Source organism: Pseudopipra pipra, chromosome 6 (assembly GCF_036250125.1).
Source record: "Pseudopipra pipra isolate bDixPip1 chromosome 6, bDixPip1.hap1, whole genome shotgun sequence".
NCBI lineage: Eukaryota > Metazoa > Chordata > Aves > Passeriformes > Pipridae > Pseudopipra > Pseudopipra pipra.
The window spans coordinates 41,601,070-41,741,299 of NC_087554.1; the positions used below are offsets into that span (position 1 = coordinate 41,601,070).

Here is a 140,230-nt window from a genome sequence, read left to right on the forward strand (position 1 = left end):
ATTGCAAGGGTCTGGCTATGGGATCAGCCTGCCTGTGGGTGCTGTGCTGACGTGAGGATGAGACAGCAGCCATTTTCCAGGCAGAGACAAGCGCACGTACACACGGGCGGCCGAGCAAGAAGCTGCATCAAATCCTTCACTAACCTGAGGCACTAAATCCATCCTGCTATTCCCCAAAGCAAGCCCTGCCTGTTTCTCTTTGGCCACCCAGGCAGTTATGGCAGCCAGGCTTTCCAGAGGATGACCAGTTTAGGAGACAGTTGTTACCAGGGTCATCAGCAAAGACCAGCAGAACACGTGCCCTGGTACCTGCAGCGTCAGATGCGAATTTCAAGCATGCCAAAACTGTTGATGACTCAGACAATGTGTGCGTGCGCCTGCAGAGCTGCAGAGGTCAGCTTTCCAGCTATTCACGTACCTGCATTTGATCACCAGCTGTTTGTTTGGGGGGTTTGTCTTCTTTTCCTAGAAGCTTGAGTTTTAAACATGCATTCCACACTCAGTTCAGCTCATTATTTTCATCCCCTTGACTTACTAAGTGATCTACTTTCTCCCCCGTAGCATGCCGAAAACACTGGTTTGGGCTCCCTCAGCCCTTCAGCACATTCACTCCTGCCTCTACATCGGTGGCTGCAAGAGCTTTGGGATTGACTTGTTTTTGTCTCAGGCATTTGAGCGTGGACTTTCCAAAGAGCAATCATGTCACACCAAAGATACCTTTGGTGCATCCTTCCTCTTAGACTGTGCTTCATGTTCCCCCCACTCCCGTGCACTGTGACATTCTTAACTCAGTCACTTGTGCTCAGCAAGTGGCTTAGGCACCTAGCAGTAATGCTGCTTCTTCCCATGTTGCCCATCCAGTCTTCACAGTCCATGCTGTGCTGACAGCCTGCACTGTTGCTCCTGCTGGGCCGTGGCTCGGCTGGCTCTCCTCTCCTGGCTCCTTCCTTTCGCCTGTGCTGAGCGTGAGCAGCTCACTTTGCTTACCCTGGTGTTGCAGACGAGTCCAATTACTAGAGTTCAGGAAACTGATTCCCCTCCCTGGCATTTCGTCCAGCCCACTTACCCGCTGAGAGTTTCTAATCCAAACAGCCTCCCAGTACATGATGTTCCAGTGCTCCCAGGCTCTACCCAGCCTCTATCCTGCCTTGTCCTCCCTCACATGAGCACTTGGGGGATGACATTCAGCCTCCAGGGATGCAGAATTCACTGGGAGGAGGAAAGCAGTGTCTCCAGTAGCCATCCCTGATGGTACAGAGCAGGATGCTGTCCTGGGTAGGCTGGCAGTTCTCCAAGGAGGTGAGACAGTTTTCAGCCCCACTGCAGGCCCATAAAACGTGCTGCCATGCTTATCCAGCCAGCTCATCCCCTACTCAGCTCTTTTGTCTCCAGCACCAGCACCATCTGCAGTTGTGTCAGCTTCCTTGCTTGCTCATGCACCAGCTGGGAAGCTGAAGCCATCGACTCTGCCCCAGAGTCCTGGGTACACCCAGGAAGGGAAGGAGGGTGTGCTGTGGAGGAGGCTGTGTCTGTAGCAGCAGAGGGGGCGTCCTGCTCTGAAACACTCAGCAGCTGTGGACCACCAGGTGAGACTCCTTCCAGCTGCCTACGGATGCACACATACACCCCCCATCTTATTGCTTCTGCCACAGTGGCAGGACAGCCTACAAGGCAGCAAGATTTTAGCAGAGTACACCAGGACACCAACATGCATCTTTCCAGCTGCCTTCTCCATTTGCCCCACAGTCCCTGCACTGCCTTTGCTGTCACTCCTCCTCCTCACTCTCATTTTCAGTCCTCCTGGGCACTCCTTGTCTAACTCACTGGGTCCTGACAGTAGCTGCTGGCTAATGACAACCAGATGACTTGTAGCCATGGTCCCCCTGAGCAGCCTGGATTTTGCCTTTCAGCTCTCCAGAGAGCCACAGGTTCTGGCTCAGCTCAGCTATGCAAGGCTAACAGCTCCTGAAATCCCCATTCGGAGGCTTTCATTCATGAAACACAAGGCAACAGACCAAGTGCAGGACTCTGCCCCTCAGGGGACACCAGACTGCCAGCTCTCTTATGCCAGCTGTGGCAGCAGTGCCCGGCAGAAAGTGCTGTAGGGAACAGGGCAAGAACAGCACAAAAAGGGGAAAAGCTCTGTAGCCTGGCAAGGCACTGGGAAGAAACTGTCTCATAATAGTTACTGAGACTGGAGCAGGGAATGTAAACAGCCCAGCACCCACAAGGAGGTCATAACCTCAGGGCCCAGTTTCCCTTCCTCTTCTCTGTCCTGCCTAATCTCCAAGAGCTGCTCTGTTTACTAGCAAGATAAGTAAACAAAGGAAAGCTCCAAAGCAATGATTTTTTTTTTTTTGCTAATTCACTGCATGTCTCAGTCCCCGGGTGCATGTGTGGGAGCTGTTTCTGCTCACCAAGGCAGCTGGCACACAGCACTGCATGGGCACAGCCAGGGGCAGCAGCAGGCAGCTGATGGGCACGGGCAGCCCTGCCCTGCCCTACCTGCAACATGGCTGTGCAGAAGGGCAAAGGGGGATGGGGTTTCCCCACACAGATGCAGAGCTGGGCAGGCCTTGCTCCAGGAAGCCTCTGATTTACATGTGATGGAAGAAAACAGACACTCATAGGAAGAAAAGGAGGAGAGAAGGCATCAGGGAAGCAGGACGTGGCCAGTCAGCACAGCAGAGCCAATAGCTGGGCAAATCCTGTCACCCTCCACTGACTCTCTCCAGGGGCAAAGGACAAGACAAGCTCTTCATGGAGGGAAACTCTGAATTCCAGTCAGGGCCATAGTCCCCTGCAAGCACATCCAGCCAAACCCAGAAGCATAGCCTTTTGCCAGGTGTTGGAGGGATGTGGCAAGCTTCCTTTTCCAGGCTGCTGGGTGCTCTGGCTTCCAGGCATACAGGGGCACTTGAGGAAGGAGGAGGAGAGAGGTCTGGAAGGACTCTCAGTCCACCTCAGGTTTTGGACGACAAATCACCTGCATTAAGTCCTGAAGAGCCAGCACACCAGCTGTTGGTATCTTGCCGGAGACCCAACAGTCGCTGGATGGCAGCTGGCGGTAGGGCGAGTCCTAAAGGAACCAGACAAGCACAAAAAAGATGTGAGGAACATCCAAGGCCCCACAGGCCTCTGCATGAAGCAACTGCTGAAAACTTCCAGCATAAGCCAGTTTGCTTTGATTTCCTAATCTAAAACAACAGGACACAGATCAGAGCCACATAGTAAAGCAGCACGGCAATGAGAATCATTCCGTGGCTCCTGCCTGTTCCTTGAACACATTGCTCCAGGAACCAGACACAAAGGAGCTACATTCCTGCCTTATCCAGGGCCGGTTCTGTCTCTGCCAGCAAGAACAATTGGACTGCCAGGAACTGCGCCTTTCCCAGCCCATTTGCTTTGGCTTTTCACCCCCAGCCCGCCGCCCGGTCCAAAGTAAACCCCTCCGGACGGGCCTGCCCGCGGCCCCGGGCCCCGCCCGTCTTCCGGGAAACGGCAGCGCCGCAGCTCATTGGCTGGCCGCCGCCGGGGGGCGGGCGTACCTCGGCAGCCCTGCCAATGGAGCGGCGGCGTGGCGGAAGCGGAAGGGTGGCCGCCATGCCGGGCGCCGCCGAGCGGGGCTCGGAGCTCTCGGAGCAGATCGAGGCCTTCGCGGCGCGGCTGCGGCGCGGTGGGGAGCGGCCGCGCTCCGAGGACACGGCGCGGCAGACGCTGTCGCTGCTGCGGAAGATCGTCGGGCACGGGCGATGGAGCCGGGCCGGTGAGAGTCGGGTGGTGGCAGGGCCCGGCGGCGGGAGAGCAGTGGCGGGGGAGCTTCTGCGAGGCCCGGCGCCCCGGTCGCGGCTGTCGGTGCGGAGGGAGCAGCGAGGCCGGGGCAGGGTCAGTGATGGAGCCCCCGGGAACTGGAGCCTCGCTGGCAGCGGCCAATGGGTTCCCAGTGCTTGTCCTGCCGCCGCGCGGCCTTTCGCAGCCCGCTGTGCTCCCGAGCAGCATTGCCTGAGGAGCTGCCTCGCTCCAGCCTGGCTTTTCCAGCGCCGTCAGTCCGAGCACGGATCTTTCCAGCAGCACGTGGTTCCCTCTTTCACTAAATGCACCGCTTATGGTCTTCCCTAAGTCCGCATTGTGTCCAAGCGATTCCCACTGCAGAACCCGCCGTGGGACGAACAGCTCTTTGAGGGGCTCCTTGCTGTTCTCGGTGCTGAGGTGCCCGTGCCGGAGCAGCCGCTGGCCCTGGGATGTTGAGGGAGCGCGCTGGTTTGATGCTCAGATGGGTTTGCTCTGGGCAGCGATAACCAGGGTCCTCCTCTCTTCTAGGGGAGCTCATGGATCTGATCCGGACAGAGGGCCAGAGGATGACGGCAGCACAGCCATCAGAGACAACTGTGGGCAACATGGTGCGACGAGTATTGAAGGTCATTCGTGAGGAGTATGGCAGGTGAAGTTTCCCTCTTGCTGCCAGTATCTCTTTAGAAGCCTAGAACAGCCCTCCCATGCAACATGTTCAGTTGCTTCTGTGAAACCCCGTTAATTTCCATCACTCCTTTCTCCCCTCTTTCTTAGAGAAGGATTTAGCAAGTTTAACATCAAAGGCAAGCCTGTTGTTTCCAGTGTGGCTGATGACATTTCCTCTATAGAAACCACTTGGTGTATGTGTTGTGGGTGCATGAGAACAGTCTGTGCCCTGACCTTGGGCTGTTCTCTCCTTCTATTCCCAGGAGGGTCCATCCTGCTGGAGCAGTAGCCTCGAGCCTGCTTCTCATCTGTGGACAGCAGTGTTTGCACATGAATTAAGGCAGCACTTCTGGCAGAGATTTGAGTGTCTCTCTGCCTAGACAGCTAGGGAAGCTTATTGGTGTGGTGTGCCTCCTCTGTGTGACTTTCCTTCCTGTCTCCTCACATCCAAGTGTGCTGTGCTGTGGGGACATTGCTCAGCCTGGCTGTGGCCCTGCGCTCTTTCCTGAGGCTGAAGAGCTGTTTCTCTCCACAGGCTTCATGGGCGCAGTGAGGAAAGTGATCAGCAAGAATCCCTGCACAAACTCCTGACTTCTGGAGGACTGAGCGAGGATTTCAGAACCCCTTATCCCTCCCTCAGAGCTAACGTTATTGAAGCTATTAATGAGATGCTGATAGAGCTAGGTACGACTGGGTCTGAACTGCTCCTGAGAGGAGCTTCTTATGGGATGGGACTGATGCTTCCCCCTTCTCTAGGTGGAAAGAAAACAGTAAGGATATGGGAGGCTTAATCTGAAGGAACTAAGGGACTGAAGCCCTGCTGCTACCAGGACTTAAACTAAGTCCTCTGCTTTACAGGGAGATGGGTGGAACATTGTGGAGGGAACAGCATGGGGGGTGTTGGCCTGTGCTCTTGGTCCTCTGGGAAGTCTTGAGTCCTCTGAAGAAGAGTCTAAAAAATATGCCAAGGTTGGACTTAACCCCTTTGCACATATAACCTGACCCTTGTCACAAAGCACCGTGATACATTTTTCTTTATCTGTGATACTTGTGACAGATCAGGGACCTGACTCGCCTTCTGAGGCCCAGGTTGCCTTGCTATTGAACTGCAAAACTGTTGAAGGGCTATGTGCATGGTGGTTATCTAGAGTAGTGCTGACACAATCCACTCCCCTCATGACAGAATTTTCAATAGAGCTATTTCTATGCGTAGCTAGGACGCATGGGGCATTCAAAGGCCAGCTTCTTGGTCCCTCTCCCCTGGCAAAAAGAATGGGAAGAAAGGCTGCTCCTGCTCTACTAGTGCTCATAGCATGGTTCAAGTGAAAAATTATCTTGTTGGAGGGCAGTCCTAGCAGCACAAGTGTTGCTTTTCCACCTACGTCTTCCTTTTGTCGCAGAGGGCACCACTGATAACATTGCGATGCAGGCGCTGGAGCACATCCACTCCAATGAGGTGATCATGACCATCGGCTACTCGCGCACTGTTGAGGCCTTCCTGAAGGAAGCTGCCCGCAAGCGGAAGTTCCAGGTCATCGTGGCAGAGTGTGCGCCATTCTGCCAGGTAAGGCCTGGGCTGGCTGTCTTCTCCAGACACCATGTTGTCCTGCGCATTCTTACTAAAAGCTTGTCCCTAGAGGCAAGTTGAACATTATGGAAGTTCCTTTGCAGTTGAGAGGCTGGAGACAGCTTGTTATCCTACCCCGGCATCCTACAGTCAGAGGGCTGTATTTGTGTTCCATTGCTTGGTATTTTTGCAGTTCAGACGAGAATTGAGTGCTGCTATCTCGACAACTGAACTGCAGGAGCTATGTCCCAGGGGACCAATTGGATTCTCCCTCTTTTTAGGGTCATGAAATGGCTGTCCGACTATCTAAAGAGAATATTGAAACTACTGTCATGAGTGATGCAGCTATTTTTGCTGTCATGTCTCGAGTCAACAAGGTAAGGAGGGCTTCATTAGAGGAGGGATTAATGGCAGGTTGAGTGCTTATGCCTCCTAAATGCAGGTCTCAGCAATGATGGATATATTTCTGAAGACTCAAAATTGTAATAGTCCCTGTTTACAGCTGGGGTGGAGATTGTCTGGAACCCTAAGTCAGTATGATGACGGAATGCATGGTGAAAGGTTTTTCCGGTGTAGTGGCTTACAGGCAGAACAGTTACAAGAGAACCTCAAAGGATTAACCTCAATTTTTAAAGAAGATGGAACAAAAAGCAGCATTTCCAAAGGGAAGAAACCCCCCTTGCCTGGAACACAAGATGGCTGGGGAAGGGAATCACCCTGGTGAAGGGTGTGTCTTTTCGAACAGACCTGTTCTGTACTTCTATAGAGATGAAGATGTGGCACCCCAAAGTAAAAAAAAAGAAAAAAAAAGTACTAGTAACATTAAAATCTAGCCACATTAATTCATTTCTATATATTTTAAGCTGCTTTACATTATTCCCATTTTACTGCAAGTCAAATTACTTGTACAAAGTTTATTTTGTAGGCTTGTAGAACAACAGGGACCACAGCCCAGTTTTGGCTTGGTGTTCCCTGCAATAGAACATACATTTGTCCTCTGAAGTTCTCTGTGCTGGCTTCGCCATGCTGGAGTCATGTTCTTGTTAGAGAGGAACATCTCAGTGCAGAGCCAGTGCCAGATGAAACAGATCAGGCATCCAGCTGCCCTATAACTTCAGCCTTTGGCTGGCTGGCTGTTCTGACACACTCCTCCTCCAGCTCATCTGTCAGGGTCTGAGCCAGGAAGTGTTCCTTCCCCAGTTTGCTGTGGAACATGCTATCTTCTAATGCTGATTTGCCCTTTTAAGGTCATCATTGGTACAAAGACAATCCTGGCCAATGGTGCCCTGATTGCTGTGAGTGGGACTCACACTCTGGCACTGGCAGCTAAACACCACTCCACTCCGCTCATCGTGTGTGCTCCCATGTTCAAGCTTTCACCGCAGGTAAGTACAGCAGCCCTTCAGGACCGTACCTACAGGGGCTTTTACTTGTGGGAGCTTAGGTTGGAGAGCGCTATCTGTCAAGGTTGATAAATGAGCCATCTCCCCCATCTGGCACTGTTCCTTCAGACAAATCTGGCACACCTCAGGATCTCCTTGAAGCTCCCTCTTCTGCCCCACGTGCAAAGCAGAGCATTGGGTATAAGGATGTAGACCACTGCCTACTAGAGACTGACATCACTGTACTTATTTTTCCTCAACCACAACAGATTTCAGTTTATACCATTAGTGTTGAAAGGCAGAGGAGGTAGAATGAGATGCTCAAAACTGTTTCTTACACTCAGTACTTTTTCCAGTATTGTCAGATGAAGTTGCAGACTGAGGAAGTCACTGTTCAGTTCCGTAGGCTTTGCAGAAGGCTCTAAAAGCTCTGAGGAAAAACCTTTCACTTTAGACATTAGAGAGGTTCTAGACATAGACACTATGTAATTACTGTAAACAGATGTAATATCACCTGGCAAGTCATCTTCCTCTCCCAGTAGTTCACTCCAGGACCTGTTTTCACTAGGATAATCAAGTAGGTTGTTTTTTTCCTAACCTTCCTGTACTCCTTCTTTAGTTCCCTAATGAAGAAGACTCATTCCACAAGTTTGTGTCACCACAGGAAGTGCTGCCATTCACAGAAGGTACTGGTTCTTCTTCATATGTCTGGTCAAGCTGCTTCAGGCTATAGTTTTTAATAACTCACATAAAAATTAAGTGTAAGACTGTCCTATAACCCAGGACAGAAAATCCTTTCCTATTGTCCTTAGCAGAGAAAAGTGCTGGGAACCATCTAATTTTGTAACTTTCTATTACAGAAAGTGCAGAAAAAGGATTTCTTTTGAACACTGTCTTTGCAGTTTTACTTCAGCTCTGAAACAGTGTTTTATTACAGGATGGTGATAATGATGCCAGGCAGGTGGCAGTTTCCTGTGGGAGAGGGTAGATGGCCAACACTGAGGGCAGCTTCCGTTCTCTCCTATAACTTGTGTTAACTTTTTGAAACCCAGTATCTCTGCAGTGAGCTTCCCACACAAGCACCATCTTTAGAAAGGCATCAGCACCCAAGCCCATTTTCAGATAGCAAAGTCTCTTCCAAAAGCCCCACTTCTATGTTACCATGACTTTTGAAATGAGGACACCAGGCTTGGCACCAGTTTTTAGTTTTGGCCTTGTGAGCATTTCTTTAAATAATAACTTCAGGGTGGCACGTGCGTAGCCAGTTTGTTTAGGGGCTCAGGAAGATGTGCAGAAGGCTAAATGTACTTCAAGTCTAATATTGCTGCTATTCACTTTACAGGGGAGATCCTGGCAAAGATCAACGTTCACTGCCCAGTTTTTGACTATGTCCCTCCAGAGCTCATTACTCTCTTCATTTCTAACATTGGGGGTAATGCACCTTCTTATATCTACCGCCTCATGAGCGAGCTCTACCATCCAGATGACTACGAACTCTAATACTGTAAAGCACCTTACTCTCCAGACTCTTCCCTTTATCTTTAGAAAGATACAACAGCTAATTCAAGTGTACATTACAAAGACAGGTTGCTGTGGGAAAGCAGTGGGGAATTTGCTCAGCAATGTCTTTCCTACCCAAAAGCAGCAGAAGGCAGAGCTTGTGTACAGATTTTGACTTCTGTGCTGTGTTAGAAACTGTGTGGAGCTGCTAAGCCACTTTGATTTTGAAGCAAGGCATATGTGTAAATCTGGGGCAGGTAAGCTGTTACTTCAAAGTACGCTGCAATAAAGGCTGTTTACAGTGATCTCACTGTTAAGCACATTTTCCATAAGCAGTTGTTTTGTTTGTTTAACTAGCAGGAGTTTTATCAGTGTAATAAGTTGCCTGCACCTATGATGCAGCAGCACGCTTTATGGTGTGCTTCCACATGCAAATGTGGTAGGAATGGGAATCCATTAGCAGTTGTCTTCAAAATGGATATTTAACTACTTAGTTACTTCTGTGGGGTTATACTGGGATTTATAAATCTCTCACTCAAGAGTGCAAACTCCAAGGAGCTGGAGAAAGCAGCTGGGTGTGTCATTCATTGCCTAGTTAAATGTTCTTTTGATTCTAAATTGGCCTATATATACTATGAAGCTGGTCGGTCCTCATTCCAACCACTGCCATGAGCCCAAAGAGTGAGTTTAGTATTAATTTTATTAAGAAATACCTCCCAATTTTCAAAGCACTTTCATTAAATACACTATTTCATAAAATACACAAATTCAGTTCCTCTCTCTATTACGCAGAATCATGCTGTGCTTGCAGGAAAAAAGTGCTTTGCTTTAGTAACTGCGAGTTTCTGCAACTCCTTGCATCCGCGAGTCAAGCACTGACATAGGGCCCAGACTTAGAGCACAATTCCTTAATGTTGAAGATGCTTCTCCAGGCTACAAGGGGTGGGCTTCTCCTGCCGTGTTCTCCTGGCTGGTCTCTGCTTCTTAGGTCAGTACCTGGAGCAGAACTTTGGTGAATGCACTGGCTCAGAACTTGGCTCCACACAGGATATTGTTTAACAACAAGGCTCATGGATCATACTAACACTTCTAGAGGTTGCAGCTTACAGTCTTCACTTTTTTTGAATAGGGTCCTTTTTTTCCAAATAGCTGCCATGCTCGCACCATCTTACGCAGTCTAGTCAAATTAGGTTTAGGCTGGAGGGAGAAAAATTAAGAAGCACTAAATCATCAGTGAGTAAATGAGCTTCAAGGTTTCTATACTCTTTGCCCTAATACTGTCATTCCAAAGTTTTTCTAATATCTAATTCAAAGTCCCCTCTGACTTTCAACAGAATCCAATTAATAACAATAAGCACAGTAATAGCAAAAGGGAGGAGTAATGATTTTGTTTTAAATTTAAATGTAACTTGATCTAGTGGAAGGCATTCCTGCCCATGGCAGGTGGGGTTGGAACTAGATGATCTTTAAAGTCTCTTCCAACCCAAACCACTCTTATGATTTTATAATAAGTGTTGCTATTCCTTTGTTTTTTCCCCATTTTATAGCATCTTAAACTTTGGGAAAGTAGGCTTTTTTTTTTTAAATTAGCATCTTTGCCACTAGTAGAATATCAGAATTCATACGCTTTCAAAGTTTTACACTTAAAAACTGCCATTACTTTAAATGTATGCTTAACCTTAAGGACACTATTCAAGTCAATGTGACCATTCCAATGATATATGGTAAAATCCTTGCTAAAGTGTTCACAGGACAGATGATTTATGTTCTAAAATGTTCTGACTGGTAACAATATGTAAAAAGTCAAGTAATATAAAGCCAGTGGAGGGGTTTTCAAACTGGCCTATTCTAGTTCTAACACACTACATGATGTGCCTCTGATAATCCAGAGTGCAGATTACCAGAGGTGAGTCCAACACAGTACCTGTTCTTCCTGCTGTAGATGGTCTATGTCTGCAAGAGGTAGCATGGAAGGTCTTCCATGTGCACACTGGAAGGGCAGCTTGCAAGATGACAAAGCTTCAATAAGCCCACAGCTCTCCTCCAAAGTCAAATGCTCATTAAACTTAATAGCTCCTGAAAAATATATACAAATTCTTGCACATGCTGCCAAAGAGAATTCCACTTCCCTCTACAACTGTGGTTTTCACTAAAACAAGGCATCTCCCAAAGATTAGCTGGTAGGCTGCAAAGGCAACCCAAAGGCTGCAGTATGGCAGACTTGGGGCTTGGGTCAATTAAACAGCCTGATGCATAAAGATCAGCTTTCCATGGCCTAAACTTTCACCTAACCCACGTTCAATGGATGGTAAAATTATTAGGTTTTGTTTTTTTCAGGTGATGTCATAGGAAGCAAGTGGGCTTTTTTTGCTTTTTTGTGTGTGTTATGGCTGAAGACCAGTTCACATATCAAAAAGTATTAAACCAAGACAGCAGCTAATATCAGTCCCACAGGCTTTATTGGTTCTGTGTGGCTGCCACCGACAGGCATCACTTCTGAGACCAAATGCTAGCCCTGCCAGTAAGTCCTTTTTCATAGGTGAGCACTTAATGGCATGCAGAGGAAATCCAAGCAGAACAGTAGGGAGTCATTTTAGAGGTGTTTGCAAATTTTAGCCTTCACAGATGCACAAGACCATCTGCAATCTGCCTTCCAGCCATGGGACTTTTTTAGATATAAAAAAAAATATGTATTGACTGCCAATTGTAGAATGCAGTGACACTTGAGAAAACAGATGCTTGCGGTTCATGTTTACGCCTACAGCACGATGTTGTTGATATTATAGCATCGGAACTGCTCCAAGAGCCTGGAGCTACTGCAGTCTACACCTTTAAGGTCTGCTCATTGCCAGGTACTGGAAAGTGACAGTCCCTGAGAACATGTAAATTTTTACTGCACTCCTTCCAAAAGTACCTGAGAGGTCATAGGCAGAGTTAAACTAGCACTTTCGATACTTAAAGGAAATAAAAAGTTTGGAAAGAGCAGCTAAGTTTTCTTTCCCACTTGCTTTCAAGCAGATTTCAGCACGTTCCCCCTTGGCACTTCATAGAGCTGTTATTTGAATGGTTCAGAGTTCACAGAGATGACTGTGTCTCAGAACTGTATTCTACCTCTGTTTCATGTGAAGGTTGGAAAGTATGTAAGGCCCATACACAAATAAATCAGAGCAGTACTGCTTGTCCCTCAGTGCTGTCCACGATAAGACTATTACCTCTTCATCCCTAAGAAATACACAGTCTGTATTCCTGCTGTATCTGCAAACACATCCTGAAAACACTGCCCCAGGGAGGATGTAGTGTAGAAACAGAAAGGTTCATAAAAAGAAAGAGAAGAATGAAAGAAAAGTACAGTTTCCCTACCATGACAGGCCTGGGAAGCTAACACCTTCAGAAACGTCAGAGGCAGTGTCCCTCGTGCTCCTCCTCCTGTGGTCTGCACTAGCTAAAAGCAGAAAGGGAACATTATCTTACTTTCCATTTAATATGAGAACAAAGAACTGTAACACAAAGGCAACTACAAATGAGGACAAGCTAGTGGATTATCTAGTCCACCTCTGTCACCTGAGGCTGAACACACTCCCTTTGGTTCATGCAGTAAGCTTTGGATTGTTACAGTCAACTTAAGAAGCAGAGAGCAACTCACCTCAATTTGTTCTTGAATAAGCTCCTGAAAAGAAAAAAAGTAGTATCAGTTGTTATTTCTCCCCTTCATTCCTCTACCCTACTTTGTCCACATCTGTGCATCATTTACTGTGTAACTGCCAGAACCAGGAAAAATTATGCTTTTGATAGTACACTGACCACAGTGTGAAAGATCCAGGTGGAAGTCCTGACCTCTCACAAGTATCCTATCGGACTTCAGACCAATCACTTGGTTTCTCTCTGCATCACTTTCCTATCTGCAGAATGGGCATAATGGAACTCATCTCTCAGAGTGCCACAAAGTGCATGTTATCTTTGAATAGCTGCCCTTTCTTCTTTGGATAATAACTAGTCCATGTGGATTTCATTTCTGATATCTAAAATGCAATGAATTCATAATTAATCTTGAATAGCTGCATAAGATCTAATTAAAAAGGACTGCAGAATAGATCTGCCAAAATGCTCATGAGATCTTGAGGCATCAGCTAAGAATGAGTGCTCGTAATGCACACATCTGATCCCCTCCTCTGCCACTTCTGATACTCTTGACTCCCAAATCATATCAGGAGAGTGCATTTTGAGTTCTTAGCGATTACAGCAAGGTTGGAAAAGAAAATTTAATCAAATTAATCAACTTCTCTGTTTCTTCTTTTCATATCAAAAGAGATGTATGGCAAGATTGGACAGATTCTCAACTCAGCCCAGTGTCTGAATGTGGTACTCCAGAAACAATTTTTAAGAAGTTTAAGAGCAGCTGTGATTGTGGAGGACGGTTTACAATGGAAACCGCAAATAATCGGTTCAGAAATTTCTCCCTCACACTGCAAAACATCTGGAACAGTGTTTTTTAGGAAGCTGCACTGCCCGTGGAGAGATTTCAAGAAAAGAAGTTTAATATTGCTGATACATAAATACCGTTTGTTAGAATTTAATAATTTTACTGTTCCTTCAAGCATTTACTGTTCATTCAGCATTCACAAGCAGTAAACTGTTGAAAGATCTGTCCTATGTATAATTTTTCTTAGCTTTTCCACTATCCAAGTCTAAAACAGTCTCCTATCATTTCAGTTATAGTTCAGTGATTTCCATTGTGGGACTACTTAGCTACTGAAAGGAATGGCACTCGCATTTGCCAAGGGACACCATCTCCCTCCTAACGGAGATACTGTAATACCCGGGGCCATTAACACAGAACAAGACCTAGTGCTGTAACTTCACCCACATCCATAGCTGACCTCCACAATACTTTTAGTAATAGGTTGTCTTTTCCGTCGCAATTCATTGGCTTCTCTTTCCATAAAACACATTGGCACTTTCCTCACAAGAATCAAGGAGCTGTTTGCCTCAGGAAACAATAATTCAAGACCCAAGTCCACCAAATTTTTGTTGCAGCATCTGAGGGAAAAAAAAAAACCAGAAATAAGACATCAATCACAGTAGCTATGTCTTCACAGCATAGGTAAATATTTCTGTACTCCACATATATTTCTTCCTGTAAGTTTCCCATCTCAAAATCCATGCATCATGAGATTCCAAGTACTTTTGCCCTTTCAGCCTACATTCAGCCATGTTTTTCCACTCCAATCAAATATGTATTTTTCATGCTCCACAAGCACAAGATCTAAGAGTTCCTGTATTATTTGGAGAGAAGCTTTATGTCTAAATTTATAAATCTACCTTTTTTGAAGATGCACAAGGTGCCTGGTTCAACACACAAACATTCCAAATATTAAAATTACACATCATTAAGACTGCTTTAACCTAAAACAACTGCGGTTTCAAATGACATGTATTAGCAAATACTTAAAATGGAAAAAATACTGTAAGAAATTTATAATGGTTTAATGAACTTTATATTCCGTAAGCAAAGAGAACACAGGGAAGAACAACCTCCAGCTAATGATGACATATGTCAACCTGTGGATGGAAAAATACACACAAATATGAGACTTCACAGTCAGATGAGAACTTATCTTCAAAATGAAAACAACTTTATTTTTTTAATTCAGGAAATATAGACTGAAAGGTGGTAAAGGTCAGTTTTAGAAAAGAGATTCTTTGAACAAAGGAAGAAGTTAATCTAAACTTACTAAAATCAGTCACGAGAATAATACAATTATTAGCCTCCATATGGAGATGGCTTGTGTAATTCTAGCCAAAAAAAGAAGAGCGCACAGAAAGACAGAGAAAGCCCATTGTAGGAAAATGACAAAATCCAAGCAGCTATTGAAGTCAGTCAGGTTTGGGTTTTTTTTTTAATTAAGGGAAAAAATAAAGAAGGAAGTTCAAGAGAGTCAACAGAACAATGCATTACTACAATGCTCAGTCAACAAACAGAACCAAAGCTGCAGGTGAACCAGAGATCCAGCTGAACTATTATATTGCAACCATAGCTGAAGAGAAAGGTCTTTTAGACATGTTAATTTATTTCATTACATCAAAATTTACCACAGAATACATTCATAGTCTGCCAGTAACAATAACAACAGACTTTAGATTTTTACATTATACTTTTAATTCATTACCTTTTAGTAATGATAGTCTCACAGAGTGATTGCAAAGGGATGAACTGCTAATACATACTAAAAAATTATAAAGTCACCCAATAAAAGTACTAGTAAGCCAGCACCAGTATAGCCCACCACTAGTAATCTTCTTGCTTATCAATTATCAATCAATTATCTTAAGCATTAACTGAAAATCACAACTGGCATCCCCTCTGCTGAATATTCAACCAGTGCCCTTAAAAGAAAAACATGCCTTTCTGATGTACTTTCTTACTGATTTTTGTAGAACATTTGTGATTTAGCTGATGAAGAAAAGTAGCTCTCAGAATTTATTAGCTCTTTCAAAACCACTTTGATGCCGCCTCTTAAAAGCAGCTAAAAAAAGGAACACAAAAAGTCGTCATGCACAGAGAAGTAACATTTGTCATGATTTAGCAACTACGGAAAGAAGGTATGCTGGCAACAGATGGTCAATGGTCAACATGAATCTTGATGTGTATCTTCATGACTTTATTAATGATATGGAAAAGGGACATGGTCAAGCAAGCAAATTTGTAGAAAACATGAAATTATTTAGGTTAACTGAGAATAGAGACAAAGTTGAACTCAATCAGAATTTAAAACAAGTAGAAAAATGATGAATGAAATCTGTAGGATGAACAAAAAAGGAATAATGAAAAATGACAGAAAAACCGCTCTTAAAGAAAAATAAATAAAAATTATCAGAATAATTTAATCTATTTCTACTTCTGGTTGGCTTCTACATAAATAGCAAAAATTAAAAAAATAACCCCCACAACTCTGTGTTTCTCTGTCATGACAATCAATAGATACACAGTTCCTGCAAGCAGCAGTAGCCAAAAAAGCAGACAAAATATCAGGTGTGGATATAATAAACAAAAAATATGGGCACAGCTAAAAAGCTATTGTATGAAGCAATGGGATACCCTCACTTGGTATATTGTCTTCAATTTTGGCCATGCATTCTCAAAAGTAGATATATCAGAATGGAAGACACTCACAGATGAGCGCAAAAATAAATCAAAGTTGAACAAAAGCCATTACAAATATTGTAATGTTAGCAAGATCATCATTAAGAGGTGGGAACGACGAAAGCATTTAAATATTACTGAACTATGAACAATGTGGAGCAAGTGTATACTTTAACAGGCAACAATCTTAATAAGGTCTGATTTAGAAGCTGTTGAATTGACTAGAGGCATCCCAAAAAAGAAAAAAAGAACAGTAATGAGGTAGTCCTGATAGAACTTCACCTGTAAACAACGAACAATGCAGTGAGAAAAACCCCCACAAGTGCATGTGGCTCGTGACAGACAGGGATCTGGGGGGAAAAAAGTTTGATTACTGTCCAATAGATCTTCAACAGCCCAACATCAAATCTGTATCTAAACTGTTGCAGTACAAAAGTTAAATATCCTAATAGTAGTGAGGCCACCATTCTGAAACATTTGGGAAACAGTGTCCATTAAGAGCTTGGCAGGCGCCTATGAATAAGGAATGTGTTTTTGAAGGATTCACAATACAAACTTTCCATACCCCATCCTTATCTTCTCAAACATTGTCTGTAAAATCAGTACCTAAGTTGACACTATGGGCACCACACTCCATTGTGCACTCCCAAGTCCTGAGCCCCAGACAGCAGGAACTGTTGGAGGCTGCTTTGGCCCACACAGGAAGGTTTATTTTCCCAGGGAAATCAGAGCACATTACAAAGGCACAGAAATGGCACACCACAGGGTTTTGACTCGAGATGTTGTAACAACGTGCCGAAGAAGCATATCTATTTTCCTCAGCACAGACAGAGCCAATTGGGCTTGGCTCAGGAAAGAATCAACAACTTCTCTCCTGAGCTTCATGGTAACCCAGCAATACACAGAGATCCTCCTGGTCAACAGAGACATCCCCAAAAATTTAGAGCTATTTGCCATTACTAACCTTAGAAATCTTCTTTGCTCTTCTGTAACTTCAATCTCCAAAGGGGGAGAGATGGAGGACGACAGTATTTTCTTCTTGCCATATGCTGAAGTTTCCTTCTCATAGGAATCTGTGAATGAAACAGTTAGAAGTATCCCCTCTTAAAGTATTTACGCAGGCATTACCCTTAATGACCCTCTGGTTTGGCTTGTAATCCCCTGCTTGGATTAAAAAGTGACCACAGAATGCCTTCTCCTGAAACTTGTGGAGGACTGGGAATGTCACAAACCAGACATCCAGTCTCTGGGGAAGGGCTGGTTAATGCCACTTTGTTTTTTCCCACCAGTTTCAAAAAAGAGTCACCCTAAATAGCAAAAAAACCCCCACTGATATATTTGGTTCAACTCGGAGCAATTTTTTCACAGAAAAGTCCAATATAAATGGAGTTAAAATACTATTCATTAAGCATTTCTCCCTTCAGTCTTTAATTTTTTCAGTACCTGACCAAAAAGAGCAGAGTTCCTGGAACACTCTTTGCAGGAACTACGCAGTATTTGTTGATGAAAGAGAAGGTCAACGATTTTAAAGTACTTGATGGATGGCTATTGTGCTTTTTAACACTGAAACCAATGGCTAATGAGCTTACACAGAAGACTATTATCCCTTTGCAAACAGTTTCAGACTGCGGAAATTTTAAGCTTTAAGCACAGTATTCAGCTAAAAAGGAACCAAATGAACTATGCTCTTTACTCTGCATACCATGTCTTATTCTTCCCAGCATAACCACATAAACTTATTGATGTTGTTCTATTTCCTCTTCATTGTTTTTCCTATCAGTCTTCCTGCTCTTTCATTATGTCAGGACTATTTTAGTTCAATAGTTTTGTGGGTAGGGAATATATCTTCTATTTTTGGAAATGCTGTAACAATTTTCAGCTGCCAATATTATGACTGCTACAGATACTGAATGTCTGCACTCTCCTAGGGATCAGGATAAAGATGGCAAATGAATATCTTATTGGTTCCATACACCCTAGACAGCTCATCTGTACTTTTCTGTGCTCTGATTATCTTTTTTTCTAAGACCACCTGAATTCTCACCTGCAATAAGCTGCTCCAAGCGGATCCGTTCATGAGCTGCATGTTGGTCCACCAAAATTAAGAGGTTTCCATCTAAAAACGTATCACAAGAGATGAGAAATAGGCAAATTTGTACCAGACAACTGCACGGATCAGGAAGAATAACCACTTCCCAGGGGCCACATTTAGAAGATAACTATCAGCCTGTTTCACAGAAACAAAATGAGGAGGAGGCTGTGTTGGCAGAACATAAAGTCACTATAGAACAGAAATTTAGTGATCCAAATTGGCGGTTAAATTAAGGTAATTAAATTGAGTCAGAAACTCTTGTCTATTGACATCTTCATCTAACTTCATAAAGAAAGCTGAGTCATCCACAAACTGTTCTGTTTAATACAGTCTTTTAAAATGTTACAAAACCTACTGATTTTGAATGCCTTTTTTGTACAGCTTCAGAGAGCTTCAACAATGAGTATGTCCAGACACTGTGAACTGAGTCTGAAAGATGTTAGCAATTTGAGTACAATCTATTTTTATAACATTAATCTGAAGGCAGTAGGAACACTCAACAACATCCAAAATAAAGATAAAGAAGATCCAAGAAATTTCAAGTGAAGCCTAACATTTTCCTCTACTCAGAATATCATCCCAAAGCAAGAAGAGATTACAAAGAGAACAGTGTTCCCTCTGCAATCTAACCACACTTGACAGTCAACATAGCTTCATGCTATCCACCACTCTTACCTGCCTTTTTATCCATTTCATTCCTAGTGTTAATTAAACAAGCGATAAATTTATTGTCCACTTGCTGAAGAACCTGTAAGATACTCATAAAAATCATTACTGAGCAGCAAAATTATTTTTAAAATGAAGGCAAACAAAAGAAACAACAATCAAAATGGATCAAGAACAACAAATACCTAGCAGGACGACTAGGGGAGTGGAAACCACATCTTTCCCAAAAGGCTTAAAGGATTTGGCCTAGCAAAACTAGACTGAGAAGGTATATAGTTATTTTTTTATAAATACATTGGGGGACTAAACATGGAAAAGGCAGAAATTATTTAAGCTAAAACATAATACCAGCAGAAGATCAAATTACCATTAAATGGTCATGAAAGTTTCATCTGGAGCTAAGAGAAAGTTTCAAAATATAAAAAAAAAATAATTCTGGATCAATTTTTTCAAAGATAGTCATAAAGGCAAGTGTGCTAATTGTTCTTGAAGGTTGTAGAAACCTCCTTGAGTTGGGAATGAAAGCTGTGCACAGTGACTCAGAGTATTTTAATTGTTGATACCACCAAAAAAGAATGAAAACAACCCTTTTTAACCTGCTGATCATCTGCAGAAGACAGGAAACGTTTTTCCTCTTCATTTTTTGATGTAGAATTTGCCTCTGTGTCTTGATTTCACCTTCCCCTCAAGCATCAGAAATCAACCAGAGCAACTGAGAAGGGGTGCACAACGCTTTCAGTATCTTATTGTTAGATTTCAAATATTCAGATGTGATGTTACAGAGGAATTTCTCCCCAGCTCATATAGACAGAGCTCACTCTAAATTCTCTGTCTCACAACATGTGCATTGTTCATCTGCTAGGTAAAAATGAATGGATGATTCTATTTCTTTGCAGGGATGCAAGACATTAATGATTTTTTGTATTCTTTTCCTGTCACATGACACAATGTTTTGTGCTTTTGGTCTCCTCTACTGATATTCTCAAAATTGCTATAGGGTACTGAAGGCAGTATTTAGATTTTTCAGAGATGAGAAGTGGTAATGGTACCTTCCATTTTCCATCTTTCCTCTCCTGTCTTTGTGAAACATGAACTGTTCGCTACAGTAACTTTATTTACTCCTGTTATTCCTGCACTCCCAACATAATTAAGGGAATCATGTGGATCCTTGTCTACCCTGGAGATCAACATTACCATGCCCCACAGTCAGAACCTGCAATCTTGAAGTCAGCAACCTGACTCCATAAGAATAATGCTAACTGGGCCTGTAAGTCTTTTGTTACTGGGATGCAAGAAAGGGAGGGAATCCACTCTGGCATTTCTACCCAGGCAAACTGTCAAAGAATGTAAGTTGAAGCCATACATTTACATTTGCTTTTAAGTTAATATTCAAAACATTTGATAAAAAAAGCACTAAGTTAAACTTGATGTTATGATGCCATTTTGCCATATTTAAAAATCACTTTTAAGGGCAGATACAAATCTTAAGGTGCAATTTCAAGTTTTTCCATTAAATCTGGAATTTGCTTTTGAAATCACTCTGCTGGGGAATTAAATTTCTAAGGTCAACAAAAATGGAAGATACAGGACAGAGATTTCAGATAAATGTGAACTAAACAAATGCCTGCAACAAATATAAAAAACTGTCCATTGCTATCATTTAGTTAGCAGTGTTTCCAAGCAGCAGTAGCAGGGCTCTCTCTTGATTCTGACTTAACCATACTAGTCAAGTAATTTTAGAGTCACTTGCAGATAGCTGATTAACCATGAAATGATACTAATATCCGGCATGACATGTGTGTCTGCTGTCATCACACAGCAACCAAGAATTCTGCTAGTGCTTGTGAAAATTAGCAATATGATCTGTTTTCCTGAATATGTCTTTCCTACCAGGTACAAACATCAGCAAATCCTATATGCTGAGTGGGAATTTGTGGGTGAAAGCTAGTAATACAATAAAACCAGTAATAAAAGAATAGATTATATTGTACCTGCATTGAATGAACCATGTCTTTGGTGAAACGATAAGGATACAAGATATTGTGAATTTTCACAGCCAGATTGTCGGCCTGACCACTGGTCACATCAACTGCAATCTGTAAAAAGAGAATTACAGATCAAACAGGCTGTAAGGGATATATCAAAAAATCCCAAACACATATTGAATATTCAAAAAAACCCAGTTTTAATAAAAACTGGAAATAACTGTATCTTGCAAACCGAGCTTTCTGCACAAGAATAACACTAGCTAAAAAACCATCCTGCAATCCCTCTGCTTCTATCCCCAAATATTTTTCCCATCTGGATATTACCTGATAACTTCAATGCATTCAGCTGATTTCAAGTACCTATAGCAAAGCTGAAGTTAAATATCAGCCTACTTGAGCTCTCAGTGGATCTCATTACAAAAGCTGTATTGCCCTGAAATGAGTCAGAGCACACGTCACCGAAAGGAGTGAACAGAACTGTTCCCTTCCAGAAACTCACCAGCAGGTGGTTTGCTGCTCCATTCCTATTGTTTGCAGGTGGAAATGGTTACATACATATGTTTATATGCACACAACATGAGGATTAAAGATAATGCTACCTCATGACAGCAAAGGAAGTTTCTCAGAAAGCTCCAACATTGTTTTTCTCTCACAGGCTGTAATCCTGCCAGGCTATAAAAACAGCTATAGTAAAATACACTTTTAAGACCCGTTGCATACCAAAGAAAGAAACCTGGGTTATTTAGCTCTGCCCACGAAGTGGACAGACACTATATCACTATTTTGCCATTCAACAGCTTTTGATTTTAAGACAACTATCTCTGTAGAGGGAAGACAGCTTATAATGTTTTGCTTTTGAAACGACATAAGGTAAAAGATTAGCCTGATACCTGCATCTCTGACTTTGAATAAATCCACAACAATGACTTGCATCTAAACAGTCTCTAAAACCACAAAACTGCCAGGTCTATGGTCTAATATATCTCTGAATAATTTATATGCAACAATTACAATAATTGCAATTTTGGTCCCAATGTCAGAAAATAACAGGTTAAAATGATTCCTAAATGATTAATTAAATAATAGGTTAAATTAATTAAATAACAGGTTAAAATGATTTTAGCATGAGATGCAAGGAAATACCTACCTCTGGGCAGGGAACAAAAACAGGATTATTCCATTCCAAAAGCAATGACTGGAGAGACTCCCCTTTAACATCTAGGAAAGAACACATAGATAATACAGGGACTATCACCATCTGTCAATAGAAGGTTTGTTGGGTACCTCTATCTCACACAAGTACTATTTAATTTTTTACTTCCATAAAAAGGGGGAGAGTGTACAAACAAATAAGGGAACGTGAGACTAGGCTTCTGTACTGTCTGCTTTACCTAGGAAAGGTACTGTGCAGCTTTCTGACTCCTAAAAATGCTGCAGCACAATTCAACAGGCCTGGAAATGGGGGGAGGGGGGGGAGGGGGGGGCAGTGTGTAGGGAAAGAAAGACCTGTTTAGCTACCCACTCCCTCTGGACAAAGTTACATACCAAAAAGATTATTTCATCCTTTCCACTGCAAAAAAAAAAAGGTGAGGATTGAAGCTATTTGTCACATTCCAAAGTTGGAATGAGTACAAAGAAGGGAGTAGGTAATTATTCTTTAAACTACTGACAGAATTCAACAAAGAACTGGGTATTTCATCCTGTAAATAAGTATCCCCTAACCTGCCTTCAACCCTAAAAGTTTTTTTTCCCAGTTCTAGATTTGAGATGACTCACACAGTCCCATTGTTAACAGACCTTGAGTAATTCTGGGTTCCTGTTGGGACATCTGGGAGAATTCTTTGATTTGTTTTCACCACAGAACACTATGTCCTGGAAAGCTGGCCCTACCTCTCAGATCCTGGCTTGCCTGAATCTTCTCATTTTGAGGTCTAGGAAGGAAGGGTAACACAATCTCACTTCTAAAAGGATGGCATCTGAACTGAAACCCTAAACACAAAATAAATTTACTGCTGCAGCATCAACAGCATGCAAAATTACTAAAAGCTATACGATTATTATATTCTTATAAAGCAGCATGTGCTTAGCCCTACACAAATTAGAACATCCCACAGGTTGTGCAATATTGACACATATGTAAAAAGCTGAGAATTATCAGACACACCTGCATCAGAAAACATATTTAGAAATATTACCATGGCTTCTGCAGGACTGTACTTAAAAATTGGCTGCTGCTTTAAACTGGTAGCAATTATTTCCAGAATTAGTGCAATCAGAAGTGTCATCCCCAAAGAAAAAGAGGAGGCATATAGTAGTCTACCAGAGATCAAAACACTGTTGAATTCCCTCTATCAAGGAGTAGCAAAACTGTCAATATATCACCATTCCTATCAGTATTTAATACAGTTATCAGGAATTTGTAAAACTGAAAACTACAAGTCAGTGAGCCCTCATGAGATATCACAATTAGCCTAACAACATGTTCCTACCACCCAGAAATGATTTAATATTACAAACCTGTATTGTTATCAAGAGTATTAAGAAAAGTGGCTCAGATTTCCAGCACAGTGGTAAACATTTCACCCTTCCTTTAGTACAATTCAGACTTCTATTCTTTGTGAAATAATAATGAATTAATAAAGTTCCTTTCTACTGAGAAATTAAGGGTGTGCATTCAGGAAAAGTGGCAGAGTGATAACGCCAAAGAAAAGCAGCTGTGTGCTGATAAGCTCAGTGTGAAAAGGCTCTATGAGATCTTAGACCAGGCCATAGACTCCTGCTGCTGGCTCCATTCCAGTGAGGATCAGTGACGGTCCTACCCTGGGGACTGAGAGTCCTTTGAGAATCCAAACCAGCAGCCCAGCACCAGAGAGTAACTCAGTATCCCATTGTCACAAAACCCAGAACAGAGGACAAGATGGCCTGACATGGTTTCTGGTAAACTGTGGCAAATTGAAGAATGCTGCCTAATTCAGACTTTGACAGAACTTTTATAGCTACTGTCATGGAAAGATATTAACTCTCAAGAATCTATCATTTATATCAACACAAGTCCAGTATTTTATACATGTAATAGACAAAGAGTCATCTCCCTGTTTCTTCTTGCAGGGAAAATCCTTGTTCAGGATATATATTGTTCATAAAGTTAGGACTGATTTTCTTGCTCAAAGGCCAGTGAGATTTCAGAGCTGGCAGAGATATAATCAATATGATTCTTCTGACAAGTAACATCAAAAAAGGTGTTGAGGATAACAACGTATCTACTTTATACAGGCAAACCCCGTACAATTACCATATTTGAGGATTCATTTTCACTTGCCTCAATTAGATCATTAGGATATACCAGTGTAACAACAGAGAATAATGTAAGTAACAAAAATTGCAAACATAGCTGGTGTAGCAACAAAGACGAAGTTGAACTGGGATGTTATCCTAGTACAAATGCATTATTCAAAAAGGCATCTGATGGTGAAATGAAGCCTGATAAAATTTCCTGTAGCAATCAGTTTAATCGGTACAAAGATGTCTGACTCTAACCTACAAAATCTAGCATCTCTGTTGAGCATGTGGCTTGTGACTGGAAAAGATGGCAGATGGCTACTGCTGTCACGGAAAAGAGGATATGCATTATTCTTACCTCCTTCTACCTCTCAGTAACTAATTTCCCTAAAATTGTATAGGAGATGCTGTTCTTAATAAATCATGGAGCTATGAAATTCTAAGTCAACACCATGGGCTTACTGACACTACTTTAAAGAGCAAACTGAAAGCATATACAGCAAGTGAAGAAATCATTCTGCTCCTGGGTCTTAACAGCAGTCCAAAACAGCGCTCAACATCAGGAGATGCAAATGTTGTGTTAAGACACAGTTATGTTTATTCCTATGGCTGAAAGGAAGGACTATCCTTTGCTTGAAAAACATGTGAAAGAACAGATCTGTTAAACTTTGAAAACCTAAGATCTATAGGGTCTAGCCACAGTTCAAATACCTTGTGAAGGTTTGGGAGGTCTGACCCTCAATCTAAGAAAAGCAAAAAAGCAGACACCTCACCAAAAAAGTGACAGGGTTAAGAAAGACTGGCACCACTGATACAACAGAGAGTAACACCAATGATGAGGCTAAAAAAGAACAATGGAGGTATCATGGGAGGTAAAAAGATACAATATACATCTTGAAAGCCTACAGACTATACATCATCTGAAAGCGTAAGGGTACGTGAGGTATTCTCTTTATAAACATGAATGCACTATCCAAACATTCTGGATAGAAGGTCAACTTCTACAACTCAGAGCTTTGGCCAGCTACTAAACACCACTGTGAGCAATAAAATTGGCAAACCACAGAAATCAAAAGTGTTAGTCAAGGAGTGTATCTTTGTGCTTGCAAGTAGCTTTACCTAATAAAAACTTGCATGAAATTTTCTTCAATGGAACACAATATATATTAAAAATTGCTGGCATCAATTATTACACTTAAAGGGAATAACTTATCAATTGCAACACTACTGCACCAGTGTTTCTGTGACTAGTGACAAAGAAGGAAGTAACAGACAAAAATGGAACAAACCAGAAGCTATGAGGATTGATTAGCCAAATATTTTACAGAACGATCTAGAAAGAAGTCTAAACTACTTTTTCAAAACAAATTATGCAGTAGAAAATAGAGTCTACATGAGGAATGGCTGCATCTTCGCTCATAAAAATTGCCTATAGACAGAACAAAGAACAACTTGAAAATACAGATATATCCCTGGAAGGGAAAATTATCAGACAGTATTCTGCTGAGCCAGATCAGAAGGATGCGGAAAGTCAAAACCCGCCACATAGATCAACGAAGATTCATGAACACCATACCCCTGGAAAACCAATACAAAGCAGTGTCCTTTTGCTAATGGAAAAGCCACCAACAATGCTGTACAACACTTGCTACAAATTGTGAAGGAACAGCCTGCCTTCCAAATTCCATGGAAAGGAAACTACACATTCACAATGAAGTTAGATTTTTGTTCATCTTTCAAGGGTTGCTTTAAATTTTATCTGCAAACTGAAAAAAGATCATTTTAATACAAGTCTCTCTGCAACAACATATTCTCAGAAACATAACTGTTTAGGACAAAACGGTAAAAACCACAGTATTTTTCTGGTACATTTACTTTTAAATATGTTTCTCACATTATATATGACAACAATTACACATAACTGTGATCACAGTGAATGTTATGATGCCCAGTGATAACTAGGCAGCTGTTTGTTAATTGATGTGATACTGACATTTTTTATCACTTATTAAAAATTATCTTTTATATCTTTAACATTAATATTTTACTGTCTCCATAGTTCCCAACACTTTCCTGTTTTCCATGCAGCTATTACATGTAAGGCAGTGCCTATTTTCAGTATAAATTCCCAGATGCTGTCAGCAAGATTATTTTACACACTTTTCCTCATCCCATTTTTACAACCACCCCTCTTACCATTCTCTGAAACAACATTCACAGCCATTGTTGTGATATCTTGAATACAGGCAGCTTGAAATCTTTCACTAGGAGGAGTGCCGTAGGTGCTCAGTCCAGTTGCTTTATTGATGTATATTGTCTTACCCGAAGAAGCATCAAAATCTTGCAGCCAGACAGAACAACACAAATCACTCCTGGAATTGCCTGTGCTTGTGTTGTCTGCAGAGAATTCCAAGTTACTTTGTAAGGTCACATGGGGAACCTCAGTATCTTTATTATCTTGTTCTGAGGATTCATCTAATGTACTTTTATCTTTACAGATCGTGCTAGTACAATCATTTTTAGCAGGCAGTGATAAAACACTGCCTGAAGAGACTGTGTACTCCCCTTCTACACTGCTGAGTGGTGACGAGCTGACAGAACTCTTCACAGACTCTGCTACCGCATCATCTGATTGCGAGCACGCAATCCCCTTAGAAACACTGTCATTATGTTCTCCCACTTTTTCCACTGAGGATTTATAAGTTTGACAAGTGTTATACAAAAAATCACTATTTGAGGATTCAAGATCAAAAGAGTGGTCATCTTTTCTATTTGAGTATGTTTGGAATTGTTCACCAAGTTGTTCTACTTCTTTGTGGTCAGTTTTCATTCTAGACAGTTTGGATGATAAAGATCCTGAAGATCTTTTACAACTTGGGTTTTTTTTACTAACCAGGGAATAATCAGACAATGTCAAAGGACTCTGACAAAGGGTTCGTTTGTCCTGCGATGTTTCTCCACTGCAAAATAAAGTCTTTTCCAAAGAACCAAAAGCTTGGCTAGTATTATTAGAATCTGTACCTTCCACAGGTGGAATTTCACAAGTGCTCAAGTTACTGCGATTGACACTGTCATTCTTTGAAAAGTCACAATTAGTTTGTGAATTAAGAACCGTGAGATCTAATTCACTTTGTTGTGACATGGGTGTTGGTAGCATAGACTTGACACTCCCATAATATCTCCTGAACTTTTCTAACGAACCCAGCTGCGTGGACATGCTCAGTTTCTTAGAGGACTGAGGCCTTGGCACAGTTATTTGCCTTCTAGTGCTTTTTATAACAATTTTCTTGTGAGGAATACCTGAGGAAGTTGGCAGTGGCAATTCTGTATCATTCGTTTCATAACCTCTTTTACTAGTGGCAGTAGGCATGGCTATTTCCCCCCTCACCTGATGAGACGAAGTTTTGTTCTTATTACCATCAGTCATGCATGCTTCTCTGGTATAAGAAGCTGTATATTCTTTATTTGTATTACTGGAAATACCCCTATCATTTAAAGACTGAATACCAACATTCAATTTGTGGCCAAAAATATCCTTGTCACTGACAGAGCCAGGCCTACACTGTGTGTTTAATGCAAGACTTGCTTCTGTTTGTTCAGAATCATGTGGGGGCTCACTTTGCATAACACATCTTATGAGGCCTGTAGAGGACAGCTTTGATGGTATTGAACTAACAGCCCCTCTTCTGGCATCATCTATCACTTCAGCTGTTTCCCTGCCTCTTCTTGCATTACAGTGTCTCATCATTGAATTTCCAGAGACAGTTTCAGGTCCCACTGCTGTTTCAATAGGGTCTTCTCTCTCAGGCAGTGACTGAATAACATTCTTATTTAAAACACAGACATTATTGCTTTTCTGTGTTACTTTGCCTTGGTGGCTGCCCACATCTTTTATGTTATTCTGAGCACAATCCTGTAGGTCACCACAATTGTCTATTTCTCTTATTTCTGATCTGGCCCCTCCACTGAAAGAGGAATGAAGACTTTCTGAAGGTTTCAGATGAGTATCAGATGCTTTTTGGGAACTGTTAGTGTATTTTGGCTCCTGTTCTGAGGTATTTGATTTAATTAAATCAGAAGCTGTGTCATCTTCATCGGGCAATGGAATCTCTGCTTTATTGTTTCTAAATGGGTTAGATAACTCAACAGTCTTCTGATTTGGGGTGATTTCATTTTCCTGTACATTTTTACTTGCCTCTGTAAGACTGGAATTTTTTTTTCGAGTAATGGCCTTTCTTTTGACATCTTTCGATTGCAAGGTACACATTTCATAGGAATCCACAATTTCATCACATGCTTTCTTGAAACTTTCTTGGATGCTCTTCTTGTCAAGGATTGAGGCCTTCAGAACTGGAGCGTTGTGCAAACAAAAGTCATTATCTTCATTAAATTCTCTGATGTCCACACTACACGGTTCGATAAATAAATGTTCTCGTTTCAAAAATATTTTCACTCCTTCCTCTACGCAAGTTAGAAGAACATCCCAGTTCTGGAACTCAATTAGAGTCTTTGCAGGTTCCAGGCACACATCGTAGTCACTGTATGCACAGGTCACATTGAGAATAAAGATCGCATACAACTCTGGCCCACAGCGATGGTGGCCAGGACTTGAACCAGCCTGTCGGCTTGCAGGGACACCTTTTGCTTTGCAAATTACACTTTCTTTTCTTAATAAAAAATCAATTAGTTTATGTATTCTTGTCTTTAAAACAAGCCTTCTATTCACATACAAGAACTGCATATTCTTATTGTAATGTCCCTCAGTACTGATAAAACCACTTATCTCAAACCCCCCAGACTTGTGATTTATTTGTCGCAACTTCTGGGATCTGCCCAGTCCATAAATTTGACAAAATCGAGAGCATACATCTCTTGTCTTAGGGAGCTGAAGCACCATAGAACAAGAAACATCGTTCCTTAAAGAAAGGGAAACAGAAGGATGCATTAGCGAAACAGCCTCTATCTTCTGTCTCACTCTTTCAAATTCCAACGCAGGATCCATACACTTTCTCCTCACCGGTAACTGATGGAACAGATTACACACAGTGACTGTAGTTCCGCCACTTGGTCTGTTCAATTCAGCTTCACATACTTCCAGTGCTTGCCCATTGTGAAATAGTTTCACAAAGGTTTTGGCTGTCCTGCTGGTCTTAGATGAAATTTCCACTACACTGGCCATGTTGGCTATACTTGCCACAGCCTCCCCTCTGAAGCCATAGAATGTCAGTTTCTCCAAGTCTCCCACTGAGCTGCACTTGCTGGTGAAGTACCTCTTTCCAATAGCCTTTAAGTCCTCTTTCCCCATCCCAGAGCCATTGTCCACCACCTGGATCTTAAAAGCTTCCAAATCCACCCTGATAGCTACACATGTTGCTTTGGCATCAATGCTATTGAGGACAAGCTCCTCAACACACTGGCCAAGGGAGCTGACGGTCACTCCAGAACGCAGCCTGGCTCGCACATCTTCCACCAAAGGTTTGATCATGTCAAAATCTGATAGATGAGAAACACAAGAAACTGTGGGGAGCTCACTGCTCCATGTTCCTTAAAAGAACACCTTGGGTGGAGAGAAAAGGGGGAAAAAATAAAATTAAAGAAATACAAATTGAAGGCCAGAAAAAACCTTTCATTTTTTTGCATTCACTCTCGTAAATACACTTTTCTTAGTTTTCCTGACATTCAGAGGCTTCCTCTGTGATTACTTTCCTGCTCAGGCTCTGTCAGTGCCCTCAGGGCAGATGGCCAGAGCCAGAATCTAAGCTCATCACTAATAACATACTTGGTTCTCAAACTTAATGTACCCAAACCAAACTCCTACCGTATGAGGAAAAACTCAAAGGACTTGCAAGCAAGAGTATTTTACTGTAATTTTCATCAGAATTATCGCATAAATATCACCAAGAACTGGGCAGAGAGCTGATTTCCTTTAGTTTTTATCTCAATGTCCCCACATAAATTCACAGTGCCTCATCCTCATCAAATAGCATCTGCTGCTACTTGTCGAGGAAAGGACTAAAGCAGGCTCGGGAACGGGTGTCAGGCAGTGAGCCAGCTGTTAATGCAAAAGGGAACCCACTATTTCCCAGTCCTTGACGCCTACTGGTTTACTAGTGGCCTTCGCCCTTTCTGGGGATCCGGTGCCGCCGCTGTGACAGGACTCCAGAGGCTCCCTGACCCCGGGGGCTGAGGAGGGCGCGCTGCCCGGGTTCGTTCGCGCCCTCCCCTCACGTCCAGAGCCCCCTCTGCTCCCGCTCCCCGGCCCGGCCCCTCAGCACCCGCCGGACCGGGGCGCTCCCGCAACCGCCGCGGCGCGAGACCAACCGTGCCGGGCCGCCGGGCCCGCGTGCAGCTCCTCCCACAGGCCGACGGCGCGTGCGCACCTGCGCGCGAACGAGGGGGAGAAGGGGGATCTAGACGGGCACGCCGGGAGTTGTAGTCCCGCCCCGGCCGGAAGCTCTGCACGGCTGTGGGAAACACACCTTCCCCCGGGCCATTCCCGCAGAGCGGCACCGGAAAGCTGCTCGGGACGACCCCGCTCTCCCACCAGGGCGAGTATCTGCAACTAGATCCCGCTCCGAGGGCTGCCATCCACTCAGCCCCCCAAGCGACACACCCATTCCACACAGGAGGTGAGCTGCAGGCAACTTTATTCTACAGAAAACGTGAACAAAGTAAGTTGTTTCTCAGGCATTTAGTGCACAGACATGATGTTTTTAGCAATTTTCTGTGTCAACGTTGATCCTGTGACTTTCTTCACGTCAGCGCCACACTCTACACATTACAGATTCCACTCACGTATGACCCCACACACTGTGCGCACTTAGAAACAGAGGCTCTGCCCCTGAACAGCCCCTTTAACAAAGACAGCACAGCTCTTCCTCTGCCCACTAGAATTCTGTGACAGGCTGAGCGTCAGACTAACAGTGCAGCAAAACAATAAATTAGAAATGTAGTAAAATAAAACTCTCTAGAGCTGAATATTGGCTGACTGAACAAGCAGGGAAGAGAGGAAATGTTCCGTGAGCGTAGCTCCCGCTCCAGATTTTGCTTCTTTCTGGACAAAGTCACTTCAAAATCTGGAAATCCTTGTGCTCTAGAGCCTCAATCTTCTTCTCATTGCTGAACTCCGCTTGGCTGATGCGGGACTGGGGACTTCCTATCTTCCTGAGCCATTCCTGCAGCTCCCGCACCCTGGCAGTTGGGCCCTGGATTTGCCCTTGCACAGTGCCACGGCTGGTATTTTGGACCCAGCCAACGAGTCCTAGTCTCTTAGCCTCCCCCTGAGAAGACAATGCAGAGCAAAATGAGGTTATCCAAACTGTAATAGAGCAACAAAACGACATTCACATATAGGAGCCAATTTTGTTGGTGACGCACAGGCCTCCAAGGAAGTTCCTGTGGGTCAGGCAGCAGGAAAGGAGCACAGGATTCGCCCAACTACTCATTATATTCTTTCACGCGAAAAACTGGGGCTGAGATGCACTCTTCAGCCATGCTTACATAACCCGGCCGGGCTGCCAGCAGCACCGCGATGCCGGCCCCGCTGCGGCAGAGGCTGGAGCCCGGCCCGGGGCCACGGCCACGACCCGCCCGCCCGCGGCTCAGCCCCTCGGAGGCACCCACAGGACGGGCTGGCAGTGGGCACGGCGCAGGCTGGCAGGCAGGGCCGACCGCCCCGCGGGCCCGCGGCACGCACCTGTGTGTACTTGCGAAAGAACACGCCCTGCACCTTGCCGAACACCTCGTAGTCCACAGACACCAATGCCTCGCCCTCCGCCATGGCGGCACGTCCTCCACCACCTCCTCCTGCCGCCGCCGCGTCCCGCTGCGCCTGCGCCGCGCCGCTGGGGGCGAGGCCTCACTGCGGCCCCTGCGGCCAATGAAGAGCGGGCTCGGGGTCGGACCGATCGCTCATTCGCCGTTTATGAATAATGCAGCGCCCCCCCCCATGAATAATGCATTTGGGGCGCCCGCAGGCACCGCCCCCTTCGCGGTGGAGCGTTCGCGCGGCGAGGGAGCGATCCTGGGTCTCGCGCCAGTCTCCAGGCAACAGCACGCCAGGCACGGCTCCGCGCCGGGCACGGCTCCATACCGGGGCCCCGGGGGCCGCGGGCAGCAGCGGCGGCGGCAGGAGGGGCCGGGGCTCTCGGGCCGACGCAGTTCGCCGAGGAGGGAGGCCGGGCGGAGCGCCGGGCGCGGCCCCGCAGGTAACCCCGCTCGCCCCTCGGCGTGTGCGCCCGGCACACCTCGGGAGATGTAGAACGAGCCATGGGAAGATTGTGCCGAGCTTGGCCGGACGCCTGCGTGTCAGACCCGTGTGGCACACAGGTGGATCACAATGCCAAAACTGAAGGGACACGTTATCCTGGGGAGTGTAACAATTCCTCTGACAGTGCGGCATATTTCTGTTGCTACCACGATAAGGCAGGGCTCAGGCAGAAAGGGAAATAAAAGTGTTTCTTATTTCTGGCTGCATGAATGATTTGGACTGGGAAAGGTGGCATGGGAGCTCCCTAGATGGAAGGAATGTAAAGACTTATAGAACACAGAAAAGTTACAAAACCTTTGCTAATACTTATTATAACCTCTCACTATAGCCTCCAGGCATAGACTATTAGGAGAAAATTTGTCCAGTTTTGGATAAGATAGTCTGTAATGGCTTTGCTTCTAACCTCAGGCTCTTTCTCAGGCACTGAATGGCTTTTTTTCCACCGGTGGCTCCTGTGGTGGCTCCTGGTTCCCAGCTAAAACACCAGAAAAACAACTTTCAGCATGAACTCATAACTGACAAAGAGGAAAGTTTGAAGGATCCCTGTGCCCAAAAGAGCCAAAGATGTTCTTATTCTATTTTAGCAGAAAACACTCAATACGGGCATGGAAGCTTCTGTTCAGCTGGACTACAGAGTAAGCACCTCACCAGCCAGGCCTGTACTCTGTCAGCTACATCAGTAGACAGACAGAAAGAAGGAGTGGACCGTGCACATCCTCTGAAACCAATTTCTCACCACAACAGTGTGAGTGTTCCAGTGGTCAACACAGCACAGCTCGGAAGTTCCCCATACATGCAGGAAACTCCAAATAGTAAATCAAGCTCAATAAGCAAAGGGAAGGCTCCAGTAGGGAGATCTGCAGCACTCTGTCCTTGGACAGTAGAGCCTGAACCATCAACCCCCCATCTATACAGGAGAGAGCTGGCCTACATCCTAAAGTTGGAGGCAGATGGAAGGAACCTAGAAGAGGCAATTCAAAAGAAAGAGGCCCTTCTCGAAGAGAAACTGAGGAGAACAAAGGAGACACTTAGGAGGATTCAAAGAGAGAAGAAGCTTATCAAGGCAGAGCAGAGAAGAGACAGTGGAGCTGAGAGGACCCATGAGCAAAAGACTGCAAGGCACCCTGAAGAGAAAACTTTCAGAGTTGCAGTGAGGCCAGGTGGTGGGGTCTTTGGTGGGGCACAGTCTGCAGAGGCCATTATCCCCAAGCCTGGCACCACTCACCACCCCCAAGAGCTGGCTGTGGGGAAACTCAGGAAGGAGCAGCTGGTGGCCAACAACAGCAAAATGCGAGACAGCATACCCGTGGAGCATTTAGCTTCTTGTTCAAAGCTGGCCCCAAAACATAGCCCTTCTCCCTCTGCCCTCTCAGACCAAGATTCTGGTGACCACTTGTCTGCAGAGATGCTGTATGTGCAGGCTGCCAGTACTGTGCAGCAGGAGGGGCTTGGACAGTGCAGCTTCTGCAATCGTAAGTTTCTCTGCTCCAGGCTTGAGAAACACATGAGTATCTGTGGCAAGAACCAAGTCTCCAAGAGGAAAGTGTTTGACTCCAGCAAGGCCAGAGCTAGGGGAACAGAACTGGAACAGTATCAGCAGTGGAAGAGCACAAGGAGTCCTCAGGTAATGTGCAGTCCATTTGCCTCCCTTAGTCCACATCTACTGCTCGCATTCAGTCCATCTCAGCTTCTAGTTCCGAGTGAGACATGAGCACCTTCACATGTACGCAGGGCTAAGGGATACAGTCCAGCTATTGCCTCTTAAAGGTTTATGACAAATGGAAAAATAGATCCATTTAAAATCTAATAGATGGAGGTGGCAGTCCTGTCTTTATAATGTGTTAAGGATGTACTCCTGGAGAAAGCTCACTCCTTGCTGTAGTTAAGATGCAGACTGGCTCTGCTGCAGTAAAGCTCTGTGACATCAGGAGCTGCAGGGAGCTGAATGAAAATCCAGGTAATAACACAGTCTCTTAAAATGAAGACAGAGGAAACATGCAGCTCTGTTCCTGCAAAGCAGCTATAGCAACCCTCTCCAGTTCCTTGGCCCCACTGCTCGTTTTTCTGGTTACTTTCAAGCTCTTTCGAAGTCCTGTTGTTTCCATCAGAATTTCCTTCACATCCTCCTTGGTGCTGGTCTTCTTGATTCCCTTTGTGGGACTCAGCTTCTCAGGGAGGGTTTTACATCAACAAGGAATGCCCAGGGACAGGTGACCTGGGTTGGGCTCTAAATGCAAGATTGAGAATGGAAGCTGATAGTGGTCCCAGTTGCTCTGACTGCCTTTCCCTTCTGCAGAGTGAGACACCACCCAGAAGGAACAACTGGAAGCAGAAGCATGAGGCTCTCATCCAGACCGTGTGCCAGGCCCGCCAGCTGCAGCAAGTCCTCACTGAGGGAGGGAAGGTGTCTGACCTGCCTCCGTTGCCTCCCGTGGAAAACCCAGACTATGTTGCCTGCACCTACTGTGGACGCCAGTTTGCTCCCCGAGCAGCTGAGAGACATATTCCCAAATGCAAAACCATAAAGAATAGGCCCCCACCCCCACCACAGAGAAGGCGCTGCTGAGGCAGTGCCCAACTGTACCTGCTGCTGTGATTCCCTGCCTCTTTTTTGCCAGGTTTCCAGCTATAGACACTTGTGCTTTCCCTAGTCTCAAGACTGGCTGCAAGCTTGTGTGTATAGTTAGTGAACAGCTCAGGATGTATAAGCAGAATACTAGAACTTGTGTACTTTGACCTGTGCCCTTAGGTTCACCCCACATGGGATGCCCCTTCCCTCAGCACAAGAAGCTTAGGATCAGACATTCAGGGGTTCAGAAAAGCTAGCAGTAGCAGGCACTTACTGTTTGAATCCATATGTCAATTCATGTGCATAGAACAACAGAGATACTCTGAACCAGCCAGGCCCTTGAGGCAACAGAACAACCATCACAATCAATAATTAGATTTAATATTAAAAAAATAGGCCAAATTTCTAGGGAACTCTAAAAACAAAGCTGGCACCCTTTCTTGAATCATCTGGTTATTTTCACCTTGGTTGCTGCAATGGTAGGGAATTATGACAAAAACATAACCTTGCTTTTGTTTTCTTCTTGAGATGTTATTTTTCTACATTCAGATTATTAAATATATTAAACTGGTTCTGTTGTGTAAATGTGGTTTTAGATGGTCACATAATGGTCTGTGTTCTCAAAGTAAGAATGACTACTTTGTATGAGAAGGTTGCAACAAGAAGCAAACAAACAAAAAAATTCCAGCAGCTCCTTTTTCAAGTCCTCCGGTAACATAGCAGCAGCTCATGGGAACCTACGAAAAGATCAAAAGCAATTAGATTAAGCTGGAATAGTCAGAAGCTGAATATGCAGAAACACTCCAGTCTTCAATGGGTGAACCTGACTCCTGAAAGAAGTTGGAGGGCTTCTGCCTTATATATATGTGGGCAGAAATCTCAATCCCTTGGCACACCTGAGGAAACATGAAGGTCCTAGAAAGGGTCAGTGCTGCACTGTGCCAGCCAGTGATGTGTGTACAAACCTGAGAGGAAAAACAGACTCTAAACAAGGGAAAATAATTTGTTGTATCCAAACACTGATCGGAAAAGCAAGGCCAATAACTTCAGATATTCAAAAAACAGGACAGCAAGGGGTGACAAGAGGTAGGAAAGGGGTAAACTGGAATCTTTATGCGAGCCTCCATGAATTCATGAGAGGTATAATTGAACACAGTAGCTAAAAAATTCAGCACCACTTCCTGTCTTGTAATGTTAACTGTTTACCTTACACTATTGACTGTATTTAGTGGACTCTAAAGGTCAGCAGAGTGCAAATGGTGACATGGATACACACAAAGTATTTGATGTCATAAAATAAACCCATCTGTTGGGGACTTCTCATAAGTGACAGGCAAAGAGCTAATGCTGAGATTGAAACTGTAGATTAAACAAAAGTTAGTGAAATTAAATCACCAGGCTTCATTTCAGAGCTAACCATGGGCAGTTCACCCCTACTTGCTGAGCTATTGTTTCAGTATCCAGAAAGTCTCTGATAACTGGCTTAAAACTTAGTAACAGTTTAGCCAAAGTATCAGGCTGGGCACAGAGATTTGCTGTGCTGCTTTGCTATCAGGGTTAGTTACCCTGACACTACTCAAGGTACATTATTCACACCAGTTTAGCTTCCTCTTCTGCTCCTGCAGTACAATCCCCCTCTCAAAGACATGTTGCATTTTCAGCATCCAAATCTCTGATGAACTTTAAGTCTTTAACACTGCTCTGCCTCTTGAGATATTTTGCAATTAATAAAAACTCTGATAAAAGTTAAAAGTGACAGGCATTAAGCACAATGTGCAGGAACTGTTGGCTGAGCAGGTGTCAGGCAGGTTCTCTCTTCTGTAGGCCTTACTGCTCAGTAGAAGCTGTTCTGAGAGAAACAGGTGCTTCTTCTCTGAGCCTCTCTTCCTGTTACTCATTTCCCTATTTGGCACTCAAACTGTGAAAATAAACACATACACACACACACACACACACACACACACACAAGCTCCTGACATCACTAGGCGGAGATGTAGCAGTATGAGAAAAGAGTTGGTTTGTTGGGTTTTTTTAATGAAGGGACACAGAAACAGACTTTTTTTTTCCCATAGCAAAGAACCTGCAAGCCTCTTGGCCCTCTTTCTATATAAGCAAAAGAAAATAATAAAAAACAGAATGCCATGAAGCCAGCTGACTATATGCATATTTCCCTTTACTCTTTTGGGAAAAAAACCCAAAAAACAAAAAAACCCAAGAAAAAGACTCCAAACACAGGGGTATGAGTTTAAACATTTATTTAAACAGAAACTCCAAACCACTCCACCCTTTAACCTTTCAAAAAAAGACAATGACAAACTAGTTTTCAGCCAGTGTCAGAGCACGCATAAGTTGTGTTCCACTATAACAACTCAGGAGCAACACTAGCAGGAGACCAACACATATGGAGCTAGCACTGCATGAAGGGGAGAAGCAAAAAGGGTTTGAAACTGCTCAAAGGCACTTCTGCCCACTTGCCTTTCCGTATTCAGCCCGAGACGAAAGTGCTGGCTTTAAACTGCTTTTTTTGTTGCGTAGCTGGCTGGTGTGAAATCTGTGGTCTGTAACAGGCACAACCTGGATAGCGTGAATCCTCTAAGGCACATATGAGATTGCGGAGCACAGGGCATCCTCTGTCAGGAACCCTAATCCTCCACTAGATCCAAGGGGAATCCAGTCTGTGCACCTAGCTTCCCAACTGCAGAGCATTGAGAAATGAGGATAGCAGTGCACTGCAGGAGAGCGACTCCCATCAGCTTGGTGCTTGCTTATTGGACATGGCTCAGGCTCAACTTTTCACTCCTCAAAGGCACTGCTGCAATGTGACCAACAACCCTCAAGCCGGGACCCTGACCTGAGAACTGGCTCCAAGGCACGTGGGGGAAAGGAGAGCAGAGTCACAAGGGCAGCCAAGCACCATGGCCGAACCAGGGTGCCCGACACTCACACCTCCCAGGAGGGCTCTACTCCTGTCCTGCCTTTGGTAGCAACGGACAGGCACTCTGGTATGATCCTCACCCTGGACACTGCACTGGAGAGAACGCACTTGATTCAGCTCCAAGACACTAGCAATAGGCATCAAAGAAGTATTTAAGGAGCATTAAGTTACAAGCAAATGGTTTGGTATCCACCTCTAGAGACAAATGGGGAATGCTGAATTCCCCAGAACAGTCTCTCAAAAGAAGTCTAGCAGAGGTGACAGGATAACCACCTCCAGTAGACCTAAGGCAATTCTAGTAGCATGCCATTGATGAGGATGTTTTAAGCCTGATGAAATCACAATCCCGCTCTCACAGCAAAGGTGAGAGGAACTCAGGACTCCTTAGAGGCTTCACGTAAGGCAGGGGAGGCTAGCTGCTCCCAAGGATCTTAACAATCCCATAAGCTTACTAGAAAGTCAGTTTGCTAACAAATATAAGGGGAATAAAGTTAACCTCATTCTCTAACAGAAAATGAGGAAATCTTGAGCATCAGACCATACCTCTTCCCATCTCCAATTTTCTTGGGAAAGCCTCTCACTTTTTGAAGGAAGGTGAATTCCAGACAGAGATTTGATCATTCATGGTCATCGGGGAAGGCTGCATACTGTGACCACTGCATTAATGACCTATTCTGGGTAGGAAACGGCATTCCAGCTTCATCAAAACACTTCAGTGGAAAAACATGGATTCTTCCCACACCCACAGAGAGTGTAGGCATAGGGGCTGAACAGAAAAGAAGCCAAGCAGGGAGCAGCTACAGGCTTGTGCCAAGAAACCAGAAACTCTGGCACCCAAACCAAGTTGAACAGCTGGAGAAAAAAATGGGTAACTTAGTCTGAGAGCCAGACACTTGGCGTCTGGTTGGGAAGCAGGTGGTCTGAAACCAAGAACTAGAGATCCCACCTCAGACAGTCCCTGCTACTGCTGTGGGAAACGGCACCTGATTCACTCATCTTGGTGCATTGCCTGCAAGGTGGAAAGCCCTCAGAGCCCAGAACAAAGCCTTTTAAACTCTGTCTATACAGACCAGTGGACACAGCCATATGACCAGAAGCTGTGCCTCGAGGCCAGGGGACATGCTGTCTACCATTACCTCCCTAAGAGGAACATCTCCACTGCCTCCAGAATGAGACGTTCGCTGGTCCCTCTGCCCCTGAGCAGAAGGAAGCAGCCTCACCGGCAGGGCCTTACCATGTGGTAGGGAGAGGATCCTAGCCCTTCACCCCTCTGAAGTGAAGGTGGCGAGTCTTAGGGTTCAGCCAGCTTCAGTACAAAACATGTTTCCTCCTCTCATCTAGAGGTGCAGTGATGAATACTGGGGTCCCAAAGGCAGCTCCCAGAAAACAGTGAAACAATGAAAGGGCCACAAGCTGCTACTGGAGCCATTGCCATAATGGGGCCGTTCTGCCTCACGTGTAGAATTGACAGATTAGGTATACGAAGAGGAGCTGCTGCTGCTTCAATCACTGAGCTGGCCTAGAGCTCAGGGGCCCTTCCCCTCTCAAACTCACTCCTAGTTCATATCAAACGTACATGGGTGCTGCTCTGGAGCCTCCGGCCTCGCTCCTTGTCTGCGAGTGACCTGAAGCCAGGAAAGCCGCTCTCTGCATTCGGTTAGTGTGCTGTGAAGTTAGATGGATCCCAGTGGGCTCAGGAGACTAGAGGCTGGAGCGGCACGAGTCCGTTCCCAGGAGACACCAGGAATCTGAATCCAAGTCAGGTTTCGGATCCACTTCCACCTCCTCTTTGGCTGTCTGTGTTCCTTTGGAATGAACCTCCACCTGCCAAAACATGCAGCAGTTGTCCAAACAGTTCTAGGACTAGCTGCTAAAAAGCTAGAAGTTATACAAGGCACAGTTTGTATTCTGCACAGCCATTTGGGACTCTCGGACTACCCATCCCTTCTCATGAGGAGATATAAAGAGGAATCCCAAGTCCCTCAAAGAATGGGCTGTCCTCACAGAAAACTCCTTCTTGGCTTCATTCCTGTTTTGCTACTACCAGAGGCAGCATCAGCTGCTCAGTCCCCGTCTCCCATTCTGCCCTAGGAGAGGCGGCTGTTAAGAGCTGCTTCCCTCTGCACAGCCTCCACAATCTACACAGGAGCATGATGAACCTTGAGCATGGATGTGCACCCAAGTGACGGACGCTCACCTGCTGCATTCCCTCTGTCCCCCTACAGAACCGCTGGAGTTGGGCATTCAGACGAACGGTTTCCTGCTGCAGCTTCTTCTGATCTTCCAGACACTGTAAAACCAGGCCTCGGAGGTGTGTCACCTCCACTTGCAGAGCACTGCACATGCAGCCTGCCACAGGAGATGCATCCTTCCCTTCACCACACGGCAAGGTTGGACTCAGGCAAGTAGGCTGCAGAGACATGGAGGGAAGTCAAGCCAGATTTGAGTGCAAGGCCAAGAGTTGTATATGCCACAGGAAAAAAAACGTGCCCAGAATGTCATCCCAGCTTGTTTCCTGACTTCCCAAACTTCTAATAGACAAGGTCAGCAAGCTACCAGTCATTCTGTCTTTAGTACAAAATCACTAGCTTCCTCCTTTTACTGAGAAAGTTGTTCCTGTTCTCCTATCACCAAAATCCATCTGGTTTAACCCCCTTTCCCTACACATGGGATCTGTGCCTCCTCTTGGCACAGAAAACTGGAATAAGGTAGTCTCACAGGTTGTAATTTCTCAGTGATTTTCTATATCAGTTCTTCTTCTCATCTCACAGCAAATTCAGCTTTCTAAATTTCTATCTTCTGGTAGGCTTCTGGGCCCTTGGCTTCTCTTTTTTTTTCCAATTGCATTAACGACATTTTTCCACAGAACTGGCCTCATTACTTTAAATCTGACCAAGCCCCAGCATTGTGTTCCAGATATTTGTGAACTGTTCTCTTTGCAGCATCATCTCTGATTATCATCAGCCCTCTTTTCCTCATCCAGATGAATTAGGCCAATCCAACAGCCTTTTTCCAGCTCTCCCCATAATTCAAACATTGCCATTTAAGGTCCCCAAGAGCTTTTAGCCAAGCATTCACTTGGATAACATTACCCAGGGCTCCGTTTTGGGCTTGTTTAATCCAACAGGTTCCTCAGAGGCTACTTTGAGTCCCTGAAGTTTCTGGTAAGGAAGAGTCTCCTTCTCAGGCTCTAAAGATGCCATGCTCAGAGGAAAGGGGCTGTCAGGCATGGGGATGAATTCAGCATTCTCCAGCTCCTGGATACACAAAAGCAGCACTGTTAGGCCTTGCCAACTTCCTGCAGCTCGTTTCATCTTCTCAACAAATGCACCAACACCCTCTTGTGGTTAAAAAGGCAGCAAGGCCTTAAGGGCTCCCCATTTTAAGGCATTTCTGAGACACCACATTACCTTCCGCAGCCAACCAGGGCAGGAACTGCTGTCAGCACTGCTGCCTCCCTTAGCTTCTGAGGTGCTGATCCAGCCCCCCAGCTCACGATCAGCTTCCATGGTTCCCCGAAAGCCTCCACTGGGGTTCGGGGTTTCTGCTTCCTGTTCATTATCCTCTTCCTCTCCTCCTCCAGTTGTGCAGCTCTGAGCCACTAGCAAACAAGAGTGAAAACTTTATACTTTTCCCACCTCTGCTATTCCTGCTGCCAAACCCCAGCTGGAGCAGAGAAGATGCATAAATTTGTGCTGTAGGGTCATGGTGAGGGCACATGATAATGGTGTCTCCCTGCAGGCCTCCCCACACGGGGGAGTGTGTGAAGCAGTCTTTTGCAGCTTCTTGGCCCCAGCCATCCCACAAGTCCCAGAAACTGGACTCCAACTCTCCAGCAGCTGCCTTATCAGCTTCCCTTATCAGCTCCCTTCAATGAATTCCTCTCAGCTTTTCCTTGTAAAATTGAAGTTCCACAACTACAAAGGTGTCTCTGCACCATGTTCTTTCTCCTCTGTTTCAGTTGCTGCTTTCTAGGCTCTGGGCCCTCCCTTCCCATGTACAGCACCGACTTGATTTCCTCCCTTTGAGCTCTTCTGTGAGGCCTTTCAAACACAGAGAAACTATGCTGCAGTCCCAGACTGCATCCACTCAGGACTTAAACTACAGCTCCCCAGGGCAGGTTACTCACCAGTACCAATGGACAGGCCACTGCTATTGGATCGGATTGTTTTAGAGTTCAACACCTTTTCTGCAAGAAGAGAAGCATGGTTTCAATTAGAGTGCCACATAGAAAGAAAGACAACTCCTACAAAGCCAGTGTTGCTGGCCTATAGCTCAGAGCAGCTTCCCACATTCCCCTCAGCAATTTGGCCTGTTCCCGAGCAGGATTTATACTCTAGGTCCTTGCAAGGGATACATCATCATAAACAAGATCCCAAACCTTCATCCTAAACTTATACTTACCAACAATGATGATGGTGTGCCAGCCACGGCAGGACAGGTCTGGAACGTGATGCAATGATCCAAATATTGGTCGAGGCCACGAGGTACAAATATCTGAGCCATGAGCTCTCTCAGTCGATGTCATTGCCAGACGCCCATTCCCACCGTTACCCCAAGCAAAGATATGGTTGTCTGAGGAAAAAGAAATTCAGGGGCTCAATTCCCTCCCTCCTTCTTGGCATGTAATTGCTGTAAGAATCAGCCTCTCTGCTGTTAATGCTATCCCAAAGTATCTAATCCATCAGCTCCATTTTCCCAGTGGGAGAACAAACCAACAACAAACCTAACAGGCAGCCACTAAGTCATCACTCTGAGGCCCCAGGGACAGCAAATACTTGGTGCTGCACTGAGACAACTAACAGGGCAAGACAGTTCCATTCTAGGAGTACTTATTTATTTCAACACAGTGCCGTGGGGGTGGTCTAGGAAATGCTCAGTGGGAGCCAGTTAACCACCCTGCAGATCAAGCTTAAAGTAACCCACCACAATTCGGCAAAGACCCACTCACCGTCAGTAGCAGCTATGGTGAATTCATCTCCACACGAAACCCTGATCACCTGCTTACCCCCCAAGGGGCCTCCCAGCAGGTTAATTCCCAGGTGCTTCTTATAGTCCCCAACACCAAGCTGTCCACACTTGTTGGAACCGAAGGTCAGGAGGCGGCCTCGCTCTGAGAGGAGGAATGAGGAGACAGTCACAGCAAGGGCCCAATGTCAGAAGCAGCCATGCATACAGAGAATGAGCAACAGCCCATGACCAGGAAGGACTCTGCTGAGCAGCTAGCCAGGCTGGAAGGGGACAGTGCCAGCCAAGAGGAATGGGTTCAGCCTGGAAATATCTCCCCAGTTCCTTCTCCCACTATTTCCTTTTTCTGATGCTAGGCGTTGAGACTCCTCACAGCCCTCTGACTGATGTCACTTGGGCGAAGCCTGACTTGGTCATAAATGTTTCCTCCGCTAGCCCAGAGCATGAGTCTTCCCAAAACTTTTTTTTTCCCCTTTAAAAAACAGAAGGCTGACGTTGCTGCTTCAGCTGGCCAGGAAACAACACTGCTGAGAAACAGGAATCTTGGGTTCCTGGAGCAGGCATGAGCCTTGCTACCAAGAACACAACGCCTAGTGTGAACCCCTTTGCTTCTGTCAAGGGCAAAGTTGATGTAACATAACTCAGCAACCAGCATTCACTTCATAACGCAGAGGGCTCACCATCAATGGAAGCTGTGTGTGTCTTCCCTGGAGAAATGGTACGGATCTTGTAGAAAGACAGCTGCTTGGCCAAAGTGAGGGAAGTGGCATATGGCACCTCACAGTATGTCTGAGAAAACACACGTGGGTAAGCACAGAGTGAAAGATTACACATTTATCTGCTAAGACCTCCTCAAGTAGGTCCTGGCAGACCACAACATTAAACCTAGACAGTCCCAACACAGATATGGTAAAGAACCGCCAGGATCCATATCACTGGCTAAATCACCATAGAGCAGCTCGCTCTGTTTCATTACCTCAGATCTGACATAAGCCCACAGGGCAGACAGGAAACTGAGGAACAAACTGCCCCTCCTACAATCCCAGTATCCATTGTCTTGGACTGCAATTAAAAAATTGGCACGAAACTAATGAACACTTTGTCACAGGACCTCCATTTCCCCATATAATACTGACTGCTGGGAGCTGGAGCCAGGAATCCAAATGCACTTACATCATGGTTGATTATCCCTGATGTGCACTGATTTAGGCCCAGCTTGTTGAATTCGTTGAGTCCACATGCCAAGACTTTGCCTGTCTGGGTGAGCAAGAAAGTTCCGTCACAGCCACAGTGAACGGACACAATGTTTAAGGTCTTTGGAACATCCACCTATGTGAAAGAAACATATCCCAAGAAAATAAAAATCCCAACACCTACTACACAGGAAGCTGGCACATGGAAAACATACAGGGTTAAAGCAGTGGTACAGCTAGTCTGGACACTGACAATAACAAATGCAGTTATTTTGAATGAAAGCGTAAGAAGACCATAAAGTCTGTAGCACACTGAAACTCTGGTCACAATGTGGAAATTCAAGGCAGACATCAGTGACCAGCACAGGAGCCAGAAACATGGTACATAGGCATCCTGGTCAGCTGGGGTCTACAAGCACCAGACCTAGTTAGGCAAGTAGGGCTGTGTCTGTGCTGTGTGGGTGTGATACTGTGCTTCTGGGCACATCTTTATAGGTTTCTAAGCCCCAATAGGTTAGAATACTTCAATTACCCCCAGCATTGTATTTCAATAGGGTTTTACTTTCAACTAATCTTTAACTCATTTGGTCAAATTCAGAGACTCCCACAGCAGCTGCACTGCTGTGAGTTTCCTCTACAGACCCCAGGTATGCCATTTGGTATTTCCCACTATGATTTCCACAGCATTAAGCTAGTTTTTCTAGTTCAATCATGGAGATTCATAGCAATGAAGCTCTAAGTCATGATGCTGTCTGGTTCGGGAGTGGTATGCCCCTCTGCCATGATCTCTACGGGTAAATGAAGAAAAATGAAGTGAGGAAGCAAAGTTAAAAGCCTCACAAACTCTATGGTACCTCAGAAAAAACACCTGAGCCTCAGAGTTAATATTTCCAAACAGCAATTAATTTGGATTTATATCCGGGCATATTTTGAGAAGAAGTAGTCATAGCTCTACCTTCTGAGGGGTGTAGTGGTCTTCTTCTGAATCCAAGCCCAAGCGCCCTGTGTGAGTGGAAACACTGCAGTTAGAAATGGCCTCACAAAGTGCCCATCCCAACCCTAAGAACTGGTATTGTCTCCCCACAGTCCAAAAGAATCTCCCTACAGAACTACAAACCTGCTGCCTTACATTCAGCATCACCCACCAATCCTCAAGGGAATCCAACCCCACTCATAGAACCACTGTCCTACACACAGGGAAGCCAAGAGGCACCCTAGAGCCTCCCAGAGCAAAGTCCTAAAGGCTCAGTCTCCAGATCCCTATTTTTACACGGAAAGAAAACCCCAAATAAACAATGTTCTCTTCCCCCAGGGGATACAGGCAGCCCTCACCCAGGTGCCGCATGACACACCTGCACCAAGCCACTTTCTGGGCAGGCAGGCCCAGTGCCTTCAGGCTTCGAGGAGACTCTACCTACCATACTCTCCACAGCCCCATGTGTACACTTCTCTGTTCCTGGTCAGCACTGCCACGTGGTTATCTCCACACGAGACTTGCTCCACAGGGTTAGTAAGAAAGAAATCCAGCTGCAGGGGCTCAAGCACTTCAGAGCCATAAGCCTTGTCAACACCGATGCATCCATAATAGTCTGAGCCAAAGGCATACACTTGGCCCTCATCTGAAGGACACAAAGGAAAGCTTAGTCAGCACACAGAGCTTTGTGTTAGGCTGCGTATTAACCTCTTAAGACATGGCCAGAGCAACCTCTTTTCTGCAATCATCCTCTTTAGTGCACAAGAATGTCATCAGGATACTAAGGAGTCCTTCCTTGGTCATGTTAAAATGAATGATCTTACATGACAACCTGCAGCTATTTCAGTGTCAAAAAATCTTTGGTTGGACCTGCAAAGTTCTTTAACAGAAACACACAAATTCATCCTGTGGCTTCCTATGTCACTTCACCACCACACAAAGCATCTAAGCTTCTCTCTGTAAAATCTCTGCTTTTCCAGCACTGGCAAAATAAACTTGAAACTGCCTTGCTGAGAATCATTTGCATGAGTAAAGCCAGATTCAAATTCCCCCATAAGAGACACGACAGCTAACACAACTCTAAAAGTATGAGCAGGGTTAGAACTAGAGGCAGCTTGCAGGACTTGAGCACTCTGAACTGAACAGCAAATCCCAGACACACATCGTCTTTTATCACTGGATGATTCTTTCCCTACACAGTCCAAAAAGAGTTTGAAACACACCTACATTCTTGATGGCAGGCTATTTTGTCTTTAGTATGAGCATACGTGGAGGCAACACGTTCACTGGTAAAAGCAGGGACTCTGCACAGCCACAAGGAGCTGTACTAAACACCCAGCTTCATCACCAAAAAGGAGCAAGCACATCCTTAGGAAAACACCCATCCTTCCTGGGAGTCAATATCTTCCTCTGTGTAATAATGTTGATCTATCTCAAATGTAATAATGTTAACACTATCCTCAAAACTGAGCGATGAGTAACATATGGGGCTTTCTCCATTGTGCACAAAGCTGCTCTGCTACTCTTATGGTGAAGGCAAACATCTCCACAGCACTGCAAACTGAGGGGACTTGTCAACGCCAACGCATCCATAACAGTCTGAGCCAAAGGACTTCCAGCTCTCACCTGTGATGCACACTGTGAAATCATCTCCACAGGACACCTGGCGAATGGCTTTTCCCTGAAGCTTCTCAACATGCTTTGGCTGCCGGTAGGAAGCTCTGTCTCCATGTCCCAGCTGCCCATGCAACTTGGTGCCTCCCTGCATATTCTGCAAGACAGAAATATCTGGTGAGGTTACATATCCACAACCCTAGAGATGGTGCCAGTAGTTACAGCACCTCAAACAAACAACAGAAGACAGCAAGGAACATGAGAAAGTGTGGTAGCTACTCTAGGGAAGAGACTATGTGGCACAACAGCAGGCAATGTTCTCAACGATAGCACAGGCTTCCAGGCAGTTATGCACTAACAAGGAGTGATCCAGTCTCAGGTCACCAGCTGGTGAGGAATCCTTTCTCACCTGCAAGGCTACAGAACGCTCTCTGCTGCAGGGCTGAAATTCATCCTTCAGCTTTTTGACCTACTTTTCTAAATCCTAATGGCTGCAAAGAAATGCATAATGTGAAACAAATGTCACTGAAATGGCCCGACCTAGCAATTATGCAGGAAAAACAAACCAAATAATGTTGAAACTAAAACTAAAATAGTAATAGCCAGATGAAAGTTTTCAGTGGCCATTCCTGCAAGAAGATCCAGCAAATTACTTCAAGTTTCTCTCCTCCCATTCAGATCTCTTTCTTTTCTCACTAACCTACCAGTATTTCCTAATCTGTCTTAACAGATTTTGTATAATCAATACAAAAGCTCATGGAAGCCTGGAAATACAGAATACCTCCATGTCACTGACCATCTAAGCCTGAGATGTTTCAAGTGTTGTTCAAAATGCATTATATGCCAACACTTTTAATTCACTCTAAATTATTACAGAATTTCCATTCATCATAAAAAGCAGAGTTGTTTAGTATAAGACATCTTTGCTTTCATCCACAAGTTGCCTCACAGATGACATCCATATTACAAAAAGGTCACTCAACCCACCTATTCTGATCTTGGAAAACCCTCCTCAAAAACACACAAAGCCAACAGAGCATCACAAAGCCTCCAGTGCATTTCTAGTAGTCAGGAAAGGAATGAAGTGATGTTTGACTTAGTGTTTGGGCCTACAAGACTACCACCTACAATCCTCAAGTGCACAGTCTCCAATACCCTTCCTGTCACAGTGGAAAACTTCTCTCCATAACCCACTTGCCTTGGGAGACTTGGGTAAGTCCCGACTCAGATGGCCTCACAGTGTCCCCTACAATCAGATTTCTCACTTTCCAAGTTTCCTGCCCATCTGATTCTGAGAGGCTTGTGAATGATCAGCAGTGGACCTGGACTCTCCCACCCTTACCCCCTTCCTGCAGTTTCTCTCACTTACCACCCAGGTGTAGAGCTCCTTCTCCACTGTCACCACAGCGAAGTGAGTGTTACCAGCACACACCTGGCGCGCACTGCAGCCACTTTTGATGGCATCCAGCTTCTGGGGGGTGGACTTACCACCCCCCCAGACATACACCTCACTAGTGCGCGAAGTCACCACTGCAATGGGAGCCTCGTTCATGGTACTTGACCTGCACAAGACCCCCCCGATAAAACACACGTGCTTTTAATAATGAGTTTGCATTCATTGTCATCACTCATTTTCCTACTGTTGTCTAGCAGTTTCCTCTTCACAACCACTCATGGTTTTGATTTTCACAAACTGTTCTCCCAACAAACTGAACAACCCATAAACTGGGACAACTTCACATAAAGTGCTCAGATAGTGATAGTACTTCCAAATTTATGAGGAAAAATTGGTCAAATTCTAGCTGACAAATAACAGAAAACCAGCTATACATGTCACAGAAGCTACCTGCTTCACAGAGCAACTCTGCTTACAGTTCCTTGCTGGGAACTGTAGAAAACCTCTGCTCTATCAAGTTTTATGGAAGATACTTTAATAGTCAACATTTGGATAGTCATATTCCTCCTGCTGAAGGGAATCTGAGTGAAAGGAGTGATCTACATTACATCTTAGATATGTAGGCTGTAAAGATTACCTCCTCAGTAGTACAGGGTAGAGCTGGATGGGACCTGCTGAGATAAGGCTCCAACCTTACATATTAGCAGGATATAAAAGGCAGAGTAAAACATGGGACAATAACCATGTGACAACTGTGTCAAATTCCTGGCATTCAGTGATCTTCTAAACTACTGTTCCATTACAGTTGTCTCAGGCTAATACTTGGAGCAAAGTTCCTCTCTAGGGAGCTGTTCTCTCCATACTTCCTTTCAAATACATGTCTAAATAATTACCTTGGTCGCTTATTTGGCCCATTAAGCAGCGTGACTTTCTCTTCCATTTCCCTGCCAAAGGAGAAAAAGCATTTTAGGAAACAGCAACATTGCCCAATGCAATTTACTGACAGGCAGCACACGCGGACTGCTTTCCTTTCCAAGAAAATGCTGCTCCCTCTTGGAGGAAATGTGGCAGCTCTTTACCAGCTCGCAGCAATACACAGTAACTAGGGCAGAAGTAATGTACCACACAGCTAACAAACTTCGAGAAGAACTGAGGGCAACAAACTACATATGTAACAGAATATGGCCAACCAATACCCATATTGCACAGGAATAACCATAAATGGCTAAATATTATCAGGATTTGGGCTTCTAACAGTGCAAACAGCAAGACCAAACTCAAACTTTGCTGACCACCAAGTAAAAGAATATTGGTATAAAGGACAAAGTCTGCCATTCCCAAAGCAACCGATGTGGGATTGAAACAGCCCAGAATTATGGTCCACCTTTCTAAAAAGACAGTGTGTGCAGGCTGATGGTCAAACTAAGCTAAAATGGGCTTTCAGTGCAAGTCTCTCCCAAAGGGGGAGGTGACAAAAGGAGAAAGTGAGAGCCTCTATACTGCATGATATTTTGAATACATATATTCAAAATGGCTTTTTCCAATGACCATAGGAGGATCTCTGAGACCGTTCATTCAGAGATTTGAAGAGAGGGAACCAGCATTCCTCAAAAGGGTCTCAGAAAAGAATGCCTCAAGGTTCTCAATACAACATCTTCCATGACAAAGGATGTAGAGACCTTTCCCACCTTACCCATGCAGCAACAGAACATCAGGTCAGAAGACAAGACTGTAAGAATGCACTCCTCTCCTAAAGAGGATGAAGTACTTCAATAACTGCCTCACTAGTTCGCACAAATCCTCCCGTTTTCCCTGACACCCACCCAGGTTTCAGGCAAGACCATCTGATTACCTTCTGCGTTTGCTGAGAAGGGGATGTTCAAGCAATTCATCTGCAGTGGGTCTCTTCTCTGGGTCCTGAAAGAAGGAGCAACCAGTAATTCTCTGGGAAATACTCATAATCTATAATAAAATCTTGGTCCAAAAGACCTCATTCAAGTCTGCATGGACCTCCTTCCCTGATGACCTTCAGAAGGGAAAAGAATTAATTAAAATATTTAGAATTAATAGGGATAAATGCCACGGATGTGCAGGAGGGACTTCCATGCTCTGAAGGTTCTATGTTTGCTTTCACAAAATTAATTCCCCATGAAAAGGCAGAACCCTAAGAGACTACTGAGATGATACTCCCACCTTGACAGCACTGCATTCAAAAATAAGTGCTTCTGCCAGCCCATTCAATAATTGTCCTCAGAGTAAAGCCAGCAGCCCTCCAGAGCCTGCAGGACTGAATGGCATCTTGAGACAATGCTTTCAGAGGACTGGAGAAAGCCCAGCACTAGTGATGCCTCAGGCCTCACAAAAATTACCCTGCATCGACAACCCACATGCTGAAACAGGCATGTCATTCCCCTTCAGTCCTGAGTTCCATGGCTGAGGCAGCTGGGAAGGGGTGTCTGAAAATTAAAAAGTTCACCAACCTGATCAAGGCAGGAATTCACCATCTGGATCAGCTCCCGGGAGTAGACAGTGGAATCGACTTCCATGGCGCGATTTCCCTGTACAATCTTCACACAAAGGTTCAGGGGATTCTAGGCAGAAGCCAGAAAGCAGCCGTGAGGGAATTGAACTGGACAATGTGTCCAATGGGGAGAGATGCTATAGACCACCATTATTTTCTTCCTCCATCTCTGATCAGGACATATCTCTCTTCTTCCCTGACTAGCAGGTTCCCTAGAAACCTAATTATAACTCCTGCAGAAATGGTACCTCTGATAACCAGGACTTGGTGGCAAGACCCATGAAATTCTCCAACACTGCAGGGAGGATAGGCTTCTCTCTGCATGGAATCTCCTATGCAGCATATTGAGAGAAAGTCAGGGAAGGATGGTATTTTCACATTGTGTCTTCCAGGGTTACAAAATCTTGCATTATGGCAACTAGCAGCTTTTCCCATCTCATGGCACAAGCTGGCAAATCACATATGTCAGCCAGCAATGCTCCCTTTCACCCTCCCCATGCCAGCTTGACCAGACATTTCTTGCAACCAAGCTTTGAGAAAGAGTAACAGGTTTAGATCCTATAAAATCTGAAGGCTGGAACTTTTTGCTACAGAATGCTACACAGAAAATTCATAGCTAGTAATGCAGAAAAAGAAAGAAGACTACAATCACAAACTTTCACCTTGTAGTGAGAAAGATATTTCATGCACAACCATGATACAAATTAGCACATTTTCTATTCTGCATCTCGTAAACCTGGGCTGCAGACAAGGATGGGTTTGGCAGAAGCCAGAGAGGCTTCTACATGAAGGCAGAAAGGTGACCTGCATAAGGAAAATCATGCAGGAATTTTCTCTGGCTATAGCTGTCACTCTCGGCCACTGTTCCCTTAATCAGCAGATTTAAACAACAATGAAAGAAAAACATGACTTAAGAAAGCTATGAGCCAAGTGTGAATCTTAGGATGAAAAAAAAATAAGGTTACTTAATCCATCCTGGTTGGCAGACTTACAGTAGCATCAAAGGTCCTCTTCAGAGTAAGCAGCTCAAAGATGACACAGCCCACAGCCCAAATATCTGATTTGAAGTTGTATTTCACACCCTGGCAGAGTTCCGGGGACATGTAATATGGAGTTCCCACCAGCTAGGAAAAATAACATTTAAAAATCAGAAGTGACTCAGCAGCCTTCAATTCAGGAGCTCTGTATCCATCACATTCACAGAGGACCATAAGCATCTGAGCTAGACACTGCTCTGACACAGCACTGAAGTGACACACTCCACCAACCTTCTGGAGGGGTGGGAACAAGCACACGTCTTCCCTTCTTATCCACAAGCCTGTTCCTGAATTTCTTAAAAGATCCTAAACACCTCTCTGCTCAGATCCTGATGTGGTACATATTTCTCAACAGAGCAGTCATGAGAACACAGCAAGGACTTGCCCCTCTCTTAAACATACTATATTTAGAAGTAATCAGGGCCTTACATACTGACCAGGCATATAGAAACTCTAACAAGAGGTTGAAGGAAAAGGTAGCCAGCAAAGCTTTCAAATACAGATGTCAGCCTATGGGTATGAAGACACTCTGATCACAAGACACTGCCGAGACAAAGGTTACTCTGTCAGAGGGGTTACTTTTGGGTCGGTATGTAGAAAGCTGGGTGGAGTCTCACCTGAAAGGCTTTCACTTCAGAAGTGGTCATTCCTGAACAATTGGTGTAAAACAAACACCCCCAACACACAAAATCCAAAACCCAGCACCCAAATACAGAAAGCCTCCCAGGTACTGCAGAAATAGTGGCATAGCTCAAAGTTACAAGGAGACACAGAACAAACATGGTAAATGATGTAAGAATGAAGCTTGCAGATGAATGAAGCTCATTCCTTAGCAAGGAACTAGACAGAAAAATAAAATGAGGAAGGCACAATTTAGAAAAAGGGGAAATATTTATAGATGCCCTCTTTTCAACTCTCTCAGCAAACCTCCAAGGGCTACAAAGCCTTTGCAGTTCACTGTTTACCTAATGGGCACTTTCAGAATCTGCCATCTCCTTTCCATTTCCTGTTACAGTGTGATAGCTACAGAGCTCTGTGAGTCCCAGCCATAGGAAGGTTTAGAAGCCCAGACAGCTGGAGTATCACAAAGAGAACTAGGATACTGCACCCAAACCCTTTTTAAGCCAAGGATAATGTAAGCTTTCTGTAAGACAGAGACATATTTTCTCTATCTTTCTTGGTAAATGAGAGAAAGAATAATAAGTTAAGAAATCAGTGTTTAGTAAGCAAGATGTAAACATTCTACAAAATCACAATTTTACTGTTACAATTACAAATACTGACAACATGTTTTGCACTTATTTCCTAAAAAATTACTTCCAGCCTGCCACTGGTCATTAGATCACAAATTGAACAACTAGCCCAGAACATGGCCAGCATATACAGAATGAAATCCAGCTGAAAGTACGTAGTTCAAAATTTTTCATACGTGAAAAAGGAAAAAAATGCTTGTGGGTGTAGGTGTAGATGATCACAGCCAACACAGGCAAAAACAAACCTCGAAATTCACAGCACAGATCACATTTTTTTCTGAAAGCCAGAAGGCCATGAAAAGTGTGATGAAACAGAAGTGGTTTTGCTGCAGTGCAGCTCAGCAATGGCTTTATGCAGTAGCCTTGAATTACCACTTACTGTGCAACTGCAAAATAGTGCTCATGTTCTGAAGGAGGATTGGCAAATATTTAACTACACATCCTAGCAGAACACCAACACCTGGCATTAAATCTAATAATACAACTTGGTAAGGGGAAGTGTGAGTTGGCTTGTGTCCCAAACTATAATAAAGGCCTTTAGGAGATAGGAGCTCCAGACAATGTCTCCCTTTCCAAGCCTAACGCTCACTACAGAAAATAATGGAGCTGGGAAATCCAAGCTGAGCCTGTCAGGTGCCTGCAATACAGCTTACTCTGTGTCACAGCTCTGGCTGTGAAAATGCTTTCTGGCAGGGTCTGGAACAAAGAAAAGCTTGACAGCCTTCTGGTAGAATTAATCTCTCCTACAAAGCTTCGCCCCCCTCCAGCAGCATTACCAATAAGCCATACACCTGGTAACCATACCAAGCACTGTAAGTGCCTTTTTTGCTTCTTTGCAATTCAGTTCAGAGACTGAATATTACAGAGATAGGAGATGTGCCTATGAAACAGGGCAATGTCAGGCATGCACATCCAAGCTATTTCAGATCCACCTGAGGCAAAATTTACCTGTTAGCCCAGCAGCATGACAAAACTAATTTTATTTGTTAAGCTGGCCTTAACTAGCCCAGAAGGAGTGCACTGTTCTGATGTGACTACACTGTTGTCTCTGTATGTTCAGCCAGCACTGCCTTCATATTAAACAGATTCACCTTTGGAAGTACCATGCCTAGGGGAAAGCAGGGCAGTGCTCTCTAGCACAGCTACACTGGCACCATTCTGTGCCCACAGAGGCACCTGTCTTTAGTCTACTGCTGCTTTGCAGAGAGACAGACCTCCAGAAGGTAATCTGGGAGCAAGGATAACTGCAGCAAATATGCCAATGTTAGTGAGATAAAGTTAGGAAGTGAAGTTGTAGCAAGGTGGGGGTCAGTATCTTTTCCCAGGTAATAAGTGACAGGACAAGAAGAAATGGCCTCAGGTTGTGCCAGGGGAGGTTTAGATAAGATACTAGGAAAAATTTCTTCACTGAAAGGGTGGTCAAGTACTGGAAAAAGACAAGAAAGCAGCTGAGTCACTGTCCCTGGAAGTGTTAAAAAAAAATATGTGTGGATGTGGAACTTGGGGATGTGTTTTAGTGGTGAACATGGCAGTGCTGGGTTAACAGTTGGACTCAATGACCTTAGATGTCTCTTCCAACCTTAACAATTCTATGATTCTATAACATTGAGGGAAATCGAGGGGAGAGGGAAAGGAAAATAAGAGAAAGCAAGCAGCAAGAATGTACAGCATCCCTGGTCTTCTGCAAGGCATGCAGAGATGGAAGAAAAACAAAACTCAGTTTGTGTTGTGAAGAAGGCAGATACTCACAGTCTCAGCCATAGAGTACTCAGAGTTCAGCTTCTTTGCCAACCCATAGTCTCCCAATTTAATCAGGTTTGCTTTGGTTAGAAAGATATTTAATGTCTTTATATCTCTGAAAGTAGAAAAAAGAAATGCAAACACTCAAATATATTTGCAGAGTTCAGTCTTCCACACATTACTATACCTTTCCCCCAAAATGAAGTACTTGCTACTCTGCCAGCACTTGCCTTCACACACACACACACACACACACACACACACAGAGTTCTCCAAAGGCAATTTTACCCCAAATACCAGGGCAGTAACTGCAGTTATACAGGTTTTATCACATTTCCCGCACAAATACAACACAGTTTAAAAAGCTCAGTCTTCAGAACCTATGTAAAGGCCACAGATCAAAGATAGTTCTTTCCCCCCTCTCAGTTTCTTCTTGTATGAAGGTCATGAAGCAGGTCTTATTTTTCCTGGTTTTATAAATAGACCCAAGCCAGAAGTTGCTGAGCTCTCTAAAAACATAAATGTAAGTATGAATATGTATGTATGCAAATATAAACACACACATGGAGGGTGTGAAACAGACGCCACTCTAGAACTTAAGCATAACGTCCTTACCCCTCAAGAACAGCTCTTTATAATACGACATAGGATTCTAGCCCATGAGTTGGCAGGGCTGATTAAGAAGGCTTTCAACTAGGTTTGAAGGGAGCAGGGGATAAGACCAGGCTTGCTAGAGATGAGCCTGGAGGCAGCATGCCAGTGTTGGGGATGAAATGGATAGCCCAGCTGAAGTGCATTTACACCAATGCAGACAGCTTGGATAACAAACTGGAGGAGCTGGAAGCCATTGCGCAGCGGGAAAGCTATGGCACAGTTGCCATCGTGGAAATGTGGTTGCATGACTGAAGTGTTGCAGTGGATGGTTATAAGCTCTTCATAAGCGAGAGGAAAGAGAGGTGTGGTGTTGACGTGGCTCTGTACATTAGGGAGTGTTTTGACTTGGTAGAGCTGAAGGACAGTGATAAGGTTGACTGCCTATTGGTGAGAATCAGAAGGCCAACAAGGCAGACATTCTGGTGGGAGTTTGTTACAGACCACCCAACCAGGATGAAGAGGCAGATGAGATGTTCTGTAAGCAGCTGGCTGATGTCACAATCGCTAATTTTTGTGGGAGACTTTAACCTGCTGGATGTCTGCTGGAAACCTGACACAGCAGAGAGGAGGCAGTCCAGGAGGTTCCTGGAATGTGTGGAAGATAACTTCCTGACACAGCTGGTAAGCAAGCCTACCAGGGGCAGTGCCTGCTGTTTCCAAACAGAGAAGGGCTAGTGGGAGATGTAGTGGCTGGAGGCCGTCTTGGGTAGCAACCATGAAATGATTGAGTTTTCAGTTCTTGGTGAAGTAAGGAAGGGAGTAAACAAAACCTCCGCCTTGGACTTCTAGAGGGCAGACTTTGGCCTTTTCAGGACACTGGTCCAGACAGTCCCTTGGGAAACTGCTCTTAAAAACAAAGGGGTCCAGGAAGGCTGGACATACCTTAAGAAGGAAATCTTAAGAGGTGCAGGAACAGGCTGCTGGAGAAGCCGGCAGCCCATGGCTTGGACAGATGCACTCTTTGCTGGGTTAAAAACTGGCTGGATGGCTGGGCCCAGATAGTGGTGGTGAATGGTGCCACATCCAGTCAATAGTGGGGTTCCCCAGGGCTCAGTATTTCAGCCAGTCCTGTTTAATATCTTTATCAATGATCTGGATGAGGGGATTGAATGTACCCTCAGTCAGTTTGCAGACAACTCCAAGTTGGGTGGGAGTATTGATCTGCTGGGGGGTAGGAGAGATCCTGCAAGGAGGATCTGGACAGGCTGGATCCACGGCCTGAGGCCAATGGTACGAGGTTCAATAAGGTGAAGTGCCAGGTCATGCACTTCGGTCACAACAACCCCATGCAGTGCTCCAGGCTGGGGGAAGAGTGGTTGGAAAACTGCCAGCAGAAAAGGACCTGGTTGGCAGCTACAGACATGAGCCAACAGTGTGCTAAGGTGGCCAAGAAGGCCAGTGGCATCCTGGCCTGTATCAAAAATAGCGTGGCCAGCAGGACCACAGAAATGATTGTCCCCCTGTACTTGGCACTGGTGAGACCACACCTCGAGTTCTGGGCCCAGTTTTGGGCCCCTCACTATAAGAAAAACATTGACCTCAATGCTGGAGCATGTCCAGAGAAGGGCAACAAAGCTGGTGAAGGGTCTGGAGAGTAAGTCTGATGAGAAGCAGCTGAGGGAGCTGGAGTTGTTTACCCTGGAGAAGGCTCAGGGGAAACCTTATTGCTCTCTACAACTACCTGAAAGGAGGTTGTAGCCAGGTGGGGTTGGCCTCTTCTCAGAGGAAACTAACGAGAGGACAAGAGAAAATGGCCTCAAGTTACACCAGAGGAGGTTAAGGTTGGACATCAGGAAGAATTTCTTCACTGAAAGGGTTGTTAAGCATTGGAATGGCCTGTCCAGGGAAGTAGTGGAGTCACCATCCCTAGAAGCGTTCAAGAAACAACTGGCCATGGCACTTAGTGATGTAGTTTAGTTGATATGGTGCTGTTCAGTCAAAGGTTGGACTCAATGATCTTTGAGATCTTTTCCAACCTTAATGATTTCAAGATTCTATGCCCAGAAGACCAAAAGGCTGCTGTCCACAAAAATGCTGAACTCCAAAATTCATTGAAAACACTTTCTCCCTGACAGAATAATCTATATGTAGTTTCACAGATTAATATAAGAGGCTGTCAATGGAGAGGAAGCCATTGCTTCCCATGGCCAACACTTCATAACACTCTCTTTTCCTAAAGTACCATCAGCAACTTCCAAGTGTAAATCAGGATAACACCAAGTAATGCAGCACTTTGCATTCATCCACCTGGGGCATCACAAAGTACTGGGTTACTCTGACAATGTCTGCAGCAGAAGGAAATCACTGCAAACGTTTAAGTAACTGCTCAATTCCTTATTATGGAAGGACTTAGGGCCACACATGACCAGACGTGGTAAGCAGGAAATCACTGCAAAGCAGAACAGACATGACGTCTGCTTCAGGTCAAAAACTCAGGTGCTACTTTGCTGAGTATAGGATACCAACCCTTCATTAGCAAGGCTTGCCAATTACCAAAGATTCAGAATGGCAGCAACCAGGATGCTATCCTACACAAAACATCCTCACACACCTATGCCCGTAACTTAGTGCAGCACACATTCCAACTGTGCTGGAAGTGGCTATCTACATGTGTGACACTGCCCAGAACATCATAGCCTCCCTGAAGCATACATAAGCCATGAAGTTTACTGCTACCAAACACAAAACGGCAACAAAAAAGGTAATTAGCTACACATTAAAATCTCAAGAGTCACTGTCAAAAAAATTACCACTACCAGCTAACAGACTGGACTACTTCCTTAAATAACATGCCAAAGAAATAAGATTCAGCCAAATGCAGGAGAAATTTTTGTATGGTTATATTACAGCAATGCAGTAACATGAAGTTTTCATCACTGTTATCCTCCAGGAATTATAGAGGGATGTACATATTGCCTTGAAGCCATTAATTGTGAAGCAGGTAGGAAGTACCTTTGGCCTGTGGTAACTGCCCTTCCTACCCACTTTAGCAAACATCATTTGTGTGCTATAGCAATAAAGGGCAAATTTACTTCCTTCCTATATGGATAAACTCTTTATTCACAAAGCTGCAACTCCATTTTTAAATACAAGGTTTCCTGCACCTTTATCACAAGACAGTTTCTAGCCCAATAAAATTCCTTTACAGAAGTGATCCTTAACATCTAGGCAGTCCAACTACACTTTGGAGAGAAGCTCAGTGCTTGCTTTAAACATAGAAGCGAAGGAGTTCTTTACTCACACCCATGAATCGCACTGGTTACCTCAGCTTTGCTACATTTACTTCACTTACCTGTGAAGAATTCCTGCTCGATGAATGCAGCTCACGGCTGATGCAATTTGAAAGAGATACCAAACCACCATCTGCACAGATACGAATATAAGTATTATGTGAGGCTCAAAAAAAAACCCCAAAAAAACCCACCACAAAACCCCACATGTCCCTGTCACACCTGTCACACTGAGGCACAGCAAGAGGGTCTGGCCATACCATTTAGATGTTCTTTCAAGAGTATGAAAATTTAGAATTTCCTGTTTTGGAAATCTCTGAAAAGATACTCCAAAAGGTCAGTTGTGCTACTGCCATTCATAGTGTCTGTCTTGACAAGTGTCGCAGAATTCAATAAGTGAAAAGACTTGGAAATGACAACTAATGACCACATGGGAAACATCTACAGTTGTGCTCTCCAAAATATGAATTCTGACCATTTAATATTGTCCGTGAGCCAGAAAGCCTTAAAAGTCACTATATAAAACAAGTAAGTGTAATCGTTATTCACCTCAGCATGCGATGAAAGCAGACAGCAAAAAAACAAGTTTAAATAAAATAAAGAAAAAAAAAAAGAGCAAGAAAGATTCAAGGAAATTACTCTGAAAAAACCTACAAAATGGTTAAGAAGGGAGAGAAATCAAGTACCAACTAGGAAGAAACACAGAAAGAGGTTTTAAAGTTAAATGTTTGCCAAGATGTTAAGGTGATGAAAGCCTGCTCTCTTTCATTATTCCTCCTTTGGAAATATGTACTTCTTACAGACAGTCAAAAAGGAAAATAAGAAGTTTTGGACAGTCCATAAATGCTCACAATATTGAACACGAGAGGAAGGGTGCCAGCCCCCAGATAAACACAGAAATTCCCTACCAGCATTCTGCAAAAAATTTTGTAGAAATACTCAAATAACTAGACAGATGCCTAGAACATTAGGTCAGCCCCACTGCTCTCTCAAACCAGTCCAAATTACCTCTTCTTCAAATAACTTCTCTTTCTGTCGCAGAATCTTATCGTAGAGGTTCCCCCCTGTAATTACAAGTTAATGAAAAAGATAGAGAGGTTAATGGCAGCAGTTACTTTGCTCAAGTGCTGCTGGGAATACTCAAATCCCCTAAGAGATTTGATCAACCACTACAGCTCTCTCTCAGCACTCTTCACTCAAACTGGACCGGTACTCACAAAATTAAGTTCTTCCATCTAAGAACTTCACTGGCATATTTAAGCTTAAGCAGAGATGATTCTTTAACACAACCATTTTACTCTGAAAAGAAAATCAGTAAGCTAGGCTAGTAGTCCCTACTTTTTTACATGTATGTAAACATGTACAACCTGTACATCAAATCATGTGAGATGGTCCTCCTCAGCATTATATATAAATAAATAAGAAAAGAGTAATAAAGCAATTTTAAGGTCAGAGTAGTCCCTGAAAGCACCATTTACTGCCTTTCCCGACTTACTGTCCAGCTCTGACCTGCCTCTCTTTCATCTGCCCTGCCAAATACATGGATGCAGAATTCACAAAGCACTGACAACAGCAGCACCACCAACGAATCTTCAGGGCACCTCATAATTTCAAGACGGCAGACTGAAAATCAAGGACAGCTAAAAGAAACAATGGTGAGGGCTGCAGGTAGTGAGACTGTCAGATCAGCATCCAAACAGTAAATCCCAAATCTCTGATCACATCCTGTTGCTATTCCAGTTCCCAATTATCATATATTATGTCCTAACAATAACAGATCACCAGGACCTTCCCCATTCCCACAGGTATGGTGCAAGACAGCTTTTGGCTGTATGATTTCCATGAGCCTGTCAAGTGCTTCCTGGCCAAAGCAGATCACAATGGCTCCTTTGCCTCCTTGAGGAACTTATTTCAGACTTTCCTGTTAGGAAAATGTTCCTAATTAAGATTCCCTTCACTTAATTTCTTCTCATTCAGCTTTGCTATAACTTCTCAACATTTCTTTTTTCTGCCCTATGTTCACATTTGCAAACTATCTACAAATCACTCTTCACATTCATAATTTAACCAAAATATTCACGTCTGCCTCTTCTTATGAACCTCTTTCCTAGTGATTCAGACTATGCAGGCTTTTAGTCAATTCTGTTCCTCATCTCTCATTTTTTCCCATCTTTTTTTGCAGCTTTTCTGAACCAAAGAGCATCACGATAGGTATGACACTGCCAAAATCCTACACAAGGAGTCAAGTTAGCTCCTGACTCATATAATCAATACACATATACAAAAATCAAACTAATTTACTATTTGTTTTATCGAATCACATCTAACATTCTGACATATGTTATTCTCTCTTCAACGAATGTATTTTATAGGATATTTCGTCCCAAATCTATTTCAGATATAGTCACTGATGTTGTCCCATGGTAAATCCAAGTGTTATGGTACCATGATACACATGGAACTAAAGGCAAATAAATCAATAACTTGGCTTCCTGCTCTGTAAAATGGGGGCAACATTTACTCAAATTTGAAACTATTTTCTAGATCTTCAGAAGAGATGTGCAAGCTAAACAGTAAAACCTTTGGATTCTGAGAAGTGTCTGACAGTGATTAGTCTACCCTTACTTTAAAAAATACTCACAAATTATCTTGGGCTTGTACACTGTAAAAGAGGTCACAGAGACAACTATTAATGTACTGGCAGAACCATTATGCATAAGTCCAAGTAAGATTCCCTCTTTCTCATGTCCCTTGTTCGGTACCTTAAGGCAACGCAGGCTGTATACTCATCTCTTGGTTATTATCCTGAAGTAAAACAGCTTAGAGCATTAACAAAAATGTGCACAGACATCAGTCCTAACCAGCTTCTCTCTGTCCCCTCCAACAAATCTATAATGGCCCCAAGCATGCAGTCTTTTCAGGGCAGATAAGTAACTCACATAGAGAGAGTACCCCTAAAATAAGAGGTGCCTCAAAGAGCTAAGATTCCCCTACTCTTGCACTGGACTCCACCCCGCATAAGAACAAAAAGCAGAGAAGCAAAACCAGCTTTAGCCAACCTGCCAACCAGGGTGTTTAACACCCTTCAAAAAGACTTTGCACAACTCTTGTGCTCCCCAACCTGTTCCAGTGAAGACAATCTAAGGCAATAACAACAAGATGATAGACTTTTCCAGCAAAAACGGGTTCTGCTGATGAGCCAAAACAATGCAAGCCCTATACATACACTGGACACTTTGCTAGGGGAGCTCACTCATCCAAATAGGAACCACACTGCAGTTCTAGACAGGTATTCTGTTCCAGCAGCATTACCCGTATATGACCTCCTCTTCCTGCTGTCTAACAGCAGCTGCTAGTCAGAACCTCATACCAAACCCTTCTATCACTCCCTCCCAGCTGGGACTGTTTCCCCTGCAAACTCCAAACACCACCATTTGAACTGGTTTTGGATGGAATTTTAAAATTTTCTCCACCACCAGAAGGATCCAGTTTATTGCTGGTTTTTTGTCTTATTTTAATAGTAAACGTAGAAGCTGAAAGCAGAAGACAGGAAAAAGTCCTGATTGCAGTGTGACAGGAGATAATTAAGATTAATTATAAACCTGTTTAAGTGACACTACTGCAAAAAAGAGCCCTGCTCTGTACTGGCTGAGAGGCTCAATTATTCTCATGGTCTTTTCCCACTGCCCACCCAAAACAGCATAGCAAGGTGCACCTCAAGTGTACATTACCAATATCCCACTTCTTCCACTACATCAGCCATTCAGAAGACTCAGGAAATCATTTGCTGCCTAAACTGGCTGCACTAACTACTGGATTTCTTTTTCTGGCACCTGAGACACAAATCAACAGGGTTCTCAATCTCTTTTTAAGGAGGTACACAGCAGAATTCACCTCCACTCCTCTGCTCCCCAGATACCCCCAGGGATACTCCCTGCAAGTTCTACAGGAAGGCGACCCAGAAATGTGGCAGGTGCCTCTTTGTAAATGGGAGCAGGGACCTCACCATTACAGTACTCCAGCTCAATCAGCAGCGTGGTGTTATCCATGAAGTGATTGTAGTATGCGATGATGTTCTCATGCTGCAAGAGGGCAAGGATAACGATTTCGTTCAAAGCATCACGACGCTCCTTTTCTGACAGCCGGGTCAGGTCCACTTCTTTCCACACTACAAGTGAGTCATCCTGAAACACAAAAACATCTTTTAATTAAAAACACACTGCTCTGAAGACAACAGTATGTGCCTTTATAGCAGGAAATTAAAATTTCAGAGAAGGTAAAAGACTTTCTTGTCTCTTACAGATTTCAGATAAATATTCTTCACAACATAAGTTTTGAGGTTTGCTGTTTGTCATTAAAAATAGCAATGGCCTGAAGCCATCTTTCTAGATGGCCAACACTCACTTGGGGGGGGGAAATAAACAAAAACAAAACACCAAACCAAGGGAAAGACACAGAGTTTGTTTTATTTCAATAAAAGCTAAACATACTCCAGTTCAATAAAGGGAGAACAGTGTATTTCCAACCTTATAACTGCAGGATATTGTACAAGACCATAAGCTGTCACAAATACTACAAAAAAAAAAAAAGCCTAAAGAAAAAAAACAACAAGGAAACAAGAATAAATGTAGTTTGCCCCTGTTAGGCCCACCCACATTGTCAGGCATGCTGTGAGTGATCTGTTAAGTGAACAGCTTTCACTTAGAACTGCCCAAGCCATGACACCTCAGGGTGGCCAGAAAAAAAAAAAGAACTTCCCTTAGCAACTAAGTCAAGCGCTTTTCTTTGACAGCCGCTAAAAACCACAACTACAATTGAAACTGGATGGGATTAAACCACTTGGGAGCAACGGGAGAACTGGCTTTTCAGTCTGTCTCCCCTGATTATGCTGAAACATTGAGCACGTGGGAGAGTTACCTGTATGAGATGCCCCCACGTTTTCTGTGACTGGAACAAAACACAGAAAAATGAGGAGTATATTAGCATCAGAAGAGTCTCCACATCTCCCTGTGAAACTTCAGGGGACCGAGAGACTGACAGTGCACAAACGCGCCAAACCCCAGACCCAGTGCTCCTGGACACCGAGGGCTGAAGCTGCCACTTCGAACCCGGGGTGTTCCCAGAGCGGCGTCGGGAGCTGTCACCGTGAGGGCTGCCGGTCACCCCAGGCGGCTGTCGGTGTCATCCAGGGGCCTGTCGGTCACCCCAGGGGCCGAGCCTCGCTGCGGTTCCTCGGGCACCGCGGCCTCCAAGCACCGGACTCTGGCGACCGCCCCGCTCGCCCTGACAGCGGCCCCGGGCCCCTTCGCAGGGACGGCGGAGCGGGACCCCTCTCCCGCCGCAGGGGCAGCCCACCTACCTCGGTGCGGCGGTACAGGGTGGCCTCGCCGAAGGCGCCGCGGCCCAGGGTGCGGATGGGGATGTAGTGCAGCTCCTCCTGCTCGCCGGGCAAGCCGCCGCCGCCGCGGGAGCCGCCCCTGCCCGAGGACTCGCTGCCGAAGTCGGAGCTGATGGAGTCGCAGTGCCGCTCGTACTCGCCCAACGACATGGCGACGGCGGCCCCGCTCGGCCCGGCGCTCCCTCAGCGCGGCCCCTGCGGCCCCACGGGTTCCATGTCGGCTCCCGATGGCGACCCGGAACCGCTTCCCGCGGCCGCCGCGACCTCCGCGCTCCCGCCCCGCCGGGCCGGGCCCCCGCCCCGCCCGCAGGGGACCCGGGGCGCGCGGAAGCGCGGCTGGAGGCGGCCTCAGCGCCCAAGGAGTCAGGTGTTCGTAGTTGTTTTCTTACAAAGCTTTTAGTAATAAAAAGCTGCCTGAAGTAACTGATTTATATCAAAAAAGTAATTACCGTTTCTTATTGTACAGATGTTATTTTTTGTGTTTGCTTAACTGTGCTACACATAATATACATTACTGAAAAATAATTGGCACAACGGAGCACACACATGGATAAACACCACGACTGTATCCCGTGGACAAAGATCTACTGGAGAGGTGAGGGCACCTGCAGTGGGTACACATTTCACACCATTAATAAAAATGCAGTGGTGTTTTTCTCTGTGCCACTCACAGTTCATGGATTCTCTCTCTGACCAAGAAATAAACTGAGAGCTTCATAAATATTTTAGCTTTGGAGCTGCAATAACTTCTCTGTCATAAAGAAGTATTAGCAACTTTAATCTTAGAAAAGTTATTTATTTTCTTCATAGATTATGCACACCATCATTTCAATGTTCTGTTTTCAAAGTTCAGCAGTCACAACCATAGGCAGGAAAGCGAAGTTGAATGATGGAGAACATTCACTTCAAGACAGATGATCAACACTTACAGGAGACATCAGGAGCTGAAGCACGAATCCCTGAAACCAGGCACGACAAGGCCCTGTTAGCTCTTATCTCACTGCCTCAGGAAGATGCTCAGAGCATGAAACAAAACAAGCAGGGCTCCTTGCAATGTGGTGAGGGTTAAAGAGCTGCTCAGCATTATACGCACCTATTTGTAAGCAAGTAACTTATACATCAACATTTATTTACTGTGCATTATGACTATTTCCATACAAAGATGATGTCCTTACAATCAGCAAAGACAGCATGTCAGTTTTATAATAAAGGAGCTTGCAGGAATGGATGAAAAAAGGTCAGATGTGTTCTGCTAAGGAACATTCGCTCCCTCCATTTCAAGGAGAGTATGTGGCAAAATGTCATCTGGCAAAGAGTAGTAATTTAAAAAAAAAACAACAGGTGAAAAAATCTCATGAAAATGGGATTAAGGAATCTGGAACAGTTGTAGAAAATCAGAATACTAATTGAAAAAGTCAATCTTTATTTTTCTATTTGAACAACAGAGCTATCTTGTCCATTATTAACTACAGTATCATACAAATTCTTCTATAAAATGCTCACAGTAGTAGCTACAAACAGGTTTAGCTGCCCCACAGTATTGCCTTTACTATGCTTTAAAAAGCAGGCAGTAATTCTCACAGCAAGATGCCCGTAAGGGAAGTAGCAGCCACTGCCCACTCAGGTTTGCTGGAATATGACTGAAGAATATACACCCGACTTTACACTGTGTTTTTTACTAAAGCATTTAAAGAAATCAGACTGATAAGAGGCAATGTGCCATTCTGCCTCCTGCAAAATCGGTACTGAAGGATGAATTTAGGTAAGGGTAGGAAAACTGTCATTTAAACCAAATCATAGCAAGCGTCTACCTTACTCCAAAGATCTCCAAACAAAGTATATTTGAGGGAAATAAAAGCACAAGCAGCTGGTACGGGTGAGAAAATGCTAGAGGGTAAAACCCTGCAGCAGATCAGACCAGAGCTGCCATGGGATATAGCTGGAAAACACAAGCACACCCTCCCCTCAGCTTCCCTCATCTACATGGCAGCTGCAGGAATAGCATCCACCAAATAACCAAGAAAAAACAAGTTCATATCATTACAATTTCAACAGAACATTTTGGTGCAGTTTATACAAAGATCACATAATGCAACTGATTTAAAAACTCAGGAGAAAGGTACCTTGAGAGTACCAGCTATGGAAGGAAATTACAGTGAGCTGTAAGTGCCAAAGCTAATGCATTGAGTTTAAGGTGATAAACTGCATAGACCTCTGGCAACAGAAGGAGCATCAGGAATCTGTTACTACCATTGTGCAGAAAGTTTAAGTCACTTCAGCTGCAGCTGAAACAGAGCAACTCCTAGTTCCTGCCAGTGCAATAGACTTCCAGTGCAAAGCAAAACAGGCTTCCTACAAACACTGCTGGGCAAATATAAGTGTTTTAGTGCTGCAGCAAAAGCTTGGCCTCACCTGTTTCAGGTGTACAAAAAGGTCCAAGAAAAGCTAACAGGCGGTTTTTCTAAATGCTTTTCTCCTTCCACCCTCCTCAGAGAAAGGTGGCCTGCCAGACCCACCATACCACCACCACCACTGATGATTTGGGGGAGGAACAACAGAAAAAGCACAAGCCTGACAAATTTTTTTGTTTGAAGAAGGGGCAGCAGAAAAAAACTATCAATGCTGAACTCCTGCAGTCTTCACCAGACCCAACTTTTTTTTCCCTCTGAAAGATTTCTCCATTTCAGGTTTGTGGTGTCTCTTTCCCAACAAGCCACCTTCAACATAAGGGAAGTTCATTTCCCAAAGACTTTGTTCACTAAAGGCATGGCCATCTCACGCATCTGAAAGACAAGTACAAAAAGAGGGACACAACTAAAGATATGAGAGAAATATATCACATGAACTGGAGGCGGTAAAGAGGGCACACTACTTTGCCAAACCTCTGCCACAGGACCCTGTGAAATTACAGGCGGGAATCCCCTCATGATCTTAACAACCAGTTGCCAAACTAGGTTGAGTCAAATGTCTCTGATGTGCTACACAGATGTTGTTCACTTGGGTTACTTCTCACATACCTGAGCAGCTTGTAAAAAATGAGCAACAGTGTGTAAAATGCTCATTCCCTCACACATCCACACAAACAGCAGCTGCGGCGGGCACTCTGTGCAGGGTGCAGCCTACGCTGGCAGAGCAGGAGGGGGAATACACAAAGATATACCTTACTTAGGAATGCTCACGTGAGTACTGTGATAATTAAATCGTTAGTCACATTGACAAGTGGGTGGAAGAGGCTGGAACATCTGATGCAGTTTGCTACAGGCAATTATAGATCTACCAGTGATGCATCTGTCACACACAAAGATGGGCTCAGACCCAAGGATCTGCAACAGCTCAACTTTAGCCCATTTCCCAGAAGTGAAATGGAATGAAGACACCAGCTCTGCATCCACAGTGCTGTAAAACAGCCCAGACCCACTGCCAACCTACCGCACGAGAACAGCTGTACGATTTCACATACTCAAATATTCATCCAGGAAAGAACTTGCAGAGGCTAAACCTTATCCAGAGATCTGGGAATTTCCCTTCTTGAAATTCTCCCTGATAATACTAACTAGTTGTGTAGTATTTATGTGCCCCCAGTCCTGTTATGTGGCATATCTTGCTTGGTTACTGCATGACTAAAGGCTTGCAGGGTCAGCAGAGATCTGACAGCAGTTCAGTAAATACCTAACCACTCTCTTCAGTATCTGCCACAATTTAAAATTTCCTCTAAAGTACAAAACTGTAATGTACTTACATTTGTCTTAATAAACTAAAATTTATGTGGGAGCTGATGGTGAAAAACTGGATCTTGTACTCTAGAACACCAGCCCTGTTTCACTATCAGCCTCAAAATTCCTCCATGCAGAGAGATACAATTAGGAAGGGGAGAGGGAGAAAGGCAAAAAATGGTAACCTGTAGTAGATCTCGCTTACTGTGCTGGTCCCACTCCACAGAGAAGCCTGAGCATGCTTCTTAAGTCTGGAATTTTCAAATTCTTTAGAAACTAACCACTGCTAAAGAAACCCAAAGGCTTGTGGGGAGTTTATGTACTTGCTGCTTCCTGCGACTGGTCAACTTGCAGGAAACAACAGTTTGTAGGAAGATGCACAAAGAGGACAAGATTCACAGCGACAAGGTGAGGTGGGTTGTTTTTCCCCAAAGAAATTTTATTTGAGAAAGTTGACAAAAATCCCCCAACCAGTCATCACAGGTAAATCCATGCCAGTTGCCCACATCTGCTCCCCAGTAACCATGCCAGTACAGTAAAGAGCCAAACATAACACCAGAATGATGAGAGTGTAACAGACACCTGGGGAACTTAAGGCCTTGCCACCATTTTTAAGATATCTTTGCACTCACATAAGGATGGGGAGAGGATATCAAAACAGACTGGAAAAGCCCCTTTCTCGTAATGTCTTTTCAAGTTATATAAAAACAAAAGCAAAAATTTAACAGATCTACAGGCTTCAAACTGTAGGACCTAAAACTACCTTCAAATGACTTCTGTAATTCAGTCCTGTGGCATCACAGCTGTTCTGCACTGTAACAGCTTTCAAAAATGTACAAGGATAAAATGGATGCAAGGGCAGAGGAGTAGACTTAGGTTCCTAATACGGCTTTATCAAAAACCAAACAAATTAAAAGCAATCTAAGCACTTGCCAGTGGAACTAACAACTCCAGTAACTTGGCAATGGCAAAGAGAAGGCAAAGTACTGATGTATTTAGATGACAGGAGGTCAGCTTTACCTCCTCTTTCCCATTGCCTCACCCTGGACAACTGTTTCCTTCTTAGCAATAGATCAGACTCAGGTCAGAAATTATAAAACTATGTTTTTTTTGAAAATGCTAGGCTGGGTCCAGGGCCATGACAACCCCTTCCCTAGCCAGAATTGTCTAGACACAGGACACCAGAATGCTGTGCTGCTGAACCACTTGCTTTGGAGGAATGCAGAGAAGGTGCAAGAATTTTTATCATTGCCTAAAAACTGTAGCAGGTTAGGTCCAGGAAGTTAACCTGCCTGTTTTTATCCAGCCTGGTTTATTTAACATCATGCCATCTGGATGGCTGAGAAATGGTGAGAAGCTGCTGGCTCTTGCTGTCTAGTACCGCACAGGAGAATAACAGTTCTGTTGAGGGCACAGTTCAGACTCCCCCCAGATGTAGAATTAGCCTATTTCTACCCTGTACTGCTTTTTTTAGTTCATCCACATTCTTTCAACTCCTCTGCTAACCTGCACAGCACTGTTGTACCCTCAGACCTCAGTGCAGGGCACAGGCCCTCATGCTTCATGTGAACATCAGCTTATCTTGCTTTGAGGTCTCAGAAAATGACACTCAGCCTGGACTCAGCTGCCTGGACAGAAGAGAAGTCTCCTGCTCAATGTAAGACCAAGTTTCCTAGCACGACCTGCTCCCGTTTGCTCTGTGACTGTATCTGAGGCCTCCTGTCTATACAAAAGGCTGTTCCTGACCAAGGCTTTCAAGAAAGATGCTGTATCATTTCAAAGCAAGAGAGGCACATCTAAGACAAACATGGGGCAAGGGTGGGACCAAGGCTGGACAGCTTATTTGAGCAAAGCAGGCTTCTTTCCAAGCTCAAACACATTCCCAAGCCCTCCTTCCAAGGCTCCCCTTCCTCCAGGCTGAATCACCGTATGCTCAAGTGCCCTGACCTGTCAGCACAAAGACATCAGCTCCCACAGGGAGAAACACAGAAGTCCACAACAGGGACCAAACCTTAGATGACTCTCTATCCTCAGGTCCTGACGGAATGATGAATCCTATTGCTTTGCACTCATCTCCATTTGCAGGCTTAGATCCCAGATGATCAGAACAGGGAATCCCCTGCTCTGCTCCAGTGCGAGCTGTGTGGCACCTAAAGAGCGCAGCAGGGTCAAGTGGCTCTGAGTAACACTGCAGTCACAGACAGATGGGAGACATCATCAAGCCATGATTATAAAAGGAGAACAGACAGCGCAAAAACTTGCTGCAGCTGTCATGGAAACATCTTTTTTTATTTAATCGCTGTCCCAGGAATACCCAAACCCATCATGACCTCCCCCACCCTCAACATTCAACAGGATTTCACAAGTCCCCAATTGTCTCCAATGTTTAGGCTCCCCTCCTCCTTTAGGGTCCAAGTTCCTCCAGAAAAGCTCCAGTCAGTGGGTATCATCTGTGAGATGGCTCCAGGGGGCCATGGCTAGGTCCCAGCGGTGTTCAGCTGGTCTGAGAGGAGGGGGAGGAGGATTTTCTCCTTTACTCAATCAGCTTCTTGGCCTTGAAGAAGCGACGCAGGTAAAAAACCTGCCAGGTGGCCAGTCCGATGAGACAGCACATGGAGAAAATGCTGAAGTACAGAACCCGGGTGTTTGTCGACTCTGAAACGGATAACAAACCATTGCACGGGAGTCTGACATCACAGGATGTGCCCCAAGATGGCAAAGTTCCCAGGATTTCTCCTCCCCCATGCAAAACTTCAAAGGCAAGATAGTATACAGCATGAAGGCAAGGCTACCCGAGAACCAGCAGTACTTGAGAATAAAGCAGAGGGAACAAGGAGAAGGATAATGAAAGAGAACAAGGTGAAGATGTGGCTAATGGGCAACATTAAACAGTACAGAGTAATTCACATTAGGAATGGAGACAGAAAGAAATGATTTCTGGAGACAGAACACACAAGACTCAGTGACTGCTTTGGGTTTCCCTTACTAGGAACAGGCAGAGACCACTATAATTACTTGATCTCCAAGTACTGTCCTAATAACACATTTAGCAGAAATAAGGGGTCTTAGAGCTCCAGCCCTCTGAAGAGGCACACAGTCTCTCACCATTCGTGTCCCTCATCTCCTCTTCTCGCTTCTTCATATAGGCAAAGTCGTTAACAATGGACTCTGAAAGATCTTCCAAGCGCCTCAATTCTACTTCCAGAGGCTTCAACTTCTCCACTTTAGCAATCTAGAAAACAGAAGAGTCAAATCAGTGAGCCAAAACAGAAAAGCTCCCACATGGGTTTTTACTGCCAGTTTGAACCACTCCTCCCCACATACTACAGATCTGGGGCATCCTTCCCATCGGGAAATACCTCTACAAGCCAGAAACTACCATTGCATAAAACACTATCACTTCTCCCACCTGTTCTCTGAAACACACTTTCCTACTACCCCTCCTACACAACAGAGGAGCACAGCATGCATACAAGCACATTTCTTCCTTATTCGGCTTAATGTTAGCTTATTCACACTTGGCTTCTGAGGAGTGGGTAGAAGAACTTGCCACATGACTAAACCTCCAGTGAATATAAGTCATGGACTGAGATACAGGTGACTAACTTACATACGCATACGATACTGTTCCATAGGCACACGGTGTATTAGCACCGAGATTAGCTTTGGTAACTGTTGCCACACGTCCCAGAAAGCCCGGGCAGCCCGGTTCCCAGCAGCAACGTTTTGAGTATCGCACAAGAGCTCGGGGGTTTCACCCCTGGGCTGACCCTCCAGGGCAGCCCCTGCCCTTGGCAGGGACCCCGCGGGCACCAGGCGCTGCGCCCGCCTCGTGCCACCAGGTGGCGCTGCCGGGCCGCGGCCGGGCCCGGCTCCCCTCGGGAACGGCCGCTTCCCTCAGGAACTGAGCTGGGCCGGGCAGGACCCAGCTTCTGGGCAACACCTGGCCCACCGCCCAACAGGTCACACGCTTGGCGTCCGAAAATAAAAATCCACAGAAAAGTTCAGTTAGAAAGCACAGCCAACAGCAGCAACTATTTAAGTTGCATATGTAAACGTGTCCCTGCCCCAGTCCTGACCGTAACTGACACAGCAGTTATGTAAAACCTGTGACACAAGGACACTCACAGGAAGCTAATTCCAATTCCTGCCACTGCTACAGTGTAGGATTTGGGTAACTCTCCATCTTGCACAGACTTTGTCACTATTACCAGCAAATGACAGGCTGCTGCAATAAGGCCAGATGCTGTGTCCCCAAGTAATGCAGCAGAGGAAAGATGTGCTACAGAAAACTGCACAGAACACACAGAGCACCTGCAGCTCACCACCAGCCTCACAGCCACGCAGGATTTCTCAGACATAAGCTGCAGGATGCCATCCCTCAGTGGTCCCTGCTGACAGGCAGGCAACTGGGCACCTTGCATGCAAGCATCCCCAAAACACCACTTCCAGAGGCAGCTGCCCGCGCGTCAGAGCCCAGCTGAAGAGATGCAGAGATGCTTGTGACCAGGCCAGTGCTAGCTAATCAGCCATTCCACTGAAGGATCTCCATGTGACACATGTATGCTTGCAAGCAGCAAGCCATCAAACAATCACCTGGGGATTTTTATGCTGAGGTGAGCTGTATATTATAGCTCTGCCAGCACAGCAATTCGAAGTGCGTTTGTCAGGAGTGGTAGGAAGCAGTAGGTTGACCCCCTCCTGCCTTCTAGCCAATAGGCTGTAATGACAAAACCTGTGACCTGGACACATACCTGCCAGCAGAGCTTTGCTGAAAACCTGGCCCAGGCTCTGCTAACACAGCTAGAGCAGCAGGTCTGTATCACACAGGAGGACTTGGGGAGCTCTACTGACAAGCTAGCCTTGCACTGACCAGCTCCATTATCTTCCTTGAGGACTTGCTTCCTCATTCACAGAATCCTACAGAACCCTACAAGGGTTCCACTGGGAAAAACCATCCTGCATCCCTTCAGTTGCTCTTAGTAGGTGTAGCTACAAACATTCAATACCTACTTTTAGTCCTGCATGTGCTCCCAGACATATATCCTGAATCACAGAATCCCGGAATCAATTACATTGAAGAAGACCTCTGAGATCATGAAGTCCAACCTATGACCTAACACTACCCTGTCAACTAGACCATGGCTCTAAGTGCCATTTCCAGTCTTTCCTTAAACACCTCCAGGGACGGTGACCACCACCTCCCTGGGCAGTCCTGGAGCCTCCTTCATCCCTAATGAAGTCAATATGCCAAGCTGCTCCAAGGGATTTTGTAAAGAGCCCACCAAGCATCTGTGATGGTGGAACAATATCATCCTAGAAGGAACACTCTACATCAGAACTGAGACAACTCCCACAAACTTCCCAGGGGTCATTCAAAGATCTGTGGAAGTCTAACGCACTTCCTAGCACAAAAGGAGATACACTGTAGTCAAGAATTGACAAGGAGTAGCTGATGTGGAAAAGAACCTAGATCGCCAAGCATTCTTAGTGCCCTCACAAGTCTTTTCACTTTTCCCTACCTTAATTTCTACTTATTGAACGGATAAAGTTATTCCTCCCTAACCTGGGGAACTAAGGCATGACACTGCAGTTAGATTTTCTAACCCAGCTCACTATTCCAGCTGCTTTGCTCTAAGAACATCTGGATCTATGAAAGCTTATGAAGTCACACTTGAACACCACCCCTCCTCTCACAGCATATATCCATGCACAAGCAGGACAGTATTAGTGACTCTTGTTCAACTCCCTTAATCAAGTCTCCTTGCAGCAATTCAGCAAGAAGAACTGGGGGATACGACGGGTCACTGGTACCCAACAGCAGATGAATGTCACAAGCAAAAGGCTCAAAAAGGCTGCAATTCTAGGAGAGAAATCTGAGCAACAGTCCTTCCCTCTGAGGCCTTATAGCAACCTATCAAGCCAAATACTACAGTAACCTGGCAGGAGAGAGCATGGAAGAAAACACACTGCAAAGCAGCATAGTTAAACATCTATAGCAGCTGTGCAAACAGTAAATCAGTTTGAGTCCTTCGCATATATGCTGCTCAACACTGCCTGCCACTATGAGAAGTCCTCACAAGTCAAGGATGCTTGCCAGGGCTGCCAAGATCCGCATTTGGTATCAGGTGGGACTGCAAGTCTAAATTCTTCTCCTGTATTTGTCCACAGAACTTTTCCATCAATGTAACTACACTGATGAGCATAATGGATACATACCTTTATTCCAAGATAGTTTTATCAGTATAACCAGAGTGCATAGATACATGGGCATAAGAAAACCTTTCTGCATATGGGTCTTTTAGGTAGCACTATAGTAATCAACTCTAGACTATACTGTGGAGTGGTATTTAAAGGGATTCTGTAAATGTAGCCAACATAATCCTCCCAGTTACACTCCCAGGGATTCATCCCAGTTGCAATCCTTCAGCTGACAGACAGCTGGCCCAATGACTGCTGCACTCTTCCCTGAACCCAAGCACGTTTTTACTCTCCATGTAGGATGTGCTCCAGACTGACTTAAGGAATGACTGTTCTGCTCTTCCCTGACCCCAAGCACTTTCTTACTCTCCACATAGGATGTGCTCTCAACTGACTTAAGCAACAGAGAACCAGATAGCACAAAGTTCAAAAGGATATAAAAACACCATGATAAATACTTCAGAAATCCGTTCATTTTCTGACTGGCACCATGCACAGCTTCCTCTGCTACCCACTCTCCTCCCTAAGGAATCTCCCATGCTCTCGTGCGCAGTGGACACAGCAATCATTTGTGGGAATCTTTCTCCAACAGCAATTCTCATTGTCTCAGGCACAGGCTCTGTACTGGGGGCTGACTGATCCCAAATTCTAGTGAGCCAAAAGCATGGTAGCTGGCATCAAAATTCAGCACCCACACCAGCCAGGACTGTCTCAGCCACAAAGCAACTGCTATTCTACACAGCTAGCTCTTGGGTCTAAGAAGCCTACCCCCTCCTAAGATGTAAATGTTTAGGCTCTATGCCTATTTGCAGTGTCACGCCTTCAAACCAAATACCCATTACACAGCAGCTACTACTCTGCCAAACACCTTTATATTGATACACTGCCAGTTCTTAGAAACACACAAGCGTCATTTCAGGCCCGCTGAGCCAGTACATCTTATAGTCAGGAAGGTAAGAACAGTAACATCGCAACTTGACCTTTAAGAGGATTTGATGTTAACCTAAAATGCCCTCTGCTGCTGGGGCTGGGGAAACTTCACCTCTCAGTCCCTTATTGCCTCTAATGCCTATGCCCAGAAGCTGGGTCACGCTGTCCTAGCAAAGAAATTCACATATTAGGCTACAGTTCCCAGAGTACAGAATTAATTCTAGTTGATGTTTGTCTTTTTTTTTCTCCCATAACACACAAAGCTTCACTGCAATTGTAGGCTGCAGACAGGCTTTCATCACCACTGGGAAAAGAGCTTCCCATCACGAGCCCCAGATCTACAGACAGCATCACGTGAGTACTGGGAAAGAGGAGCCTGCAGTGCAGGCAGCCAGGGGACATACCTCCTCGTAGTTCTTTGCTTCAACACCATGCTTCATATCCAGAGTCACGAGCTGGTCCGGCATCCTCCCTGTTCCTGGAAGCATAATGAAAGGATTCCTTGTGCAAAACATTCAGCCTGCCAGGAAATCACCAGCTCTTCCCACCACTGAGGAAGAACTCACAACTCCCTCCCCTCCCCTCCATGTCTGCAGCTATCTGCGGAGGCAGCACAGTCCAGCCTAAAAATACAGAGACTTCACAATAAATCCTGGCTGAAGGAGAGCCTCCCAGAGATAATGAGAACAAGCTGTAACTAAAAACACTGAGAGTGTATAGGATGCAAATCACTGTAAAAACTGCAGAGGATTAGAACATGAACACCAGCTGCTATGACACAGCCTAGCGAAAGACAAGTCATCGGAGGGACAAATATTCAACTGGGGGCTCACATTCCTCCTAACAGGAAGTGAACCAGCAACTTGTCAAGGTTACTGGGGTTGTAAATGACTTTACATTAAAAGGAGCAGAAGATAAACTGCTCCAACTGAGGAATATGACATATGGGGACTACCGACCCTCACATGCTGGAGTATCTGCAGAAACCAAGGAAATCCCCTTACCAATGATCTCAGATACCTGAGAACCACGCTGCTATGCAAACCCCAAGACATCAAGAAGCTTCTGAAGCTGGGAAAGCACTGCCTCAGAGAACTGCCAGCTGGAGCCACTCAAACAGCACATAAGACTGCAGTCAACAGCACAGTAGATATCTTTCAAGGCTGTAGCCCCCAGGCTAGGGACACCTATGGCTTACAGCTTCTTTTAACTGCTACAAAGTGTCACATCTGAGAACGTTCACACTAGGACAATATATATATATATATAGGATAGGCATATCAGATACTCTAAAAAATGCAGCATGTCAGCTGATCTGAGTGTCACACTCCACTATACCACCCACCAAGAAAATGTCTGTACCTAAAACATTCCCAAAGCCCAGCATGCTGGAGCATATAGCTGTCCTCAGACGGCTTCCAGCAAAATACAGTGTCTGAATTTAAACCGTGAATTTCAGAGTGTCTATCCGGGAGTATGTTCAACACTCATATTTTGTCACAAAAGGCTGCCGGGTAGACATACCCTCAGTTCACAAAAAAATTCAACTTACAGGTTATGCTGGGTCACTCCTATTGGATACTGGAAGATACTCCATATCTTTGATACAACATCCCCAAATTTTTTCTCTACCAACTCACTGAACAGCTCTTCAACACCACAGTAGAATCACCTCCACCTTCTACTGCCAGCAGAACAATAAATAACCTACTGATAAGATGGTGCATATCAATTGTTTCTTGAATTTCCTGATGGAAATGCACTATATAAGAGCCTAAAGGATAAATTAGGATTAGGATTAATTTTTTTTGTTTTCTTATAAAAGACCAGTTACTGTAAAAAAAAAAACAAACCCAAACCAAACTAAAATCACAGCACTGGTCTTTAATAGACAGGCTGTATACAACCACCTGGTGGTGCTCCTTTCTCCAACCATGAGTTTTGACTGCTTATAGCATACATGTACCAGCATGTGTTGAGACTGGCATCCAACAGTAGTTGCAGAGGAAAATTCAAAGCACACAGTTCAGGGAGAGGTTTTTTCAGTGTTGCTTAAATTACAGCAACTTGGGTGGAGAGCTGGAGCTTGCAGGAAGAGATGAGAAAGATGAAAAAGTCAGTGAAAAGAAGAACAGAACTGCAAGAATTAATTTGTTAGGCTGAAAAGGAGAGCTGCCAAGAGGCAGTAAGAAATCAGAAACGTTAAAGTCCTGGGTGCAAAGGGATGGAGAGCAGACGTTCTGCAAGAGGTTAGCATTGTCAGGAACTGCCCTGGAAAAACTCAAGCTGCTCTTCCTACAAGTTTACTGAGCCCAAGTCACTAGGCAGCTCCCTTTGCACTCATCATACCTCAGTAACCACCTGCTTCTCCTGCAGCCAGGGCTCACCAGAGCAGGCTGGATCAGCAGCAAAGAGAAAAACAGTCAAGACTCAGAGATCTTGACTAAACTGATACCTACATTCTCCAGGTCTTCATAAGATTATCTCACATGAGTACAGAACTGTTCCCCAGGAGACTAGACGAGCTCTAATTTGCAAAGTCAGTGGAAAAGCAGGGCAGTTGAACAGAATGTCAAAAATTTTCCTACAGGAATTCCAGAAAAAAGGAGTCCTGACACTCTTAAGAAAGTTTGGGAAGAGAAGGACTACCGAAGGAGCAAAGAGTTACAGATTAGCCCACAGGAAGAGCCCTAGAGGGGAGAATGCAGTGAGGCCAGGCTGTTCATTTTAGAGATTAGCATTGGGTGGGAGAGTAAATGTGCCTGGGAACAGAGCACTGGTCAGGAAGGCAGGACCATTTACCCTGGAAGAGGGTAAAAAGCCTGTCTTGCAAACACCCACAGCTCCAAGAAGCACCCTAAGAGCTCTTCCACTCTGATAAGGTGGACCTTCTAAACAGGATCTCCTTCTTACTTCCTCTTCCTCATTTCTGTGGTTAGGGATTGAGAAATCCCAGTTGCTTAGACCCTTCAGGTCCCAACGGTTCTGGGTGTCTTCTACCAACAGTTTTTCTCTTCCGGTACTCCACCAACATCCTCCTTGGCTGCCGCCTTACAAGTCCTGACCACTTACTTTATAAGACTGTGAAAAAAACCCTAAACTTTAAAGAGAAACATGGGGATTAAACAACATTTGGTCAGTTTCCCCATTCCCATGCTGATCTTATAGAGGAAACAAGGCACTTCCTTGTGACCTGGTTACTTCTTTCAAAGTACCTTAACCAAGTCCTGCAGATGATCAAGCCTCACAGTGCCACCTCCCTTACTTCATTATTTCCTTGATTTCCAGTAGACATGGGAAATCTGGAGATACTCCCCATGCAGTATCTCTCTTTGGCAAGGAATGTGGGGCACCTGGGTCCAAAAAAACTGGCAGCTTGAAGGCCCCTAAAGAGAAAGCCTCCAGAAGGATCCAGTTGGTCAGTTGAAGAGCTCTAGACTTTGGCACCTCAGTGCCCTACAGATCATCAGGGTAGAAGCTGCATTTAGAAATATTTTATCCTTGTCAGTATTGAAAACTTTAAAACAAATTTGCAACTAGGGAGCCAGGGAATAAACATTTGCTACAATCAAAAGAGTTGTAAGGGACTCAGTCTAGGCAAGAAACTGCTGCTCACAAGCACCAAACTAAGAGTCTAGACACAACTAAAGAAAGAAGCCTTTCCCACCTCAGTGTGTGATCACATGCAAGCTATGAAAGGATCTGCAGGACTGTCTGGAGACTTCTCAAATACCCAGGTGTTGGAAAGTAAACAGCATGAGTGACTCCCAGATGAGTCACTAGTGCCTGCATGTCTCAATGTGTTAAGGAACATTTGGAAATCCTACCTTTGGAGTAAAATAAAAGAATAATCCTGAACATTGGGGGTCACTATCTTATCTGTAAAATACTACAGAAGAGGTGTTACAAGCCAGATCCCTCCCAATCCCAGTAAAGAATATAGCCTTCTCTTTCTGGAAAGTTCTCTGCAACTTGCGAACTATTTGCATCTTATATGTGGAGCAGAACAGCAAAACAGTGTCTGCCTTTCACCAGATACGAGGCATGTTGCTAGTGACTGCTCTGTGAAATGCTCCGGGATCTTTTAGGATAAGACCTAAGAATGACTGGGTCCAGGGAGCAGAACTCTGACAACGAAAAGACGTAGCACCTACAAACTTGCACAGACTCACACCACTGTAGATGAGATGAGAGCCCATGTGTTGGCCAATTTCAGCACGTTTGTCCTGAAGTTGAGTGCAGCCACTCAAAGCAACACACGCGTCACACTCATAGGAAACGAGCCTGAGCACTCGTTAGGCAACCATCCTTGCAGCACAAATGCAAGGCTGACGTCCTTGCTCATTTCCCCTTCCCTTTACTGACCACTTGTGGGTGCAAATCAAGGCCACATTCCTTATACACGCATAGCTAAACCCCAGAAAATGGTTATCAACCTATTGCAGGATAGCTGCCAAGTACACACTTGTGGAGAGATCAAGTTCTACCAAATGGGAAGAGCTGGCCAGCAGGGGTGAAAGACAGGTCCTGGAGATGATGGCATCTTGCTCTGTCCTGACTCAACTGCAAGATGGGGAGAAGCATGAAACTGGCAAAAGAAGTGTGGTTTGCTCCCTGGTACTGCCACTTATTGAAACTGTGGTGACTGTTGTGGGAGGAACATCTGATTCCCCTTTCAGAGGAAACCAAGCACTCTACACAACAGCCACAGAGAATTATTAAACTTCAAATGCAACACTGACAGCAGATACTCTGCAGTGAGACTGCCCACAACACCCTGAGGATCAGCTTTAAAAGTCAAACAGTATTCTGTGGACCATGCTAAGGATCATTTTTACCTGTATCCCTAATCCACGTTATCATGATCAGAAACTAGAAGCAGCCAACAGATCTTTCACTTACCCACAGGAAGCTTGCTCTCAAAGCAGGCCTCAAACATATCATAGTCTTCAGTGGTGAAGGCAAACTTGCCCTTAGTGGCATCCTCCTTGGCGTACAGGATGTGCCCAGCTGAGTCAGTTATCTATAAGAGAGACAATGAGGGTAAGAAATATTATTTGTAACAGAGAAAATGATGGTAACAGTACTTTGCTGCCACGGGTTCATGCTGCCTGTGCAGGAAAAGTAATCCTAGTAATCCCTTTGGATCTGATGCTTTCTCCTTTCAACAGTTTCCCTCCTTCTTCACAACTACATCAGTTCCTCCGCTTGTAATCCCCACTCCAGGAGCTGACAGCCAGAGTGACTCTAAAGTAATTATTGACTCTTTAGATTCAAAAAAAAACAAACCCAAAAAACACCCAAAGAAAAAACCCCTACCACCAAAAAGTAATCAACCAACCAAGCAACCAAAAAAAAAAAAACCCAAACTGAAAACCACACTAATTCCTCTTCCTCCTGTAAACCCCAAATACAGACTACATGTAGGAACTCTAGCTGAACCAAACAGTTATTCACTGCCTTAATTTTGCAAGCAAAATCCATGAACTCCCATAGCAACAGAGATATGGAGAAGCCTTATGGGACAAAGACGACTCATTCCCCAGAAGATGGAGAAGGGCACATCTATTCCTCTTGAAATGAATCATGAGCGTGGCTCTGAGGTAGACAAGGTTTGGGTGCCAAGATCCATAAAAGTGGCCACTTCAGAGGACTATTCAGACTACGCAGACAGAATAATGACTGCTTTGCACTAAGTCTATAAAACTACTAAGAATAGGCAAAAACTGTGGAAGGTCTATAAAAATGCTTCAACAAAGAGTATAAATAAAGGACATGCATTTCATGACACAAACTTGAGAATAACTGCTCAATTAATGAGGCTCCATCCAGTTGAAACACTCTGACCTCGAAGAGGGGTGGAAAAACCCAGAGGTGTTACAACACTGCATGAAAATCAACAGTGTGATTCCACTGGAATGCCTCCCAGTTTCCCTCAACTCTATCCATCAACAGGTATGTCTGAAAAGGCACAAATGCTACAGTTACTAGGGGTCTTTGAAAGTCTTAGAGATGAAAAGACTAAAAATCTTGGGAATAATTTTAAGGGTATGTAAGATAAAAGTACCCAAAATAATTTGTGCTATGGAAAAGGTAGGTCAGACTTTACTCCATCTTATGAGGGAAAAACAGCCTGGCTTCCCTGTACAAAGACCTTTCAAAAGGGCTACATACCCAGAGTTATTCTAAGGAAACACCCTTTATTCTTATTAGAACACCTAATTAACTCTCTGCCATGAGATACCACTGATGCTGGTAGCCTGCTGGATTTAAAACAAACGTGGACCTTCTCATGCATAATTAGAGTTGCTGCATGAGGCAGGAAAAACAAGAAAGTATATAAATCCTCAGGCCTGACGGTATAAACCATAGCAGGCAAGACTTTAGGAACAAGCTTCCTCTACATACAGATTATCCCACAATTGTCTGTTAAGGGCTTTGTTGTAGCTGCCCCTGCACCATATGTTGTTTGCATCTGAGAACAAGGAGCAGTCTTCTCCCATGCTGCAGTTTCTGCTCAGAGCTCTACCTGTTTCCAAGCAGCAAGCAGATGAAAGCACACCTGCGCAATCAGGCACAGCCAGCTGTGCTACCCCCCTCCTGCCACACGCCACCAGAAAACAGCCACCTCCTGTCTGGAGGCCACCAGACTACTGGGAGGCACTGGGTCCAAGTGAGCAGGCTGGAGTACAGGACTGTCCATGTCTGACCACGCAGACACAGTGTAAAAGCCTGTGGTTTGGCCACTATATGGCACACGCTATTTAGTGGAGTGGTCCCAATTAACCAACATGCCTCATCGGCATGACACCATACACTCTGCACACTGGGTTCTCCATCCCAAGAAGTTCTCAGAACAACTTAGCTCTCAGCGGTCCCTATTATTTTGAGCACTATTCCCTTAGGGCTTTGTAGACACCAGAGCTAATCTTTATCCAGAGAATATTATGCAGCTTGATCCATTTTTGCCCTTTGCAGCTCATGAACAGGATTCTGGACTGTAAAAGCTCTGCTATCCGCTTTCATCAGAACTGAATAGCACTATCCAAATCAGCCAAATACACTGCCCATTGAGCCTGGCCTGCGGGGGCGGGAGAAGCTGCTAATAGCGCAGTCAGACGGCCTGTGGGGGAGTCGACCTGAAAGGGAGTTTTCATGCTATTCTAAAGTTACTTACGGTAATGCGATCCCCTACAGACAGGGCATTGTTCGCTCTTGACAAACAGAGACAGTTCCCCAAAGTGCCAGCCTCGACAATGGGGCAGAGGCACGTGGCAGGGCCCTCAGCAGCCAGCTGGCAGAGCCTGTAGATTCCTCCAAAACAGAGGGTGCCACTGTTAGTGCTGGGGTATCACACACACATAAATTCAGCTCACTGGCAGAAACCCACCTGAGCCTGGACAGAATTAACTACCAAACTCCTCTGTTCGATGGCCCAACCCAGGAGGGCAAGGCAGGACCATCCAGTGCAGAAGGAGAGAGACTACCTGCAGACATGATGCCCTGAACTAACCTTTCCCACACAAACCAAAGAGAAAGCAGGCACCTAGCAGAGGGGTTTCAGCACTTATAACAGATCCAGCATACTGGAAGGCCACAGCATACCTGAAGGAAAGCAAAAACTACATAAATTATTATTTCTTCTTTGTAGCTTTTCAAACTAATATAGGACTTTTTAATTTTATTTTATTTTACAGTTAGAACAAAATAGAACTTCCATGAGCAGTACTACGTGAATACCAGCTTCATCAGCAAAGCCAGACTAAGATCCAAACGTTGGATTCATTGCTTCACCACCATCTCCCTAGACAAGTCCTCTGTCATAAAAGTGAGTTTTGGAAGAGACTTTGGGGTCAGCTGACCTAAGAGTGGGCAACTTGAGAATCAGGAAGCCTGGTCACCAAGTGGTAAGAGACAGATGGGAACATAGCACTTCAACTGAAATACATGTGCCTTATGAGGCAAATACTCCAGCAGCATTTTAAAGCATTAATGCTGCTTGGCTCTGCCTATGCACAGGCAAGTTTTCTCTTAGAAATGATGCAAGAACAGCAGAACAATTTTTAAAAAGCAAGACTCCAGAAACAGCCTTCTCTAGCCATAACCAAGCACAACTGCCAATAACCCAAAGCCTTCAGGCATCAGTAGGCAGATGCTGGAAGGGCAACTTGATTTCAGGAGATCTAAAATACTCATTACCACTGAGTTCAAAGTGTCCTGAGAAGACCATCCTGTTTGTTTGTTTGCATGCTTATTTCTGAAAACTTTGGGAATGTAGACAGAAATAAAAAAGGGACAGAAAGCTATCATGAACTGACTGCAAAGCAACAAACCTTACTCACCTAGGTGGGAATTTTGAAGAAAGCTTAGGAAAGGCAGATTGTGGGCAGAATTAAAGTGAAGCTGTTTAAGTTTTGCTAACTGCTTGTTACATAGGTGTATTAGTCCCGTATATTCTGCTGACTCTGTACTCCCTAAAGATCCTTCAGGATCATTTTCTTCTGTGCACCAAACGCCCGTCTCCTTAAAATCCAGGCAAGCCTTGACACAGCCAGATGGGAATAGCCATTTTGTGCACCGAAACGTGGTTCCTCAGACCCCATCCCATTGTGCCAGGATCCCGTTGTGCCAGGCCCTCCCTACGTGGGGAGGGAGCCCTTGGAAGGCCACGTCACCATAATTCTCTCCCACTTACACGGTGCCAGCAGCCTTAGTACGGCTTTATCGCAGCGGCCCGTCTCGCCAGACGCCGGATAATCCGCATCGTGTGCGGATTACACGGCAGCTGCCTGGATGGGACGGAACGAGACGACGAGATCTTTGGGGAGAAAAAGCTCGTACTGGGCTTAGGCCAAAGTGCTGCCCTAGTCCCTCGCTGCCCCAAACTCCGAGCTCCTGGGCGGGCTGGTGTCCCCTCGCACGGGGCGAGTCCCGCCGTGCGGCCCGGGCCGTGAGCCCACGCGTGGCCGGTGTCACGCGTGGAGAACGTCACCCCTTCCTTCCCCGCCCCGGGAGGGGAGGCGGGGCCGCGCCGTCCGCCCCGGCCACCCCCGCCCCCCCGGCCGGCCGGCCGGAGCCGCACCTTGAGGTTGGCGGAGGGTCCGGTGGAGGAGCCCGGCGGGGCGCCGATCTCGTACTCGCCCGTGACCAGCGTGTCGCGGTGGATCTCCTCCCGCAGGCACTTCCGCGCCTTGCCCGGCAGCTGGAAGGAGATGGGCCGCGCCGGACCCGCGAGCAGGAGCAGCAGGAGTAGCGGCAGGAGCGAGGCCCGCCCGAGGCGGGGGCGGCCGGGCAGGGGCAGCGGCGGCATCGGCATCGGCATCGGCATCGGCATCGGCATGGCGGCCGCTCCGGGTGCGGCGGGCCGGGCCTCCCTCCGCTGCACGTGACCGCCGCCGCCGCTGCGTCACCGCGGGGCGGGGCCGGGGCTGCGGGGCTGGAACCGGGGATGTGGGACGGGAACGGGGGTGCGTGACTGACACGGGGGATGCGGGGCTGGAACGGGGGATGCGGGGCTGGAACCGGGGGATGCGGGGCTGGAACGGGGGATATGGGACGGGAACGGGGGTGCGTGACTGACACGGGGGATGCGCGACTGGAATCGGGGGATGCGGGGCTGGAACGGGGGCTGCGAGAGTGGCACCGGGGGCTGCGAGAGTGGCACCGGGGGCTGCGAGAGTGGAACCGAGGAATGCGGGGCTGAGTGATCATGGGACAGGAATGGGGGTGTGCGGGACTGGAACCCGGGAATGCGGGGCAGGGGGATGCGGGGCTGGGGCCGCCGTGCGGGCGGGAGCAGCGACCCGCGAGTCCGCATGAACGGGGCTCGGCGCCCTCCTGACCCACCTCCTTCATGTGTAGGGGTACCGGCCGTAAGGTACTGAAGCTTGTCCCTTCGAGTAAGCTATTTAGTTATGAAACAAATGATTAATGAAGTTCATCCAGTAATAACGGATGGTAATAAGTAATAATGATTTCGCTCGTTAAAGAATTGGAAAATTAGAAAAAAATTAAACTGTGCTCTGAGGTAGAGGAGCATACTGAGGATGGGCAAGCAGTCTGAGTTTCCTCAAGACTGCCTTACAGCTGAAGTCCTTTGCTGGGAGAGGGACTTGCTGTTTATTTTATGAGGTTTTTAATTTCTGAGTAATTTCCATTTTGACTTCTTCAGCCAAGAAAATTTAGTTTTATCAGATGTCTTGCTTCTTTGCACCAGCACCCTGCAAATACCATTCGACAGAAGTATCTGAGTGTTTCTGACAGCAAATAAAATTATGATGACTTTTGAAGACACTCAGAGAATTACTATTTTCCTCTTCTTTTCCAGCATATGCTCAGATTCAATTTTTTTTTCTTTCCTCTTGGTATATTTTACTCTTTAGGAAGATAGCATTGAGTAACCCACTGACCAGCTTTGGGCCTCTGCTATCCCTGGCACCACACCATCGACTCCTCTCCATTCTCAGCCTCCCATCCTGGGAGTGGAACTGCCGGGGACAACATGCACAAGCTCGAGCAGTGGCTTGCTCTGTGGTGTAACCTGCCTTCACACAGGCAGACAGGGAGGAGGAAAATTGCAGAGGTGTGTGGTTATGATCCCACAGTTGCAGTCAGCTCCTGGCATCAGCTGCAAATATGTATATACAAGGAAAAGCAGGAAGAAAGACATGGATAGCAACATTGCTAGAAAGCATAATAGCTTTTTTATTTCTATTAACTTGAGTAAAAAAAAGTTGCACCATTGCTCCACTTTTATTCCTCAAACATCACCAGTTGTGTTCTCTCTCCGGGCAAAACATGTCTTTAATGACAAGAAGTAACTAGTACAAACTTCAGTCTCAAGAGGCTTAAAGCATCAAACTTAATGCCTGGATCTTCATCTGCAGAGCATTTTAAAAAACAGTTCTGTGCTTTCACATCCTCATACTGAGACAATGCACTGAAGCCCTCCATATGCAGGAACAGGCGGTAAGACCAACTGTACAGTGATGGAGTGACCTCCTCGCTCGGAAGGACATAAAAATTTTAAGAAACATACATTACTAGAATATGAAGATATGAAATGTCGTAATATTGTAGCATAAAGTTCCTGATAAAACATGCACAGCATGACAAATCTCTTCATGCAGAACAGTCCTCATACCAGTGATACATCCCAGTCTTCTAGCACATTTAAAACATTCAATAATGCCTTATTTTCTGGGGGAAATTTTAGAGAAAGAGGCTCATTCATGTTAAGGTAGCCTGATTTTCTAAAATCAATGTGTGAACTCAACCATCAAGACGGAATATGTAACTGACTAAAATCCCTTCCAAATGTGGCTGTTTTGTCATGGTCCATTTTTAGATGAGTTACATTTACGACAAACAAATTTATCCTCAGTTTCTGTTGTAGCCTTCTCTCGTGTGGATGCATTATGCTAGAAACTGCTGCACAGGCAAGTTCAGATCTAATTATAAAACCCTCTTAGAGATGCTTTGGTGCTTCAGCATGTTGTGAAAGAAAATAGTACAGAGCTGCTGTGAGTCTCTTCACAATCCCCAGCTTTTGGCTCTTTAAAGCACTTAAACATGCAGTGGGGCAATCTCCCTTGAGTGTGCAAAGTAATTTACAGCAGAGAGAAAGCATTTTAAGATCCTTTCAGCTGCAGGTTAGGAAATAACAGTCTTGCAGGGACATGCCTTAACATTTCCACATAGTGGAGGCTGGCAAAATTAAATGCTTCCTGTAATTCTGAAACACTTAATAGGGGTGAGGGAGAGATTGATAACTTGTTACACAACTTTCCAGATGAAGCGATGACCTATTTTAGATTAATCTTTTCTGTTAAGCATTGTGGGAGCTCGGCAACCAGCTGGAAGCAGGTATTCGTTCTCACTGCTGCTAATCCACAGAGAAATGGGTGTATCCCCAAAGTAAACATTACTCTGTCACCTACCAATCATGACACATTGCCAAAATTTAAACAATTTTTTTTTGTATATGTCTCTTATATTTCCAAATATCCCTAATGCAATTTCATTGCTGTCTTGAAAATGATGCAGAGAGCAATGAATTATTCAGCTTTCGGTCCTGTGTTAGCAAAGAAGCCCTGGAAACCTTTGGATATCTCTGCAGTTTGAGGCAGCAAAGGCCACTGAGGAAAATATGCCCTTTCCCAACAAATTTCTAATTTTTTCTCAACTGACAAAGTTCACAGAGTGTTACCAGTAGTCAATTCTTGCCATACCAAAATGTATCTTTTATCTATGGTAAATGGCAGAAGACAACACTGATTTGCTGTCTCTGTGAAACAATGTGGATGAATGTGTGTAAATTACATAATCAGACCTTTTTTTTTACTGTTTTTGCGTCAACTGTTGTGGCATTTCTGCATTTTCTTCTTTTAGACAATAAAAAGTTGAAACAGTGTTCCTCTTAAAAACTATTCTGACCTTACTTTTATGCTCTAATCCTTTTTCATTCTGCCTTGCACCTGGCAATCCACTACAAGCTACTGAGAAACTTCTATAAAAACTGCATATGCTTTATGATGCTAATCACTGTTTTTACTAACCATGCAAAATTATTCATCCATCACTTCTGGAAAGTGCTAGGCCACTTCTTTTAAGGGGCTATGTTTGAACTCATTGCTGGGATATAACTAGCACAGCCACCATCATGATCACAATCCAGATAAGGATGTTACCCAATCAACTAAAAATAAATCAGTGGGTAAATAGCCATAAAACAGTGTTGCACTGCTCTGCCTCCCTGTAATATGTCCCAGAGACCCCAGATACTGTGTGGTGGCCATATAGCTAAACTATATGTTTGGATAAGAGGCATGGGTCAAAATAACCTTTAGACATCAAGAAGCATATAAGTTAACTCCTTTGAGGACACAGACTACCATTACAATATATTTATACATATCTGTTTCCATTTCACCCAGTGACTAAAGTTATTTCTACCTAAACTACTAAAAAATCATGCATGAATATTAATTACTTTTGCTTGATCTAAAACATGAGTTCATTTAGGGGAACAAAACATCCTTCATCAAAGACAGCCCAAATTCAGTCATACACAAACCACTTTAAGGAAGTGAGCATTCACAATGCTCCTCTCATCTTCCCCCAGTGCTTTTCCTGCTGCTAGGCAGGTTTTCAGCTTTCATGCAATAGCCTAACAGGCTAGTGAGGCTCCCTCCTTGCTTTTTGAGGAAACCTCCCACTTCACTTCCCAGCAACTTTCACCTACTGCACTCCTGGAGCTCAAGAGAAGACAGTTTCCTTCTCCATTCCCAGGAGGCAGCTCCAGCTGAAGCCCTGTTTCTCCCACAGCCCCAGCCACATCTAGCACACCCTTTCCCTGTCCCACAGAATCCTGCTGGCCTCTCCTGCTCACCAGCAACTGAGTTGGGATGAACTTTCCCAGCAAACACCAATACAGAGCTCACCTAGACACCTCTACCCTCTGCAAGAAGCAACTGGCTTCTTACCTCCTCTCAACCCCCCAGCCCTCATCCTGTTCTCCTCTGACCTTTGCAACCCACATACCTCTGCTCAGGTAGGGTAACAAACTGCTGTTTACACAGGGTTTCAAGAATCTCTACAAAAGGTTGCATACAGTTTTGTTACCTAAGCCACAACTCTAAAAATGACCTAGAAGTTTGGGGTATTGTCATGTCTCAACAGGTGAACTCCCCAATGTTAAGTCATACCATTATTTTTCTTTCAGTTGTGAAACACAGTGCAAGCTTACAATAACACAAAAGAGCATACATTTAAGGTTTGGAGCGTAACTTCATAGTTACTTTTTCTTAAAAGACTAAAGCTGAGATCCATCTGATCAATGAACACCTCTTCATCTCATGAGGCATGGGGGCTGCATCCTCTTTCCAAGCAATGGAGAGAAAGAGGTTATTCTAGGGAGAAGTCATCTTGTTCTGAACCAGACTTCCAAATCTGGTGAGGTAAATTCTACCCCATGTTTCTTCAAACTGAATTTATGCTGACATAGAGGTCTAATCAGCAGTTACATTGTGTATTGTTGCTCTGTACAAGTCTGACTGAGCTGTCTACTCACCCAATGAACCTCACCTCTTAAATAAGAGGTGGCAGGCCGTGGTAGGTCCACCTCCTTGCAGCTCAGCTGGAGTCCTGACTCACCTCATCGCTGCCAACTGCTGGTGACCTCCAGACCAGCTCCCAGACCACACAGATCAGCTCCTCCACTGTCCTCTCTCTGATATTGGCTAGTGATGGACATGGCAGAGGACAATGGACAAGCCCACAGCAGAAAGACAGGACATATTTACTCCAGCATCAAAATATTATGAGTTAGAGCTAACCAGAGGCCCTCAGAAGAAGTCTCACTATCCTCTTTAAAACATTCATTCACTTTTAAAAATATGGATGTTCCTGCCAGCCATTCAATGCTTTTTAATATCGCTGAATTCTTTAATCAGATGGTTTCCAGACTTGCTGTCCAATGTCTATGAAGGTATTTCATTAAAATCGGTTTCAGTTTTTTGAACTGAAAGCCTATTTGTCACAGAACCTGTCCTCCAGGTGTACCTGATGGAATATAGTCACATTCACTCTCGAGCAAGGTGGCTGCCTAAGCTGTGAGAAGACAGCAACTGAGAGAAATTGATGAGTAGGTACGAGGAAAGGTTTGTGTATCAGTGTGTTTAAGGGCAACTCTTCCAAATGATCCCCACTTAAGACAAGCTCTGACTTCGGTGGCATTTTTAAAAGAAAAATTCTGAACTGAATTCTTACTGTAACCAGTCAGAGAGACTTTCACATGTCATGAGTAATGTGAAGAATACCCAGGAATTAAAAAAATAAATATTCTTGTGTAGGTTTTTTACATGATAGCAGGAAGCTTTTACTGTGTAGGAAGCCTGAAGTCTTTTTATTATTCTACTATGGTGATGATTAAACATCAAAAAGGTTTGTTACTAGAGGCTGTATTTCTTCAAGGGCTAATTTTAATTATTTTTAACTTTTCAGCTATTTAACATTTGTATCTGTCTGTTTTCAGATCTTTCCTTCTTATACATAGCAAGTAAGTATAAGAACACTGAGGAGGGAACATCAAACAGGAGAGTACTCAAATCTCTACTTAAAACACAAAATTAATCTCAGCTGTAGCTATGGAGCCAGAATTTCTGAATGATATTATCCTCATATCACCTGGTAATAATAAAAAGAGGATATTTATGCACAGCAACACTACCTATTCCAAAAATATCTTCATGCTAGATTCAGTGGCAAGTACCAAGCCAGGTTCTCCACTGAGGACAAAGTTTAATGAATTCTTCCACACTGACATGATTTTTTTCAGCTCAGAACAACCTTGCTGATTATTTGAAGATTAACATGAGGAACATTCCTTCCTGCAGTTCATCAGAGCGGTCAGCATCCAACAAAGGGCATAACGAATATTATCTCCTGTATATCAACAACAGTGCAGCTGAATGCTACTGAAGACGCCAGCTCTTGGGAGGAGGCTTGGCAGCAAAGGCAGCAGTTAAATGGGATGTTTATTGGATGTCTTCCACCAGCTGCACTGCGTGGTGGCTTGAGTGTTAGATTATAAATATTTCCCCTTGTGAAAAAGGGAAGTTGGCTGGATGAACACTGATTCAGCAGCCTCGGCAGAGATTGGTGTGTAAGAAAGCAAGGAATGGGAAGCATTGAATTAGGCCTGGGAAGTCCCCTCTCTCCACAGGCACATGAGCAGAGCACTTATCTCTGGAAGCTAGTCAGCATGGCACATGGACAAAGGAGTATTAATAACTCCTCTACAGCAAGATTTCTGGGGGCAGGATGGCTCACCCAAACCACAGCCTCCACAACCACTCAGTGCAGATGGGCAACTTCTGCATAGTGGAGTTCCTTCTGCAAGGGCAAACCGAGCTGTGGGGGTGCAGGAGGGACCCCAAAACCCACAGAAGAAATAGCTTGGGAATACTGGCTTTCTCACTGCTGGCCATAGACAAGAAGTCACTAAGTCACTCCTAAACATTGTGCCAAAGGCCGGTGGGCCATGTGAGCCTTGCCAGTGTGCCAGGCTCAGTAAGCATCAAAGACCTGGCTGACCATTGCCTGCAACATCTGATATGGAGAATATCAGTAGACAGGCCTTTTGGTGAGCTGCACAAGGAAGGCCTTCTAGCTGGAGGGAAAGGAAATAAGCAATGAGGATGTGTAATTGCAGGTTCTCATCCAGCCTGCAGCATGGCTAGGAAGAACTGATAAGGATCAAGCGGTAAGAGCAAGGTGGAAATTTCCTTTGCCCTGCAGAAGCCTTCCCAAGAGTTGTCAGTCATGGAATAGCTCTGGAGTTTGCCTCAGTGCTGGCTTTGTGCAAGTGGCGTTGACTCACCGGGACAATTCTGGACCAGGGGGGTTTCCAGGAGGCAGGGGCTGAAATCCCCAGGGATGTTAGTCTAGACAGAGTGCTCTTCCCTTTGACCTCATTGAGGGCCTCAGCTTCCTCTTTATGCAAGTAACACCAGCTGCCAGGACAGGTTATTTTGAGCTATAGAACAGTTATGAAAGAGAAATGTGCTGAGGGTTTGAGGAAAAAGATGCTCCTGTTTTAAGTATCCTTTGCAGACCGCAGTTGTTGTGGATGTTGCTTGCTGCTGCTCACAGGAAACAATTTTTATTCCTGACATCTAGAAAGACTCAAACAGCCTGAGAATGGCTCCTTGCCTGATGCTGGGTGAGAGCTTGTAAAATGATCTCCAATTCTCCCAGGATAATCAGAGGGAAATCCCAGTAATTAAGTCTTCCGTCAAGTGTTGACGTAAGAGGGATTGCAAATTAATCCTGCTCCCCATTCATCTCATCCCAGCAGAGATCCTGCTAGTAAAACCAGTTCTCCAACAGCCACAAGGGGAATCCCAGACTGTATCCCAGTGCTCTCCTGCCCTTGCCTGCAACAAATACCCCTGATATTTGATGTTCATGTGTTACTTCTTTCATTCCTCTCAGTGTGAGGGAGAAGGCACAGGCGAGGTGTGAGTGCAGTGGAAGCATCAAAGACTTCTGACATTCTGTGCCATGGAGCTGTGTGACCCTCTCTCCACTTTCCCAGCAGCTGGTCCATGGCTGCCTCACCTGTCTCATAACTATTCTGCAACAGCCAGCCTGGCTTGAGGAGGGGTGACCTATGGCTTGTGGGGAAAGGGCATGTTTTGTAGGCCCTTCTGTTCTGTCCCATCCTTGCTGGTCCTTTCCACCTCTGTCTTCTCTGCTCTCTCAGAGGCTTTCTACTATGAATAAACTAGCACTTTCAGTGAAACAAAGGAACCTGATAACCTGGGCAGCAGATGAATGTTCCCTGTCCAGCAGCAGGCAGGCAGCACTGGGAGTTCTGCCTGCACACAAAGCTGGGCAGCACTAGGCAGGATCCTGCTCAGGGCAGCATCGTAGGGGCACAAGGTCATGCAGACACAGATGTTGGTGGCTTGGGGGGAGTCACACAGACTTTGGTACCAACATAGGGAAGCTGGATTTTGCTGCACAGTCATATGAAGCCCTTTGATTCCCCAGCACCCTTTCTGAACTGCCTCAGTGAAAATGCAAAACCAGCCTCTGCCACTTCAGTGACTCCCCATCCTGTGAACTTGTCAAGGGCCCAAGGAGAAGAAGATAACAGATGATGCAGGGGCACACTGGGTGTTCTGCACTGTATGGTTGACATTTGGATTGCAGCAGGGCAATTCCTTAGAGATCAGTGAGGTAAGATAACAGGCAGTGATGGATACTCAGCAAACAGTGTGTGAGCAACTTCCAGGTGGTCTCACCCGGCTCAGGGCAGAATTGAGTGAGAAGGGACCCCACCACGTGACACAGATATTCCTCCGCTCACCCAGGCACTTCTCTCCTGATGAGCCTTTCAACTCCGGGAACTCATGGGACAGATGAACAGATTTCATTTGCTCTGTGTGGTTTTGGGGCTTTTTTTTGAGCCCAGCCTGAAGAACTGCTACTGTGACTGCCTACCTCACCTCTTACCATGCTGCCATATATATCTGTGATTCCTGCCTCCAGGCTCTGCCTGGGAGCTGAGCCACCTCTCCAAAAAGAAACTTATCCAGCAGTGCCATGTGACAGAGGTGGAGGGGGAAGGTGGCAGAGCACCAGGGGACAGGGCATAAATTACCTTCATAAGTGGTACATGTCCCTCAGGCCAGGAAAGCAGTTTAAACCTTTTGCCCTTGTTGTTGTTGTTGTTTTTCCATAAATAAATATTAACATAGAGATTTTCTCCGGGGCTCTTGTCATCTTTACTGTTTGACAAATATTAATTTGCTCACCTTCATAAACCTTTACCTTGTCAGCTGAACAAGGATGAAGACCATTAGCCCCAGAGAACAGGATGCAACACCAAAGCACCCACGCAGACATATGGACATCAGGGAAAGATGTGTCCAAAGTCACAGACTGGAGCAATGTCATAGAGTAGTGGACAAACACATTCCTGGCTCCCTCTCCTCTGTTCAGACCAGTAAAGCAGGCAATAAAAATCAAAGAGAGTTAGACACCTTCACCTGCATGTCCTTTGAACAATGACACTATTATTTTTACCTAGTAATCAGGAGCTTTGAGCAATTGAGGTTCCTCGTGTCATCAGGAAAAGGCTCAGATCTTTTCTGTGTGTCTACAGGGATGTAGGTGACTGTTTTCCAGCTTCTAGTCTAGGCTTTTATCCTGGCTTTTTTTTCCTGTTAATTTTTTTTCTTAAAGGAGTCTGAGTCTCCACACAGTGTTTTCTGAGTCAGCTTTTCACCTCCCTCCAGTACTACATATCCTGTAGCTCCACTAGGTTGCAAAGTCAGCAGACAAGGGGGGTTGGCCAGCTCTGCGTGTCAGCTTCCAGAGGACAGCAGCAGCTCTGGGTCCCAGCCCACAGAAGCAGGTTTGTTTGAAAGCTCTGACAGAAGTATTCCTGCTCCAGCACTCCTCTCATCAGGGGCTCGGCCTCAGAGACTATGAATCCAGAGCCTTCGGAGAAGCCCTGCTCTGTCCGCGGCGGTGTCCGTGCCTGAAAAGTGAGGGTCAGTGCAGCGCTGAAGCCCAGCTTGAGTGTGAGCACTCAGGCTACATTCCCAAAAGGCAGCAATGAGGCGTGGAGCAGTCCTCACAAGCCTTCGGCAGCTGTGCTCCCCTCTGTTGCCTCCTCTTCTTCCACACATCTATCCCCTGCGGCCACACACCAGCCTCGCTGACAGATCTTACTTGAAAGCTCTGGCAGGCTGTGCCACTAATGGCAGAGCCCTGAGCCGGCTCCCTCTGTCTCCCTGGAGTCCCTGCGCAGACGTAGTTGCACGTCATGGCCTGCTCTAATTTTATCCGTGTTTGATGGGAGAGACGAACTGAGCAGCAGGGAGGCAGCTATTTTCGTTTTCTCTGTGGCTGTGGGTTATATAAAGCATCTTGCCGTGACCCTCGTCGCTTGGGAGCTGCTTTGCATTCCCTGTCTTGGCCGCCAAGAACCAGAGGCTCGGATGCTCACTCCCGGCAGCCGAGACCTCCATGCGCGCTGTGGCCGCGTGGAGCAGGTGTGTCATGTGTGTCGCGTGTGCCAAGTGTGCGTGCGTATGGAGAGGCAGAGCGTGTCAACGGGATTCAAGAGTGAACATCTATAGGGAGACACTGGGTCTCCTCCTTGCCGTGCAGTGTGATGTGCGCCCAGGGATTTCACCCATTCCAGCGCCTGCACATCACACGTGCACAGGGTCAAGCGGGCACAGGCTGCCTGGGATGTGCAAGCTGTGGCCGGCTGCCGCAGAGCACTGACGCTCTCATCTCACCCGGGCCGGAGGAACGGCTCCATTAGGTGGCAGCAGCAGCCACAACAGGAGCAGCAGCAGGAGGCTGCTCTCCCAGTTGGACCTCTGCAGGTGTGCTGGAAGCCCGTGGGGCCACAGAGGAGCTCGGCAGGGCCAGCCAAGCACCTGGCACTGGGAGCCGGGCAGCGTGCTGCCATGGGGTGCAGGGGCTGTGGAGGGCTCCTGCCCTTGCTATCTGTACTTTCTGGTGCTCTGTGGTACCTTGGTCTGACACTGGCTGAGCCCCCGTGACATCCCAGGGGCCGCTCCCTCGGCTGACCTCCCTCCCACACGTAAGGCACGACGTGGTAAGCAGCCGGCGGCGGTCCTGTCCCGTGCTAGCTGACCGCAGCGCCCAGGCTCCGCGCAATAGCCATTTCCCAACTGCAGGGGGCCGAGGCATTACGCAGGGCTTCTCGCCCGTGTGGGCCCTCCCGGGTGGTGTCTTCATCAGTGATGCTCCAATGCTTGGCCCCAGGCTGGTGAGGCAGGGCAACAAACTTTGGGCTTGCTGGCTTGGGAATTTTTGGCAGGAGGCGGCATGACTGGGACTCCTTCTTCTGTCTGGCACAGGAAGAGTCTGCCCACATCTAGGTTAGGTGCTAGAGCCCACTGCCTGGAGGGACTTTTGGGGAATGCCTCTTGCTTTTGTTTCTTGTGCAAGCAAGCAAATTTAATAGCACAACGTGGATTTGGAAGCTAAAGTAATTAGGACGTGTCACGATGTCGATTGGCACCTCCCTGCTCCTCCAGTCTCCGGGTGCTGCATACCCTGTGCTCAGGTCTACTGCTGATTCACGTCAAAGCCGTCCTCTCCCTAATGACCGGGGGGGTCAGGCCAGGATCCAGCCTGCTCCGTGGCTCTCCTCACTCCCACGCAGTTCCCGCTGGGCCTCCCGCCGTGGCACCGGCAGGACGCACCCACTTCCTAAAGAGTCACCTCCTGGGAACACCGCCGAGCCTCCGCGGTGGTCACGGCATCCGACTCCCTCCCGCTCCGGGCATGTGCCTGTCTGAAAGCCCATACCTGCCGCCTGGCCGTTCTCGAGGAGGCACTGCTGGGTGAGGGATAACCCGCAGGGCAAGGGGGTCTACGTGCAACCACCACCCACCCACCCAAGGAGCTGCTGGCTGGGCTCGTAGATCTGCATCCTCGGGGTGTCCTCAAAAGGACCCATATCTGTCCCTCATGCATCCCCTCCCCTGGCGCCAGGAGCCCCAGTTCCCTCAGCACACCACCGCATCCCCTTCGCTGGCACGATCCCCGAGGAAACCGGCGGGCGCAGAAGGCATGCCGGAGGACGGACGGGGTGTGCGTGCAGGAGCGTGCATATGTGCACGTCAGGGAGAAGGAAGCGGGGCTGCGAGTGCTGGAGGCGTTGTAAGCGCCAGGCACAGGCTGACAGGCAAGGGCTGCCGCTCCCGTAGGAAGATAAACTGTTTCACAACAGTCACGATGACAGTGAGTAGTTCACTCCAGAGTGATCCTACTTGCTGGAGAGGGAGAGGACAATCAGAGCCGAGAGGAGTGTAGCCCAACCTGGGATACGGGGGAGCATCCCGAATATTATGCGGGTGGATTCAGTGTGTGTGTGTGAAGGGAGTGTGTGATTTCTGTGGGGAGTGCGGCAGCCCTGTAATCCCCTACAGTCCTGGCCAGGCAGCGTGCGATGGGGAGCAGGGACAGGACAGGACTGTTATGCAGTAACACAGTAATGCAGCCCCCTCCAACACTGATGTGGATGTACCTCACCGTGAATGCTGCCTGGGGGCGACGTCACTAAAAAACTCCAGAACTGGCACTAGAGCAACCAAGAAATGCACAAAGAAACTAAAATGCTTCAGGGAGTGAAAATGTCATGGACTCTGGATAAACTGGAATGGGAGAGCAGCCAACTCACCCCCTCTCAGTTCTGCAGGGAAGCGCAGACACACTCAAATATTGTGTGAAAGGACAGGTGACACCCCCAAGCCCTTCAGCAACAGCTCAGCTCCAGCGCTCCTGTCCTAATGCAGCCACTCAGTACAGACTTGTCCCAGGCTTGGACTCACAAAGACTGCAGAGAGCTGGAGCCCTATTAGCTTGAGGTCACCTGTGTGGCCATGCTTATACTTTTTTGATGCCAAGGCTGTTTGAAGTGGTCTAAGCAATCCCAGCTCCTCAGAGCTTGCTCACATCCTCTCTGTTGTGCCAGCATAACACTATTCACAACTGCCTGGCAAACCATATCCAGGAGCTGTTCTGATGGAAAAGCCATCATCTTTTGTCTTCATGGGGTTAGTTGTCTTCCAGCACAGCTCACTGCAAGTCTTCTGAACAGCACTGTGCACCCTGGCTCAGCTCAGGAGGTGCTGGCTGTGTCTCCCAGATTCCAATCAGCTGATACAGAGGGAGTTGGGCAGCTGCCAGCACTGCACCCTTTGTTGTTCCAGCACAGGCGAGTGCCCATCCACCCAGGTTGCAGCTCCACAGCAGTCTGAGCTGAGCCGCTGTAGGCTGACTTTTCCCACTCCTCCTGGCATGGGACCAGCCTTCTCCCTGCACTGGTTGCTGACTCCTGATTTTGCTCTCAGTAAATGGTAAAATGGTGGAAGAATGATTGACAAAATGGCAAAGGGTTTTCTGCTGGCATTGCACAAGAGTCCTTACCCCATAGCTGAGAGCTGGACCTAGCAAAGAGTGGGAATGGCGTCCCGCAGTGAGGAGAGTACCCTGGCAGAAACACAGCCCATGGCAAGCCTGAGCAGCAAGCAGCTCAAGCTGATCTCCAGCCTGGTGAAATAAAGTGGTCTGTTTCCAGCCAGGTCAGCTCTCTGAACTGACTTGCCACATGGCTGTATGCTCCTATGTCTAGTGCAAGAGAGTGAAATACGTGACTTGGGCAGGAGAGGACCAGGAGTAACACAGGGCTACATGGCCGCCTCCTCACAGCTCAAGTCTCCAGCCGCTCATTCTTATCCCTCATCATCACTCAGATGGGCCTGTGCGCCACAGGGCAGGGCAGGTTTGGGAAGGAGCAGCTGGGGCAGGGCTGGGCAGAGGCGCTACTGCATGTTGAACTCCGTCCTCTGCCCTGCTGCTCCTTCCCTGTCCTCTGTCCCACTGCTCCCTTCCTTCAGGTGAGGTCCTGCAGCAGACAGGGTGGTGGCACTGTGGCAGTCCTGGCTGGCAGGATGGGGCACTGGCAATGCCCGGTTTAATGAGATGAGGCAGGAGATAACGGGGAGAAGGGTACTCGGCTAATGGGTCTCTGTGGCTCCCTGCAGCCCAGGAGCTGTGAGAGCCTGTGCCAGCAGCACTGTTGCCTGCGCCCTGGGATGGGATGGGGCCAGAGGGCAGACAGCCTGTTCTGGTAAAAGGGGAACAGCAGGAGTAACTAGTGACATGTTTCCTTTCTCACTTCAGGGTGAAACATGGAGGAGAAACCACCCCCCTACCATGGGTACCAGCTGCCTGGATGCATCTCAGATGGAAATGGAGCATCCTCCAAGTGCGGGTGTCAGTAGCAGGCCCTGCCTGGGGCAAGGTCTGTGGGAGGGTACACAACGTGGCGGGACATCCTTCTCACTGGCCTCAGTTGCCTTGGCAGGTGACTGGACATGCTCTGCATTGCAGCCACCAGACCCCAGGTGTGATCCCTGCCTTTGACCACCTACCTACACTCTCCCACACAGCCATCAGTCTCCATGAGCAGGTGACCGGGTACCCACAGCATGCGGGGAGCTGCCGTGACCATGCAGAAAGCCTTTTCTCACGCCCGGTGATTACCTTCCCAAATACCGGCACTTCAGGCTTGCCCTTGAGAAGCAAACACTAATTTCAGCCGCACCCTTTCCTGCCCTGGGGCTGCAGGGCGAGGGTATCCTCAACGAACGCCGTGTTCACCGCAAGGGTGTGGGACAGGAACCAGCCCTTGTAAAATCGCCCGGATTGAACCTGCTGCCCTCAGCCTGCCAAACTAAACAGAGCTGATGTAAAGCAAACAGCAATGACAACAGGCTGGCTGCTGGCGAGGGTTGGGCAAGCAGCTGGTTTCCAGTTTGCTGGCCTCAGCAGATGGCGGCGGCGGGAACAGTCCCTGGGAGTTCCCACCCCGCAGGCACCCGACGCCGAGGCTGGGGCGGCCCTGAGGTTCCCTCCTCTGCCGCATGCCAGCAGCGCCTGAGCAACCCCAAATCAAACACAGCTTTGAGGATTTCCGGGGAGCCCCCCGCCACAGGGGCCCACCCACCGGCATTCCCGGCCCCCCCCAGGCCAGGGCCCGCTGGGTGGGTCCCTCCTCCATCCGCCCTCCTTGATGGGTGTTTCACCTAGGAGGGCTCTGGCCGCTACACGTTGTAAGGGAGGAAGCTGATGTCAGAGGGAAAGAAGCCCGAAGCACACCCAAGGGCCAGTAGCCGGACAGGAGACAGGGCGCCAGGAGCAGGGCTCTCTGGAGCAGCCCCTGTGGCCCCAGCACGGAAGAAGTAATTAGTGTGTCTGGCTTCTGCCGGGCACCCCCGCTGCCGGTGGCAGGAGCATGGCTGGCACTGGGGGTTCTGCTGGGTGATTTTGGCATGGCAGGCTTTTCAGAGGCTGCTTCCAGGAAGGGATGCAGAGGGGACCAGGCCACTCTTCAAGAGATGGACCAGAAAACACTGCAACATCTGGGGTTCACTTCTCACTGTTTGGTTCAAGGCTAGATTTCTGAGGCTTGCTGGACATGTACTTCACTCCTCCCCCTCCCCCAGCAATCTGGATGACAGGCACAGCAGACCTGTGGCACATGTGCTAGGGGTCCTCATCCAGCACCTGCTGCACGGCAAGAGCTCATGCTCACTCCTCTCAGAGTAGCGTGGTCTTTTCGGCCAATCCATCCATCTGTCTGTCCATCCATTTGTCCCTCCCGACCCGTCCCAGGCCCGAGCTCTTCCTGCAGCTGCGCTGTTGGCACTGTCGGCCAGGCTCCCCAATTAAAAATAAATCCTCCTTCCCAGCGGCATTATTTTTAACCTTGGGCCCATCTCCCTTCTCAGGTTACCAGCCTGCGCCCTGCTGGCGCACAGGGCAGGGGTGCCCAGCAGCCACAAGCCGCCCGGGGGGCTGCCAACTGAGGGGACCTCCGCTAGCCCCGCCGCACACCTCTCCCTTCTGCTCGCGGGGCCGGGCCGGGCCGGGCCAGGCGGGGGTGCCCCGGCGGCAGCCGCGTGGGCAGGACGCCGGCCAAGGGACCCAGGCCACCGCAGGTCCCGCCCGAGCTCGGCTGCCACCCCCCAAACAAACAACAGCCGCTCCCGCTGCCATGGCGACCGCGCCCCGCCCACCGCCGTGGCGACGAGGCCCCGCCCCTGCCGCGCGGCTGACGCGCACTCCGGCGGGGGGGGCGGGAGGGGGAGGCGATGACGTCCCGGGCCGTTACCACGGGAACCACGCGCCGACGTCACGGGTCTGTGTGTTGTCAACGTCCCGCCGTCTCCCGGGCAACGTCAGGCGCCCGGCGCGGCCCCGGCAACAGCGGCGCCATTGGCCGGGGCTGCGGGGGGCGGGGCCCGTGTCGGGACTGGCACCGCCCCCGCCCCGCGGCCGCGCCGGGAGCGTGGAGCGCGGTGTGCGGTGTGCGCGGGGCTGTGTCCCCAGTGGTCCCTGCTGCCTCCCGCCCCGGGCCTGGGAGGCCGAGCACGGCCAAGCACGACTGTCGGGGCTCAAGCCCAGCTGGAAATTCAACACCACGCACCCCTTTGCTCAACTCCCCTCTCTCCCCCTCTACCCGGTGGAATGGGTGGAGGTAAAACTTGGGGGGGAGTAAAATGGGGAGGTAGAACTTTTAGGTTGACATAAGAACAGTGTAATAATTGACACCAAAGGAAAATACAATAATAATGGTAAGTAGTAATAATTACGATAATAAAAAGGGAAAGGAAAACCAAAGAAGCGATGCACAGTACAATTGCTCACCACCCGCTGGCCAATGCCAGACTCTAACACATTGCAGTGATTTGTGTCTCTCTGGGGTTGCCAGGTCGACAGCACAGCTTTTTAAAATATTTTACTAGTTTTTCTGAATTCTGCACTTTTTCAGGGGTAAGGTATGTTGGAGCTGTCCACTGTCTTGGGTACTTGCCCATACAGTCCCACACACCCTGCCACTCTGAACATGCAGGCCATCAGGGCAGGGAGAACGGAGGCCTGGCTGGGATGCTGGCATCAGCAAGCACCCCAAAACTCCAGTGGCCAGTGCAGGTGTGCCAGAGGGGCTTCCAGCAGCCTGGAGGGGTCCTGCACAGCCCTTCTGTGGGGCAGGAGGGAGGCGGTGGGCCCCAAGAGGGTGGTGTGTGTTGCGGTGACCAACACTTCTTTTCAGCTGCATGAGCCGAAACTCACAGCTCCATGCTCCACTTCCTCACCAGTGTTGGGTCATTCTTGCCAGGCTGCCTCCAGCTCTCTGGGAGATGCCAGGTTTGCCTGGGGAAGGCAGGAGGGAACCCCTGTTCCTGAGAGGAACCAGAGTCAGGCAGCCCTCCAGGTCACCTTACTGGGCTGTGTGTGCCTTTCTTTCCAGGCTGGTGCCTACCCACACCTCCACTGGCACAGGGAGGCCAGCACCGTCAAGTGCTATCTCACACGGATGAGAGGTGCCAGTTTTGCAGCAAACTGACCTCTGCTGAGATCCTAAAGCAAAGAGGGACAAAGCAAGTTAACCTGACCCCACTGGCTTAGCAGTTCTGCCCCTGACAGCCAGGCTCCCAGGAGGAGAGTACAGAGGACAAATCCTCCCTTTGCAATCACCAAGTCAAACAGTCCCAAAGTGGATCACTGAACCTCTTCTGTGGGAGGTCTTTGAGTTTCCAGGCCTATATTCTCTGGCATGTCTATTGTCTTCATATTTTCCATATGACCTCAATGAGGAATGAAATGGGTGATGTACTGAGGTGCTGGTATGGGTCCGGATGATGGCAAGTGCTTTTCTCAACTTAGAACAAGCTGTGAGCTGGTAGCAGTGAACAACAGAGACTCTCCTCTAGATGCTGTTCATTGTACAGAGATGGAGCAGAGCATCCAGATGATCTGTAAATGTCCTATTCCTCCCAGGTCTCTCTGCAGAAGCATATGCTTAGCACTGGTTGTGCAGATACTTAGGAACAGGTTAACACAAAAGATGTTTCCCCTCCCAGCAGCTACTCGTAGCCAAACCAAATTGCTTGACAGATCTGGACCCATGGGAAGGATCAAAGCCTCGGGCCTGGGCTGGCAGTGCTCTGCACTGTTTACATGTATGTATATTCATGGCACTGTTAACCCCAGATAATTTAATAATACTGAATTTCTTATTCGCTACATTTCTTAAATACCATTTAAGGAACCTCAGCTTCCTGGGGTATTCCCAATGTTTTTTTCTAGGGCAGAGAAGGCCAACTCACTCCATAGCCATGCCTTATTATTTATTCTATTGCTTCATTACTGGGGTCTCTATTCCTGCAGTGGCAGCATCTTTCCACAGAGCTGACAGCTTCCTTTGGCTCTGCCTCTGCCTCAAGTGCAGCCTGACTGCCCAGCCAGAGGTGCAGCTCAGTCGGATCAGGAAGTAAACATCTTGCTTTCAAATCTCGACATTTACTTTCAGCAGCACCAAATGAATGTGAGTCCCCTGAGGCCAGGGCAGGCTGAGTCTGTGAGTCCCTGCAACAGCCCCAGCACTTCAAGAGTTGAAGACTCAAAAAGAGAGACCTTGCCTGTGTCCATGGCTGTCCTCTGGGGCAGTCCGCCCAGTGTGCTGGTCTCTGACACCAAATAGCACAGGAGGAAGGTGATCTGGGGACTACCTCCAGAGCTGTTTCTCCAGGCAGTGGCAAAGGCTCAGATTGTCCTTCTCCCTCCTAGGCTATCTTCAGCTTTGTGATCCTTTGTTTGTCCTAAGTCCACTTGAGCCTTTTCCCAGAGCACTCCCCAGTCACAACAATTAGAAGGTTTCTGAGCTAAACAATCTTCAACATCCTGTCCCTTCTCTTCATTTCAGCTGCTTTGTTCTCCACCTGCAAAAAAATCTCCTTAGCTAAGCACAGTGGCCTTTTCCTCCTTCTTCTTAGCACTTCCTTCTTTGCTACCCTTGGCCCATTTTCTTCAAGAGCCACTGCACCAATGGAGGAATAGGACCCTTTACCCAGACCGTAGTCCCTTTACCCAGACCCCAGTCAGTCCATGGCATAAGGATTGGTGCTGCTGCCCAGTCCCACAGGACTGGGCATGCTGCCCATGTAGCTTGTGCAACATGGCTGTCCAGCTGCCACCTTCAGAAAGCTCTTGGACATAACAGAAAGCCCAAGCTTTCTCTCGATTTTGTGGGGTTTTATTGCAGGCATCTTGTGGGGTTCCATCAAGGAAATCACAGCTGTGCTTGCCTTGTTTGGATCTTGTTTGATTATCAGAAAAGTCCTGCATCAGCCTGTATGTCACTGGGTTTGAACATGCTGCCTCTAACTCAGCACAAACTTATTGCTTTTCATTTCAGGGATTTCACTTCTAAATATGGAGTGGTTCCAAAATGTGTGGATCATTTTGTTACAGGTGTTTCCTCTCCTTCTAGTTGGTCAGTGCCCTGGGATTATAACCGTGAGCATGCACAATGCCCTGGGATGGGCCTATGGCACTGGAGCTGGCGGGGAGATAAGAGATCACCTTGGCCACAGTGTTCCGGCTTTGTCGCACGAGCTGGCAGCAATGGCAGGAGTTTTGGAGCTTTGTCTGGAGAACTTTGTGCTTGAATTACTCTGAGTTATGAACTACTTGCTCGTGGGGCGATGGCTGCCAGCCTGGCCCTGGGGCAAAGGGGTGCGGAGGAAGTGCTGTGATGGGCAAAGCCATCTTTCAGACCTGCTGGCTGTGAATGGTGCATGGGTCCATCGGTGTGTGGAACAAGGTCCAGCCGTGCCTGGTGAGCTAGCATCCACCATGGTGCAGGCAAAGCATAGTAAGAATGGGTGGAATGGCTCAGCTGCATCATCTGCAGTAATTGGTGGCCGGTGGCATGTGGCTGTGTGACCACGAGATGCCGGGATGTCTCTGCTCGCAGTGTTTATTCTTTAGGATGTCCCTGTCACACACCGAGCTGCTGTGAATATTAATTACTGTTTATACTTTGCGTTGGATATGTGCTGCATTTTTCAGACCTGCAGAGGTGGGAGCCCTGCCCTCCTAGAGGCTCCCAGGCTAGGTGGGAGGGTGATAGCTTCAGTGTGTCTTGGGAGGAACCCAGGCCCCACGGATAACGTACGAAGGGCCCTTCCTCCACCTTCTATCCCCCAGCCACATCAACAGAGGGGGCAGGCCCCCACTGCAGGTTTATCAGCCCCCTTTCCTGCTTTTCCATCTTGTTTTCTCCTGACACCTGCAGACCCTGCCTGGCTCCACAAGCTTCCCTGGAGCTGGGTGGATGGAGGGGGTCCCTGAGAGTGAATGCAGTGGGGGAAAGTGGGAACAGTGGGTGTGCGGGTGTGCCAGGGGAATTTCAATAATGTCCCTGGAGCCTGTCCTTAACGTCTGTACTGCAACAGGTGCTCAGGTTGTTGCGCAGATACTCTGATAGTAAGGGCAGGTTGCTAGGCCAGGCAGTGATGGCTTTTCAGTGCAGAGGAGCTACTTCTTGGTGTCCACAGCAGTGTCCCTTTTGTGCCAGCCCTGCTGCTGGACTCTGATTCCCAGGTCTCCTTCCCATTCACCCCAGCAGCCTCTGGTCAGCTGGAGGCAGTGTCCATGACATTGTGTGCTTGGAGAGGGAACATAGAACCATGCTGCAATCAGCACTCCTGACAGAGAGTGGGTTGGGACTGTCATGTGGCTACCAAAGGGCCATGCCACTGGCATGAACTTCCCCTAGTGGGTGGCCAAATTTAGGCACAGCCATCTCCTCTGCCCAAAGTGGGGTTTGGCTGTGTGGGTTGCACTGGTCCACACACCTCAGGTGCTTTTCTGCCATGGTTTTCCTAGGCCAGGTTCAGTCATGGAGGAGGGGTGTGAAAGCAAGGCCAGGTTCCAGTACTGCACTCGGGGGCTGAGGAGCTCATTGTTCTGTTGTAAGACTCAGAGATGCAAGCTTTCCCATCTCCCTGTTTGGTGGGAGGAAAAGTGGAGGCCAGGCAGGTGGAGGGGTCCCACTGGTATGTAGGATAAGATCTTCATTGGATGGGTGCTGTCCTTCTGCCCTGACAGAACCATCATGGTCCATTCCTCAGATCACGCTAATTTGTGAGGGCCTAATGCCTCTGCTCATTCCTGGCTGGCAAGGGGGTCGAGGAGTCTGCTCTGCTGGCATGCTAGTGAGGGCAGCCCTGTCACCCAGACAGGAGGATTCACACTCTGTTTTGTCCCTGTGGTACCACCTGCTTCCTTTTTTTGTTCTCACACACACTGCGGTAAAATGTGCACACCCCGTGTTTGGAGCAAACGACAAACCCACGTCATGTGTTTTCGCTTTCTCTGTTTCGTTGCTTTCACGTGTTAGAAATGTGTGGCGTCCGTGCACTTTCCGTTTGGTACAAACAGATCACGCTTGGTCGCCAGCAGAGATGGCAACAGATGGTTTGCTTGGGCACCACAAAAATATTCTGGGCTTTGCTGAAGTGGGTTCCCCTCCCTGATTTCCAGACACTTCTTCTGGGGAGGGCAGTTTGGCTAGAGAGGCCCTGGGGCAGTTTGCAGACAGCAGCAGGGCTAAACAGGGATTTTCTGAAATGTGCCTGGCAAATATCTGGGACTTCGGACTGTGTTGGAGGTTCTTGCCCCTGCTGGGAACCAGTGCATCTACCTAGGCCCTGCTGGGGACGTAGCTGCAGACGTTTGGCCTGTTGCTCACCACTGGCAGGGGTGGCAGGGGCCTGGCTTTGCTAATTTGCTGGCACATCCCTTCTTTGGGCCATACTGAGGGGGGACCTCCTCACTGCAGCCTGGGGCTACTGAAGAGACCATGCTCGTCTCGCTACTTCGTCAGCCAGCATGGGGGGAATGCTGGTCAGGGTGAAGAACCCTTGGCAGCACAAGAACCTGGGTGGCTGATGCCTGCCCAGAGAGGGACTAGCCCACAGGCCAGTGCTGAGCTGGTGAGAGCAGCACTGGCCCCCGCGGGTCCTTTCCCAGGGAGCGGTGTGGGCCGTGAGCTGCGGCAGTCCTTGGCTGTCCCCTCTGCTCTGACGGGCAGCTCAGAAATAGCAGCTGGCCCAGTTCTCCCGCCCCCGTGGCCCAGATCTCTAAGAACGGAGGTTGCTCGCGCAGCAACAGCAACAGCAACAGCAGCAGCATCAGGCGCTGCATTTAGCCCATGAGCTCAAACAGAGGGAGAGGCTGCCAGCAGGATCCCAGCCTGGCTGGGTGACGCTCCTGCCTAGAGACTGCGCTGCAGGCTCTGTTTGTTGCTGTAAACACCCTCGCTGCTGCAGCTTCCCTGTTACTATCTATAGCCGCGATCTCTTGGCTCCCGTGCAAGGCGAGTCTGCGGTCTGGCTCCCACCTTAGCCTGACCTGAGCCAGGGCTGCCTGACATCCCCATCGTGGGTGGGTGTCTCCGGGCTTCGCTACAACGAGGATCAAAACAAAGCCCAAACTGGAGGAAAGGACGAGCCTCACCCCTCTCTCCTCGTCGGTGTTTTCCCGGTGGCCCCTTGCCCATGCCCTTGGCGGCTATCCCAGCGCCTAGGAGCGCTGCTCCCAAGCTCTCCCAACCTCCCCGGGGGGCTGCAGCCCCCCAGGCTTCCCTGGCAGGGCTTCCCACCGCCCTGTGCCATTACCCTCACTCTCGACCATTACTCGCGTACATAATAAACAAGTCAAAAGTGACACATGAGCGTAACGCATTCCTCGCTGCAGCTAAAGGGGGTAGGTTGGGCTTTCTGTGCGTAGGGTCCGCCGAGTACCCGTGCCCAGCTACGGGCAGACCCTGCTCAGTGCTGGCGATAGGACTTGCCTTGCAGCGCAAAGCGTACCCCTGCCCGGCCGGGCCCCTTCTTCGCCGCCTTCCTGGGGGCACCTTGCTCCGCGGCGGGGCTGTGCGGGGCCTCGCCGAGGGGAAGGAGCCACCTGCGCGGGGACGGCGCCCCCGGGGGCAGTGTCAATGCCCCGTAACCCCCGCAGGGCCTCGCCAGGCGAGGGGGGGAGGGGCCGCCGCGTCCCGAACCCTCCCATCCCGTCCCGTCCCGCGCGCCGCCCGCCCGCCGCACTTGGCTGCAGCCTGGAGCGCTTCCCGTCAGTCACGCCCCCTCGCACAGGATGTATCCCATATAAGGATATCTGCGTCAGTGGGTTCCCGAGCCCGGCCCTACCACTCCGCGCGGGGGGGGAAGCCCCGCCACCGCCCCCCCCCCCGCGCTGCCCTGCGGCCTCCATGCCCCCGCGGCCGCCCCCCGCCCCCCGCTGAGGGTTTCTCCCGCGGGGGGCGGTTGCAGACGGCGCGCGGCGCGGCCCCGGAGAGGCGCGGGGCGGGCGCGGGACAGGCGGCCACCCCCGCGGCCGCGGGTGGCGCGGCCCTGGTGACGTCGGCGGGAGGGTATAAAAGGGAGGCGCGGCGCGGTACTCCAGCAGCCCAGGCAGCCCCGGCGGTGAAGCGGAGAGACGCGCGGCGCGGACCGGGCACAGGGACGCACGCAGCCGACTCCTCCTCGCTTCATCCCCAAGGACGCTTCACTACCGTCGCGTCACCTCTCGCCACCGGCTTGCACGCAGCGTGCCGACATGATGTACCAGGGATTCGCCGGAGAGTACGAGGCAGCGTCCTCCCGCTGCAGTAGCGCTTCCCCGGCCGGGGACAGTCTCACCTATTACCCCTCCCCGGCAGACTCCTTCTCGAGCATGGGATCGCCCGTCAATCCACAGGTGAGGCTCCGAACGTGCCGGCTGCACCCTCGCCGCGGGGCAGGAGCACTCGGGAGGGGATGGGATGGGACGGGACGGGACGGGACGGGACGGGAGCGGACGGCGCGGGGCTCGCGGTGTCCGCGGAGGAGGTCAGGCCGGGGACTGTGCGCGGGGAGCGGCCCCGGTGCCCAGGCGGGGCGGGCGGGGGGTGCCGTGGCTCGGGCCGCGCTCTGCGGCGGGTGTGTAAAGCGGCTTCATTGATGAAACGCGAGTTCATTGAGGAGACTCCGGAGCAGCGTCTGCGTCAGCGCAGACGTCAGAGATATTTATAACAGGCCGCTCTCGTGTGGAGCCGGCGCTGGCAGCGCGGCGCCGCGGCCCCGGGGACGGCGGGGAGCGGCCCGGGCGCCCCGCTGACGGCACCCCCCCTTTCCTCTGACCTACAGGACTTCTGCACCGACCTGGCCGCATCCAGCACCAGCTTCGTGCCCACGGTGACGGCCATCTCCACCAGCCCCGACCTGCAGTGGCTGGTGCAGCCCACTCTCATCTCTTCGGTGGCCCCCTCCCAGAGCCGCGGGCACCCCTACGGCGTCTCGGCGCCCGCCACCTACTCCCGCCCCGCAGTGCTGAAGGCGCCGGGCGGCCGCGGGCAGAGCATCGGCCGCCGGGGCAAAGTCGAACAGGTGAGTGGGGACTGGAGTTCTTGGGGGTATGGGGGGCAGGGGGGTGCGCGGCTCATGGACTGCCCCGGCCGGGGACACTGGGCTAACAGCGGGACTGAGCGGCCTCTCTCTACCCACAGCTGTCCCCGGAGGAGGAGGAGAAGAGAAGGATCCGCCGTGAAAGGAACAAGATGGCAGCGGCCAAGTGCCGCAACCGGCGGCGGGAGCTCACCGACACGCTGCAGGCGGTAAGTGCTGCCCGGGAGGCGGCGGGGGGGTGGGGAGAGGGGGTACCCGGGGGGCGGGGGTGGCAAAGACGAGGGGGACTCCAGCCGGGAGCGATGCCGGCCTTGGCTGACAGCCTGCTCTCTCTGCAGGAGACCGACCAGCTGGAGGAGGAGAAGTCTGCGCTGCAGGCGGAGATCGCTAACCTGCTGAAGGAGAAGGAGAAGCTGGAGTTTATCCTGGCGGCCCACCGGCCCGCCTGCAAGATGCCCGAGGAGTTGTGCTTCCACGAGGAGCTGGGGGCTGCCACCGCACTAGACCTGGGCACCCCCAGCCCCCCCATGACAGAGGAGGCTGCCTTTGCTCTGCCGCTGATGCCTGAAGCGCCGCCGGCCGTGCCGCCCAAGGAGACCGGCAGCAGCGGGCTGGAGCTCAAGGCCGAGCCTTTCGACGAGCTGCTCTTCTCCACGGGGCCGCGGGAGGCCTCCCGCTCCGTGCCTGACATGGACCTGCCTGGAGCCTCCTCCTTCTACCCGTCGGACTGGGAGTCGCTGACTGCCGGGACCAGCGGTGAGCTGGAGCCCCTCTGCACCCCCGTGGTGACCTGCACCCCGTGTCCCAGCACCTACACCTCCACCTTCGTCTTCACCTACCCCGAGGCAGACGCCTTCCCCAGCTGTGCTGCCGCGCACCGGAAGGGCAGCAGCAGCAATGAGCCCTCGTCTGACTCCCTCAGCTCCCCCACCCTCCTTGCCTTGTGAGGGGCTCCAGCACTGACTGACCTGCTGGGCCCCATCCGCTGCCCATGTACCCCCACGGACTTGCAGCTGTGCCCCAAGGGGCTCCCCAGGCCTGGGGAGGGCCCTGCCACCACCACCCCCTGTCTGGCCTGGTGCCCCGGGGCCTGGCAGAGCGTCATGCACCGAGGTCTCGCACCTCTTCCAGAGATGTAGCAAATCGCATGGAGTTTGTCTTGTCCCCAGTGGCCCATCCATGAGAGCTGGTAGTCTGTAGCATGTCCCACATGGCTGGGTAGGTGACTCCTTCCCCTCCTTAGTATCACTAGCATTAACTAATTAATCTCTTGGTTTTAAATGATTGGAATTTAACCTGGTGCTGGGTATCTCCAACTCGTATCTAGTGCAGCTGATTAACAATAACTACTGTGTTCCTGGCAATATCGTGTTCTGATGACTTAGCAATGACCCATCTTACGTGGGGGGAAAGAGACTCTATTTTATTTTCTAGTAGGTAGATAAATAGCTATATCCATGTACTGTAGTTCTACATTGATGTTCATTGTAACTTTACTGATCATGCATTGTTGAGGTGGTCTGAATGTTCTGACATAAGTTTTCCATGAAAACGTTTTTATTGTGTTTTTAATTTATTTATTAAGATGGATTCTCAGATATTTATATTTTTATTTTATTTTTTTCTACCTTGAGGTCTTTTTTGACATGTGGAAAGTGAATTTGGATGAAACTTAAGCATTGTTTGCTTATTATTGTTCAGAAACATTGTCAATAAAAGCATTTAAGTTGACTGCTGGACCTGTCCTTGTGTTACCTTTTGCACTGCTTGCCTGTGACCTCAAAGGAGTTCCCCAGCCTCTAATTTGGGCTGGGCTTTATAAACTGCAGACTGCTGCTAGCTGCCTGAGGCTTAGGATGCATCAGGGTGGGAATACCATTTAGGCCAGCCCTGCCCTTGTCCTAGTGTTAGTCAGGGCTGGCTGCGGTTACACCCTTCCCACCCATCCTGGTGGGCAGTAGGGTCACTCCTTATGGTCTTTCCCATCTGATCTGTCTGGCTCTGGTCCCCTCCTGTGCCTCTGTGTGTCACCTGCTGTGGCCTTTCAGCAACTAGCTGGAGGTCTTGCTGGAAAGGAGGTGAAAGTTCATGCCTCTGAATCAGGAAGGCCATGTCCAGGCTGGGGCCCCTATGATCATTTGCATGTGCCTACAAGCCCAACTTCCTCCTCCTCCCTCTGGAGGAGTAGGCATGCACCCTGGCTCTGGGTGCCCCTGGATGTGGTCTGGTTCTTTGGGACAGGAGAGGAGGAGAAATGCTTGTGCACTTGCTTCTCACTTTAGGCTAAATGGTATAAGGCAAACCACTGCCCTTGCCCTTCAGTTTCCATTAAAGCCAACCCAGTCCTTGAATGAATGAGTTACAGCAAATGGCACAAACACATGCTAGGACCATAATTCCTCCCTGGGATCTCTGCAGTGCTGCCTCTCCTGCCTAAGTTAGTTTAGGGGGGATTGCTAGTCTCCCTCATTCCTGCTGCTTGTGCAGTGAAACCTGTGCCCCTCTGGCAGATAGCAGCTGGGCCAGGTCCACCCTGCATGCAGAGCATGAGTCTGCTCCCTCTCTAATAGCTGCACGTGAAGAATCCCATGAGAGCAGCAAGGCTTTGCTGACAGTCCCCAGCCCTGTCACTCCAGCTTCAGAACTCCTTTCTCAAGATGAAAGGAAAGATGCCACCTGCACTGACATGTGTGTCCAGCTGAAGGCCACCTTGACACCATGCTCTCAGGAAATTTTGGCAGGCTGGTATTCAGGGCTGGGTTTCTATAACTCCACATTTCCTGGTCACTGCAGCAGGCTTTGCTTTTTTCACTCCTTCCCTAATCAGAACACACACAGGATGTACCTCATCTCAATAGCGCATACTGCAGCTCCATGGCTTGCTCAACAAGGCCTGCCCTGTGCAAAAGCAAATATTACACTGCAGCTTCCTGTCTTTCAACAATAATCTGGAGGCAGAGCTGACAAGTGATGAAGAATAACCCCAGTCACTATTGAGAAGGAGCTACTTTCACATTGCCACTTGAGTTGATGTGGGCAACACCCAGGTGCAACAAATGCACAGTAGCACTGAGCCATGAAGCAATCATGTAGGTGTAGCTGCAAGACAGTCAGACTTATGTGACAAGTAACCTCGTGAAGTCAGTAAATCTGGAATCACAACGTGCTATCTTGCTGAAAGACCATCAGGTTCAGAGCTGGAGAATTCAGAGGTCTTCAAGAGCCCACGCATGCTGTTGAAATCATGACATCCAGCAGAGGCAGAAAGGAGCAGGGGTCCACACAGTCCCAAAGTACCACACACTCCCCTCAAAGTGATCCTGGCCCCATCATCTCTCACAATCACCGGAAAGGTTAAAGCAAAATCTAGTGCTGAATTTGGAGAGACGGCAGTCCTGCCTCCTAACCAAGGCTTTTCTTTTTAACAGCAGTGACAGCAAGTGCCAAGTGTGTCAGCTTTTGCATTTGTTACGCAATGATGTCAAACTCGGGGTGGCACTACATGAGACATGTCTAACCCCAGGCTCCAGCCCTACTCCTTGCCTTCAGACATGAATGACCCAGAATTCAGGATGCGCTACATAAAATTTATGGTGTGTCATGAATGTGATTTATCTGCTTCCTAGAATTTGAGAATTATGTAGTGAAGTTGCACTTAAATCAGTGGGAATCTTGCCACTAACTTCAACAGAGCAACAATCTCTGCCTGCAGTGGATTGCACGCATGTGCTTCAATTACTATCTGTATCTGATACATCACACAGATACCGACACAGAGCTTTGTGAAACAAAACAGTGAAACGAGATAAGGCAAGCAAGAAACGCTCGTGTTATTTCTGACACCTCCTGTGCTCCTGATCCCTCTGAGGGCAGTAGGGTAATTAATTCTTAGAAATGTAATTGCAACATGAATAACACAAGGAACAGGATAACTGTTACCAGGAGTTACAAAAAGTAGAGCTGTAAACCAACATGAAGATCCTTAAACGCGTTTATGGTAGAATACAGACGGGCTGCCCAGCTAAGCCACCCCGGGTACCGCAGGGTGCTGCAGATCCAGGGCTGCCTCGGTGCTGGCAGCAGCCGCAGCCCCGACACGGTCCTGCAAACCCCCACCTCCCGCCTGCGGCGCTCCTGCCCCCGGGCCGCGGCGGGGCGGCCGCTGCCGGTACCTGAGATCAGCGCGGCGGTTCCCGGCGTCGGGAAGGCCCCCTCGCAGCCCGCGGGACTCTCCCGGCGGGAGCTGCGGACACAGGGCGGGCACAGAGCCGGCCATGCCCACACCCCCGGCCCCGCCCCGGCCCCTCTGCGCATGCGCGCCGTCGTGTTTACTGTTTGGTTGCCGAGGCGGCGCGCGCGGGCGCGCCAGGGACGTGACGTGACGTCCCGCGCCCCACGGGGACGCCGCGAGCCAGCGCCGTGACGCGCGCGCTTCCGGCCGTGCCCATATATGGCAAAGCGGCAGCGCGGCGCTTCCCGGGGTGGCGCGGGGCGCGTGAGGCGGGAACGGCGCGGGAGGGAGCGCGGGCGGACGGGGGGGCACCGGGACGGGCGGCCCCGCCCCAGGATGCCCACGGTGGGCTAACAAGGGAGCCTGGTCCCCGCTCCCCCCCCCGCCGGCACTCTCGTTCCCTTTGTGGGCTGAGGTGTCCGGAGAAGGAACGGGGGTTTTCCCACAGCTGGGTGCTGAGACCCAGGCGGGCTTACGCGTAACGGCTTGTAGCTCCTGCTGTCCCTAACTAAGTTTCCCTGGCAGCACCCCTCCACCTGGAAATCTCCATAGTCAGCTTTGAGCTGGAAGAATTGACCTGTGATGGTGGAAAATCAAAGGTGATGGAATTTGACTTAACATTAAAAATAAAAAGGCATAATGAACAATTGGCTTTTATCTCCATTAGGTGAGAGAAAATAATTACCTTTTTTTTTTTACATATACATAGCACAAGAGCTATGACTGCAGTGTACCAGGTGACCAGGCACCTGTATCCTTGAACACTTGCTCTGCCGGTTCTCATGTCATTTGTTTTGTTGTTGCTTTGCCAGTAAATCTGACTCTACTGCTTTTGGTCAAAATGGAACGGGAAGCCTGCCAAAAAAGTTGTGAGAGCCAGTCAAAAATAAATGGATTATTCAGAGGAAATAAAGTTCTGGAAAAAAATTAAATTAGTATTTTGATCTGTGCTCACTGTAGAGGTACTTAAGAAGATTCCTGTGCTTATACTTGATTTTGTGAAATATTTATCAGAGGATACGTTTCAAGGTGAAGGGCTCGTAGAAAAGGTTATGTAACCAATGGCTAAAATAAAAAGCAACAAACAGTTGGACTTCATGATGTTCATCAAAGAGTTCTAAGAGAAGTCAAGACTTAAATAGCTGAACTGCTTACTAATAGCTTTGTATAACAGTGTATTTAGAAGCGCTTTTATAACAGAGAATGGGAAAATAGTCAATATGCCAATTAAAAAAAAAAAAACATCCTGAAAAGTTCTGGAGAGCTGCTGAGCAGTGAGCCTGTTATCTGTACCAGGCAAATTAATGAGAACTGTTTAAAAACGTGAGCTAGTGGGTGCAGGGAGAAAATAGTGCACTAGGAGAGCTGGCAGAGCTTTTCTAATGAGAAGTCCTGGCCTCGCACATTGGAGTCCTGTGAGGAGTCAGCAAAGCATGTGGACAAGAGAGATTCAGCTGATATTGTCTACTTGGGTTTCTAAAAAGCATTTAAAAAAATCTATCAGCAAAAGCTTCTGAAGAAACTGTCGAATAAGACGAGAAGTTTTCACACAGGTAGATGACACTGCATTAAAGCCAGGTGTCAGCAAGACAGAGCAAAAATGTTTCTCAGTAGAAGGAGTCAATATGCAAAGTTTCAAAAGGATCTGAATTGGAGCTTGTGAACTGAAAGGAAAGGTAGTAAAATGTCACAATAAAAAATGAGTGGGTAATACAATTTGATGTACATACATGTAAAGTGTTTTAAATGGGAGATAAACAATCCTAACTTCAAACATACAGAAACAGCCTAGCAGCTGATTTGTCATTTGGGAACAAGATGTTGGCATAATAACAGTTCTGTGAAAACCTCAGCTCAAGGCTTGGTAAATGAGCAAATCAAGTGTTAAGAGATAAGGAATAAGAGGAAAGGAATAAAGCAGAGAGTGTCATTGTGGCACAGGACAAATCTGCAGTGTGCCAGTGCTTTGAATCCTGTGTACAGTTCTGATCTTCAGAAGGATGTAGGGCACTGTAAGAGGTGCAGAGAAGTAAATGAGTGCTATGAGGTGTGGGACAGCTTCTGGGTCAGAAACGGGTAAATTAACTAGGACTCTTCAGCTTTACAGAGTTAAAAATGAGGGGAGGTTTCTTTCAATGCAAGAATGATGTATAACAAATGAAGCTTAGGGAAGACGTGGGATAAAACCAAACTTGACAAGTTTGCTCATTCCACATTGTGGATACTTGTAGTAAACTTTATGGCATGATTTTGTGGATACTATGAGGGTTTTTTTGGGAATGAAAAGTCCAGAAAATGAACACAAGGAAAAGCTAGTGAGGACTATTAAATACACAAATATCCCTTTTGGCCATGGAAGTCCTGATTTTGAAATTTTTGGGGCTTTAGAGAATACTGTGGGGAGGCAGCACTACACCCTGACTTTATCCTTACTACTTTCTTCAGGTGGTTGCTGCCAAGTAGTGTCAGAAGACTGTGGCTGGTAACAGAGAGGGGCAAAAGCTGTGCTTGATCTCATCAAATATGACTATTTCTATGTAGGTTTTTAAGGATTTAGCCGAACTGTTGCTCTTTCCTGTGCTTCCTTATTGTAATGGTATTTGAAATTTGTTTAAATTACCACAAGATGTGATGTCATATGTCCATGTGCCTTATCTGTTCAGATCTTTTGCAGATAAGGTTGTTCTCTGACGGTGCTTCCGGCAGGCCTTCCAGGCATAGGTAGACTGGTGACCCAGTGAGGTGCTGAAGTGAAACCAACAACACTCATTCTTCTCATTTGGAAACAGCGGATGTCCACAAGGGACCTGGATATTATATCAACAGGATATCATGGGAAAACAAAAGAAGGTCGTAACGAGCATGTGGACAATATATCTTTGTTATTTCCAGTTAAGGAGTTCGCGTTTTGTCATGAGTCGTCCCATCCCCCCCTGCATCCCCAGAATCTTTAGTCTGCAGAACAACAGATTTACAGCTCCTCTACACTGATTATATTTGAACTCTGTTTCTACATAAATGTTTTTTAACTTGTTCTGTTGGCTAAAGATAACCAGCTGCAACATTAAGGGAGTAATTTTAATTCTGATTGCATTGCCTCTTTCACTTGGTGAGGATTTAGTGCTTTTTAAATAGCCCATCTTGAATCTTCTCATGCTAGAGAATAAGGGAAGTGAAACCAACTTATAGTATTTATCTGGTTTTGTTTGTGAAATTAAATATTTCTCCTGAATAGGTAAGGGTATTGTAAAGCCCATAAAATACAGTATCAGTGTTAGTCTTAGAGCATATAATCTGAAAGGTACGTGGGATTCAGATATTGCAAGGTTATTTGGGTTTTTAAGTAAAACATTGTTTTGACACTGCTCTGAAGTATTCAGCATGAGAATGATGCAATTCCTGCTATGAAGTGTTTGAACTCTAATTGTAGGAAAAATGACAGTTGCCAGTAGTGCACTCTAGAGAGAAGGACAAGATCTGTTACAGCATTTAGGCATGTGGTATGGCAGTTGAATTAAAATAGTAATGTAACCTAATGATGATGTGTCACTAACCTCGAGGACACCAGGGAAGATAAACCTAAGTAGTTTGCTGTCATTACATAAGAACTGAGTGCAAAGCCAAGAATGGGTTTTCAGCACAGATAAGGATTTCACTCTAAGACTTGCAAAGAATTCAGCTCTTCAAAACTTTAACTATTCATGGGAGTCTCAGATCCTCCCATCCTTCCCCTCCTTGTTTGTTTGTTTTCCTGCTATTTGTCAGCAAGTTCCAGGGTCCTCGAGCTTGGGTTCCTCGGCTATGCCTGTGCTGCTAAATCAAAGGGGATAGGAAACAAACATGGGCATTTGACTGCTGATTTTCCACTCTGCTTTATTACACAGTAATAACTCTGGTCCTTGAAATAGTCTTGGCCTGTGTCAACTGGCAGTTTCCAAGATGAAACTTGGGTGTAGTTCAGAAGGTAGCATGTAGCCGACGAGCAGTGGGTAAGACTGTGTGAAAATGGGCCTCCTTCAGACTACTGGGTCATGCAGCAATATCCTAGCAGGTTTCACACTGTCAAACAAACCTCTGCACTTTGGTATATAATATATGACAGGTCCTTTAGCTTCACGCTGTAAATCACCCCTCTGGGCTACAGCACAGCCATCATTTATTCAGTTCTGAGTGTTTGAAGTAACACCCCTCAAATAATACTTATTTGACACCACATGTAGTTCAGAGGTGACACAGATCAAGTGCTGTGTAGTGTGGATGTGGTGAGTGTACCGCCTGTCCCTTCCGCCACAGAACAGTTCCTGGCACAGCTTCACTTGGCATTGTAGATGGTGCCTGTGTCAGGCTATAGACGAGCTCTGGCAGCTTAGAGGATTTAAGCTGGAAGGGTTGTGTAACACCTTCAGTGCTCCAAAAGGAATCCTGATGATTGCGGTGTTTGGTAAACTATCTCCAAATCATCCTAAATGTGGGGTGGGACTTAAGGGAAAGATGAACTGATGGTTTTCACTGAATGGTGGATATGTAGCTGTAATTGGAGACAAACACGGTGAAATAACACACAAGGAAACATATTACTCTACCTGGTTGTTTATCTTCAAGATCTTTGTTTTGTCTGAGCTAAGCTAAGGGGCATGGCAAGCTGATGGGGTGGTTTCTACAGCTTTAAGAACCACTAAATGATAGTCACACAAACTACCTACCCCAGAAGGGATGATCCCAATTAGGAACATTTATTTGAGAGAAGTTTTATGCATACTCTAAACACCTCTAGGTTCCAAGGGACCCTATTGAGGGCAAATGCTTCATTGGGTCGTAGTCCCAACACATTTAGTCAAGACCCAAACTTTTAATTGCCTTCCTAATGAAACTCCTTTTGTTGTCACTTTAGTCTTTTTTGCAGAAAGGCACCTGAGGAGTGCAAGACTCTTGCTCGTTACACCAGAGCAGTGTTAACTTGGCTTCTCGATAAACCTGTCATATAGTGTAAACATAAGTCATCTTTGCCAAGAAAACTTTAGCACTTCAGAATTAAATATTTTTTCGTAATTTTTAGAACCTATAATTTGAGAAGGATTTTACTGTGCAAGTATTTTCAGGCCAAAAATAAACACAGCTTATTTGCTGATTCCTTATAGAGTAACTATAAATAAGATGGTTCTGGAATGGTGATACTTCTATGTTTGTAATAAAAGTGCCAACCAATTTCATTTGTTGGATGTATGGAATAGAGTATAACTCCATGCAGTCAAACCCCAGCAAAATCTCCTTTTTCCAAACCACTTTATCACCAAAGTCTGCAATATTTTTCTGCTCTGTGCCACTTTGTCACTTGCTGTTGTAACATCAGACACTGGCTGTGGCTGAAGGCCTGAACTGTTGCGTGCATGTGAGAATGATTATCATAGCTAATTTAAGGCACGTGTAATAGCACAGGGAATGACTTCACAGCCTCCAATCTTGTCATAAATATAGCTTAATTACTGGATATTGCATGACAGATTGTGCCCTGCAGGTGATCAGGCGCAGAACGTGGTAAAGACCAGCTCTGACTCTTAACCAAAGGTTTGTATTTCCTTTTAAGATACATTATGCACTGAAATAATCATCTGTATTTATGAGAACAAAGTATTTATTATATAATGATTTCCACCTGAGGATCTTGGAGCTCCTTATAGGCGCTAATGATTGAAGTGTTCTGTTCTAGTTTGCAGCTTACCATGAACCATTCAAAGCAGCATCTGAGCACTTTCCTATTAACCTCAGAAGTGACTAATATGCAAATGTGTGGTTGGTTCTCCTTCCCTCCCCTCTCCCCCCCCCCCCCCCCGTGGATTTTGTGTTGCAGTGTGTTTGCATTACAGGTGAAAGCAGCATACTTTGCAGTGTGAACAGGCAGGTACTGAAGGATCCTTGATCCCTAGGGAGCTCATTCTCCAAATTTGGACAGAACACTGGAAAATGGTGTCTCTTGCCAAGGCCAATATTATGTTATTACAGGGTCCTCTTGTGCCAGAGGGGCAGAGTTGTTGCATACTATCTATCTCAGTGTTTCAGGAGACTTCTTTGCTGGTCCCAGGCCACTGCCTTGAAGGTGAGAACCTTTACTTTTTACTGACTCAATTATCTGTACCTCCAAACCATATGAAGCAGGTGAAGAATAGGCAGGTATATTGAGGCACTGAAACTACAGTTTCATGATAGCTTAATCAATCTACATGTGTGGTCCTGCTATCTTCTCTGTTCCCATATATGTGATTCTGTTTTATTCCTGCGTTCTACACAGTTACTTGTCTGACCTCTCAATGAAATGGTTCAGGAAGTTACACTGGCACAACAAATGTATTTATGTAGGAGGGTTAAGTTCCAGCTGGTTTGAGTTCCTGCCCAAAGTTACTGCAGTACCAGTCAAGTGCTAATACCAGAGCACTTGAAGAAGCAGATGCTGTAGCTAACAGAACTGTATAAACTCCTATGGAACAGCATATCGAGGGTATAAGTGGTTTGCCTAAATTCAAATTGGAGTGTTCACTCTTCAGAGCATGCATTAAAATCCTTATGTTTTACCTTGAAAGTAGTCAAACACTGGAGCAGGTTGCCTGGAGAGGTTGTAGAAACCTCCAGTTTAGGAGATCATCAAAACTTGACTGGCTGAGGCCCTGAGCTGCCTGCTCTAACTGGCCCTGCTTTGAGCAGGGATGGGTTGAGTGGCATCGAGAGACCCCTTCCAGTCTGTGTTGATGCACTGAGGGTATGATCAGCAGGATCAGTTGGGTCAGGGAGAGCAGAGTAATGTGCTGGTGGTGTGTGTGAAAGCAGTTGAGTAGTAACAGGGTTTGTGGCAAGGACCTACTCCAGATGTATGAAATGGCTCTATGTATATGTATAAGCATCTCCAAGATCTGGATGACACGCTCTGACAGGTTTAACTAGCAGTTTAAAATACCATCTTTGCCGTCTATAGTGGGTTGCTAGCTCTCCTGGGTGATAGCCTGTGCTGTACCCTTGCCCATTCCCTGTGCTGTTAGCTAACCAACTGCCTGAGGAAAGGGTTTGTGCAGAGCTCCCTGATGCCTAGTAACAAAGGCTGACTTTCCAGTTCTTTTTGTCTCCCCTGGAACAGGTGTGTTAACCCAGGCCAGGAGACCAGGATGGAGAGACTTGCATGGGAATGCCTCAAACCACCCCATCAGAGTCACCCACTTCAGAGTCAGACCCCCGAGGCAGCATTTTTAGACCTGTAAACCCAAATCTTTGGAGTCCCAAGACATCCATTTGCTGGAGTTTCTTTCCCCCCGTGTCTGATTTTCCATGCTTGTCATTTGTGGATAAAATGCTATAGCTTACACCAACATGCTATAGTTTATACTGGCACTGACAACAGTGTGCAAATGTCTTTGTGGCCTTGGTGCTCAGTTCCACGATGGATGTGAGGATGATCCTGAGCTGTAGCAAAGCCATCCAGTAAAATGGCACGGGGCTGTCCATGTCTCCTGAGCTTTGGCAGCCCTCTCCAGGTCCAGTGTCAGTCGAAGAGTCTTGTTGCTACTTGGGATTTCATCATCCCGGTGCCTGGAGTCTTGTGGTTATGTAAGAGTTTAAATTTTGGGTTTTGTTAAGCAGTGTTTAGATCTCGAGATGAAGGAGGAGACTTAGGCAATACGAACCCTGTAGCTCCAGAGACTTGAAGCAACAAGCAACGTCCAATGCTGACAGCAGCAATATTGGACGGATCTCAGGAGTTCTGGGGATCTGGCTCGTGGGATGGCACCTGTGGGTGGAGCCGGCTGGGCAGCCCCCTCCGCCCGACCTCCCAGCTGTAAAAAACGCTCCTGGCCTCTCCGTCCCTTGGCCAGGTCCCCGCTAGAGTCGCCACCCGCGCTCCCGCTCGGCTGCTCGGTCCCTCGCGTCCCCGCGGCCGCTCCCCGCCGTGCCCTGTGCCCGGTGAGCGCATCCCGCAGTGCCCTCTCTTGGCCGATGGCTGGTCGGGGCCCTGCCCCGCTTCCCCGGGCTGGGCACTCAGAGCTTCAGCCCTGGGCGGTCCCGGCATGTGTCTGCAGCCTTGCAGGAATGCTGCTGGTCTGGTGGGTAAATCGTCATTTCTCGCCTTTCACTGCTCCCTGCTGGTCTCCGGGAAGCTGAGCACTGGGGGAGAAAAGCAGAAGCGACTAGTCCTAGTTAAGGAGTATTGGATTAGAATGCTCTGACCCCAGAGGTCATTACTCCAGCCGCCCCGGGCTCAATGCAGGTCCAACAAGAGTGTGTTGCTCACTGTGTTGTCCAGCTAGATTTTGAATGTCCCTGGGAATGAAGGTTCTACAGTATTTCTGGGCAACTTGATCCAGTGTTTGATCTGCCTTACAATAAACAATGAGGATCCTGGGGACATAACTTCTGAGGAGTTAGTATTTCCCTGCTGCGCTCCCAAATATTTCACAAATGCCAAACAATTTTTCAGCAAAGTGGCTCCTCAGCCAGGTGGCACTGAGTACTGTTGTGTGGAGCTATTCCCTCCTAGGTGGGGGACTTTGCATTCGATTATTTTTGAACTTCATGAAGTTCCTATCAGCCATTCATCCAGCCTATTTGGATTCCTCCAACTGGTAGCACTGCTCTCTAAGCATGTCAGACACTACCACTGATTTGGTGTTGTGCATTAATTTGCTGTCTGTAAGCTTTGTCACATCATTCAGGATGTTAATAAAGGCATCAGAGAGTACCGGTCCCAGTATTGACCCTTAAGAGATGCTACTCAAGTCCACTGTTTGTCACTTGGACTTAGTAAGTGCTGACTGGCTTTAAACATGATGATCTGTACAGTTTCCAACCCACCACATTATTCATTAGGTGAATATGTGACTATCTCACTAATTTGGCTCTAAGGTTATTAGGGTAGGTGGCATTGAGAGCTTCACTAAAGTCAACTACTGGCTCAATCAGAACCAAAGAGCTGATGCTCCATCCCCAGTGCAGCAGCCTGCTTTGCCAGCTGCTCCAGACAGACCCTCTAGTCCTCTCCACAAAACCTCTACCACAGTCACTCACCTCATCCCATCTCCCATTTGCACTCACACCGCTCTAAGGCTGCCTCTTTCCTCTCACCAATCTGCTTTCTCACGATTGCCAAACCTCACAAGGGTGCTTCCTGGGGTGGGACCAAGTAGGCAGGTAAACTTTTCATGGAACAGACAGGTTGTTGATACATGGCCAGACTTGCTCTCAGGGTCCTTTGCTTTGCTGTGTATCTTCTGTGCAGTCTGATAATTTAAATACCTTTTGATGAAATCTTGTTCTTAATCCTCTCAAATATGTACATGTGCTGATATTGAGTCTAGTTTATCTAACGAAGCTTTGGACAGAGTGGTCTGTTCCTGTAAACCCCATACAGACCAGGGGCCTGGCAACCTCTTATCAGATTTTGCTCTAGGAAATAGTAAAAAGTCTGAGAGAGACTGTAGAGTGGGATCTGGCAGAGACTGTGGGGCTGGGATCTGGCACTTGTAAGAAGTGCTGAAGACTAAAGCACAGCACAAAGGAACTTGGACTCCCACAGTCTATGCTAGTCAGGGGAAGAGCCTTGCTTTTCTTTATTTTACTGGATTTTGACTCTTTGAGCTGTGTTCTACAGAAAGGACTTAGGGAGATCATGGGTTAAGCCTGTCTTGGGCCAGTGAGAGACCCCATTACTGAACAGTGGACAGAGGCTAGATTCTGGAAGGAGTGTCTTGCTGTAATTACTGTGCTGGATGTTCAGGTGGCACTGAGGCTGAAGGGCTCAGAGGAGGCTGTAGAGCTTCTTGGATTGAAACACTGTGAGTCATTTCTAAAGGAAGTAAAAATGTAGGAAAATACATCCCAGCTGGAAGGTACCTCAAAACTTCTGCACTGCTATTAAATTACTTATGTCCTTGCAAAATGGATAACAGGAAAGAAAGCCCAGCAACATATGGCTCATGACATTTATTTCTGATCTTTTGAACCCAGGACAAAAATCCTTGTGTGGTGAGAAGGGGGACTGGGATTAAGACTTGGATAAGAGTTTGGGTAAAGTGTACAGTAGAGCAGCAGCACTGCAACCAGTTCTTAAAAGTTAGCTTGTCTTTCCTCCTTGACAGTGGAGGAGGAGAGGCAAGTTAGAAGACCTCTGAACTAGGCAGCAACCTGTTGCTGTCTCTGATGGCTAGAACTTTTACGTAATTGAAGAGTGGGCAGGGGACAGATCCTGAGGGCAATTTGGAAATGGCTGTGGACATCTGAGGAGGTGAGGCACCCTGAAGCATCAGTGTTACAGCCATGCCAGGTGCAGCACTGGAAGAGTAGCTTCCTGAGCCTGTAAAAGTCTGTCCAAACACAATTGACAACTGTGTGATAGCTACTACAGTGCTTTGTTGGGACTGCAATGTCTAAGGCATTTCCAGAAACAGTCATTCTTCTAGTTGTATTTTTTCCCTTGCTCTCATCAAAGAAGCTTCTATAGGTTTAAGCTAATCTGATCTCTTGACTTCCCTTGTACCTGACAGCCTGCTATGTCCAGCTGCTCGCCATGCCAGGTCAGAGTGTAGTTTGAGATACAATCCTTTCATTGCACTTGCTTGGGTTAATTGGCTATTTGTGTCCTGTTGCCAGAGAGGCACATGGAGATCTCTCTTCAAAAACATGAGCAACTTCATTATTTTATCTTCTCACTGAGGACCACCTTTCTGCACCCCTATCCTCTGACATTCAGCCTGTTGATGGCAGAGCAGTGGGAGCTCTGGTCATTGCAGTCCTGCAATAGAAATGGCCACTGTTGTGCATGTAATGGTTGCTAATTACCTGAGTTTGAAAGGAAACAAGTTTGTTAGCAGTTATGCAGCTACAGAGTCCTGCCTGTCTTATAAACTCTGTTCTGTTCTCAAGACCTTCAGAATAAAAATGGAGACAGTGAAATGTTCAGGCAGTAAAAAATGCTACCTCTTATTTTGTTGATGCTGGGAGCAGGGGCGTTTTGCTGTACTGAGTTTCCTTGTGAGTGAGGGCATTAGTCCCAGGGAAATTGTTCCTCTCCTGAGGACTGTCAAGCACATTCCTACTCTTCCCTTTTGGAGCCCTGTCATTGGAGTTGCAGAGCTGTGCGTGCAGAATTACCTCAGCGACCCTGAAGGAGGGGGCTTTGCTGAGGAGATTTAATAGCTGCAGTACCTGAGGAGCCTCTGCTGTTTGCTGAGCCTGACAGCAAGGTCCTTCTGCTCCTGCTAATGGGTTCTGCCCAAATCCCTCAGTACATGAGCTACCTTTTGTCAAAGCTGGAGAGGCTGGGTGAGTCCAGCTAGGTGTTTGGCTAATGCTTCACAAGGAGCAAGCTTTTCCTTTGCTTCCCTCTACCCTGCAAACCTTCTGCTGACAGGCAAGATGTTAAAATAAAGGCTGTGTGGCCCCTATTGATTATAACCAAGGTTTTTCTTCCTTTTTTTTTTTCTTCTTGTGGAAGCCTGACACGCAAAGTCTTGCACTGTGCCTTTCAAATCAGGCTCTGGATCAAGTCTTGCAAAGATTGGGTGCAGCTGCAAGATTGCTGGAGGGGTTTTTATCCTCACATCAGATGGAGCTGGGGCAAAAAACAAAACAAAACAAAACAAAACAAGGGTAAATCACAGAGCCAGCAACTTTCTTGGCGTCTCTGGGATTGTGGCTCCTCCTGCCCCTCCGGCCTTCAGAAATGTATTCGGCAGAGCTGCCCGCATAGAAAAACAAATGCTTCCCAAACCAAAACAGAGTTGGGTGTTGGTAGTGAATGGGCCAACACTGCGTGCTGGCGTCATCTCTGCCCACTGCCAGCACGTTGTCATAGGAACAGCTGGATTATTTTACAATCCAGCTGTGGATCCAATTCTCCAAAGGAGTGGCCTGGAGGGAGAGGAGAGGGGCAGGCAGAAGGAAGCACTGCTGTATTTTCTGGTAACTGGAGGAAGAAGGAGTATTAATGGAGAGAGGGAGGGAAGGATTACCAGTGAGTGCCATCTATCATAGCCTGAAATCGCAGCTAGTCATTTCCAGATAACTGGCTGCTGTTAACTGCATCTTGGAATTATAAGCTGCCCTGTGGGAGAAGGGTGGTGAGGAAAAAGGCAAATCTGTTTGTGTTGAGGCTGATAACGTGTGTCCCACAGCAGACTGTCCTGCAGAGACCATGGCTTGCCAGCTGTGGGGACTGCTGTGCACCTGTATAGGGTCTCGCCACCACAGAAAGTTGGAGCTGATCAATTAATGGGTGTTAGCTCACCAGGAAAATGATTCATCACTGTTTCCCTTGCCCTCTTTTCAATGTTTGTTGCCTTATTTCCTTTATGGAAGCTCCTTGGATCCTGTTTTGAGGCTGCAGAAAACTGAGGGCAATGTAAGTGTCTAAGCAGAGGTTTAGTCTTTGTGCTGGTGAAGGCTGTCACACCAAAATGAACACACTTGGTCTGGTGGCAGGATGTTTGCTCTTCAAGTGAGCTCCAGGCCTTGTGGTTTAGGAAGTGACACTATTTTGGGGCTTGATGAGTACCCGCAATGAAGATTTGGTGACAGAAGCCAGGAGCCTGCAGTGGCTGTAACAACAAAAGCAAAGCCTTTGCCCTGGTAGAGCTGGGGCTGCTGCTCTCCTGCAAGGGGAGTCCAGGCACGTGGAATTCGCCTGTGGAGCGCTCCCGGCCCAGGGAGAAGTGAGAGGAGGCAGAGAGGCTTGGCTGGAGGCGGTGGCGTTAGCAGCTCCCCGCTGTGCCCCGTCCAGAGCGTGGGTACACTCGTGGCGCCCGAAATGAGGCGCCCCACATCCCGTTTTATCCCGTTCCAGCGCTGGCAGTGTCGTGGCGGGGTCCCAGGACGCGGTGGCGGCTGCGGGCGGTGACCGGCAGAGGGCGCAGGCGGCGGTCCCGCGCCTCCCGCTCCCGGTGCCCATCCCGGCCCACTCGGCCGGGCAGCGGCTCGGGAACGCCAGGGGTGACGGCGTGGCCTGGGCTTGTGTGAGCGGCCCTGGAGCTGGAGCTGTTGGGCATGGCCGGGGCACGGGCTGTGGGCGCCGGGAGGGAAGGTGACAGTCGCCCCCGCCGCCGCACTGCCCCCACCCGGGGGAGCACGGGCGGGCAGCTGCCTCGCAACTCCGCCGGCGTGCTCTGCAGCCTGGCTTAGTCGACAGGAATTGTCCTTCCGTCAGTCACAGGCAGGGATGTCCACGCAAGAGCTGAGTGTGGGTTGACTGCCAGGACAAGTGAATTAACCTTGCCTTCCCCTTGCCAAGTTATCTGCCTGCTCTGGCGAGCCTGGCTGGCTCTGAAGACCCTTTCCCTCAGTCAGTTCACAGCTGGGTGGGAATGTTGGTCTGCTGGAGGGTACTAAGGCTCTGCAGGGGCATTGGGACAGGCTGGATTGATAGGCTAAGGCCAATTGTACAAGGTTCAACAAAGTCAAGTGTTGGGTCCTGCACTTGGATCACAACAGCCCCAGGCAGTGCTACAGGCTTGGGGAAGAGGGACTGGAAAGCTGCTTGGCAGAAAAGGACCTGGGGGTGCTGGTTGACAGCCACTGAATGTGAGCCAGCAGTGTGCCCGGGTGGCCAAGAAGGCCAATTGCATCCTGGCTTGTGTCAGAAATAACGTGACCAGCAGAACTTGGGCAGTGATCGTCCCTCTGTATTCAGCACTGTTAAGGCCACACCTCGAGTACTGTGTCCAGTTTTGGGCCTCTCACTACAAGAAAGACATTGAGGTGCTGGAGAATGTCCAGAGAAGGGCAACGGAGCTGGTGAAGGGTCTGGAGCACAAGTCTTAAGAGGGGCAGCTGAGGGAGCTGGGGCTTTTTAGCCTGGACAAAAGGAGGCTTGAGGGAGACCATTTTTGCTCTCTACAACTACCTGAAAGGAGGTTGTAGGGAGGTGGGAGTTGGTCTCTTCTCCCAAGTAACAAGTGATGGGATAAGAGGAAATGGATTCAAGTTGTGACAGAGGAGGTTTAGACTAGATATCAGGAAAAATTTCTTCACTGAAATGGTTGTCAGCACTGGAACGGGCTGCCCAGAGAAATGGTCACCATCCCTGAGCGCATTTATAAGACATGTAGATATGACACGTAGGGATATGGTTTAGTGGTGGACTTGGCTGTACTAGGTTAATGGTTGGACTTGATGATCTTAAAGGTCTTTTCCAACCTAAACACTTCTATGATTCTCACATGCAGTCTTTGCCAGAGCTGGAAGGACAGGTCCAGTTTTATTCCTCGATTTTGAAGTGATGAGTGTATGACAGATAAAAACCATAGAATGTCAGGGAGCTTAAAAGACTCTGACATAGTGATTTTGCCCTTTGTCAGAGTTCAGAAAAGATACTGAGCCATTTTCTTGGCATTTTAGGTACTGCAGTACCTTCTTCCACCCCTCCTGCTTTCTCCATTCTTCTGGCTCCTCCCAGTGGTCTCTGTTGACCCTGCCAGTGAAGACTTGCATGCCCACAGTTGGCAGGACTTTTAATACTTACATCCAGCCTAGCTTTCAGCATGTGGGCTTCTTTACCAGCACATCTCCAAACTTGTGAGAAAAGCTCCAGTGAGAACTGGCAGATTTAAATTATTTTCAGGATTTGGACTTACTAGTAAAGACACCTGTTTGAAGAAAATTACTTCTGGGCTTTTTTAGCAGTGTAGTTCTGGATCTGGCCCCTGTTCTAGAGGAGATATTTGCAGATGAAAATAGCAAAGAGGTCAGGGTTTGGCCCATAAAACATACAAAGAAAATGCTTTGCCCGGCATCTAAACTGCCACTCCAGTTAATTCCACATTTTCAAGGAGATAGAGAGATTCCTCTTTTCTCATTTTATTTTTGGTCTCTACTGTTTTGGGGATGTGTTTGAAGAGGCAAACTGCAGGCAGTGACTAATGAAGTGTCTCAGATGTCTTTCCATGATGAGACAGCCACCAGTGTGGAAAATACTGCACTTTTTCTAGGGGAAATTTTGTCTCTTGCTTTATGCTATAAGGAACCCACTTTCTTGTTCTTCTTTCTTTTAGGCTTCAGCAGAGGAGGAATATTTAGGGGGTTTTAGGCAAGTCAGAAGGACCTTTTTCTAGAGGTTCATCAGATTCTGTGATGTTCAGGTTAGACTTTGTTTCCAAGTTATCCCCAGTGTCAGCTGGTACATATTTACCTGGACTCATCTCCCCCTGCAGCTGGTCACCCCGATGCTGTACCATGAGTTGGTAAGACTTGCCAGCTGTACTGCTGCTGTGGGTAATCTGTTGAGCCCAGTGATTTGGCCAGAGCTGTGGCACAGGTCAATACAGTGAAGCAATAGCAGTGGCAGCCTCTAGCCTCTTGATATGCGGACAGGTGGCTGTTGCCAGTGCATGGATCAGCTCTCGTGTGTAATGACAGCTGCAGTTGCTGGGTCCCTGGATTTTGCATAGATGCAATGTAGGATCTCTTGTTGCTTGTGCTATAGCTGTATGGAGCTTTTACTCTCCAAAAGGTTGGTGTTGATGGGTAACAGGACTGTCCATCAGTAGAAATTACTGAAGACAAGACATGGAAGCTGTGGCAGAATGTGGGAAGGAAGCAGAGAGAAGAGTACGGAGTAATTGCAGGACGGCAAGGGAGGTGTGACACTGGCTTTTATGGGGAGTTATTGGTGTGGGTCCAGGGAGAAGCATGCAGCTGAGAATTATCCTGTGGAATTAGCTGATCCATGTTGGCAGTTTGAGGATGCCATGTGGTGCCAGCTCTGCTACAGGAGTTCCACTGCTATGACAGGTCCCTGGTAAGGTGAACTGAGACCCTGTAAAGTGATGCAGTGTTCAGCACCCAGGCTGCTGTGCCACTGCTCCTGACAGTAGTGCTTGTGATGTCAGTGTGGGAAACACATGCAGCAGTTAGAGCTTGCTGCTGCCCAGCTCCTTCTGCCTTTCAGGTTCTTTCTTTTCTTAAGTGGTCCCGTGTGACACGCTCATGGCCAGTGATGGATCTGGACCTCCTGTGTTTGATGCTGCATAGCCAGAAAATAAGAAATTCAACACTGAACTAGTGCTTAGCTGCACTCTCAGACAGAACTTCCTGTGAAAAAAGGAGCTTCAGAAACTCCAGTGCATTGTTTGTTTAGGGGTTCCCCAAACTCCTGTATTTGAGACTCTAGTAAGGAGTCCAAGTGCTTTTTTGAAAAGGATAATTAACAGACAGGCCTGTAGAGCCCCTGAATGTGTTTTTGGTCTTGAACTGCAAATGTGGATAGGTGTGGTGTTGCTGGGTCTTGGCATTTGGTGCCCTCCCAAGCTTCAAGTATACCACTGACCTTCGAGTAGTAAGGCATTGAAAATAATAATGTATCATGTCAGAGTTGATTCCTCTTCCTCTGACTGCAAGAGCTTTTCTGCTTGCAAGTTTTTCAGTCTCCAAAAAAAAAATCAGGTGGGTTTTTTTTGGCTGATTAGTTGTTTTTTTGTTTGTTTGTTTGTTTGTTTGTTTTTAATTAAGGAAACATGATCAGATCAGCTTCGACCCTCTAGTGCAGTCTTTAGCTAGTAGCAAACTTATTGGAATCACTTGATAAAAAATAACTGATGAAAATCACTTGATCAAGCAAAGACTTTCTCAAAAAAACCCCAAATATGCCTTTGCTTATCATGCTTACAACCTTGGTATTGCAGTCATGAAATCCTGTAAAGGAGAAAAGCTTAAAAGTATGGACACATGTGAAACTAATTAGCTTGGTGTCATTGTCCAAGCTGAAGTGCCGAAAGAAAATAAACATTCATAGTGAAACACAGCATGGATCTAAACAAATTCTTTCAGCTTTAGTAATAATTTGTAGGGCTTCCTTACTAAATGAATGACTGGAGAATTTTTTATTCTAAAGCTGTGACTGTACTCTGACACCATCACCACTGAAGCTGCGTGGTTCAGCATGGACCTGGTTTTGCCACAGGTTAGGTCAGACTCTCTCCTGTCAAGGTGTTTCTCTTTGTGCAGGCAATCATGGTAGCTGCATGTGTCTACTAAGCATGCAGCTGCACGCATAGTTTTTGATTTGGACTCGTGCCTTTTAAAGATGAGGCCATGAGTGATTATGGGTTTTAAATTTGCTTTGGAACTAGTACAATCCCTGAGAGTGCCTTCATTTCCAGAAGTAGCTGGTCAATGGATTTGTCTTTAGACAAAAAAAAAAAAAAAATGCTATACTCTGGCCTGGGCGAAGTTTGTCAGCTGCAGGAAGGATTGCAGCTGCCATTATGTGTGCTGTGAAATTCCCAAGATTCCCATCACCACCCTCCTTTAAACATCCCCCAGTCCTGCAATAAACAAGTGAGAGACACTCCCCCCGCACCCTGGCTGGGAGCCAAGGATGCCCGGTGTGCTGGCTGGAGACAGAGGGAGAGCACAGAAAATAGTGTCAAGTCGTGACTCATCTCAGTGAAGATCGACACCCACCATCATCAAAACCAGACAAACCTGGGGTCGCTGCCTAATAAGCAGTTTATTTCTCATCGAGGTTACAATGCGCAGGTAAGATGGAAAGGCAGCAAAGCACCACTGGCAGGCAGCTGCCTGTGCTCTGTGCTCAAAGCGCACCTTCTTGCCATGTCCTCTTGCAGCAAGATACCTGTGGGGCTGTGGATGTAGTGTATGAGCCTCTTGGCTGTTTCTGGACAGTTTCCTAAGGTGACAAAGCCTATGTAATCATGCTGTTTACCATGGAGCCCTTCTAGCCACTTTTGAACATGAGGGACAGCTTCAACCAAATCTGAGAGAAGAGTAGAAATTTCCAAGATTGTTACATTTCTACAGGTTTTGTGAGGCTTTACAGGTGCACAGAAGGATCAGTCCCAGTTCAGTGCTATGCCATGGGACAGGCATGGAGAGTGCAGATGGTTTGGACCCTGGTCTGGCAATTGTGACCTGTATATGCAGGGTGTGTGTGTGTTGGTATCACAGCCAGCACACACATACATCAGGACTAGCCAGAACAGGGGATGGGAGAGGTGCGAAGAGGAAGCCAGGATCAATGCAGTGTGGGAGAGGCATATGGAAAGGCAAAGGACATCAATATGGAAATAGGCTCACCCGCTGTTTTCTTCTGTACTAAGATTCTTATCTAGATCAGCTTGTGCTTTTTAATTCCAGAAAGAAATCCAGACAGTCTGTGCTCATGAGTGAAAGTTTAGATACACCTCTATAGCTTCATGCACTGAGTGTGAGACTCACTTGGTTGGCTGCATCCTAAGCTCCTCTTTAATTTGGCTTGAAGCTTGAAAGCAGTGCCTGCATCCTGAGAGACTTTGCAGAGATTTAGGTGCAACCCATCAATTCTTAGCAAGTTTCCAAGGCTTCTTTGCTTGGGAAGTCCTCGCTGCCTTGTCTGTATATGCTGCCCCCTTGCACCAGATCTATGCGGCAACAAAAACTAAGAGGGTGCTACACAGCAGCTGAAGTTTCCCGCAGGTGCTGCCTATGCATAAACTTCGTGGATGCACAGCCTTATGTATGTTTGCCTTTTTTTTTATTATTTTTTTTTGGCATAAACAACCTCATACCCAAGCAGGAACCATAGTTTTTGCCTTGTGGAGCACCTTTCCACATTACCCTGGAAGGGCCGTAGCTCAGTTTTGCAAGGTGATATCCTGCTGTACAACTTCTGCCAGTGGATCCTTGTGATTATTTGCATGCTGTGGGAGTGCCTCCTTCATCTGTGCTACACTGCAGTGTATCTCATCTGAGCTGATTTGCTGGGTTGTCCGTGTGCTCTGTGACTCTAGGGTTACCTTCACTAGCCACCCTCCTCTCCAGCTAGATCAGGTTTCTTGTCTGTGACTCGAGTGTGCAGCCAGCCCCCTTTGGTCACCATGCCCCCTGCTTCTGCAAGGTTATACAAGGAAAGCTGAAATTTTCTTGCCAGAGGCATGGGAGCAAATTAAATCTCCGGCAGACTTGGAACAATGAACAGCTCGGAGAAAGTGTGCTTCCAGGACATGTGCCAGCACTGAACCAGCACCAGTGGCAGGTTTACAGAAATGCCACAGGCAAAACGAGAGCTCTGGCAATTCACAGACTCCCCAAGTTTGACAGGCAATCATCCAGCCTCACCTCTTGTATAAGACTGGCCCCTTCATTTCAAGTAGTTACCACACCCAATAATATGTGCTTGCCAGCAGTGCTTTTGGGAGGTTAACCAGCCTCAGTGCAGAATCAAATGGAGACAGGGAATCTACCATGTACACAGGCTGATCAGCCACACTCTACAAAACAGTGTTTTATTTCTAATCAGAGGTTGCCTGGTTATGGTATCTGGCTGTGGTTCCCGTTTTTCCTTTCTTCAGGAGATTAAAGACTTTTTGAGTGCCCCATGTTTACTCCCAGGGATTACAGTGGAATAAAGGCACTTTCTTCTGTTTGAGAGGCTAAACAGGCTGAGCTTAGTGTGGGGCAAATAGTGCAGCTCTCAGCCATTGGAATCTGTCTTCCTCCTCTGTTCCCCAGTGGTCAACATCCCTTTTAAAGCAGGGAAGTAATGCTTTTGCCAGTGCTGTGCACTGGCATCAGTGTTTACCAGTACTCCCCATGTCCTTCTCTGAGTGTCTACTCCGAGGACTCAGGACGTATTTTAACCCATATTCCCAAGGGGAAGTGCTTGGAGCTATTTAATATGATGCAAGGTGCATGTTGAATCAGAGAGGGACAAAACCGGCAGTCAGAAAATCTTTTTTGAGTTGTAAGGGCCAAGAGGAATTAATCACAGCATGGAAATGGGCCCTCTCATCTACACAGAGGGTGGGAGAGAGAAAAAAGGAAGTGCCTTAGAATGGAGAAAGGAAAGAAAGGTCCTTGCAGTGTCCCTGTCAGTACTAAAATAAATCTCTAAAGAGAGAGAGGGGAAACAATAGCGGCAGAAAGCTGCCAGAGCAATGGAAGAGCAGAGCCTTAGGAGCAGATCTCTTCTTGATGAAAGGCTGCCAGCTCTAGACCTTTGTGGTTAGTTTGCTTTGGTGAACCCAGTAACTGTTGGCATGCACTTGTCTTTCTCATCTGTGGACTGCTTGCTAAATAGGCAGAGTGGTGATACCAAGGGCAATATCCTAGCAGGAATGCAGCTGAGCCATTGGATCAAATACTGGATTTGAAGCAAACCAGTCTTGTTTTGGAGCAACTAAACTGTCCTGTGGGCTGGAAAAAGCTCTAGGGAACCTTGACCAAGGTTGCTAGAGAGCAAAGTAGCAGAATTTCCATCCAAAAAGGATCCAGGCAACATGTCCTTACAGTAAACAGAAGAAAGCCTTGCAATTCTGTGATCCTTAAGCATAAGGGGGAGTGGAAGAGGCTGCTGGAAGCAGGCTGACAGGCCTGGGAGGTTTTATACTGACAGAGTACATCTGTAGAGCAGAGCTGCCAGGCTGTCATACAAACCCACTAGGGGACCATCTCACACTTCAAGCACATGCTCTCTGCATCTCTGGGGCTCCTCACACCTTCCTGGACGTGACTGCAGGCAGGGAAGCAGGTCAAATCATCGGCATTATTAACAGCAAATCTGACATCTGCACTGGCCAGTGGAACAGCCTAGGCATTTTATTTGTTTATTTTTCTTCTGCCTTTGGCACTTTTGCTCGCTACAGAAGGCGCCCTGAGTGTGTTGCTAACACACCGCTTGGGGTAAGCACTAAACGAAACTCCCACTATTTTGAGGAACCCAGCTCAGGCATTTTTTAAATGACTGCTGCTTTTTTGTGATTCTTGGACAAATTGAAACTAAAACATCTTCGCTGACACACTGTTTTTGTCTGTTGTGCTGGTAGGCTGCTATGTGGTTGCAAATCTCCAGCACACCCAGATTCTGCTCTCACTTGGCCTAACTTGACACTCTGGACTAATATCATTAATGTCAGTGGAGACATTTCCTCTTTATGCTGGCACAGAACTAGTTTGGACATGAGCCCCACCATACATAGAGGAGAGCTGCAACTCTCCCCTACTGCGGCTAGCAAGATCTGCGCAACAGAGATGAACTTGCTGAAGTGCAGAACATAAGCACATAACTGTTGGGGACTAGGGAGAGCTGCTCTCCTTTCTCCAGCTTGCAAGTGCCTTCACCAAGAGCAGGTTTTCAACTGTGAGCTGTTAATTTCCCCAGTACTTGCTCTATAGCACAAGAGAAATGGACCTTTGCATTGACCATGGCCTGTTTGGAGATACTCTTCGGAGGCACCTGCTCTCCTCCTTCCTCCTTCTACCTCCAAACCCACCTGTCAGCATCCTGATGCCTGGCACCATGAGCCACTTGCCTTCTTGGGCTTAAAAATAATGGGACTCAGAATGTTAGACTCTTTGGAGCAATTAGAATCTATTTTTAGCTGAGCTGCTTTTGAAAGCTGTTGTGTAGGTGTAGGTACAATGCCTGGGGATGAGGTCTTGGAGGCTTGTGACTGCTGAAGTGCTGAGCAGAGGTTTGGTGAGTCTGGCAGCAGAGGGTTCACTGGTCCCTCTGAGGGTGTTGCAGGGAGGGGGCTGGAGTGGGTGTAGCTGGTGATATGTATAGGCAGCCAAAACCTGGTGGTGTAATGTCTGAGACTCTCTGAGTTTGGAAAAGGCCCCGATGATATCACCCTGCAGAACTGTTAATGGCAGAATGCAGGAAACATTCACGAGTCCTTTCCAGATCTCTACAAGAGAGGAATTAATACTCCTTCTTCCCATGCTCATCACTCTGCTTGGAAATGGCTTTCTCTCACCACCAGGTGTCAAAAGGGATGGTTCTTTCTCTTTTTAATTCTCCTTGCTGCTGCAATCTCTCTACCACACGTAGCAGAGAATGCTGAGGGCAAAGAGTGTGAGAGCAGTGGGCTCTTCTGCATGAGCTCTCTGTGAGGACACTGAACTCTGCATACCATTCTTCAGTTTTGTTAATCCACTTCCAGAAGAGATAAACAAGCAATGGTGCTTTTAGTGCTGCCACAGAGCACGCAAAAAAGAGGTTTAGTTCTGCAGGAGCTCTCCCATGCTACTTCTCCTTTGTGGCTGCTCTGTTTCTGCAGCTCTTCATACCCCATAACTGCCCTACATGACCACTAGCCCTTGTCAGAGCCCCTTCCAAGTCGTGCAATGAGGATCTGCTTGACTGTAAGACATTCCTTGTTCATCGTAGCTGTGGCCAGCACAGTGCATCTTCCTGCTGCTTAAGAAAGCATCTCTTTTCTGGAGGTGGGGAGTGATACCATGCAGAGATTGCTTAGGTGCTCTCAGCTCTGCTTTTTTATCCTGATCCACCCACTGGATCCTTGGGAGAGTGGGAAGGAGAAGCCCAAAGGCGGCGCCAGTTGATGTGAATTAAGTAAGCAATACTCCACATGGCACAAGGAGCATGAAGAATGTTGTCAACCAGGGACTGCTTGAACTAGGCAACTATCTTTGTGATTTTTCTCAAACCAGAATGTAGAGAATGTGTGTGAAATATTTCCCTCTGGAGCTTCACGCAACAAGACCTACAACAAACTGACTGGGCTGCTGTGTCATGCTGAGAACAAGTGAAAATAGGGCCTGTTAATCTGCTTTGATGGGAGAGCTTTCTCCTGTAGCCAGCTGCTCATTGCCAATGCACAGTCTTGCTTCCCCCCTTCCCTAGTGCATGGGCTGGTCTTCCTCCTGCAATCTGTGACGGATGAGATCAGCTCCCACCCTCCTACTTGCAAAAGAGATTAAGTTGTAGGCAATTCAAGGAAGGGGAGAAACAGGTAATAACTGTTCCCTGTGGCTTTTACAAAACTTCATGTCTTTGACTCACTGATTCCAGCATGGACACTTGCCTGCAGACTGGCTGAAAAAGGGCTGTGATAATTTGTTTATGCTTGTGAGCAGCAACTTGTAGCAAGCATGGTCCAATCTACATGGAAACAGAAAGATAAGAGATGGAATCGATTTTCTAATAACTTTCACTAATTTTTGGAGTGCAGCCTCAAAAGGCTCCCCAGTGGGGAGCAAGTCGGGCAGAGGAGCTGTGTTGCGTTATGGTTGCGGGAAAGGCCAGTGTGATTTTCCTCTTGTGTAAGGGAGTGAGAATCTCTGTCGAACAGTTCACCAAATACTATGATCTGAATTGGGGGTAATTGGAGGTGTTGACAGACAGGGGAGATAGATTGAGCATAATGCTAACCAGTTTAGCCAAAAGATGACATAGGTGGAGGAAGCATTGCTGTCTCCAAACATCTGTGAAGAGATGGGGATTACATTAGCAAAGGAGAAAAATTAGACTGAGCATCAGGAAAATACTTCCTAGAAGTGAACTGTGTCTCCCCAGGGAGGGGGTGGGAGTCCCATATCTAGCAAGATGGAAACAGCAATTATGAATCTGATTACTTGCTATGTAACAATAACAAATAATGTAAAATGAGTCTTGATAAAGAGCTAGAGTTCTCTGATAGCAACCAAATACACAAGCCAGGGGATGAGCAGGGTGGGACTTGAGGGGTCTGTGACGCTGACAGGGTGCACCTGGGAGTTCTGCTGACTTCCTTGAGCCACAAAGCCTGTATTCAGGCTTTTGTTTATTCAGTACTTCAGAGCAGAGGTAAGTTCAATTCCTAGCCCCTTCTCTAAGCTTTTTTATTTGAAGGAGAAGTCTGATACAGCAGTGATCAGTTTGTGCTTTGTTTGCTGGCAGTGGGATCCCAGAGACCTGCCCCCAACAGCTTGATTCACTCACATGCTGTTCGGAGTAGAAGGATGTCCCAGCAAAGAATGCAGAAAAGCAAATGTATATTTTGGTTGGGGGCTGTTCTGTGATATGAGCCAAGGGCTGGAATGGGGTCTTAAATGGACAGGTCACATCCAAGACTATGTGAGAATCATCTCCTCTGAGATGTGGCCGAGACTATAAACACTCTGGCAAAGGGAGCCCTGCCTACAGAGCAAGCAGAGCTGTAGATGAGAAGAGCAACTAGGTCTATGGACCTGAATGAGCCCCAGACACGCAGATTACAGGGCCAAGCCCACACGTTTCTCTGCAGCTAGTTTCTTGGAAAGACACTAGCAACCATCTCCAATTTATACACCACTCAAAAAGATGGGGTTAAGGCCAATGTTTTGAGAGTTTTGGTTTTGGTGACTGATGAGCCCTTGATTTGGTTTGGTAACCCAGGAGCAAGATGGCAGCATTTTGTCTTCTTTCCAAACTTGAAGCCTTGGTTTTATTTAGCATGAATTGTAGTACCAGCCCTGGGGCATTAAAATGTGAAAGGGAAACACCCTTCACCTGTGCCCTTACCTGCTTGGTCTGCTGATGATTATGCCCTAAACGGTAATCATAAGATAAGAGGAAGATTATGACAGAGGCTCTGGGAGAACTGTGCCAGTCCTCTGCATCACCTGCCCCACCAGTGGAAGAGGAAATGGGTGATTCAGGGCCTGGAAGCACAGCAGTGGCAGTTGCCTTACAGGGTCCTGGCTGAGAGTGGCTGAATGCCATCCATGTGGTGACTCTCTGTCCCCAACAAGCTCTGTGAGGGCTGAAGGACAGCACTTTCCAGCCCTGCCTTACAGCAGCCTTACCACACAAAAATGTCAGACCAGAGGCACCTGACTGTGCAAATGTGAGACAGGGGCAAACATGGGGAAGAAAGACAAGAAAAGGGGCTGGTGGTTGAAGACACTTTTTATCCTGAAGCACATTTGTCAGAGTACATCCACAACTGTACAAGGAGTCCACTCACAATCTATAGGAAAGTAAGCACAAAGGAAAAATAAAGTATAAGAATCAGGCACTTCAACACCCAGATAAGCAAGGCTATTGTTCACAGTTATCCCAAAATAGGCTGCATCATTTCAGAGACACTTCCTCTTCTCTTAGTCCTGCTGTCTGCACCCATGAAACACCCCCTGTGTGCTCCTGCCAGGTACTTGTTAAACTCCCATGTGGAGCTTGTGGGAGCTGAATGCAGAGGGGAAAAGGCAAAGAGTGGGTGCTGACTTGGATATGGTGGCCAGTCTGGGCAGGAGAAGAATAGCATGCTTGCTTGGAGATCCACCTGGAAGCTCATGGAGGCTCTTTGCTTTCCTGGACTTGTAAGGGATGGCTACAAACTGTCTATTGCTTATAAGGGCTTCCAAGGATGCTTCCAACTTACCCTGATATGTAAACTATATCCCCTCTTCCTCCATGGCCCTTCCTCAACTAAAGGCTCTTTTGCTCTTTTCTGTGGTGTGAAGGGTTCAGCTCCCTGTGCCCTTGAGGCTGAAACGATGGAAGTAGTACCCAATGCTCTCAGGTCTATTTTCCATCATAAGAACCCATACGGCTTACCCAGCACCAGCTCAGTGTGTGGAAATGGATCAAGAAGAGTGGCCCATCCTGGGACAGAGCCAGCTACAATGGCAGCATACCTCTGGTCAAAACTGGTCAGTTTTTCTCCCAAGTGCAACAAATAGGTGAAGGGAGCCCCAACTGGCAGCATGCACACCATATGCAGTATGAAAGGAACCTCAGAGTTGCGTGAAATCCATTAGCAATGTCACCTGTCACTTTTGTCTGGCTTGTGGATGGCCTGGCTGAGAGCTGACCAGTTGTTCCACCAGCTCAGCTCTCTTTCATGACAGAGGTACCTAAACCAAGCAAGCCCTGAACTCATCTGTACTGAAACGGCTCCCATATCTGGCTGCTGAGCTGGTGTGACACTGCTCAGGAATGTCGTGCAGTGGGAGGTGAAATTGATCTTGTCACAAGAAGAGAAACCACCACAGTCGGCCCAGCCCTATATGCCTTGACCCTTCCCACAGCACAAGCCAGCCTGACTTTGCAGACCACTGTTGGGGGCAAGCACTGAGGGGAATGGTTGTCTCTCCATCATCCCCCAACTCTGCTGCTAGAGCCTGACCTGATTTGAAGGCTGGATACTAAAATGTCTAGGGAATGAATGGAGAGTCCCATGAGGCCAATACTGGGAATGATCTGGAGTGCAAATTTCCCTCATTCCCTCCCTAAAGCAGACCTGCCCTGGGCGCCATGGGGGCCATGGAGAAGTTAACTCTGCAGCTGGGGAGACATCTGCGATTTGGCGAGGATAGGTTCTTTCCACAGAGGCTGCTAATTCTGCATGACCTAATCTGGGTTTGCTGCTCCTCTGTGCTGTGAGTCACAGTGCGCACGGTTCTTTGGTCACTGTGGCAGGCTGCAGGGCCTCACAGCGGCCTTTTGCTCTTCTTATAGAGAGGATGACTATCTTTGACTTGGCTGCCATGTGCTGTTTGATACTTTCCATTTATAAATAATAAGATCACTGGGATCTGCAGCAACAGTAGGTTGTCATCCTAAGATCTTCTCAGCAGCAAGCAATACATTAGCTAGCCAAGAGTCAAACTGATTCAGAACAAAGCCTGTATGAAAATTCCCCCAAAGGAGCCATTGATAGCTCTTAGGAATAGAAGACCTTGGAGAAATACAGCCATTAGTGTGGGGCAGCTTGTCTTGTGAAGGTAAAGCTTTACAGACCTGGGGGGAGGCGAAAAAACCCTTGGTATAAAAATAAAGCAGAAGCTGGTTATTCATTGCAAGGTGAGCACTGCGTTCCTCACCAGCCTGCCTAGCACCCATGGAAAAGCTGATGCCATTAGTAAACCCAGTCCTTTGATCGGAGGACTCTCTACCCTACTCTGCACCTACTGGGACAGCTGAGCCCTGAGACTGTGCAGATTCCCAATCTGCAAGCACTGGGCCGTGGGTACCAGATTAGCTCTTTTTATTTCCTTTCATTTAGCAGGATCCTGCAGAGCTGGGTAGCTGCCAGTCAGTCTGTCAAGACGTGAACTATTTTGGGAATTTTTATGATGGAACAATATTTTTTTGGTAAACAAACGGAAAGCTGTTAAACAGGGACCTTCACCTCACAGCTCCCGGTTCAGCTCCCTCACTGCTGCGATGCCACAGTGACTGTACTGTCCACTCTGCAGAGCTCCCTTCATGGCTCCAGCAGGGGCAAAACAAATAGCATCTCTTTTTCTTTGCCTTTTCATGAACTCCTTAACAAAAAAAAAAAAAAAAAAAAAAAAAAAAAAAAAAGAGAGGGAAGAAAAAGAGTAATTTTTGTTTAAGCAGCAGAAGCATTTTCTTGGTGGACTTAACCCCTCACACACCTGAGGGCAAGCTGTATATTGTCTCTATGTGCCATGTTATCTGTAGCATCTAGTCACATCCCAGGCTGGATTTCCTCAGGCCAGTTGGCACATGAATCCAACAAGCAGTGACACAGGGCTGACTGTGCACAAAAGGAAGACTTCCTTTTTCACAGTGTCTCTTAATAGGAAGCCGTGATGGAGTCACAGAGTGCACACAGGAAGGTGTTTGTATGGAAGAATTGAGCAGGGAAAGGAAGGGCAGAAATGTTTCCCACTCTAAAATGGAGATAGTGTGTTGCTCAGGGGAAAAACCCATAAGGGGCCAGTGAATCCTTCTTGCTGCCATAGGCTAAAATTGGTTTCGTTATTCCTACGTATTGGTGGCAGTGGAGAATCCAATCTCACATGGGATATATCTGTTCCGGCCTTTGGGGAAACTGATTGATGGCTATCAATTGTAATGAGCCAAGCCATTTTTCTACTCCACATGTTTTGACCATGTCATGAAGACGGTTTGTGGTTTTCCTTGGTTCCTGGAAAGTCCAGTCCAGCTTGTACAGTAGTGCTGGCTCACGCAGTCCCTACTGGCAGCCTGTTAACTCCAGAGCATGCAGATTGCTGAAGTGTCTCGAGGGACAGCATTCTTCTTCTCTCCTCTGCCCCTTGTTCCACTCTCAGACTCATCAAGGGGTTGTAGTTCACCACACTGAGAACTCACACAATGGGATCTTTTGGTTGTGCCGTCCCAATTCTGCCTTGGGATCTTTCCTGTAACCCATTAACTGTTCTTACTCTGAGACTCTGCTACTAATGATTTTTTCGATGAGTCTTCAGTAAAGTTGCCTGTGAGCAAGTATGCCTTCTTGCTGGCTGTCTTCCC

At 47.0% G+C, this 140,230-nt stretch overlaps 7 protein-coding genes and 4 long non-coding RNA genes across 14 annotated transcripts; 7 read left to right on the top strand and 4 right to left on the bottom strand.

Moving 5' to 3' along the window:
* Nucleotides 1-3,574: 3,574 nt before the first annotated feature.
* On the top strand, nt 3,575-9,239 carry EIF2B2 (eukaryotic translation initiation factor 2B subunit beta). Its single transcript, XM_064658769.1, has 8 exons — nt 3,575-3,766; nt 4,321-4,441; nt 4,994-5,142; nt 5,859-6,022; nt 6,307-6,402; nt 7,273-7,410; nt 8,027-8,093; nt 8,750-9,239. The coding sequence occupies exons 1-8, from the start codon at nt 3,604-3,606 to the stop codon at nt 8,905-8,907; spliced, it is 1,056 nt and encodes a 351-aa protein (XP_064514839.1). The 5' UTR covers nt 3,575-3,603; the 3' UTR covers nt 8,908-9,239.
* Nucleotides 9,240-9,589: 350 nt separating this feature from the next.
* Nucleotides 9,590-30,479, bottom strand: MLH3 (mutL homolog 3). 4 transcript variants are annotated; one of them, XM_064658765.1, is made up of 13 exons: nt 30,395-30,479; nt 26,270-29,630; nt 22,685-22,783; nt 21,942-22,012; nt 20,798-20,902; nt 18,816-18,888; nt 18,093-18,164; nt 17,013-17,121; nt 13,785-13,944; nt 12,551-12,574; nt 12,268-12,349; nt 10,832-10,983; nt 9,590-10,104 (listed from the first exon to the last, which is right to left on the bottom strand). In XM_064658765.1, the coding sequence occupies exons 2-13, from the start codon at nt 29,556-29,558 to the stop codon at nt 9,997-9,999; spliced, it is 4,344 nt and encodes a 1,447-aa protein (XP_064514835.1). In that variant the 5' UTR covers nt 29,559-29,630; nt 30,395-30,479; the 3' UTR covers nt 9,590-9,996. The 4 variants fall into 4 exon arrangements, with proteins under 4 accessions (XP_064514835.1, XP_064514833.1, XP_064514834.1 ...); XM_064658763.1 differs by lacking the exon at nt 30,395-30,479 and adding an exon at nt 30,174-30,364; XM_064658764.1 differs by lacking the exon at nt 30,395-30,479 and adding an exon at nt 30,150-30,364.
* Nucleotides 30,480-30,703: 224 nt separating this feature from the next.
* On the bottom strand, nt 30,704-31,967 carry ACYP1 (acylphosphatase 1). Its single transcript, XM_064658771.1, has 2 exons — nt 31,770-31,967; nt 30,704-31,353 (listed from the first exon to the last, which is right to left on the bottom strand). Exons 1-2 carry the CDS (start codon nt 31,851-31,853, stop codon nt 31,138-31,140), a joined length of 300 nt encoding a protein of 99 aa, XP_064514841.1. The 5' UTR covers nt 31,854-31,967; the 3' UTR covers nt 30,704-31,137.
* A 218-nt stretch (nt 31,968-32,185) lies between these two features.
* Nucleotides 32,186-35,483, top strand: ZC2HC1C (zinc finger C2HC-type containing 1C). Its single transcript, XM_064658768.1, has 3 exons — nt 32,186-32,280; nt 32,763-33,966; nt 34,639-35,483. Exons 2-3 carry the CDS (start codon nt 32,770-32,772, stop codon nt 34,906-34,908), a joined length of 1,467 nt encoding a protein of 488 aa, XP_064514838.1. The 5' UTR covers nt 32,186-32,280; nt 32,763-32,769; the 3' UTR covers nt 34,909-35,483.
* A 1,666-nt stretch (nt 35,484-37,149) lies between these two features.
* Nucleotides 37,150-64,074, bottom strand: NEK9 (NIMA related kinase 9). The gene is made up of 22 exons (XM_064658767.1): nt 63,785-64,074; nt 62,432-62,609; nt 59,434-59,489; nt 58,488-58,558; nt 54,551-54,656; nt 51,504-51,635; nt 50,471-50,581; nt 49,843-49,907; nt 48,884-48,934; nt 47,964-48,156; nt 46,607-46,751; nt 45,426-45,626; nt 44,963-45,009; nt 43,988-44,143; nt 43,495-43,603; nt 42,798-42,959; nt 42,251-42,421; nt 41,976-42,035; nt 41,257-41,447; nt 40,939-41,103; nt 40,044-40,256; nt 37,150-39,670 (listed from the first exon to the last, which is right to left on the bottom strand). The coding sequence occupies exons 1-22, from the start codon at nt 63,971-63,973 to the stop codon at nt 39,548-39,550; spliced, it is 2,895 nt and encodes a 964-aa protein (XP_064514837.1). The 5' UTR covers nt 63,974-64,074; the 3' UTR covers nt 37,150-39,547.
* LOC135416070 (uncharacterized) lies at nt 54,766-60,721 on the top strand. Its single transcript, XR_010431423.1, has 4 exons — nt 54,766-55,816; nt 58,045-58,136; nt 59,976-60,093; nt 60,608-60,721. It is a non-coding gene; the product is annotated as an uncharacterized LOC135416070 (long non-coding RNA).
* A 3,880-nt stretch (nt 64,075-67,954) lies between the features above and the next one.
* On the bottom strand, nt 67,955-84,049 carry TMED10 (transmembrane p24 trafficking protein 10). The gene is made up of 5 exons (XM_064658770.1): nt 83,750-84,049; nt 79,570-79,690; nt 75,072-75,145; nt 70,642-70,768; nt 67,955-70,191 (listed from the first exon to the last, which is right to left on the bottom strand). The coding sequence occupies exons 1-5, from the start codon at nt 84,005-84,007 to the stop codon at nt 70,070-70,072; spliced, it is 702 nt and encodes a 233-aa protein (XP_064514840.1). The 5' UTR covers nt 84,008-84,049; the 3' UTR covers nt 67,955-70,069.
* LOC135416071 (uncharacterized) lies at nt 71,357-82,638 on the top strand. The gene is made up of 3 exons (XR_010431424.1): nt 71,357-73,664; nt 74,931-80,622; nt 82,365-82,638. It is a non-coding gene; the product is annotated as an uncharacterized LOC135416071 (long non-coding RNA).
* Nucleotides 84,050-84,316: 267 nt separating the features above from the next.
* On the top strand, nt 84,317-87,207 carry LOC135416072 (uncharacterized). Its single transcript, XR_010431425.1, has 2 exons — nt 84,317-84,544; nt 85,050-87,207. It is a non-coding gene; the product is annotated as an uncharacterized LOC135416072 (long non-coding RNA).
* A 19,827-nt stretch (nt 87,208-107,034) lies between these two features.
* On the top strand, nt 107,035-109,757 carry FOS (Fos proto-oncogene, AP-1 transcription factor subunit). The gene is made up of 4 exons (XM_064658773.1): nt 107,035-107,340; nt 107,769-108,008; nt 108,128-108,235; nt 108,365-109,757. The coding sequence occupies exons 1-4, from the start codon at nt 107,200-107,202 to the stop codon at nt 108,971-108,973; spliced, it is 1,098 nt and encodes a 365-aa protein (XP_064514843.1). The 5' UTR covers nt 107,035-107,199; the 3' UTR covers nt 108,974-109,757.
* A 2,370-nt stretch (nt 109,758-112,127) lies between these two features.
* LOC135416074 (uncharacterized) lies at nt 112,128-113,189 on the top strand. Its single transcript, XR_010431426.1, has 2 exons — nt 112,128-112,856; nt 112,967-113,189. It is a non-coding gene; the product is annotated as an uncharacterized LOC135416074 (long non-coding RNA).
* The last annotated feature ends 27,041 nt before the right edge of the window (nt 113,190-140,230 follow it).

Bases quoted from the DNA above. Each gene is read 5' to 3' on its own strand.
- EIF2B2 (XM_064658769.1), top strand. From the start codon at position 3,604: ATGCCGGGCGCCGCCGAGCGGGGCTCGGAGCTCTCGGAGCAGATCGAG. The intron at 3,767-4,320 runs GTGAGAGTCGGG...CCTCTCTTCTAG, and splicing joins CGGGCGATGGAGCCGGGCCG to GGGAGCTCATGGATCTGATC. The intron at 6,403-7,272 runs GTAAGGAGGGCT...TGCCCTTTTAAG, and splicing joins TCATGTCTCGAGTCAACAAG to GTCATCATTGGTACAAAGAC.
- MLH3 (XM_064658765.1), bottom strand. From the start codon at position 29,558: ATGATCAAACCTTTGGTGGAAGATGTGCGAGCCAGGCTGCGTTCTGGA. The intron at 20,903-21,941 runs GTAGGTATTTCC...CTCTTTTTACAG, and splicing joins TTTTTGTTCCCTGCCCAGAG to ATTGCAGTTGATGTGACCAG. The intron at 12,350-12,550 runs GTGAGTTGCTCT...TTCTGCTTTTAG, and splicing joins TTATTCAAGAACAAATTGAG to CTAGTGCAGACCACAGGAGG.
- ACYP1 (XM_064658771.1), bottom strand. From the start codon at position 31,853: ATGGCGGAGGGCGAGGCATTGGTGTCTGTGGACTACGAGGTGTTCGGC. The intron at 31,354-31,769 runs GTGCGTGCCGCG...TTGTCTTCTCAG, and splicing joins TCTTTCGCAAGTACACACAG to GGGGAGGCTAAGAGACTAGG.
- ZC2HC1C (XM_064658768.1), top strand. From the start codon at position 32,770: ATGGCTTTTTTTCCACCGGTGGCTCCTGTGGTGGCTCCTGGTTCCCAG. The intron at 33,967-34,638 runs GTAATGTGCAGT...TCCCTTCTGCAG, and splicing joins AGAGCACAAGGAGTCCTCAG to AGTGAGACACCACCCAGAAG.
- NEK9 (XM_064658767.1), bottom strand. From the start codon at position 63,973: ATGTCGTTGGGCGAGTACGAGCGGCACTGCGACTCCATCAGCTCCGAC. The intron at 51,636-54,550 runs GTGAGTATCTGC...TATTTTTCCTAG, and splicing joins AGTACTCTATGGCTGAGACT to CTGGTGGGAACTCCATATTA. The intron at 41,448-41,975 runs GTGAGTAACCTG...CTTGTTTGCTAG, and splicing joins TGGCCTGTCCATTGGTACTG to TGGCTCAGAGCTGCACAACT.
- TMED10 (XM_064658770.1), bottom strand. From the start codon at position 84,007: ATGCCGATGCCGATGCCGATGCCGATGCCGATGCCGCCGCTGCCCCTG. The intron at 70,769-75,071 runs GTATGTCCCCTG...TCTGTTTTCTAG, and splicing joins AAGCAAAGAACTACGAGGAG to ATTGCTAAAGTGGAGAAGTT. The intron at 70,192-70,641 runs GTGAGAGACTGT...TATCCGTTTCAG, and splicing joins GGAGATGAGGGACACGAATG to AGTCGACAAACACCCGGGTT.
- FOS (XM_064658773.1), top strand. From the start codon at position 107,200: ATGATGTACCAGGGATTCGCCGGAGAGTACGAGGCAGCGTCCTCCCGC. The intron at 107,341-107,768 runs GTGAGGCTCCGA...TCTGACCTACAG, and splicing joins GATCGCCCGTCAATCCACAG to GACTTCTGCACCGACCTGGC. The intron at 108,236-108,364 runs GTAAGTGCTGCC...CTCTCTCTGCAG, and splicing joins TCACCGACACGCTGCAGGCG to GAGACCGACCAGCTGGAGGA.